The sequence below is a fragment of the Phascolarctos cinereus genome, unplaced genomic scaffold (assembly GCF_003287225.1).
Source record: "Phascolarctos cinereus isolate Bilbo 61053 unplaced genomic scaffold, phaCin_HiC Scaffold_9;HRSCAF=440, whole genome shotgun sequence".
Classification (NCBI taxonomy): domain Eukaryota; kingdom Metazoa; phylum Chordata; class Mammalia; order Diprotodontia; family Phascolarctidae; genus Phascolarctos; species Phascolarctos cinereus.
In genome coordinates, this window is record NW_027556402.1 from 265,631,533 (window position 1) to 265,762,175 (window position 130,643).

At 49.2% G+C, this 130,643-nt stretch overlaps 9 protein-coding genes, 1 long non-coding RNA gene and 1 other non-coding gene across 21 annotated transcripts; 5 read left to right on the forward strand and 6 right to left on the reverse strand.

Annotated features, from left to right (window-relative positions):
• Positions 1–1,451: 1,451 nt before the first annotated feature.
• Positions 1,452–2,940, forward strand: LOC110203723 (interferon-induced transmembrane protein 5). The gene is made up of 2 exons (XM_020980190.2): positions 1,452–1,731; positions 2,685–2,940. The coding sequence occupies exons 1-2, from the start codon at positions 1,543–1,545 to the stop codon at positions 2,895–2,897; spliced, it is 402 nt and encodes a 133-aa protein (XP_020835849.1). The 5' UTR covers positions 1,452–1,542; the 3' UTR covers positions 2,898–2,940.
• A 2,419-nt stretch (positions 2,941–5,359) lies between these two features.
• PGGHG (protein-glucosylgalactosylhydroxylysine glucosidase) lies at positions 5,360–13,323 on the reverse strand. 4 transcript variants are annotated; one of them, XM_020980186.2, is made up of 14 exons: positions 12,974–13,320; positions 12,400–12,657; positions 11,632–11,842; positions 11,078–11,513; positions 10,853–10,921; positions 9,837–9,968; positions 9,520–9,631; positions 9,355–9,427; positions 8,947–9,083; positions 7,536–7,669; positions 7,218–7,313; positions 6,811–6,908; positions 6,517–6,725; positions 5,360–6,296 (listed from the first exon to the last, which is right to left on the reverse strand). In XM_020980186.2, the coding sequence occupies exons 2-14, from the start codon at positions 12,647–12,649 to the stop codon at positions 6,241–6,243; spliced, it is 2,013 nt and encodes a 670-aa protein (XP_020835845.1). In that variant the 5' UTR covers positions 12,650–12,657; positions 12,974–13,320; the 3' UTR covers positions 5,360–6,240. The 4 variants fall into 4 exon arrangements, with proteins under 4 accessions (XP_020835845.1, XP_020835844.1, XP_020835846.1 ...); XM_020980185.2 differs by having other exon boundaries at positions 10,802–10,921; XM_020980187.2 differs by lacking the exon at positions 7,218–7,313 and having other exon boundaries at positions 10,802–10,921; positions 12,974–13,323.
• Positions 13,324–25,852: 12,529 nt separating this feature from the next.
• Positions 25,853–27,531, forward strand: LOC144455204 (uncharacterized). Its single transcript, XR_013483916.1, has 2 exons — positions 25,853–26,158; positions 27,332–27,531. It is a non-coding gene; the product is annotated as an uncharacterized LOC144455204 (long non-coding RNA).
• A 147-nt stretch (positions 27,532–27,678) lies between these two features.
• On the reverse strand, positions 27,679–37,963 carry PSMD13 (proteasome 26S subunit, non-ATPase 13). 2 transcript variants are annotated; one of them, XM_020980172.2, is made up of 13 exons: positions 37,750–37,963; positions 37,569–37,647; positions 34,198–34,232; positions 34,059–34,114; positions 33,832–33,875; positions 33,532–33,618; positions 32,800–32,971; positions 29,342–29,421; positions 29,125–29,250; positions 28,805–28,867; positions 28,633–28,713; positions 28,436–28,552; positions 27,679–28,101 (listed from the first exon to the last, which is right to left on the reverse strand). In XM_020980172.2, exons 1-13 carry the CDS (start codon positions 37,842–37,844, stop codon positions 28,006–28,008), a joined length of 1,131 nt encoding a protein of 376 aa, XP_020835831.1. In that variant the 5' UTR covers positions 37,845–37,963; the 3' UTR covers positions 27,679–28,005. The 2 variants fall into 2 exon arrangements, with proteins under 2 accessions (XP_020835831.1, XP_078004434.1); XM_078148308.1 differs by lacking the exons at positions 37,569–37,647; positions 37,750–37,963 and adding an exon at positions 36,253–36,477.
• Positions 37,964–37,989: 26 nt separating this feature from the next.
• Positions 37,990–64,154, forward strand: SIRT3 (sirtuin 3). 5 transcript variants are annotated; one of them, XM_020980168.2, is made up of 8 exons: positions 37,990–38,155; positions 39,400–39,562; positions 51,438–51,626; positions 51,748–51,980; positions 54,229–54,329; positions 55,510–55,671; positions 62,472–62,681; positions 63,946–64,154. In XM_020980168.2, the coding sequence occupies exons 1-8, from the start codon at positions 38,074–38,076 to the stop codon at positions 63,955–63,957; spliced, it is 1,152 nt and encodes a 383-aa protein (XP_020835827.1). In that variant the 5' UTR covers positions 37,990–38,073; the 3' UTR covers positions 63,958–64,154. The 5 variants fall into 5 exon arrangements, with proteins under 5 accessions (XP_020835827.1, XP_078004431.1, XP_020835828.1 ...); XM_078148305.1 differs by lacking the exon at positions 63,946–64,154 and adding an exon at positions 63,688–63,914; XM_078148306.1 differs by lacking the exons at positions 37,990–38,155; positions 63,946–64,154 and adding exons at positions 51,215–51,353; positions 63,688–63,915 and having other exon boundaries at positions 39,484–39,562.
• Positions 64,155–65,774: 1,620 nt separating this feature from the next.
• BET1L (Bet1 golgi vesicular membrane trafficking protein like) lies at positions 65,775–66,710 on the forward strand. Its single transcript, XM_020980173.2, has 4 exons — positions 65,775–65,883; positions 65,983–66,104; positions 66,223–66,279; positions 66,384–66,710. The coding sequence occupies exons 1-4, from the start codon at positions 65,865–65,867 to the stop codon at positions 66,549–66,551; spliced, it is 366 nt and encodes a 121-aa protein (XP_020835832.1). The 5' UTR covers positions 65,775–65,864; the 3' UTR covers positions 66,552–66,710.
• A 6,226-nt stretch (positions 66,711–72,936) lies between these two features.
• CIMAP1A (ciliary microtubule associated protein 1A) lies at positions 72,937–87,145 on the reverse strand. Of its 3 annotated transcripts, XM_020980180.1 has the most exons (8): positions 87,032–87,145; positions 86,639–86,724; positions 85,910–86,037; positions 85,309–85,509; positions 84,961–85,062; positions 73,973–74,094; positions 73,418–73,558; positions 72,937–73,311 (listed from the first exon to the last, which is right to left on the reverse strand). In XM_020980180.1, exons 3-8 carry the CDS (start codon positions 86,016–86,018, stop codon positions 73,222–73,224), a joined length of 765 nt encoding a protein of 254 aa, XP_020835839.1. In that variant the 5' UTR covers positions 86,019–86,037; positions 86,639–86,724; positions 87,032–87,145; the 3' UTR covers positions 72,937–73,221. The 3 variants fall into 3 exon arrangements, with proteins under 3 accessions (XP_020835839.1, XP_020835838.1, XP_078004403.1); XM_020980179.1 differs by lacking the exon at positions 86,639–86,724; XM_078148277.1 differs by lacking the exons at positions 86,639–86,724; positions 87,032–87,145 and adding an exon at positions 86,222–86,612.
• Positions 86,393–89,931, reverse strand: SCGB1C1 (secretoglobin family 1C member 1). Its single transcript, XM_020980174.1, has 3 exons — positions 89,837–89,931; positions 89,395–89,573; positions 86,393–86,521 (listed from the first exon to the last, which is right to left on the reverse strand). The coding sequence occupies exons 1-3, from the start codon at positions 89,901–89,903 to the stop codon at positions 86,393–86,395; spliced, it is 375 nt and encodes a 124-aa protein (XP_020835833.1). The 5' UTR covers positions 89,904–89,931.
• A 15,806-nt stretch (positions 89,932–105,737) lies between these two features.
• On the forward strand, positions 105,738–106,595 carry LOC110203714 (myeloid-associated differentiation marker-like). Its single transcript, XM_020980175.1, has one exon. It carries the CDS (start codon positions 105,738–105,740, stop codon positions 106,593–106,595), a length of 858 nt encoding a protein of 285 aa, XP_020835834.1.
• A 10,773-nt stretch (positions 106,596–117,368) lies between these two features.
• On the reverse strand, positions 117,369–118,313 carry LOC110203715 (olfactory receptor 12D1-like). The gene has a single exon (XM_020980176.1). It carries the CDS (start codon positions 118,311–118,313, stop codon positions 117,369–117,371), a length of 945 nt encoding a protein of 314 aa, XP_020835835.1.
• Positions 118,314–127,917: 9,604 nt separating this feature from the next.
• On the reverse strand, positions 127,918–127,990 carry TRNAR-ACG (transfer RNA arginine (anticodon ACG)). Its single transcript has one exon. It is a non-coding gene; the product is annotated as a tRNA-Arg (tRNA).
• Between the last annotated feature and the right edge of the window lie 2,653 nt (positions 127,991–130,643).

A 130,643-nucleotide genomic window follows, 5' to 3' on the forward strand; every position in this document is an offset into this window, starting at 1 on the left:
TCTTTGAGACTCCCCTTATTTTTAGGATATTTGGGACATTCAGCAACTGCACCTTCACAGTTTCCTTTGGCTCTGGGACACAGCAGGAAAATTAAGAGGAAAAGAAAAAACAGCCACTTGGAGATTACAAGTTGATAGGGTCATAGGCTTAGCTCAGGTACCCATTAGCCTTACCTTACATATCAGGAAACCAGATCCAAAAGAGGAGTGACCGGTCAGGACAGACAGAAGAACCAGGACTTGAACACAGATCCTTGTACCACCTTTCCTGAACCCCTATTGACAGACTCAAGGTAACAGATGTCACCAGATTCACTGCCTTGATCTTCTTGGTGGTATTTGGGGGTGGCAGTTCTGAGTGCCACAAGATTGGTGAGGCAGTGTCCCATGAAGACTTTTAGCACCATCCTCCATCTTCAAGAACTTGGGAGCCCCCTCCCCATCCTTTCATGGAGCAACCACTTTCTCCTGTCCCCATTGCTCTCATTTAAGGGAAGAATGTCCAGGGGAATGTGCTTCAGGGCCTTCAGGGGGGTATATGTCATTAGGCTACCAGGAGTCCAGCTAAACTTTAAATAGCTGAGAATACCGGTGGGACTCATGGGCAAATCTCTCAGCACCTATTTTCTACCCTTCAGCTCCCTTTTGGCAGAACAGGGTGGAGCTGACGAATTGTGTCTGAGAGGGATTAATGAACCTTTGCCTACCTCCTGCTCCTGTGGTGAGAGATTGGGTCTCTAGTACAGCATTTGTGTCTTTAATTTTTTAGAAGAGTTGGGGAGTGGGGAGACCCCAATCATTCTTCAGGGCATGCTGATTCTGGGGAAGGATGTAAAGAGGGAGGCAGCACTTGGAGGTGGGGTGATGTCCTGAGTCCCAGCTCCAGAAGTGGACTGGATTGGTCCTTCAAAGGAGCAGGCTAGGTATGAGAATGTCTTTCTGAGATATCGGGGAAGTTTCCTACACCTATGAGATCGAAGAGATACGTGTAGGGGGAAAGGAATTGGGGAAGGGGGGAGACGTAATTCGAGTGTGGGAGGGTGGTGTGTGCGCTCCCGCGCTTGGGCGCCGTTCGGAGAGGCCGAGGGGGCAAAGGTGTGCCCTCGGAGTCAGGAAGCCCGACCTCTGACACATGCTTGCTGTGTGATGCTGTCTAAATCATCTAACTTCTTTGTTTGGCGGGCAGCTCTAAAGGCTTGGTAGATGCTACTCTTCATTGGTAAATGGTGATTCCTCCCTGAGCGTTCCTCCCCATGCCAACGATTTCACAAGTCGGGCCCCAAACCACTTTTCTGAGGATGGTGCGGTTTTGGGGGTGGGGTGGGGAGGGTAATCCTGGATCTGGGTTCTGGGCTGGCTCTGGGGCTGGGCTTAGGGTTCCTGCGCCCCCACCCCCCACCCCATGCCCCAGGGCCAGTCTGTCATTTGCTGTTCTATATAGAGACCCATGCGGCTGGGCCGCAGCCTTATAAAGGGATTAGCCGAATCCTTCCCTGGAGTTGGGTTGCCTGAACTCGTAAGGGAGATACGGGACTCGAACCCATGGACACGTCGTACCCCCGTGGGGAGCATCTGCCCATGACGGCCCGTGGCTCAGAGCCCAGCTCTGCCACCGTGATCCCCATGGGGGCTCCGCGGCCCCCGAGAGACCACTTGGTTTGGTCCGTCTTCAACACCCTCTACTTGAACCTCTGTTGCCTGGGCTTCCTGGCCCTGGCCTATTCCATCAAGGTAGGGGGATAGGGTGGGGCACTCGGAGGTCGGGGCGGGAGGGGAAAGGAGAACGAAAGGGGGCTATATCATATAGGCGGGTTCCACCTGGCTACAGGGGAAGAACCCTTGCGTAAGCTTGTGGCACTTGCGGGTAGGGGCGAGGAGGGCCCCAGAGATGGGCGGGGCGGGGCTAGATGGTGACCCTAGAAGCTAATAGGAGAGGGAGGAGGTTGGGGTTCCAGCTGGAGAACCCATGGAATGTCTTGTGTCCACCTGGGAACACCTGGGGATAGCGAGGAGGTCAGTTTCACTGGAAACGGCCAGTGAGAGGGGAGCCTGGAACGCCAGAAGGCTAATTGCGGGGCTGGATGCTGAGCTAGAGGTAGTTTTGGGGGAGGGGGCAGCAAAAGCACTTTCCGCCCTCAGGGAGCTTCTATTCTAATGGAGAAGATAACGTATAGCTCCTAGGGACGCAGGAGATCTGGCCCCGGTGGGGAAAGAGAAGGGAGGTCACCTCAGGGCGGGGGTCCCTTTGATCTTAGAACGGGGCTTCGTCATCTTTTATGTGTGTTGGGGGCTTCTAGAACAGGACGGGAAAGTCTGTGAACCTTTTCCTTCTCAGAATAACGAGTTTAAATCACTGAACCCCAGTCCTTCTTAGGGCGCAGATTGAAACAGGCATTTTGGGGACGTGGCTCAAGAGGGAAGTTGTTCCTCTTCCCCTTCCTCCATGCGGAGCCTGGAAGTGAGAGGCAGAGAAAAGATTTTTAAGTGGGAAAAAAAAATTAAACGGACTTCAAGAACTTTTGCCTAGAGGCTATAGGAAAGCGTAGAGTTTTTCCGAAGGCAGATCGAGTGACTTAGTGCATTTTCCCCGAGGGCGGATGGCTAACCCTAACCCTAATTGCGCTTGAGTGAAGTCTCCCGAGCGTCCTCTCCAAGGGGTGTTTCCTGATTTGTCCCTGCCCCAGGCCCGAGACCAGAAGGTGGCTGGGGATCTGGAAGCGGCGCAGCGCTTTGGATCCAAGGCCAAATGCTATAATATCCTGGCGACGGTGTGGACGCTGCTGCTGCCCCTGCTTCTCGTGGCGCTGGTGGTGACTGGAGCCCTGCACTTGTCTCGCCTGGCTCAGGGCTCCATGAGCTACTTCAGCGTCAAGTTCAACGAGGCTGATTATGACTGACCCTGCGCCTGACACCCTGGCTCTTACTCTGGCCGGTCCCGGCCCCCCCCCCCCCTTGCCTGACACATCCACGCCCTCAAGACGCCCGCCTCCCCACCCCCGGTGACTCCTCTCCAGGCAGCCTCTGTGTCTAGGCCCCTGAGGACCCCTCAACCCGAGTCTGGGGTGGGAAAGAAGGCCGCCCTTCTGGCAAATGGTCTCCTTCGTGTTCCACACCGCCCCCTCCCCACCCCTCGGCTGTCTCAAGGTGCTCCCAGTTGGACGGGATCCTTAGCCCTTCTCCTACGGGGAGACTGGGCGGGGCCAATTTGAAGCCAGTCCCCAGCTCCCTTCCACTTTCCCTAACGCCCCCACCACCACCATGTGTGTCCCACCCTCCTCCATGCCCCCGAGATTAACGTCTCACTTCCCGGGCCTGCGCGGCCCCCTGCGCTCCCGTAGACGGCCTTACGGTTGCCTCGGCTCCGGGTTCAGAAGCCTGTCGTGGGTACTCCGGGGCCAGTAAAGTGGGTGTGGGTGAATGCGTGCGTGCATGTGGCAGTGTGCCTGCCCCGCCAGACGGGATGGTGAGAGGTGTGTGTGTGTGTGTGTGTGTGTGTGTGTGTGTGTGTGTGTGTGTGCGCGCGCGCGCGCAAAAGCGAAGCAGTGGTGGTGTCAGAGCAGGTATGTGCTTGAGTGGGTGAGCTCGATCTGTCACAGAGAATCGAGGGCTAAGCGGGACTAGAACCACTAGAATTAGAGGGTGAGGACCTGACCTCCAGTCAGTTTGAGAAGCTGGAACCCTAGACTTCTGTCCAGCTCCAGCTGAGGTCCGTCCCCGCCCTGACCCCAGCCTGGAGAGAAGGGAGCAGGGCGACGAGGAAAGGTTCTTCCACTTTCACCCGTTTTTGTCCCCCAACTGCGGAAGGAGAATCCGTCATCTTCCACCCTGGGGGGCGGGCCTGCCCTCACTTAGCTCCCTGGGTGGGGTCAGGCCTTTGGGGAGTCGCATTCGAGGCCCTTTCCTCCTCCTCCGCTCCAGCCATTCCTTTACACTCGCTGCGGGAGAGGACCAAATTGAAGCCAGAACCCAGAGAGCCAGGCTTGCACAGGATGTGGTGGGGGCGGGTGGGCTGGCAGTATGAGCCTGAGTCCCTCCTGGGGACCCTTTGCAGACCCTAATTACAGGGTGGCGCCTTTCCTATTCTCCATTCTGTCCCAAATGCTGCCTGCGGAGAGGCTCAAATCCACCACACCCAGAGCAGATTTGGCTAGCTATTGGAGTGGGGAGAGAATGGCCAGAACGGCCTCTCCTCCTCAGGAGGCTCCAGGCAAGCTGCTCACACTGGTGACACTCACTCCCCTAAGGCAGACTCAGACCCTGTGGCCCCCTCTGGACAGCCCCTCTGCTCCTGGCTCCTAGCTCCTTCCCTGGTGGATCTTCCTCCGTTTCCTTTGCCGGCTTACTGCCCACACCCCCAACTCCATCTTCAGCTCCCTTCTCTAGTCTGCCTTGGGCTGTCTCACTCAACTCGAGGCCTCAGTGCTCAGCTCTTTATATGACTCCACCTCCCTGTATCCCAGCCCACCCTTGACAGCTTATTCGGGGAGCCCTAGCTGGCTCTCCATCCTTAGATTGTAAGCTTCTTGAAGGCAGGAATCCAGGCTTTTAAAAACTCCAGATGACAGCCTGTAGGCAAAGCACTTAGGCTATCACCCCTCCCCCTCCCTGTGGATCCTGAGAGCCAGCCACCGAGCCCTGCACATAGTAGGTGCTGAATAAAAGCTCGATTCAAGTGAAGGGCCTCTGAGCTCCTCCTTTCTCCCACTTTGGTCTCCGATGTCTCCTCCAGGCCCAAGGACCCAAGAAGGCCCTGCATACCCCCAACCAATTCAGGCCACAGGCTGATGGAAGTCTCAGCTCTAGCCTCTTTCAGACTCAGCTCCAAGAGGCCTCAGTGTGGGTGGGTGGAGACCATGCCAACTCTCAGCTAGATGACAGCTTTGAAGCATCAGGGCCCAAGGAAGGCTGGTGGGGGCAGGGATCCCAGGCCTGAGGGGGCATGGGGAGACCTAGCAGTCGTTTGGGTCCTGGAAGGGAGTCAAAGAGCCTCTAAGGCAGGGGGAGGGAAGAGGCCCACTCACCTCAATTCTCCTGTGAGCACTGAGCTCCTGGGCCAAGGATGGACATAGTGTTGACCACACAGGTACACAAATAAGTGGTGACAAGACTGATAGCAGAGGAAAAAGAGAGGCTGGCCAAGTGCTGATAGGGAGACCCAGAGGACTTAGGGAAGGAAGAGGCCCTGAAGGACACAACCTCTGAGCAGGTGGCTAAGCTGGGGGCATTGAGGTGAGGAAGCCATTCCATACTTATGGAACATAGAGTCAGGATACAGAGATGAAAATGCGCCAGAGTGACTGATGAGGTCCAGAGGTTTAGGGGTGCTGGAACCCCCAAATCACAACATGCGGGTTCTGCCTTCTTTCAGCCAAAGACAAGGTTTATTAAAGGTCCTCCATATTGGCCAGACCCTTAAGGAATCTGAGCACCTGTGAGCTATTGGTTAGATTGTAAAAATCTGAGCAGTGGCTAGATTATAAGAATCAGAGGATCCTAATGGAGACAAGATGGACCTTATATACAGAAAGACTACAGGAGGGATTTAGGAGTGGCCAAGTGGTCTATTACCAAGTGGTAATAGAACTCCAGGGGTGACCAAGGGAGAATGGAGCCTAGATAGGATTAAAGGTGGGAAGGGGGGTGCAGCTTGGGAGGTAAAACAATGGAGGGCTAGGTGATGGGTAACAGAGAATTGGGAGATTGGGTGTAGGTACAAAGAAAGGCCAGTTGATGGGATTATGGCCTCAGGCCAAAGCCAGAGATTTGGCCATATGGGAAAGTCCAGAGGTTTTCTTTTTTGGGGTCTAGATCCTATCCTCATCATAACCACAAGCACCCAGCATGCTGGAGATGGAGGGAGGTCTTGAATGCCATGGTCAAGAACTCAGGTTTCATTGTGTAAGTGCCAGGGAGTCATTGAGGGTTGCGGTGGGGGGTGAACTGCACCTTAAGAGGATGCCTCTGGCATCCTATGTCAGGTGGACTGGGAAGGAGAGGCTGGTGTCAAAGGCGAGTTAGAGGAGGCAGTGGGCCTGACCCTCACTGGGGACCAGAGGTGTAGAGAGAAGGCAACGGATTGGGGAGGTGCTAGGCAGAGTCCACAGGCCTTGGCAGGAGAGAACATCAGTAGAGGACACTCCCCCAGCCTCCCAGCCAGGTGTGGGGGGTGGGAGTGATCCCTTTCTTCCTGGGGCTCCTTGAGGGGCTCCGGGGCTCATGCAGCTCAGGCTCCCTGGTCTCCTACGAAGGCAGTCTCTGGATCCTCCCAGCAGTGATGGGGAAGGAAATCTTGTGTCCTGAGAGGAGGCCCAGACCAGGACTGAGGAAGAAGCTGGGAATGGGGCTGGGGGGGGGCGCAGCAGGACTGGGGAGAGACACATCCCTAAAGGATGGAGAGGCCTGGGGCCAGCCCAGAGGGCAGGACTGTGTTTGCCTCTTTGTATCGCCAGGTTTCAGCACAGTGCCTGGTACCTTAATAAATGCTAGCTGACTTGATACGAAGCCTGGGAAACTTACCCAGGGGCAGGGGGAGCCGCTTTCCAGACGTCCTCAGTTCCACCTCCAGGGGAAGGGCTGCCTGCTCTGAGGCTGTCACTACAATTGTCACCATCTCCTCCGAGAAGGAGAAACAGAGTTTGTTCCCCAGGTAGGAGACCCCGGTGACCCTCATAGACTGGACCTCGGCCGAACATGTAGGGTCAAAGGTCAGTCCAGCCCTGGTGATTCTGAGAAGGAAAGTCCAGAGTGAGAGGCTGGGGGAAGCCTTGGCCCTCTGGCATCCCCCCCCCCCACAGCTTCCCCTATACACACCTGAACCCCGTGAATCCAAATAGCACTGCCTGCAGGAAGCCTCCCATTCCGGTCAGGAAGTTCACAGCACCTGAGCCATCGGCATTCTCTGTCCACACCTACAAGGACAATTTCCAGGGGGACCCCTTGGGGGACTCCCTGCCATCCCCTGACACTCCTCCTCAAGGAAGAAGGAGGGGAGCTATGTCCTGCTGTGCCCCTGTCACGCTCCAGGTGTGGGGGCCAGAGCCTGAGTGATTAGCACACCTGAGGCCAATTTCAAAGTTTTGGGGAGGACTTTTCTGTCAACACCCTTCAGAGGTAGTGAGAGCAAGAATCACTTTCTCCACTGCACAAATGAGGAAGTTGAGGTTCAGATCAGGGTGGGGGAGGGCGGGAGGAATGGGATGTTAGGGGTGTGGCCTAACCTTAAAGGGCTCTGAGATGTTGGAGAAGCACTTCCTGAGCTGGGCATGGGCCTTCTCCATCTCCTTTAGCTCCATCCAGCCCACGGCAAACATGCTCTGTAGGACAGGGATGTCGAGGGCATTGACTTTAGGAACCCCTCCCATAGCCCCACAAGGGAATTGAGAACCCTAGAGGAACTAGAAGGGGAGCAAGCCATCTATTCTCCCCATTCCATGGGTGGGGAGATTGGGGCTAGACGGGCCTGAGAAGCCCACCCTGGCCTCGGCAAGTGGGTCCAGGAAGGGGCCTGGCAGATCTGTTTGTGCTGTCCTCTTTACCCAGGACATTGCAGGGCCCTCAGAGGATGTCACAGCTTCATAGATCTCCAGGTTTTTTCTCCGAACATCCAGGCTCAGGGGGTAGGGCACTGGGTAGCCCAGGAGGACCACATCAGCCTGCTTTACAGTCTCTCCTGGGGCCAGAGTCAGTGGCATTCCAGAGGGATGGCATGATTGGTCAGGATCGAGGGTGGGAGGGAGAGAGAGAGAATTCAGAACTCAAAATTACAAAAAGGAATGGTAAAAATCTTTTACATGTAATTGGGAAATATTTAACAAAATGGATAAATATTTTAAAAATAAATGTTTAATAAAAGCACGTTGAGCAGCAACATAGTGTAGTGGGTATAGCTGGGCCTGGAGTCGGGAAGACTTGGGTTGAAATGTGACCTCACACACTGACTAGCTGTGTGACCCTGGGCAAGTCACTTTACTGCTGCCTGCCGCAGTTTCCTCATCTGTAAAATGGGAATAATAACAGTCTCTACCTCCCAGGGTTGATGTGAAGATTGAATGAGGTCATATCTCTAAAGTGCTTTGCAAACCTTGAGGACTTGTGTTAGCATAATGCTTGGGAAGCTCTTCCTCTAGCTCAAGGTGCTGATCAGGGGTGTTCCCATCTCATTGCACTGAGGAGACATCCTGGAGAAAAGGAAGCCGATGCCCCCAGGCCCCATAGGCCTCTACCAGCCCTGTACCCCAAGCACCCTTCCCAAGGAAGTCTGAGACAGAAGAAGAGGACGCAGAGGTGCACATATATTGATAGTGACTCCTTTTGGGTTGGCAAAGCACTGGAAACTCTACTGGGGAAGGGCTGGACAAGTGACAGAGCCCTCTACGGGTTGTAAGGAATGTTGCAGGGATGGCTTCAGAGAAACCTTGGGTAGACTTAGATGGACTGATGCAGAGGGAGGGGAGCAGAACCAGAAAACCACCCAGGGATAAGCCTGCAAGCAATGACAGCTCGGAAAAACTTAAGAACTCTCCTCATTGAAATGGCCAGCCAGAATTCTAGAGGAGCAGAGGAAGCCTGGGGGGACGAAATGAGGCACACCCTGGGGGTGGGGTGCAGAGAGCAGAATGAGGTCCATGCTCAGGGTCATGGCCAAGGTGAGACTCTGTTTTTGCCTGACCACAGATATTTGTTATAAGGCTTTTTTTCCCTTTTCTTTTTTCATGGAGGGGTAAAAGGCATATATGCATACATACATACACACATATGTAACACAAATGTTTGTTAAAAATATATGTATGTATTTATATATAATATATGTATACACACATATATATATATACACATACGTGTGTGTGTGTGTGTGTGTGTGTGTGTGTGTGTGTGTGTGTGTGTTTAAGAAAGAGATGGACGCTGGGGAAATGGGTGGACTGGAGCCAGAGGTATTTGGAAACTCACCAGGCTCATATCCATCAAACTCTGGGTGGTAATTTCTCTCAGGATCAAAAGGCACCTTGATTTTCTCGGCAACCTTTGCCCACTGTTCAGGGACTGGCTGGCCCAGGTCTCTAGCCAGATCTGCTGCAAAACCCAGGCTGGATGGGAAGCAAGGTTGAGAGTGAGGAAGGTACAGTCCAGAGGGTGACAGGTGTCTTTGAGGACTTTATCCAGGAAAGGGGGGGAGGGTGGGCAATGCTAGGGTAGTTCTTTGGTGAGGAAGGGAATGGGTCTGGGAGGGTCCAGGGCAGTTTAGGAGCTGAGGTTTGTGGGTAAAGGCCTGGGAACTCAGGCTCATAGGGACTGAGTCCTTTGCCAGAGGCTGTACATCACCTCTGTACAGAGGAAGAGTGTGGCCAGGAATCTCACCTGGTCTGAGCGATGACATTGGTGTAGACAGAGTTATTGACACCTGAGTGGTACTCATCTGGAGGCATCACTCCTGGAAGGGGCGGGATCAAATCCAATCAGTTTTGGGTGATATTCATCCAGGAGGTCACCCCCTGCAGGTCTTCCTTCCTCCCACATACTTGCCTCGGAGGTGGTAATTCTGTTCCTCAGCACACCAGGTGACTCGGCTACACCAGAAATCAGCCACAGCCCTGACCACATCCCAGCCACCTGCCTCTTGGAATAGCTGTAGATCCTGGGGCAGGGGAGAGCAGTGGCTTTCCAGGCTCCCCACCTCAGACCCAGCAGAGCCCAGACCCACTCCCTAACCCTCCTAGGTGCCTGGCCCCATGACCCTCAAGCCAAGCTTCATCCTGTTGGGTCCTGTCCTTTTGGGGGCCTGAGGCAGTGTCCCAGAAAGGGATCTGGCGGCCCTGTGCCCCCCTCCCCCCAGGAGGTACCTGGGTGGCCTGGTAGTAGAACTGAAAGGCCAGCATCACTGCCCCATTGATGTGGATCTCCTGAGTCCCATAAATCTCCTCAGGGCAGACCTCTCTGCCAGAGCTAGCACTTTCCCAGGCAAACTTGGCGCCCTGAGGAGGGGGAAGGAGAGAGGAGACTGAGGATAGAGCTCAGACCCTCTGGAAGGGGACTGTGATGAAGCCCAGGGCACTGTGGCCATGGGCCTGAATTCCCCCTCTGCTCCCTATTCCTTTGGTGACTTAGCACCCTTGGACCTCAGTTTTCTCAACTGTAAAATGAGAGTTAGATTGAATAATCCTCTCACTTCTGATGAAGAAAAAGCCCAAGCAACCTCTGCCATCCAGAAGCCATGGGGGAGGGGCTTCACAGGCACAAATAAGTAAGTCCAAGGAATCTAAGGAGGCTGAGGACACACTGACAGCTGGGGGCAGAGCCTGCAAGGCAGCAAAGGATTTGAATAGGCCTGTCTGAACACAGGTCAGTCATTGGACACAACCTGGGCAAAAACAGGGATGCAGGAGATACAATACTGAGGTCAGGAGTCACTGTGGTCCTGCGGAGCTGAAGGTTAGTGGGAGAAATGGGAAGAAACAGGGCGGGAAAGGCTGGAAGCAGACCATGAAGGTGAGGAAACTGAGGCTGAAAAGGTCACGCAGGATTAAGTGGTAGAGAGACCTGATCTTGAGATGACAAGGTGTGACCTGGGCCTCCCTGGCTCTTCCAAGCCCATGTTGCCTCTGGCTAGGGGCTGCTCCCCTTGAGGCCAGGGCCTCTGGACAGCCAGGACCCCTAAGGGCTCTCTCCTGATTGGGCTCCCTCCACCTTCTCTTGTGACCCTCTTGTCAAAGGTCACTCACTAGACTCTGAGCAGAAGAGGGGGCAAGGAGGTCCCCAGCTTGAGGGGGAGTTTGGCACCTGGGAGGTGAGGGCCCTGGACCCCCACCTGGAATCCCAGCTCCTCAGCGTTGAGCAAAGCCCCACCCAGTGTCCGCACCCGATACCCCAGGATGCTCCTGGCAGCTTCTGGGTCCAACAGCAAGATGCTGGGAAACATCCAGAAGTCCTAGGGCAAACACAGGGGAGGTCATGGAGGAACATAGGAAACACCAAAGGAGGTCATGGGGGAACACAGCAAAGTGATGAAGCAGGTGACAGGCTCGTAGAGTTCAAGTTGGGAATGCAGTGGAGCCCAGAGAGGGGGCAATGCTGGGGTCCTCACCTGGTCCCAGAAGATGTGGCCCCAGTAACACTCCCCATGGCACCCATTGGAAAGACCCCCAGGGCTGAGCCCGTGGAAAGGCTCTGGGGTTCCCAGGTGGGGGAGGGCACTTAGCGTGTAGTACAGACACCCTCGAAGAGCTTGTTGGAGGGGAAAGGACCCCACCAGGTCGAGGGCACAGGCCTCCCAGAGCGACCCCCAGGCATCAGCATGGCTGCTATACAAGGCACCTGCCCCCTGAAGGGAGGCAGCCTCTAGGAAGTGACCCTCGGCCTCCTCCTTGCTGCCTGCCACCACCGTGAGGAAGTCCCATGTCTGTGTCTGTTCCTCTTCCTCTGACAGTGTCAGTGATGGAGGAACTGGGGTCCAGAGCATATGCACCTCCGGCTGAGGTCCCCCAGGCTCCTCCGGGACCAGTGTATGACCATATAAGTACCTAGGTGGACAGAGCACAGGGTCCTGGAGAAGAGCCCCCAGCCCCACTCCCTGATGCTGTAACCCTCCTGGCCCCTACCAGCAGCCTGCATCTTCTCACCCGGTCCCCACTTACTCACCGAGCACCCCGGAAGTCAGGGCCCAGGTGCAAGGCCAGATCGGGACTGTGGGGGGTGAAGTCAGCCTGAAGGTGCAGAGTGATTGGCTGGGTGGTGGAGCCCAAGCGGCCAATGGACACGCTGGAGACCAGCAGGTGGGAGAGGACTCGGTGAGCATAGATTCTGTGGGAAGCCAAGAAGTCTAGGCCTCGGAGGGTGTGGAGAAAAGTACCTGAGGAAAGGGGAAGGGACGAGCTGGGCATGTGGGCAGAGGGGCCCAAGGATGGGGGACCTCTCTCATTCACGTTAAATGGGAGGGGGTCCCCTAAGGCAGCCACTCCACGTGACCCTCCAAAGATCTATACTGGTGGGAGGCCACAGAGGCAATGAGAGCAGGGAGAGGGAAGGGAGGCTGGGACATTGTGACTTTGTAGCCTCTGGACTTGCTACTGTTTCTCCTTTCTTCAGAAGAACTCTTCCCCATTCAGGGGACCTAGGAAAAAGGAACCCAGACAAATAACTGGAGGGGGAATGGGCACACCACAGGTCCAGAGTGTGAAGGCCAACCCCCTGATTTCACAGATGAGGAAACTGAGGCAAGCAGAGGTAAGGTGACCTGTTCAGGTGACAGCTAGACTGCCTCAGGTGGGGTTTGAAGCCAGGCCTTCCTGGGGAACAAAGTCCTGGGGAAGGGAGACAGAGGGGCCAAGGAATGGTGAGGGAGACCCCTTCCGGGAACCAGACAATGGTTTTGGTCTGGGTAGACCCCAGGTAGACCGGGGCGTCTACCTGTCTTGGTGTCCAGAGCAAAGGTCTCCTCTATGGAAGCCCCTTGGCAGGCTGGAGCCAGCAGGTGGACATTGAGAGGACTTGGGAGGTCTGCCCGGTGCGTGTCCCCTCCAGCTCCATTGTACACACCGCTCACATGTAGGATGTGATGGTACACTTGTGTGCCCAGGTACGAATTAGTCACTGTGGCCAGAAGGCGGGGGTCTTTGGGCAGGGAGTGGGTGGTGAACACAGTGGGGTCATCCTCCATCCCAGGGCCTGGCAGCAAGAGTGAAGATTGGAGGACACAGGGCCATCCAGGAAGCCCCTTTTCCCAGGTCCAGGCTAGGCTCACAGCTGCCCCCATTCTAGGAAGGGTCTCCCGCCCCTCCCCCTGTCCCCAGCCACTCAAGGCGCGGGGGGGGGGGGGGTGTGGTCTGGCCCAGGAGCGGGTAGGTGGACAGTTCCAAGGCGTCCCGGGTGGGGGTGGGGGAGTAGCGGCCCACCCTCCCCTGCCTCAGGAGGACGTTCTATTTCTTCGGGGTGGAGGGTGGAGGGGCAGAGGGTGCTCACGATCCCCTGGGTGTACAGTTACCTGGCTTCGGCTGGACAGTCTCAGCCGGGGCGCCTTCTTGGGTGGCAGGCGGGCTAAGGGATAGGACCAGTGCAGGGCGCCTTCTTTGGGAAGTCTGCAGAGGCACAGGCCCCTCCCTTCACATCCTCCACGTCATGGGGCAGGAAACGGGCCACAAGTTTGTGGATCGTAGCAACTTCTGGGCGCCTTTCGGGCCGCACCGGTCCATTTGATCCCCAGTGCGCAAATCTGACGCCTCCAGACACAGAGAAGGAGCCCTGGGGTCCCCCGAGTTTGGAAGCCCCGCCGGGGGCAGGGGGCGGGATAAAGCGGCCCCTCCTCCTCCAAGGATTCCCGGCTTCTGCCCTCCTTATCCTCCCCCGCCCCCGCAGATGGGGGCAGGCGGGTCATTGGGGAACCTCTCTGAGGCCCGGTGTGGGGGTGTGGGGGTGGGGGGCATGCGGATCCCTACTTGGAGGACAAGGGGTGGGAGGGTTGGGGGTGTCACAAGATTACAACATCTCCCTCTGAGCAGGAAGCAACGCCCAGGTCTCTAGTTCCACCCGGACTGAAAAAGAACCCACAGTTAATGACACCTTCGTGGAAGCCCCTACTGTGTGCGGGCCAGCAGCTCTGCTGTGTTAGCGCCAGCTTGTGCCAATTCCAATGGCCAATGCAAAGATATGGAGGTGGGAAACAGAGCAGGAAGGCCAGTGTAGCAGACTGTCCTCGGTGAGAAGGAGGAGTGTCCAATGAGAGCGGGAAGGGTTAGAATGGGAGCCAAGTTAGAAAGGACCTTAAAGTCCAAACAGAGGCATCTGCATTAGATTCCAGCACTGCAGCTTATTTACCAGGACAGTGATGTTAGCAGATCTTCACTTTTTTCTTCAAAAAACAAACAAAAACCCCCCCAAAAAAACCCCACCAAAAACCTATTCTGAATTTAACAAATAAAAGGACCATTTCTACAGTATGGGAACTACAGTGTGTACAATCCCCTCTCCTTTTTAAATACAAGATCCATCTGCAGTGTAACTTTCAAAGCTGTCCTGTTTGTCTGGAGCTCTGTCTGGTCCGCCTTCTGGTCCCTTCAATGCAGGCTTAAAAACACTCCCAGCACTCTTTTCTCCTCCTTTCCTTTTCACTTAGGGCTTTTCCTTTCTTTTGCCAGGTAGCTAGGTGATGCAGTGGGTAGAGCCCTGGGCCTGGAGTCAAGGAGACTTGAGTTCAAATCCAGCCTCCAGACACTTTAGGTGTGTGATTCTCATGTTTTCCTCTCAAGTGGGGATAATGATGGTGCTTCACAGGGTAGCTGTGAGATCATGTTGTAGAGTTTGGCTTTAGTAGCTGCCTTAATAGTGTTTATTCCTCTCTGTCCCTCTTTTTATCCTCATCCATTAATTGATCTCCTAGGCCAACACCCACATACTCTTGTAGGAGCCCTCGTTCTATTTTCTCTCATCCAAAGGCTTGCAGTATCTCACCCTCCCCCACCTGGTGACTAGGATATTCTCACTAGGTTTAAGGCCTTCCTAGATTCAGTAGAGATGTTCTCACCTCATTATGGAAGGTCCTTAGTATAGGGTCTTGACTTCCAACGCCCGGATTAATCAGTAAGCAAGTCTTTATGAAGCACCTACTGTGTATGGACTAGAGGCCCAGCACTTCTGGTTTGAGGAGGGCGGCCCATCCACCTTTGGCGGTCACCTTCACCCAGCTCTCCCCTGTAGCTACAAGAGCTGGAGCGTGCACAGTGGCCGCCCCCCCCCACCCCCAGGGAAACCAGCTTGAGGGGAACTGGCAGGCTTCAAACCCGACAGGGTGTTAGGAAGCCTCCACCTCAAGCAGGTGAAGACTTCCCCCGCCCCCCCCCCAGAACAATTTGTTCCAATGGCCATGGAGCGCTGGGAGCCTGGGCAGGCATGGAAGATGCCAAGGCCATCTACTGCGTCTGGGGCCATCACCAGGAATCCTGGCTTTAGTCCTTCAGTGACTTGGGAAGAAAGAGTTTAGCTGCTGACTTTGTGCAACTCTGCTTCACTTCAGTTCCCTCAGGACTCAGGATATCAACTGTGATGTCATTGTACTCTTTGAAGCAGACTACCGCCACCACCACTACTACTACCACCACCACTACTACCACCACCATCACCATCACCACTACTACTACCACCACTACACCACCACCACCACCACACCACCAACCACACCACGCCGCCACCACCACCGCACCACCGCCACCACTGCCGCCACCGCCACTACTACCACCGCCGCCACCGCCACCATTACCACCACCATCACCACCACTACCACCACCACCGCCACTACTACCACCATCACCGCCATCACTACCACCACCACCGTCACCACTACCACCATCACTACCACCATCACCATCACTACTACCACCAACACCATCACCACAACTATCACTACACACCACCACCACCACTACTACACCACCACCACACAACCACATACCACACCACCATCACCACTACTACACCACCACCACCACTACTACACCACCACCACCAACATCACACTACTTACCATCACTACTACTACCACCCTACCACCACCACCACTACCACCACTACCACCACTAGCATCACTACCATCATTACCACCACCACCACTACTACTACCACCACACCACCACCACCACCATCACCACCACTACTACCACCACCACCACCATTACTACCACCATCACCACTACCACCACCACCACCACCACCACCACCACTACCACCATCACCATCACTACTACCACCACCACAACCACCATCAGCACTACTACCATCACTACCACCACCTTACCACCACAATCACCACTACTACCACCACCACCACCACCACCACTACCACCACTACCACCACCATCACCACTACTACCACCACCACCACCACCACCACTACTACCACTATCACCACCACTACCACCACCATCACCACTACTACCACCACCACCATCACCACCACCACCACCACCATCACTACCACTACTACCACCACCACTGTGTACCAAGCACTGTGCTAAGGGTTGGAGACACAAAGAACTACAAAAGACAGTCCCTGCCCTCAAAGAGCTCACAGTCTGAAGAAGGAGACAATGTAGGAAGATAATACAGACTGGGAAAATGGGTGGGATCTCAGAAAAAAGGCATTGGCAACCCCACCTTCACACTCATTTTTTCCCTCATTTGTCATAGCTTTGATGAACTATATGGATGGTGGGAGACAATGTCTGGGGAAAGAGGAGAGAAAGGCAGGTCTTGGTCCCTGGACCTCAGCATGGGGTCACCTTCCTCCTCACCTGCCCCAAAGCCCAGGCTCAGGTGCTTACAGACCCTCCCCCTTATTCTTCCTGGGAAATTCCCATTGGGGGAAGGGAAGCTGTGACTGGCTTCTTCCTTGTTCCAGTGGGTCTTTCAAGCTTGGAAATGGATGGAAAGAAAGAGAGAGTCCTATCTCTAAGACCCTGCCTCCTCCAAATTCCTCAGGTATTTATTCTGGCCCTTGGTCATCCCACTCACCTCATTTTCCTCATGTGTCCTCCAATCCAATCATGAACACTTCAGGCTGTGGGGGGTGGGGGAGGGGTGGGGCCAGGGCCAAGAAGGGCCTTCTCCCCATCACAGCATAGCTAAGTACAGACTGAACAACTGTGCTTGGTGACTGTAGATTGAAGCCTGGGAGCAGGAGAAGCAAGGCCTTCTCTTCCCTCCCTCCCCCTTCCCCTTCTCTGCTCTGAAAAGTGGAGGCAGCGGGGCAGAGATGCCCCAGAGGACACTGGCCAGGGAAAGGTCCAGGGAGGTACTCAGCAGCCTCAATGGTCCCCTGAAGTTTATGGCAATAAGGCAGGAGCCCAGAAGGAAGGGGGGCCAGTCAATAAAACCAATGGCCTCAGGCCAGGCTGTAGAAGAGAGAATCCATTGGCCTGGAGTAATACATGCTGATGGAGGGCATGAGGCCTCTTTCACTCCCCAGGAGGCTTTCCTAGAGTCTTGTTGGTCTCTGGCACCTTGGTCACTTCCTGAGGCTTCAATCCCTCCTCTAGGGTTCTGGTCATCCCTTGGGGTCTTGGCCACTTCCCTAGGGTTGAGTGTGTAGGGAAAAGGTAATCAGAGAAGGAAGTCTGAGGGAAGAGAGTCAGAGGTATGTATGGACAGAAAGGCAGAGGAGAAGGCAGGTGGGTGTGTAATGGGGAGAAGGTCTGAGAGGTGGAGAAAGCCAGAGGCTCTGAAGTGTCCCAGCCAGCCATGAACCAGTTGCTTGTTCTCCCAAGAATGATCCCCTTGCACCAGGGAGCTCTTGGGTGAGAGAGCAGCAGGAATCAGGAGTCGGGAGTCCTTGAAGCTGGCTGGCCACCAGGGGGCACCACAGCACACAGCGCACTAGAGGGCCTGGAGACTCAAATACCTAAGTACAAATTTGTCTGCCTGTTTCTTCACCTGTAAAATGGGGACAACAGAAGCACCTCCCTCCCAGGGTTATAGTGAGGATCAAATGAGCTAATTGTAAAGTGCTTAGTACAATGCCCGGCACATAGTAGGCATTATGTAAATGTTAGCAATTATTATCGAGATTAAGCTGAGAGGGAGGTTAGGAGTTTTTCTTAGAGGCAGCTTGTTGATTCTCTGCAGTCAGGTAGTCAGTCAAAAAAACACTGATTAAGCACTTACCATGTGCTAGGCACTGGGCTAAGCACCAGGTATGCACAAAAAATGGGCAAAAGACTGGCCCTGCCCTTCAAGGAGCTTACAATCTAATAAGGGAAAAAACAAGCAAATGAATATGTACAAAGAAGCTCTAGACAGAACAAATAGGAAATGATTAACAGTGGGAAGGCCCTGGAAATAAGAAGTGCTGGGGAAAGCTTCCTGAAGAAGGTGGAATTTAAGTTGAGACTTAAAAGAAAGCTGAGAAGGTCTTTAATCTGAGCAGAGGGAGGAGAGCACTCTAGGCGTGGAGGGTCTTGTTCTTGCTGACAGCCAGGAGGTCAGTGTCACTGGATCAAAGACTAGGTATTGGGGAGGAAGGTGTGAGAAGACTGGAAAGGTAGGAAGGGGCTTTGGATGCCAAGCAGAGCATTTTGTAATAGCTCCTGGAGGAGATACAGAGCCATTGGAGATTACTGAGTAGGGGGATGGCATGATCTGACCTGCATTTTAGAAAGATCATTTGAAAGCTAATTAGAGGATGGACTGGATCTGCCTACCCTCCTCCCCCAGCAGGATATTACAATAGTCCAAGTGTGAGGTGATGAGAGTCTGCACCAAGGTGGGGGCAGTCTCAGAGGACAGAAGGGGGAGTATTCAAGAGATGCTCAGAGGTGAAATTGACCAGAGATGCTCAGAGGTGAAATTGACTAGAGGAGCTGCAGAGGTGAAACAAGAGGCCTTGGCACCATAACGGATTTGGAAGGTGAGAGAGAGGAGTCCAGAATAACTCTGAGGTTGAGTTTATGGTGTTGCCCCCTACAATAATAGGGAGTGTGTGAGGGGAGGGTTTAGGCCCAGGCCTTTCCCCCAGGGAAAGATAATGAGTTCTGTTTTGTATATTGAGTATATATAATCCTAATTGTGTGTTCAGGACATCCAGTTTGAGATGTCTCTGTTGAAGATGCAAGACGGAGGTTGGCAAAGGTTAGGGCAGGAAAGGGAGATTTTAGAATCATCAGCACAAAGATTGTCATTAAATCCATGGGACCTGATGAGGTCACCAGGTGAATTAGTATAGAAGGAGAAGACCAGATGGCCCAAGACAGATTCCTGAGGGGCACCAGTTGTTAGAGGGCATGATCTGGAGGAGGATACAGCAAAGGTGACTGAGGAGGAACGGGCAGAGAGGGAGGAGGAGAGCCAGGGGAGGGGTGTCCTAAAAACCTGCAATCAAGAAGACCTGAGTTTGAATCTTGCTCCTGACACCACCAAGCTGGATGATGCTAGGCTAGTCATGAGCAAATTCTCTCAGTTTCACTCCCCTCTTCTCTAAAGCTTGGGTAATAATAATGATATCTACCTTGGAGGGTTATTGTGAGGATCACGTGAGATAACAGCAGTAAACTGTTTTGTAAATTGTGCTGTGTAAATGCTAGCTACTGTTAGTGTTGTTAGTAATAATGCTTCTCCATCTGTCCATCTCCAGGAAAGACGGAGAAATGGAAGCCAAGGGCAGGGTTGGATCCTGAACTCAGGTGTCCTAATTGTTAGTTCTGGAGGTCTACAGATACTTGAAGACAGTTATAATGCACCTCCAGGCTAAACATCCCTTCATATGACCTGGACAATGGAATATTGTAGAGGCGACTGGGTCGGGTGGCTTCTGAGGTACCTGCCAGCTCTGAGATGCTGAGTATTCTGTAACCTAACCCTAACACCTGTGGACCTGCTTCTGTCATGGCCTCAGCGAGCCAGAAGTCAAAGAAGGCCAGAACTGGGAGCAAATGTGGAGACCATACACTGTACATTTGGGGAAACTGAGCCCCAAGACAGGGGAAGTGGCTTGAGGTCACAAGAGGCTCCCAGATGATTACTTCTAAAGGGAAGAAAAGAATAAAGTGTTCTAAGAGTGGCCTGTGGCTTGTAACACCTGCCAGGCTCCCAGGAACCTTCCAGAAGACCCTCCTGCCTTTAGGCTGAGCTATGACTCCCAGTCTGGACACTGGGTGGTGCCAAGTGCTCACAAATGTGTGTTTGCATGTGTGAGGACGAGTTGTCCAGAAGTCATGCCCTCCAGGGAAACAGAGTGGAGGAGGGAGGAGAAGGAAGGAGAGGAAGGAGGATGAGAAGGGAATTTATACTTTTCATATTAATTGATAAGATATGTGTAATGAATATACTAATAATTTTGTTTTCTGAAGAGCTGTTTCTCTGGCTTGGGAGTCAGAGCTCACAATGCAGCTTAAATTGATTAATCAAAATCCTGGCAACCTTCACAATCACCGGACCTTAAGGGAAGCAAATCAAAGACTGAAGAACCTGTTCCTGTCACAGAGCTCTTGTTCTGTGCTCTAGGGGAGGTGGCCACAACCCTTAAAGACTGGACTCCAAAACTGCTGTGTTGTGGGAAACCATTAAATAATTGTAATCCATCTTCCCTCTCCCCTTCCTCACTTGTGATTTAAATATATAACCTGTGCTTTTACTTCAGCTAAAGGAACATTGCTTACTCTGAAACTGATGAATTAAACTACTTGATTCCTGGCACTCTGGTCTCTAGGCTTGCTTTGTGTGACTCCCAGCATTCTCAGGTCAGAGACTGGCTCAATAAAAGTCCTGTTAACAAGGAGGAGGAGGAGGAAGACAGGTGGTTAGACAGACCAGGACAGAACTGCTGAAGGTGAGGGCTCCCAAGGATTCTTGGTGTCTTTGCTCCTGTCTCCCCTGATCTGGGGCACAGTCACCACACAGTCACCTGGTTTGTGATGACCAAAATTCCTTAACGAAAGCCAAACCCTAGGGATGAGGAGATTAACCAACATAATATTCCCAAGGTGTGAAAGGAGAGGCCTGGGTCCACGGAAAGTCCAGAATGAGGGAGGGCATGGCCTCCATGTCATCTGCCCTGCCAACCCTCGGCCTTCGGTCACTCCCACTAGGGGCTGCCTTTGCTCCTACTCACCAGCTGCTGAACGAAGCTGGAGAAAATCACAACTGTCCTGACTAGGTCCACCACCAGCACTGGGCCCTCACTGCTGCTTCTTCATCATTCCCTCTCCCATTCCCACAGAGGCTCTTCTGAACCTTCTCATTCCTCCTAGAACCTCTCATGGCTCCCCTTCCCCCCACCCTCTTAGTGAACAACCTCATACTTCACAGAAAAAAAAAAAGGGCCAATTAGCCCCGCTCCCTCCTCTGTCCCCCTGCTCTTCTCATACCTCTCAGGCGCCTTCTCCCCTGTCTCACCTGCTGAGGTCACCCTTCTCCTTGCCAAGAGCAGCCCCTCCACTGGCACCAGAGACCCCATTCTATCCCATTTCCTTCCAGAAGCTGCCCCCTCTGTGAGCCCTACCTTTATCTTCACTCTCTGTCCTGTCCACTGGCTGCTTCCCTACTGCCTACTAGCCTGCCCCTGCCTCCCTCCTCCTTTTTGCAGTTAAACTCCTCAGGAGGCTGGGCACCCCTGGCACTTCCGATTCCTTCCCTCTCTTTGTAAGTCCCACTTTGACGTCATCCAAATTGCCCTGACCGTGGACCTCTTAGTGGCCAAGTCCAATGGCCTTTTCTCAGACCTCTTTCTCCTTGACCTCTCTGTGACCTTGGATACTGGTAAGCACCCTCTTCTCTGGATTCTCTTCCTCCCTCTCTGACCTCTCCTCCATTGTCTCCTTTGCTGGATCCTCCTCCAGGCCATGCCCTCTAACCATGGGTGACCCTCAGGCTCTGCTCTGGTCCCTCTTCACGACTTCACTTGGGGATCTCATCAGCTCCCATGGATTTTGTGACATCTCTACGCTGGTGATTGTCAAATATTCTCATCTCAGTCTCTCTGTTGACCCCCAGTCTCACACCTCTAACCTCCTTTCAGACATGTTGAACTGGATGTCCAGTAGACTTCTGAAACTCAAATTGTCCAAAACTCAACTCATTACTCTTCCCTCCAAAGCCCTTCCAAGCTTGCCCCACTCTCAGTCACCCACATGTCATTGAACCTAGGAGTTAGGGGCAGCTAGGTGGCACAGTGGACAGAGTACTGGCCCTGGAGTTAGGAGAACCTGAGTTCAAATCTGGGTGACCCTGGGCAAGCCACTTAACCCTGATTGCCTACCCCCCCCCAAAAAAAAACTACCTAAGAGTGATCCTGGATCCCTCACTTTTTCACTGCTCCACCCCCATATCAGTCAATTTCTAAGATTTAACCCTTGCAAAACCTCTTATCTATGCCCCCTTCTCTCCCTGCCCCTGCCCCCACCCTGGTGCAGGCCCTCATCACCTTATGCTTGGACTGTGGCAGTGGCTGCTGGAGGGGTGTGAGTGTGTGTGTGAGGTCTGCCTGCCTCAAGTGTCTCCCCTACTAAGCACAAGTATGACCGTATTAACCTCCATTCAATCTAGAATCAAATAGAAATGCCGTTTGGCCAGGTTCTCTAAAGCAGTGGCCTGCTGGCCTCCATCTCTTGGCTCCTGGCATTTTCTCTGGCCCTCCTTTCCATTCATGGAAGGTTCTCCCTCCTCCTTCTCCCTCCTTCCTCTCTCTCTTCCTTCCTCCTCCCCCCACCCCACACATCCCTTGGTTTCCTTTAAGTCTCTGCTAAAACTCCACCTTTACAGGAAGCCTTTCTGGATCCCCCATAATTCTCATGCCTTCCCTTTGTTAATTATTTCCAATGTATCCTGAATCTAACTTGTTTGTCTGTACATGGTTGTTCAAATGCTGTTTCCTCTATTGGACAGGGGGTTCATGAGAACAGGGACTGTCTTTGGCCTTTGGATACTGAGCACAATGCTTGACATGCAGTAGGTGCTTAATACATGTTTATTGGATAGACTCTGCCAGGTCACTCAATAAATGAGTTCATATTTGTAAAGTGCTTAGCAGTGCCTGGCAAGGAGAGGGTCTTGAGGAGGGGGCCCAGAGGGGAGGAGGGCATCAGGTGAAGGGGGCGAGGGAGGAGGGGGTGTTTTAGATGGAGAAGGGAAGACTTAGCTGGCAGAGAACCCTTCAAGCATTAGAAAGATTGGCCCGTGAGGGCTTAGCCTTGCTTTGCTGTGCTTTAACTGGGTGGGAGTGACGGGAGGAGAGGTATGCAGAGCTGCTACAGTCCTCTGTTTAATGTGTTTGGGTGGGTTAATAAGCTGATGAGTCCAAGCTCGGTATATGCTGATCTTACAACATAAGGGAAAGAAAAAACAACAAACCCTTGGCATCAGAGCTGTAACATTTTACGAACTTATTTGCTTCCTCTTGACACAAGGGAAAATGAGGTTATTCCTAAGAAGAACTACCCACCCACACATGGAATGGTTGCATCCAGAGACTCCCAGCTGGCCCAGGGCAACACGGCCTCTCACTTCTCTGATTTTATAGAAGGGTCTGATGGGAGTCGGGCTGAGCCCCAGGGCTGGCATTCAAGGGTGTCTCTGCCTCTGCCAAGTGACTGATGCGTGCCCAGGGCTCTCTGCCTCAGTGGGTTTGGCACTAACTCACCCACGGGGAGCCAGCGAAGGAGAGTTTGCTGAGGGCAGCTGCCCTGGTCTTCTGCTCTGGGGCCCTCCTCTTGCCCCTTCCTACCCCCTACCCCTCATTCTACCCCCAACTGGACCCAGGTGGTCACTGGCCAGGTCAGTCCTCACCCCCAAATCATTCTGGAGGTAAGGGGCTAAGAGAAGCCTGCCCAGGGTCACCTCCTGGTGCCACTGCCTTATCACTAAGAGGAAGCAAGCTAGGCCCACTAATAGACCCCTCTTCCTCCTCCACATAAATGCTCCTTTCAGCAGCCCCAGACTCCAAGGGGGTAATTATGGGCTGGGAGGGGAGGTAGGCTACGGGACAAACGACAGGATTACAGGAAGGGATTAGCAGGTCTGACAGAATCTCAAAGCTTGCTGGCTGCCAGCTGTGGGGGCACTGCCTGCACCCCACCCTCGAGGATGGGGGCTTAACGGCTCCCCCAGGGCGCTGGTTGGCCAGCCCTCCTTGAACACCAGAATCATTGGTGAGTGCAGGGGAGGGATTGTGGAGACGGCTGCTGGCCAACCGTGTTGCCCTGGTCCAGCCTCCACCCTTTCTATTGAAGCCCTGTAATTTCCTGTCACTTGTGGGGGACGGGGGAGGAGAGAGGGCCAACACCCACCAGCCATCCTGAAATCCCTAATGTCCCTGGGATCCTGGATTGGCGACCCCCCCCCTTCCCCAGTCATCCCTGCTCAAACAACAGGGCTGGGCAGACATAATTTTCTAATTGGAAGGCTGAGCTGGGGAGGTGTCCAGACCCCAAGGGAGGGGGCGACTTGGGTTGTGGGTTTGGGGGTGTGAATTTTCGAATGAATTTTGACTAAGCAAAGAGAAGGTAACTAGAGCCTCAGAAACTCTGTGCCTGAGGCCCAAGAGCACAGGCCATGGGGAGTTGGCCCTGACCCTTTCCCTCCCTCAGCAACAGGGGAGAGACCAGAAGTCGCCTTCCTGGTCCAGGCACTAGCTTAGTTCCTGGGGGCATCTGGGCCCAGCTCTTTCCAGGGACTGATCTCAGACAATGCCTCCTGGGGTCTTTTCTCCTCTGCTCTAGGCAAAGCGATCTTGTGGTCCCTGTGGGGACTGGGTCCTGGGTCCACCTCTGTGACCTTGCATGCAAAGTCCTCCCTCCTCCCTTGGAAGTCCTGACTCCCTGTCCTGTTAAAACCCTTCCCAAAGTCACCCCCTGCCCCCGACCTGCGGTTGAAATCTCATCGCATTATCAGTTAGCTTGGGTATGTTTGTACATATTGTTCACGGTCTCTGTGTCTCCAGCACCTGGCACAGGGCGAGGCACCCTCACCTGAGGCAGGTGAAAGGCTTGCTAGCCACTCGGAGATGACAGTGCTGGCTATTAGAACGAATGTACAGAGGGAGAGATTATCACCTGGGCCTCGGACAGTGGGCAGCCACCCTCTCTCCTCCAGGTGGCCCCAAGCACCTGCCTGCCCCAGGTGGGGTGAATGATGGCCACTGTGAGAGGAACCAGAAGTGCAAGCTCCTCAAGATGGAGGAATGACCAGAGGAAAGTCCATCCTGGGCCTGATCTCACTGGGGCGGACGGACAGCCTGTCTCACAAACAGGCAGCTGGGCTTCCTAAAGCCGTACCTGTACCTTCCAGTGAATCTGCTTCCCTTCTCCAATCTAGTCTCCATTCTAAACGTGCCCTCCCTCTCTTTACTAACAGGGCCCACGTTTCTGGATTACTGCCCTCATTCTACTGATGAGGAAACCGAAGCCCAGGACATTTAGTGACTTGACAAGGCCACATAGGAGGTAAGCTGCAGAGCCAGCCAGGTCTCCTGCATCATGCTGCCTCCAAAGAATGAAGGAGACAAAAGGGCAGGAGGGGGTGGCTGACAGCATAACAGGGCACCAAGCTGCCCTGGGAAATCAAAGCAGTCAGACTCGGACGCCCTCCATCCTTGGGGACTGCTGAGCCACTGGAATCTTGGGGTCTTGATCAGAAAAAAAGCAGAGCTCCATCACAACTGGAGTTTTGCGCTTCGTTCTGGGCACATTTAGGATGAAGCACGTAGGGTGAAAGAGCTGACCGCATAAAGGAGACAGAATCCTGGGGCCTAGCTCACCTCGCCCACGCCCCAGCCTGAGGCAGATGATGGGTGTGTGCAGACGCCAGCTACAGCCTCTAACTGGCTCCATGGGCATAATCCAAGGACGCCTCCCTGCTGAGGTGGAGAGGAACACATGCTGCTGCACGGGCAATTGGCACCTCTGGGTTCAGATTCACTGCAGGGCCCTAGACCAGACAATTCTGTCGGCTCTAAGGGGGAGACCCTCCTTCCTACTTCCCAGAGCCGCTGTCCAGCAAGTTCATTCAGCGAGAAGGGTCCTGCAATCAAGGCCAGACTGTCTCTATTTAGGCTCAGTCCTGGCCATGGCTGCTAGTTACCTTGCCAGAGACCCAGTGGGAGGCTAAGTGACCCAGGACGAATCACTGATGCTCAGACTCAGTTTCCCCTTCTGTCCAACAAGAGGGTTGGGTTTCTATGGTTCCCTTGAGCTTTAAATCTATGCTGCTGTGACTGGTGGATGGAAGGCTCAGGGAATGATGTCAGAGCCAGGATTCACCGATTCATATTCCCAAATTTCCCTTTTTCATCTTGGACAATGCTGTGGGTCTGGGCCTCAAGCCCCCAGAGTCCACTGCAGTCTGAGGGTCAGGGGCCAAAGGTGGGCCCCACTGCGGTGGTGGGAAGAGGCCACTCCCCCAGGAGTCCCATAGCCAGACAGCCGCTATGCCTGGCATTTGGAGCCAGCCTCCCCCTCCTGCTTTTGTGACAGGGACAGCTGCTGCTTCCTGGCACCGAGCTGCAGTGAGCACCACCTCTGAGTGAAGGTCAGACAGGCAAGCAGCCCTTCCCTGCAGGACGGAGTAGAGCCCACCGAGGGCCATGCTGAGCCTGACAAGGACCTCCCGGCTGCTCCAGGCCTCCCTGAAGAAGCAGCTGCCACCCAGGGCCCACATCTCTGCCCGGCCGGCCAGGGATCCAACTAGCACTGGTGTAAGTGACTCTGAGAAGAGGGGGTTGTGGCCCCAGTAAGGTCAGACAGACAACGCTGGGAGGGAGAAGCCTTGAGGAACTGAGAGAGGGGTGGGCTCCAAGACCGAGGGGTCTGTGGGCAGGGTGGCCAAGGGCTTCCTTCCCAGTTGGCCTTGTTTTCCAGTGATTCCACAAAGGGAATATACTGGCTGCTGAGAAAACCTTCAGTCTGGAGAGCGTAGAAAGGTTATTTGCTCCCATGCCCCAGGTCCTAACGACACGTCCCTTGACATTCAATGACCAGCTGGGAATCAGCAGAGGGGGTTCAGGGCACGAGCCCTGAAGGGAGCAAAAGAGGCGCCCAGGGAATGCCCAGAACGACCTGACATTCTGCTCCCCTCCTGAGGGACTTTCCATGGATGCCTGGGGCACAGAGCGCATTTAGGGTTAGAGTTAGCTCACTTACTACTGATTTACTCCAGTTCCTCAGTTTGACCAGAGGGTCTGCGACCAGCACCAGGTCACAGAGCAGCCCAAGTCTGAGCACGTCTCCTGGTCATGGCTCTTTCCTCTCCATCTCCCATTGGCTGCCACCACTGGCAGGGCCCTCCCCACCTCACCCTCTACACCACTGAAGACATTCCTGGGGAGGGGGTCTGCAGCCCTGAGCCCTGACTCCACCCACTCCCTGGTAGCTGAGATTTCCCTGGGTCGACCAGAGGGACTGTCCTCTGACCCTGACTAGTCAGCCCATGGCAGGCAATGCTGGCCCTTGCATCGCTCACTCCCAAGGCTCATCATGTCTTTTTTGGCTTCTGGGCTGTCTTGCTCATTGGAAGGTCACAGGGCTTGAAAATTATTTTTTGGGGGGGAGGGTGTAGGAGGTCTGGCTGTGTTGGAACCTTGAGATGAAGGGGAAGGTAGGAGACGGGAAAAGGAGTTGGCCTCCTCCCAGCGACTACACTGAGCTGGTCCTTTCCCCAAGCAGCTAGTGGGGCAGCACACAGGCCAACTCTGAGGCAGGAGGACCCGAGGGTAAATCCTGCCTCACATTGCTGCCTGCCTCAGTTTCCCCAACTGTATAATAGGGGTATCACAGCACCTACTTTCCAGGGTTGTTGTGAAGTTCAGATGGGATGTTGGCAGCAGTCAGCACACAGCAGGTACTTAATGCATCACCTCCCCTCCCCCCAGGAGCAGGCAGCCGCCATGGTGGTTATCTTCCTTACCCTCCTCACTCCTCCAGCTTGGATATTAGGAAACCTCCACAACTACAAGAAAAGTTCGGAGTAACAAAGGAACCCCAAAATGAGCCCCTGCCGATCCCAGCTCCCCACAGCTGCCTCCAGGAGACCCCTCTAAGACCTGCTCATTAAAAGTCTCTCCTGCCAAAAGCCGCCTCTCTGATTCTTATGACCTGGCGCCGGCCCACTTCTGTCCCCATTTCTCAGCAGTGCCCACTCTCCCAGCCTCTTCCTGGGCTCACTCCCAGCCCCCAGCAGACCAGAGGGACTCCCTGAACTCAGAGCTGGGTCCAGAGAGAAAAGTTACAGATGTTTATTCCAGCAATATTCTTGTACCACACTATAAAACAGACCTGTACAGGAGGTCAGAACCAAGAGGAGAAAAACCAATATGTACTACTGGAGGGTCCCATGCTCCTGCCTTTGGGTTGGGGGGAAAGGGATGGGAGGCTGAAGGAGACCAGTTCCCCCCGCCCCAACAATCCCCCCACAGATCCCGGGGTGGGCCCGCCCCAGCAATGACCACTGTGAGTACAGGCCCCAGGCAAGTCTTTCCCTCACACACCAAAGGGGTTTGGGGGAGGTCCTGGAAGCTCCTGCAAGAACCACGCCTGCCCAGAGCACCTAGGTCAAGATGTCGTGGGCCTGGTGCTCCACCAGCATCTCCATGCTCTTCACATCCGTGCACCAGAACTCCAAGCGGTCCTTCATGCCCTTGATCTGGGGGGCAAACAAGGGCACGGCCATGCTCATGAAGGGTTCTAGCCTGGGCGGGCACTTCCACACTGGACTGCCTCAGTCTTCTTGGTCTCCCTCCCTTCCCCTCCCCCTTCCTGGTCTTCTTCCCCTGCCCCTCCCTCTTCTCCCCCCCCCCACTGTTTCCCCTCTTTCTACCTGGGTAATAAATGAGGAAGGGAACCATCAGGAGGGTGCTTGAAGTCCAGGGGGCTTTCCCCACTTTCCCCCCAAACCCAAGGGCTGACAAGCTGGGAGGGCTGACAGCAATCTGAGTTTTCAAGCTCCTCCCAGGGACCAGGGGGTCTGGCGCCTGTACCTGCTGTAAATCCAGCACTCGAGGCTGCACCCAGGTCATGTGCACCCGCTTGTCCACCTCATCGATGCTGCCTTTCACCAGACCCACAGAAAGGGCCTTCATCACCAGCAGCTCCACCTACATGGAGACAGCCAAGCGTGGATCAGTGGTGCCAGTGCTGGGTGGGTGGCCCCTGGGATCCCCAGGCAGGAACTCACCTCATTCACCTTCACCTTGGCACTCTGGGCGATCTCCTCAAAGGTTAGTTGCCGGTGATTGGCCGGGCGTGTGAAAGTCATCTGCAATGCCAAGCTGCGGGTGACCATCTCTTCCTGGAACCCTGGCCCACCAGGGGAGCCCCGGCCGTCCCAGGGAGAAGCCCACACTCACCTCCATGAGGCAAAGCAGCTGGATCTTCTGCAGGAGAAGGGCCTCGTTGGCGGCCAGATCTGGCTGTATGGGGGAAGAGGTAGATGAGTGGCCCCTCTGCCTGCCCCAGGCCCACCCCAAAGCCAGGCTGGCCAGAGAAAGCCGACAAGAAACAGGGGGAGTTGGCAGCCAATGGGAACCCTTGGGGGCAGCAGAGCCCTTGAGGAACCTGGGTTTCATTAAGGATTTAATTTTGTTCCACTTAGAATGCATAGGTAGAGGAAATGGAAGCACGCTCCCTTCCCCATCCTGTGGGTGGCCCTCAAGGACTGGGGCCTCACCTGCTGGCCCCAGGCAGGCTTCAAGGTCTGGAACCTCTCAACATTCCCGCTGTTGAAGGCGTAAAGTGTGTCGATCAGCCACTGCCTGTCTGTATTCCTTAGGGAGTCCAGCACAGGATGCATGAGCTGTGGGCCAAGCAGAGATGGTGTTGGCCCAAGGAGCACCAGGCTATGCCCCTCACCGCAGGACCCACGACTGGCTCTGGAGCCAACTCACCAATTCCCCAAAGTTGTAGACGCCTTCCCCGAGAAGTCCTGCCAGGCCCAAGGTAAAAGCTCTCTCCTGCTGCTCGGACACTGCAGTGACAAAAGGCCTCCAGTCACATGGGTGTGCTAGTGGGTGATGCCCAACTGGGCAGCTTGGGTGGGCTCTGCCCCTTCTGTCCGCTTCACCTGCAGACTACCTCTCCCACTTGTTTCCTTCAATGCTGGCCCAGAGGGTGGAGCCTCCAGGCTCCACTTGACATCTTCCTCCAGGCAAGCAGGGCCCACTGCCCCACGTCCCCATAACTCTAGAATTCACAATCCATCCTCTGACATTAACAATGCCACCTCCTCCAGGAAGCCCGGAGCTCCCATGCTGGTACCGCTAAGACACAAACAAGTATTGAAATTGGCTCATTAATGCTAACTCTTACCCTTGGGACTGGTGAGAAGGGCATGGGCCCTTCTACAATGCCTACGGAAGGCAGTCCTACCCCTTGCACGATGATCTGACAGATCTGACCCAAGGACTCTGCCAAACCTGCTGGAAATGACCCCACTGGGAGGTGGCACTTCAGGGGCTCCTGTCCCAGGGTAGCTTTCACCATATGGACTCTTGTTCTAACTTAAATTCCATCAGCATCATTAAGCCCTAGCTGTGGGCTTGGTGCTGTGAGGAGACCCCGGGGAAGCCAGCCCCTCGAGGCCCCACATGGCCTGTGGGCAGGGCCAACAACTTGGTAAGGGAGCCTAGAGAGGACCACAGCTCAAGGAGATGGCGGAAAGTGCACTTTTTATAAGACGGGGGGCCCTTTATAAGTCTTTGTGGGCTGGAGGAGTGGCTAGAGACTGGAGATGAGAAAGGAAGATGGGGAGAAGAGAGGAAGGCAGGGGACAGCACCAGAGACTGGAGGAGCTGGGTTGGCCTTGGGAAGGCGCTAACCCAGCTCCCAGACCTTCCCAGACACTGGGCCAGGGAGGAGGGAAGGGAGAGAGAGAAAGGACAGGTGGAGGGCAGCCCTGGCGCATACGGGAAGGCAGGAGTAGGAGACAGGCCTCTGATTCCGCCCCAGCTATTTCCATCAGAGAAGGACAGAAGGGTCGATGAGCAGCAGGCACAGTGGAGGGGGACAGAACCGGTAGGCAGTTGTTGCTCTGATCTCATGGAAGACACAGGGGAGGGAAGGCTCAGAGGCACAAGAAGCCAAAGGTGCTTATTGACTACCCAGAAGTCCCCAACAACAGTGGACAGAGATTCTGAGCCACTGACTCAGCTTGGGATTAGGGAAAAGCTAAGATGCTGCACAAGGCCTGAATTCCAGACAAGCTGCTGACGCCCCAAGTGGGAAACAGATAAAGTCAAGGACATCAACACAGAACATCAAGGCTTTCTGTCCAAGACAACTTCCACAAAGCAATTGCCAAGCAGAAGAGAGCAAACACCTTCGTGCCAGATGCTCTATCAGTCTGTGACCTCTGACCCTCACCAGCTCTGGGAGGTGGGGGCTATTCTCATCATTGTCACCCCCAGTTTACAGTTGAGGAAACGAAAGCAGCCAGAGGGTCGGTATCTTGCTCTTGGTCTGAGGCAGGATTTGAACTCAGGTCCTCCTGGCTCTCTGGGAGCTGTGGGCGCCCTTTGGCTGCGTCTGGGTAAGGCCAAAGAAGCCTTAAAAAAGGAAGCTCCACTAGCAAACACTGCAACCCCTCCTTGCACTGAGAAACGTTTATGGAGCAGGCAGCCAGGGCTGGGGCCCACTGACTGCATTTCCCTAACATCCTACTGACCAGGGCACTCACTGGCCTCAGCCAGGTGATGGTCAGAAGAGCCCGGCCATACTGAAGGAGGCATGGGGGGGATCCCTTCGCAGGCAGACACTAAGCACTTTTAAGAGAGTAACATACCTGGTGAAGAAGACTGACCAAAAAACCCGGCCCAAATTAGGGCAAGATGGTCATACAAGATTCCTTATGGGACCTAACAGAGATGACCTGGGTGATCCTCAGATCCATGCTTGGCATCCGCCCCCCCCCTCCCATGCTCCTCTTTGTGGATGTTGTCAAGCTGACTACACAAAGTCCCAGAATAATAAAGCCTCCTAAATGAGATCCCCTACTGCACACAAAAATTCAACCTCACAATCCACACAAGAAAAACCAAGTGGATGAAGACTGCCAATTACTCTGACTGGAACTTGTAGCTGGAAATGTCGCTTATCAGGCTGCCTGGCCAGACATTTATCTCAGACAGACACTACAGTCAAAGAGGACGGCTGAAAGCAGATGAGATTTCTCCTGGGAAACAAGGCAGAACTTTTGGTTTCACCCCTACCCTCTTCTAGGGATGCACTATGGCTGTGGATTTGACCTCTGAAGAATCAAAACTACACCCCAGAGGCAGCTGACCCAAAGAGGCCACAGGAAGACTTTGGGCCTTAACTTCCCACGGCCACTCGTTATCTCCCTCTTAGACTGTGAGCCCCTTGAAGTCAGGGGTATCCCCAGGGCCTGGCCCAGTGCCCAGCACTTAGGAGGCACTTAATCAATGCTTCTTGCCAAACTTGATTTAGGGCGAGAACACAAGTCATCACTGGGAAGACTGTCCAGAACAGAGGGTGATACACAGACAACCTGAGGGGTCAACAATTGTGACCTGGCAGCTGGAAGGAGGCCGAGCAGCGAGGATGTCACAGAGATCCTTCAAGGCTCTCTGTGGATGTGGCCCACGTTCCTGTCTAACTGGATGCCTCGAGGAGTCACAAATAACAAGCCATTGTGACAACTGCTGAATCGCACTCACTCCAAATTCTCCTCCGTGGCTTTCTCTAGTTATTTTCCTCACCCTTGTTCTACTGGTTCTCAGTCCAGCTTCCCTCCCTGCCCTCATCCTACCCAATGAAGATCACTCTTTTGATTCTGCCCCCAACAGCAGGCTCCTTATCCCTTTGGCCTCGGTAGCAGCCCTTCTCTCTTGGAAGCAGAGACCAGCAAATCCAAACAATGAGGCCATCCCAAGGGCATTCCCCTATGGCCTTGTGTGTTCTCAAATCTGCATCACAGATCTAGAACTAGAAGGACCCTCAGAGGGCCTCTGGTTAGACAAAACTGAGGCCAAGAGAGGCAGCAAGCAGCAGAGCTGGGGCCCAGGCCCATGGCCTCTAGACAGTGGACATCCAGGCTTCTTTCCTGGAGGATGGCTCAGAAACCACCCACTCCAAACCTGTCCCCATCCTGCCCATTCCTGTAGCCTTGGAGATGCCTCACGCAGCCTTCCCCATCCCTGGCTCAGTCTCTGCTATTCAGAGGAGCTCAGTGACGACCCCTTGACTGCCCTCCATTTTCATTTGAATTAATTTCCCCATATACTTGAGTAGGAGACACGGTGGACGTGCCTCTCACCACCCGGGAAGGGTGCTGTGACCTCACGTCCAAAGAGGACAGAGCACAGTAAAGGAGCGTCCTCCGAGTTACCTGGCAAGTCCTTTACATCGATACAACCCAGGAACCGCAGGGCGTCCTTATAGTAGGATGCGTGGTTTCCGATCGTCTGATAGTACTTGCTGGAAAGGTCATAGAAACGACTGTGCACTGATGTCACACCTGGAAGATTGTTAAGCATCTCTTCGACATCTTCAATTGTTTCCTGCACGTGGATGGAAAGCCAGCTCTGAGTGTTCCCAGCACATGTTTGTTGGACCCTCCTCCTACCCGTTCTACTGGAAGCAGAAAGAAAAGAGCCCGAGGACCATGGGCAGAGGGGGCACCCGGGAGGCCAGCAAATGCCTCCTCCACTCACTGGACATGGCTGAGCCTCCTATTTCCTTTGTGGCCAAAGCTCTTCCTTCTCCTAAGAAGAGGCAGCTCTGTCCATCCTACCTGGGGTCCAACAATAATGGAGCTGACCCTGCTTGTTAAAATGATGTGTGGCCTGGAATGGACACCCCACCCCACTTCACCCACTTCTATCTCATTACTATGAAGGGCAGTTGTTCAACACCACTTCTAGACGTGACCTAGGGCTCTTTCACCAATGGGTCAATCTGGGAGTCTCTGGGTGTTGGCTCCCAATCCTCTGCTTTTCTAACATGATTACAACCTAGAGTTAGACACTGACAGTGCTCCAAATCAACGAGGGAAGGTCAAATGACCTTCTCAGCCAGAACCCCTAAGACACGGCACCAACAGCTGGTCCCCTGCCCTCACCTTTGTGACCTGGAGGTCTCCGATGTTCAGTTTTAGAGCGCCTATGGCAGTTTTACACAGGATTACCGCCTCATCACTGCTTTTTACCTGTAGTTGCCAAAAGGAGTAAGAGAAAGATCAGAAACCAGAGGAGCAGGTGGCAAAAACAGAGAAACTACCAGGAAAAGGCTCCTGCCTTCCCAGAGCTTACAGTCACCACGTGCACAAGGCAACGCAATTTGGAGTGGACCAAGGAGCCACGGGCAACCCAAAGGGGAACCGCTCTAGTAAAGAAAGGTGCAGCTAAAATGTCAAATCTACCTTTTCACGAGTCTTTTCCAGAAATGTAAGAGCAACATTAGGATCTGGAGAAAATAAAAAGGAATTAAGTCAGAAGAGGCACTAAAGGACCGATCAGTCTGGTATGAGACTCTTCAAATGGATATCATTCAACATAGTAAGGCATAATTAGGCTAACAAAGGCCAATGAACTTAGTCGGAGGCGCTCTTACCCTTTGGGGCTCATTCTTTGTAAAATTAACGCTCACCTGTCATCTGTCTAACTACATGAAGGATGATTTCTACCAAAGACAGAGGATTCACCCTGAAATGGAGAGATCATCTGGATTTAAAATCTTAATAATGTGCAAATGCAGAAGGTAAACAATTAACAAGAGGCTGTGTTACCTGTGTTCAAACTCACTGATGAAGTTTTCATAAAGCTGTGGGAGTAAAAAAAAAGGAATCTGTTAGATGATGCCAGTTCTGTCCTGAAGTATCCTGAAGGCCCCTTCTGAGCCAAATCTAGTTCCCAGTCTCAAGTTATGGGTGGGAAGGCCACAAGAGAGATAGCCCAGGAGACACAATGCCACACAACCAGACAGCTCCTAAACAAAAATTCAAGTGGGCAGTGCCGTTTGGAATGGCCCCAAGGAGAGCCGTCCCTGGGAACAGCTGCTAGAGTTCACGCTTTCAAGGAGTGGTGTGCAGCCACGGCCAATTCCAGGCCCAAGGAAGGGCCTTGGCCTGCAGCTCTAGAACCCCCCGTGGGAACTGTGGCTGACCTTTGGGACTGTCCCCCTTTATTAGCTGGGCAAGCATTTTATGAAAGAATACAAGTGTAGACAGGAGGAATCTCAGGAGCAGCAAACATGCTGGCAACAGACAGGAGATCTGTCCCCTGAAAGGCCACCAGAGCCCCAAGCTAGAGGTAATCACTTTAGGACAACATCAAAGAACAGAGAAAACAAAAAACAAGACAACAGACAGGTCCAAGGTTGTGACAAATTCTAATGAGGGAGAGGATTCTATGCTTGAGCGGATTTGAGAAAGGCCAAGGAGGAGCTAGGATGCACTGACAGAGGTTCTTGTCTGAGGGATTTTAGTGCACATTCTGTGAAGTTTGTGTACTGGGAAGGTGTGATTCCGTGAGTGGGAAAGCACACAGCTGCGATGTCAGGAACCATGACTGGCAGGGGCTTCATACCCAACCCTTGTGCCACACGCATGGCAAGAATCAGATTGATAAACATGTCAAATGCAACATTTTCCATGGCGTCCAGAGGGGCTGAAAGAACTCAGCCCTACAATGGGGCTCAGTGAAGCCATGTGGTGAGAGAAAGAGGCTGGCATCTAAGGATAGCGGCCACAGTGACCTCGAGGCCCAGACTAGATTGAGATTGCCAGTCTGGGGAGCGCATGCTCCCTACCCACTGCATGAGTGGTACCCTTGCCAGGGACCCTTACACAGATACCTCTGGGTCCCTAATCAATGCTTTGTTACTTTCTATGTCAGAAACCTAAATGACTTTGAACTAATGGAGACAGAACGCTTTTGTGTTATTCCTGACCCTGCAAATATAGAACAGAGGGAGAGCCAGGAGCAGCATATGTTGACCCAACTAACTCCTCCTTTTAAATCTGTCTTCTGCTACTGAACTTAGCCTGCTAGGCAAACAGGTTTTCTGCAATGACTGATTCCAAATATTCTGATACAATCCTGTTTTAATATGTGAAATTACATCATACAAAAGAAACACATACCAAATCCAGAACTCCCAACTATTTTTTTTAGTGAATTTCAAATTTTTGCTAATTTATTAAAGCCTCTTAAGGGGCTTTATATTTAGTTTGTGAGCCCAGTACTAAAACAAAACAAATATACCCAAACACTAACATTCACAGAGGAATCAGACCTAGTAAAGGAAACTTAGAAAACCAAAGATACTCCAGAGGGAATCTGAGGGAATACAGAAGGGGGACAAAAGAGAGATGATGTTTCATAGAAGGAAACTTTAATACCTGAGGCCCTATGGAGTAAGTACCAGAACTGGCTTTGTTTAATTTTCTGTCTGGAAAGAAGTATGCAGCCAAGTACCCAAGAAACTCAGTACAATGCCCAACTGATGGGGATAAATGGGCAGGAAGCTCCCATGAGGCTAAGGGATTGGGCAAAAAAGGAGATAAGCTTAATCATGGGCAAGTATGATATCAGGCATTTAAGCTAAAACAACCCAAACTGTAATTATCGGATGATGTTATCAGTTCCTAGGAAAGGAATTCTGGATCAATTTGCTGGGCATCATGAGAAGCTTTAAAAGGGTCTAACCAACAAAAGTGAAAATATACAGATAATGAAATACACCTTACAGGAAGGACAGAATGGGGAAGATCGAGTTTTACAACAATTCATACAAAAAAAGGCCCACGGGTTTAGCCAACCTTGACATCAGCATGGCCTACCTGCCAAGGCCATCCATCCATCTTAGGCAGCACATCTGAAGCTTTGCTAAAGTCCATTTGCAGTGGTTCGCTCAGTCCTGGGTCTTACATTTAAGGAGAGCAATAGAAAAACAAGAATACACCAGAGAACAGGTGAAGGAGGTGGCCGTGATGGCTGTCTTCACGGACACGAAGGAGGAGACTGGTCACCCCAGTGGGAAACCTCTGACCCAAGTCAGAGGACAGTCTTGAAAAAACCTTCTGACTTGCTCCAGGCACCTGAGCACCTATGTCAAGGTATTAGTGAGTGGGGTTCACCCAACAATGGAAATGAGTATCTGAGGAGAGGCTAGAGGAATGCCATTCCTTCTTAGTAACACTGTAAGACAGGGGAGTAAATAAACCCTAGAAACAATGAGCCATAGTGTCTGATGAACTCAAGGCCACCTGGAGAGCAGCCTGCCAGACATCAATGTTAGACTGACCTCTTACACCACGTGCCACAATAAGCTCTAAGTAAATATGCACAGTCATAAGTATAAACAACTACACCTAGGAGGAGAATTCTTAATACAAGGGAGAGAGGTAATCAGAGTTTTGAGAAAATGGACAATTTTTACTGCAAAAGGGTGAAAAGCTTTTGCACAAACGAAATAAATGCAATTAGAATTAAAATGGAAACAACTGGGGAAAAGTCTTTGTGGGAGAAGTCTTTGATAAAGGTTTATTATCCAAGATACAGAAGGAATAGAGAGGAATGTGTATAAACAGAAGCCATTCCCAATAGACAAGTGATCAAAGGATCACATTAGAAAACAGACAATCCTCTAAACGAAGAAATTGAAGCTGTCAATAGATGTGGAAAGGAAACGTTCTCAAACGCTAACGAGAGAAATGCACATCAAAACAACTCTCAACTGCTAAAAGCCAGTAGCTGCTGGAATTCAAGAAGAGGGAAAGGCCCGATCTAGACAAGACTATTTCTGGCTGCACTTTGTACTGAACCAAAAAACTGGAACCAAAACGAGCGCCCACGGACGCGCGCATGGCTGAGCCAGCTGCGGCACACGACCGCCTCTAACCCCAAGCTGGAAAGAGAGACATGGGCCTAACCACAGCAAGACTCCCAGTTCAGAAGGACACGGAGCTCCGACGCTGCCAACGGGATTTGTTGGGGGGCACACGCACCGCAGGGGGCTTAGACTGGAAGACCCACCAGGAGGGACCCTCCCGGGGCCGCCCAGCTCCGCGTCCCCAGACCGCTCTAAGGCCCCCACTCTGCGCCGGCCGCGGAGTTTTTGGGGGGCCGGCAGGGTCCAGGGTCACCCCCCACTCACCTTGATGAGCCCGTCGCCCTGAGCAAAGCAGGGATCCTGCACGAAGTCCAGGATCTGCAGAGTGAGCTGGTGCCATAACCTGGGGGACAAGAGGACCCTCAGCGGCCCCCGCGGGGGGGTTGGGGAGGGGAGCGGGAGGGATCCCCCGGGCGGCCCCCTCCCCCTCCCCCGCGCCCCTCACTTCTTGGTGTAGAGCTCCTCGAGGCGGTGCCACACGGCGGCCTGGCCGGGCCCAGCGCTCTGGCTCTGCTGCAGGAAGCCCGGCACATCCTTCATGGCGGCGGCGGCGGCTCCGGGATGGACGCGGGGGAACGAGAGCGGGCCTTGAGGGCGGCGAGCGGCGCTAACAGTCGGGCCGACGGAAACGCACACTCACTTCCGGCGTCCGCACACTCACTTCCTGCAGAGAGCGCACGCGCACTCACTCACTTCCAGCGCCGGCGCCTCGCGGAGCAGGTCGGGAGTACCGCCGGCTTCCTCCCTCCTCCGCGGAGGACTCGGGGTCATGGGGCCGGGACGCACGGCCGCCTGGACCGCCCTGGGTGCGGCGCTGGGGCCCGAGCGAGGAAGGCCCGCGGCAGCGCGCGGTGAGCGTCCCGACGTGTGCGTGCGTGCGCGCGCGCTTCCGAGGGCCGGATCCCCGCGAGGGCGGAGGAGGGGCTCTAGTGACCTGTGTGTCCCGACCGCCGGCCCGGGGTGGGGGCGTGGCGGGACGGTGAGGTTGCCTGGCCCGGGGTCTTCGGCCCTCGGAGGGGCGGGTAGTGAGCTCCCTGTCCCTAGGACTCGCCTCGTGGGCTCCTTGCCCAGGAGGGACCCCCGCTTCACCCTCCCGGGGCGGCTTCCTGGAGACGCTCGGGCTTGGGTTAGTAAGCATTAATTAAGCCCCTGTTGCATACCTAGAAAGGCAAAAGACGGCCCCTGCCCTCGAGGAGCTGCCAGTCTACTGGGGGAGGGGGCCCAGGATGGGGCAGTGGACCATGCTGGCCCCCAAATAGCCAGGGCCCCAGGACTGCCGGGATGGCCTCAAGCAGAGTTCGTGGTCCGCGGGGATGGTGGACTTGGGTCCAAACTAGGCTTTGGGTTAGAATCCCCCGCAGTCCCCTCTGCCTTCGTCCGGACCTTTCAGGACAAAAAAGTAGGCAAGAGGGCGGCCAGGTTTCCAGCCCTGTCCTTGCCTGTGGTCACTTCAGCTCGAACAGCTGCTGAGATTTTTAAAAATGAATTTTTATCGAGATCTTTTGCCTTTGCATGGCCCAGATATCTCCCAGGTTCCCAGAGAACCTTTCCGTATAACAATTAATGTTTTTTAAAGATGGAGGAAGAAGAATCAGTGAAGTTAATACATTGAAAATGGTCTGAAAATACGTGCACTGCTCGAAACCTCGGCACTAATGGGCGTGGGTGTGGGGAGGAGGGGCTTCTCTCCTTCCGATTCCCTGGGCTTGTGTGGCAGTCCTTGTGGGTGGGGCGTTCCTGGCTCAGCCTCCCATCACGCCAGTCCTTCCATCACTGCCCACCCCTTTCACACCTTCTGACAGACAGGTGCCACAGTTTGGTTAGCCACTCCGTAATCGATGGGTATGTTACACCGAGTGCTTATCAACAGCCTCATGAGATAGAGGCCTACTCATGGAATCTCTGGGTCAAAGGGGTAAGAGGAGTTTTGCTCCCTTCATTTGTACAGTTCCAAGTGGCTTTCCAAAATGGTTGTATCAATCCAGAGCCTCACCAACAATGCAGTAATGTGCCAATCTTCTCACAACCCTCCCGCGGCTGAGTGGTCGATTGTAGACTGTTAACAGCTGGAATTTTCCTGTCCTTGCTTCCTTAGGGTGGAGGTATCTCTGCCTGTGCAGAAAGCCTTCTGTCTCTGGAGTTTGGGGGAGTCTCCGGGCTCTCCACAGATCCAGCAGCATCTCTCTGTGGGAGCAGGTGTTACCAGAGAAGATCCTGAGAGGGGAAGTTGTGAGTGTGTCCAGCTCTTGGCAACGAAAGTAGGTGGTCATTCCTAGAGGGACCCTGGGTCCCAGTGGGTGAGGGAACATCAGAGCTTTGAGGTTGGGAAATAGTGTCAGAGAGTAGGCTTTAAGGACAGATACAATCCTTGTGCATATTAGGAGCTTAATAAGGGCTTGTTGCTTCATTGAAGTTAGACATGACAAGAAGGAATTATAGGAGATGTCTGGATCTTGAGAGCTGCATGGAATCATAACATCTCAGAGTTGAAAGAGACTTTTTAGACCCTACCTGAAGCATGAATTCTCTCTGAAGTATATCCAGTGAGTGGTGGGCTTGGCAAGAGAGAAACAATCAACGTTACGGTATTAAACATCCCACATGATCATCCCAATAGATGCAGAAAAATCCTTTGACAAAGTACAACACTCATACTAAAAACCCTATAAAGTGTAGGCATAGGGAGGAATTAATAAAATGTGTCTATCTGTAACCAAAAGCGAGCATCATGTGTGATGGAGATACACTAGAAGCCTTCCCAGTAAATGCAAAAGTGAAGCAAGGATGCCTACTCTCCCCACTATTATTTGGTATAGTCCTAGACATCCTAGCAGTAGTAGTAAGATAAGATGAAGAAATTAAAGGCATAAAGAAATGTTAAAAAAAAAAAGACAAAATTATGCTCATTTGCTGATAACATTATAGTTTACTTAGAAAATCCTAGAGATCACCAAAGATACAAATTGAGGTATATTTGACAGAATTACAGCCTGCAAAACACATCCTCAAAAATCAGCAGTATTTCCTTGTAATAATAACACCCAAGAGGCAATAATAGGAAGCGAAATCTCATTTCAAATGACTATAAAATACAAAGACTACAGTTTTGTTAACAAAATGCTCCTTAAAGAAATAAAGAAAAACTTAAATAGAGGAATAGTCAGTGTTCAGGGCCATGCCAACATAATAAAAATAATACTAGCAAAGTTAATTTATTTTTCAATGCTCTCATGGCCTGTGCTCTCATTTTTAAAAAAAAATTATTTTTATTAATTTATTTTTAGTTTTCAACAATCACTTCTATAAGCTTTTGAGTTTTAAATTTTTCTCTCCCTCCCACCTTCTCCTCCTCCCTCCCCAAAACGGTGTGCAATCTGATATAGGCTCTACATATCCATTCCTATTAAACATATTTTCATATTAGTCATATTGTAAGGAAGAATTAGAACCAATAGGAGAAACTACAAGAAAGAGGAAACAAAACACAATAGAAGAAAAAAAAGAGCAAATAGTATGCTTCGATCTTCATTCAAACTCTGTCGTTCTTTCTCTAGATGTGGATAGCATTTTCCATCATAAGACTTTTGGAGATGTCTTAGATCCTTGCGTTGCTAAGAAAGGCTAAGTCTATCAAAGTCAGGTATCATACAATGTGGCTGTAACTGTACAATGTTGTCCTGATTCTGTTCACTTCACTCAGCATCAGACCATACAAGTCTTTCCAGGTTTTTCTGAAGTTTGCCTGCTCATCATTTCTTATAGTACAATAGTATTCCATTACATTCATATACCACAGTTTGTTCAGCCATTTCCCAATTGATGGGCATCCCTTCAATTTCCAATTCTTTGCCATCACAGAAAGAGCTGCTATAAATATTTTTGTACATGTGGGTCCTTTTCCCACTAACAAAGTAATTTACCCGTATAATGCTATGCCAATCAAATTACCAAGGGGATACTTTACAGAACTTGAAATAATAACAAAATTCTTTTGGAAAAATAAACTACCTAGATTATCAGGGGAAATAGTGAAAAGACATAGGTACAAAGGGAGTGATAGCCCTTCTTCCTGACTTCAAACTATATTAAAAAGTAGCAGTCATTAAAACCATGTGATACTGGCTAAAAAAAAAAATTGAACAGACCAGATGAGAATTAAAAAACAATGGAACTCAATAACCCAGTGTTAGAAAAAGCAGGAAACATAAAATTCTCGGTCCAGAACTGCCTGTTGGGAGAACAGAACTATGTCTGGCCATTCAGATTTTGCCTCAAGGTCTAGTAATCCAATCCGATCAGCATTTATTAAGTGCCTGCTATATACCAGGCACTCTGTTACCATGATTGATACATAAGCTGCCTCTAGCCTCCCTCTGGCCATGCTGCTTCAGCATGGCTGGGATCATCTTCGGCCTTTCTCTGCTGCATGGGTGTTCTGACATGGACTGTCCTCCTCCTCCCTCTGAGCTTCCTATTCTCCTTTGTGTGCTGTGAGAGAGAAGTTTCCTCAGTGAGCCTCATTTTTTTTTAGCCTTTTTTTCTTTTAATTCTTTTAATTTAACATTTAATTTATTATTTATTTTCAGTATTCTTTTTAAATTTTGAGTTCCAAATTCTCTCCCTTCCTCCCACCCTCTCCCCTATCCACTGAGAAGGCAAGCAAATGATATCGATTATATATATGAAATAGTGTAAAACATATTTCCGTCTTAGCCATATTGCAAAAAAGTGTAATAAAGTGAGAAAATTATACTTCAGTCTGCACTCGAGAGTTCCTCATTTCTCTCTCTGGAGGTGGGCAGCATTTTTTCATCATGAGACCTTTGGAATTGTCTTGGATTATTGTATTGATCGAGGTAGCCAGGTCTTTCACAGTTGATCACCATTACAACATTGCTGTTACTGTGCACAATGATCTCCTGGTTCTTCTCACTTCACTTTGCATCAGTAGGTCTCACCACGTTTTCCTGAAACTACCCCCTCCCTGTCATTTCTTAAGCACAATGGTATTCCCTCACAATCCTGTGTCATAACTTGTTCAACCGTTCCCTAGCTGATGGGCGTCCTCTCAATTTCCAATTCTTTGCCACCACAAAAAGAGCTACTATAAAAGTTTTTGTACAAAAAAGTCCCTTTCCTTTTCCTTTGATCTCTTTGGGATACAGACCTAGAAGTGGTATTGCTGAGTCAAAGGGTATGCACAGTTTTATAGCCCTTTGGGCACGGTTCCAAATTGCTCTCCAGAGTGACTGAATCAGTTCACAACTCCAGTAGTGCATTAGTGTTTCAGCCTTCCCATGTCTTCTCCATCATTTATCATTTTCTTGTTTTGTCATGTTAGCCAATCTGGTAGGTGTGAGGTGGTACCTCAGAGTTGTTTTAATTTGCATTTCTCTAATCAATAGTGATTAGAGCATTTTTTTGTATGACCATAGATAGCATTAATTTCTTCATCTGAAAACTGCCTGTTCATGTCCTTTGACCATTCATCAGTTGGGGAATGACTCATTCTTATAAACTTGACTCAACTCTGTACTTGGTATATATTTGAGAAATGAGGCCTTTATCAGAGAAGCTTGCTGTAAAAATTTTTGGTATTCTTTGTGGAACCATTTAGCATAGTGTAGTTTTGTTGAGTATCCGTTTTAATTAAGTCTGTTTTCGCTTTTGCTTTGTCTGAGATCACAATTGCTACTCTTGTCTTTTTTACTTCAGCTGAAGCGTATTAGGTTCTACTCCAGCCCTTTATTTTAACTCTGTGTATCTGGTTCAGACGTCTCTTGTAAACAACATATTGTTGGATTCTGGCTTTTAATCCATTCGGCTCTCCACTTTTGTTTTTACGGGTGACTTCATCCCATTCACATTGATAGTTATGGTTCTAAACTGTGTACTTGCCTCCATCCTATTTTCTTCTGCTTATCCTTCTCTCTTTTTATCCTGTCCCTTCTCAGAAGTCTATTTTGCATCTAACCACTGCCTCCTTTAGTCTACTCTCCCTTTTGTCATTTTTCCCCTCCTCCTTTCTCTTCTTCCCTTCCTCTCCTATTTCCCTATAATCCTATTGGATAAGTGATAATTTCTATACACAGCTGAGTGTGTATGTATGTTATTTCTTCTTTGAGCCAATTCTGATGAAAGTGAGGTTTAAGCATTGCCTGTCACCCCTACCCCCCCATCCTCCTTTCCAGTGTAAAACCTTTTCCTTCCATACTACTTTTATGTGAGAAAATTTTCCCCATTCTCTTTCCCTTTCCCTTTTTCCTAGTGCACCCCTATTTCTCCCCCCTTCATTATTTTGCAGATCATTCTAACATTGACTCACACCCTGCCCTCTGTCTACATAAACTCCTTTTAACTTCCTTAATAATGGTAAAGTTCTTAGGAGTTACATGTATCATCTTCTCATACAGGAATATAAACAGTTTAACTTTACTGAGCCCCTTATGATTACTCTTTCATGTTTACCTTTTTATGTTTCTCTTAAGTCTTCTGTCTGGATGTCAAATTTGGTATTCAGCTCTGGTCTTTTCATCAGGAATGCTTGGAAGTCCTCTCTATTTCATTAAATGTTTATTTTTTTTACCTTGGAGGATTATACTCTGTTTTGCTGGATAGGTGATTCTCAGTTGTAATCCCAGTTTGTTTGTCCTCCAGAATATCATAGTCCAAGCCCTCTGCTCTTTTAATGTGGAAGCCACTAAATCTTGTGTGTTTCTGACTGTGGCCTCACAATATTTGAATTGTTTCTTTCTAGCTGTTTGCAATTTTTTCTCCTTTGACTTGAAAACTCTGTAATTTGGCTATAATATTCCTGGGAGTTTTCATTTTGGAATCTCTTTCAGGAGGTGATCAGTAGATTCTTTCAATTTCTATTTTCCCCTCTGGATCTAAGATATCAGGGCAGTTTTTCTGTTTAGCTTCTTGAAATATAATGTCCAGGTTCTTTTTTTGAACATGGTTTCAGGGGGTCCAATAAGTCTTATGTCTTCTCCATCTGTTTTCTAGGTCAGTTGTTTTTCTAGTGACATAGTTCACATTTTCTTCTATTTTCTCATTCTTTTAACTTTGTTTTATTGTTTCTTGATGTCTCATGGAGTTATTGGCTTCCACTTGCCCAATTCTAATTTTTAAGGAATTATTTTCTCCAGTGAGATTTTGTATCTCTTTTTCCATTTGGCCTATTCTGCTCTTAAAGAGTTTCCTTTCTTCAGTGAATTTTTGTCCCTTTTTTAGGCCAATTCTGTTTTTTAAGGTGTTATTTTCTTCAGCATTTTTTTGTGCCTCTTTTGTCAAGATGTTAGTTCTCATTTCATAAGTTTCTTGCATCCCTCTCATTTCTTTCCCCAGTTTCCCCCCTACCATTCTTATCTCTTTCTTTAACTCTTCCAGGAATTCTTGTTGGGCTTGGGTCCAATTAGCATTTTTCTTTGAGTTGTAGCTGTTTTCACATTGTTATCTTCTGCATTTATGTCTTGGTTTTTCCTGCTACTGTAGTAGCTTTTTATGGTCAAGGGTTTTTTTTTTTTGCTTGCTTGCTTGCTCATTTTTCCAGCCTATTTCTTGACTTTGAATTTTATGTTAAAAGTTGGGCTGTGCTCACCGGGGGGTTGCACTGTTCCAAGCTTCAGGTTATTTTTGTGCTGCTGTTTTCAGAGCTCCTTTTTTTTTTTTTTTGAGGTGGGGGTGGAGTTCTGTAAGTTTTTGGTTCTTCCAAGGTGCTATGATCTAAGGAGAAGTGTGGTCAGTCCTCTCATGATCTGTACCCTGGTCCTTACCCAGGAAGGGCCCCTACTCCTCAGCAGACACAGGTGCTAGCACTTCTCTTGGCCCTGGAACCGTGACCAGGGCCTCTTCTGCCTTGTGACTGACCCATCGTGCTCCTTTCCGTCTTTAAACTGCAACCCAGAACTGTGTATCAGCGCCAGCTGTACCCAGTGCCAGCAATGGATCCCTTGTTATCTCTTTCTGCTGTTGGTGCTGGCATTGTGTGCCATGCTCTGGACTGGCCTCCACTCCAGTGTTTTATTAGGCTGGAAAAAATGTCTCACCTTGACCTTTTGTTGGCTCTGCCACTTCAAATTTGATTTGAGACATTATTCTGAAGTTATTTGGAGGGGAATGTTGGGAGACTTCAGCTGAGTGTCTGCTCCTAATCTGCCATCTTGGCTTCTTCCCCCTCAGCATCAATTTTCCTAATAACTAAACTTTGCAGAGCAAGTTGGTGCATCATCCATTGAGCTTTACACTGACCCTCTGAGGGAAGGTCTTGAGTTGGAGCGAGTGGCTTAGGGTCCTCAGGGTTATCAGAGGGAGCCGAGCCCTAGAAGAAAATGGCCTTGTCATATCTGTTATATGGAATTTTACTAAGTCAGCCTTGGCTTTCCATTTACACTCTAGAAAATGGCACATACTATACAATCCGGCTTCTACAGGCAGGTCAGCAATTGCTGAGGAATTTTCAGAGCACCTGAATAAAACCCAGTTCTAACAGTGTTACTAAATTACTTTCTTCACTTTGGGAGCCTCTCACCTCATACTTATTGACCACACTCAGGAGGACCTCGGGAACATCGGTATCTGGTACTCTTCTTCAGGAGTGGCCCCCAGCTCTCTGTATAAGCACACAATTCCCAAGCATTTATTAAGCACCCACTAACACGTGCCAACCACAGAAGGTACTGTTGCCTTGCCTTCCTTGATTTTCTATTCTTCAGGGGAGAAACAGTGTGTGCTTCTATGAACAAAATATGAACAAGCTTCCCTAACAGTTGAGGGACCAGAGGAAGCATCAGAATTAGGGTTCTTGAATGAGTCTTGAGGTAATAAAAGAATACAGTCAAGGCATGAAGGCTCAAACAGCATGTGCTTCTGCAAGCCTAGAGACAGGACAGTGCTGCATGTGAGGAAGAGTAAGAAACCATTCAACACAGGTGATACAAAATGAAAAAAAAGGCAAAAATAGCCCCACCCTCTAATGGAGGAAACAACATGAAAATAACTTTGCAAGAAACACATTTGGAATGCAAAGATTCACATAGAGTTAAGATGAGAGGCTGAATCAAAATCTATGTCGCTTTTGTTGAATTTTGAAAAGCTGGGGTAGCAATCGTATTTTTAATAAGGTTACAGTCAATGTAGGCATGATTTAAAAAAAGAGTTGGAATTGGAATTAGGGCTGTTACATTATGCTAAAAGATACATAGCTAATGAAAAAGTATCGATGATAGATATATAGGTGTGTATATATATGTATATCATATGTATATGATATATTCTCTTTTACCAAAGAGCAAAGCAACTAAATAAAGGAAAAATTAATTGAATTGAACAGGAGAAGTCTAATTTAGTTATAAATAGTAAAATTTAAGTACTGGGGGACTAATGTGAACCTTTTAGACCTAGACAAATATAACCAAAAGATAAACAAGAAAGAAGTTAAAAACTTGGGGTGGCTAGGTGGTGCAGTGGATAGAGCTCTGGCCTTGGAGTCAGAAGGACCTGAGTCCAAATCTGGCCTCAGACACTTGGCACTTACTAGCTGTGTGACCCTGGGCAAGTCACTTAACCCTGATTGCCTCACTAAAAAGCAAAAAAAACCCCAAAAGTTAAAAACTTGAACAGAATTTTAGAAAAGTTAGAGATGCTGAATCTGGTGATTACCGTGTGGGAATAGATAGGAATTTATATAACTCTCAGCTGTATCTGACATCTTTACAAAAATTAACCATGTATTGGGGCAAATAAAAACAACTCAAAAAAATGGCTAAGTAGAAATACTAAATATTTTTTTGATCACAGTACAATAAAAAAATTCAATAAAGATCTCCTAAAGGAAGAAAAAAATAATTGGAGACTAACATAATTTGAAAAAATTATATCAACAAATTATGGAAAATTTTCATCCAAGAAAATTGCAATGATGAAATAAGAGCACTTAGGGGATATAGCTAGTGCAACTCTGAGGGGAAGATTTAGATCTCTAAATACTTTCGTTAGCAACAGAGACAAAGAGCAAATCAATTGAGCATGTAGTAATTTAAAAAAAATGAACAAATAAAATATCCCCATATAAGAAACAAAACAGAAATTATGAAAATTAAAAAAGTATAATAAAATTGAAAGCAAAAGCAAAAACAATTGATAAAACTATCAGCTGTGTTTTTTTTTAAAGCACCTAATAAAATAAACAGCTAGTGTGATTTTTAAAAAGAGAAGGAAACCAAATTGTTCATACCAGAAATGAAAAATAATACTAACTGAATGTTTAATTATATTAATAAAAGAAGAGATAGACTTTAGATAGCTCAGTATCAGAAAACAAATTGAACATGCATATATGAACTCCTAATGATAAAGAACCAGGACCAGATGGATCTTACAGGTGAATTCTATCAAACATTCAAAGAACAATTAAATCAATACTACAAAACTGTAATAATAAGAAAAGAAGGCATCCTCCCAATATCTTTTTTCTTTAATTTATTTTCAATTCATGGAACAAAACAAGCATTTCTGTAACAGTAGAATGAAAAAGATGATTACCCATGGAACTGCAAATCTACCATGTGCAGCTTGCATTCCTTCCAAATATACAACAGTTATATAAATTTCTCTTTTTTCCTTTTTTTTTCTCACTCCCCCCCTCCAGTAATGGCTATTGTTAGACACAAATAGGTGTATATATGTGTAAAATTATTCTATATATACTTGTATTTATCAGTTCTTTCTCTGATACAAATATGGTCTTAATACCTAAACTGAGGAGAGACAAAGCAAAGAAAATACCAGACCACTATCCCTAATGAACATTGATGCAAAAATTTTAAGCAAAATATTAGCAAGTAGGCTATGACAACATGGAAGATTATACACCATGACCAGGTTGGATTTATGCAGTGTCAGTTCATCATGAGGGAGAGTATAAATATAATAAACTATTAATAACAGTAAATTTATATGTTTATATCAATAGATGCTGAAAAGACATGACAAAATTTTAACCCTATTTCTATAAAAAACTAGAAATCAGAAATAAATGGACTTTTCCTTAACATAATAATATTTATCCAGATCAAAGAAGCAAGTATGTGTAATGGAGAAAAATTAAAGGCCTTTCCAATAAGATCAGGGATAAAGCAAGGATGCCCATTATTATTACCATTTAACATTTAGTAAACAGTACTAGAAATGTTACTTGACTCTAACCTTATTATCAGTAAGACAAGAAAAAAAAATGGAAGAAATAAACATTGGTAGAGAGGAAAAATTATAGCTTTTTTTGGAAACTATGATAGTATTCTCAGAGAACCCTAGAGAGTCAGATAAGAACTAATTGACATATGGGTGCCCATCAATTGAGGAATGACTAAAAAAGTTACAGAATGTGATTTGATGGAATACTATTTATGCTATAAGAAATGATGAAGGGGATAGTTTTGAAGAAGTCTGGGAAAACCATTATGAACTGATGCAAAGTAAAGTCAGGGGATCCAGGAGAACAATTTATACAATACCAATAATATTGTAAAGACAAATAGCTTTGAAAGATTCAGTAACTATCATCAATCCAATGGTCAACCACAAGAACTCTTATTTTTATACACACGTACACACATTATTTTTCCCCAATTACATGTTAAAATAATTTTTAACATTTCCTTTTTAAAAAATTTTGAGTTCTAAATTCTATCCCTACTTTCCTCTCCCTGGAGGCCTCCCCCCCTTCTCTCCGAGACAGTAATCAATCAGATATAAGAACTCTTGAAGAAACATACGCCCACTGCCAGAAAGAAAGGTAATGGACTTGGTGTAGATTGAGACATGTTTTTCTTTTGAACATGGCCAACATGGGAAATTGTTATGCTTAACCATGGAACTTAATGTTTATAATGAAGTTTGTTTATCTTGCTTTCTCAGTGGGGGAATGGAGGAAGGGATGAAGGGCCCGAAAGAAAAGTGGACCTGAAAATAAAATTGAATAAAGATTCTGTATAGATGGAAAAAAAAATTATTGAAACAATAACTTCAGCAAAAGTTCTAGGTATAAAATAAATCCACATAAATCCTCGTTGTTTCTGTATAGAAATAACCAAACCCAGCAAGAAGAGTTACAAAGAGACATTCCATTCAAAATGGCTCAAAAGCATAAAATATTTGGGAGTGTATCTATTGAGATTCAACCAGGAGCTATATGAATCCAACTAAAAAACATTTTGTGGAAATAGAGACAAACCTAAATTTTTGGAGGGACATTAATTGCTTATAGGTAGGTTGAGCAAATGTTACAAAAATGGAAATACTATCTAAATTAATTTACTTATTCAGTGCTGTATCAGACTCCCGAAAGAATATCTTGTAGTGCTAAAAAGACAATGACAGACATCAAGAATCTCAGGCAATAATAGAAAAAAATGGGAAAGAAGGGAGTCTATCCATACCAGTTCTCAAATTGTACTACAAAGCAGTAATCACTAAAATGACTTGGTATTGGTTAAAAAAATTAAAAAAAAATCCTGAGGTCAATCAGCACAAAACATACAGAAGATAACGAAGAGCAGCTTAGTGTTTGATGAATGAACCCAAAGCCCCAGGTTACTGGTGGAAAGACTCGCTGTTTGACCAGACCTCTGCAGCTCATTGGATAGCAGTCTGGCAGAAGTTAAGGTGAAACCCACAGCTCAGACTGTACGCTAAGAGAAGCACCAGCTGGATGTGTGACTTCAATGTGAAAGGTCACATGGCCATGTTATGAACAGAGTAGAGGAGCAAGGAGGAAATTACTTTTCAGATCTGTGGATATCACTAACCAAGTGAGAGAGAAGATCACATGAGATAAAATGGGCCCTTGATTATATATAGTTTAAAAGTTTTTGCCTGAGCAAATCTAATGTTGTAAAAATCAGAAGGGAAACAGATAAATGAGGGGAAAATATCTTTGTAGCAACTTTGTCTCATAAAACTGATTCAAATTTGGTAAAGCTGAGGACCATTCCTTAGTAGATGAATGGTCAAAGGATATGAACTGGCAGTTTTCAAAGGAAGAAATCTAAGCGATCAACAACCATATGAAAAAAGAATTAAAGAAATGCAAAGTAAAGCAGCAAAGGTGACAAATGAGGGAAATGACCAAAGGAGGAGGGGCTGCAGGAAGCCAGGTATCCTAATGCACTGTTGACAGAGTTATGCACTGGCCCAGCCATCCTGGAAAGCAGTTGGAAAGGATGGCGGAGAAGTTACCAAAATATGGATGCATACCTTTTGTCCCAGCTCTGATACCCCAGAGAAATTGGAGGAAAGGGCCTGTGTGTACAAAAGCATAGCAACTCTTTTCACAGCCATCCAAAATTGGAAACTGAGCCGATGTCCTCCCACTGGGGAATCGCTAAACAGATTGTGGTACGTGAATGTAATAAATTCTGAGAAATGATGAAAAATACGGCTTCAGAGGAAACTAGGAAAACCTCTGTGAGTTGATGTAAAGTAAAATGAGCAGGGCTAGGAGAATGATTTATTTAATGATGACAACATTATAGAGAAAAACAAATTTGAAAGATTTTAGAATTGATTAACATAAAGATAAATCGTGAGTCCAAAAAAAAACCGTTGAAATAATTCACTCATCTCCTAACAGAGAGGTGTTGAACACAAAATGCATAAAGATACATCCATTTTCAGATACGGCCAATGTGGGAATTTCTTTTCCTGGACTGTGCAGCTGTGTGTTGAGGGCTTTCTATTCCTTTTAAAATTTCCTTTATTAAGTGCCTACCATGGCACTATGCTAACCAGGGCGCATGCAAAAAGAGGCAAAAGCCAGTCTCTGCCTTCATGGGGAGGCATCTGTAGAATTCCCTTCTAATATGAAACATGGAGATGACTGCATTGAGTACCTGGACTGTCCCATCCAGGAAGTGGGGAGCCTTCTGTCCCTTGCATCTGCTTACCCCTCCACGAGCCCTGGTCTGGAGAGGACCTACAGTCATCCCACACCATCTGCGTGACTGTCCCAAGGGAGGTCATGGAGCCACAAACCATGAAAAAATTCAGGCAAGATTATTGGAGATGGAGTTGGTGGTGGAGAGGGGAGATGGGAGTGTGTGGGATGAGCCCTTATTGTCCTGTTGCCCCCAGCTTCCTGGGTCAGAAGCGTGACTGCCTCTTTGCGGGGGTCTTCAGTGGCTGCGGAGCAGGAGGTGACCATGGAGGAGAGAAGCTCTCCTTGCAGGACATAGCAGAACTGATTCGGACCAAAGCCTGCCAGAGAGTGGTGGTCATGGTGGGTGCCGGGATCAGCACCCCCAGCGGGATCCCAGACTTCAGGTGAGGAATGCCCTCGCTCTCCTTTTTCTCTGCCTCCTTCCTTCCCTGGCTCTCACCCTGGGCCCTCTGCCTCTAGGTCAGGCTCTTGCTGTGGGAGGCTGAGGCTCTTTTTCCTCCTCAGGTCTCCAGGGAGTGGTCTCTATAGCAACCTGGAGCAGTATGACCTCCCCTATCCTGAAGCCATATTTGAACTGGACTACTTCTTCCACAATCCCAAGCCCTTCTTCACTTTGGCCAAGGAGCTCTATCCTGGGAACTACAGGCCCAACCTGGCCCACTACTTCCTCCGCCTGCTTCATGACAAGGGGCTGCTTCTGCGGCTCTACACTCAGAACATTGATGGACTCGAGAGAGGTGAGTGCGGCTCTTCCCCTGATGCTCCCCAGGCAGCTGCCTCTTGGCTTAGTGTGATCTCTATAGATGGGCCCTCCCACACGTCCCTCCCCTGGCTTTCTTCTCTTGTGTGCCCAGGGCAGACATGACCAGGGGCAGTGAATGGTTAATGAGATCAGGCAGAGGGAAAAACTCCAGGGCCCAGTTCCCTCTCCTTTCTCATGGAAAGATTCAAGAATGCTGGGAAACAGAGAAACCTCCCCAAACAGCTGTTGGTACTCTGGCCAGCCCACGGGTGAAATCATCAGTGAAGATGGCCTCTGGGCCTCCAGATCCTGTGTGGAGTCCCCCAGACACCCAGTTCTTCAGTCTGCTCAGCTCCCCTGACACACACACAGGAGTGGCCCCTTGTCCTTCCATTTTTAGCTCTTCTCTACTTCTCCTGCGGCTGTCAGCTACCTTTCCTTTCTCCCTCTCTCCCTTGCTCCATCAGCCTTTGTCCCAGAGTTACCCCCACCACTGACCCCTGCTCCTTCCAGGGCACGGCCATGAACCAGTGCTGCACATTAAGTTATCTAAGCGCACTGGGGCCCTTCCTTGACATGGCCAAACTCCTTTTGTTGTCCCCTGCTCAGCTTCCGGGTCCTGTTCTCCTCAAACCCCCTGTGCTGCCTCCTATCCTCAGCCAAGGCCCTGGCCTCACACCTTGGCCAAGAAAACAGGCCATTTGCCTTGAGTATCTTCTTTCAGTTCTATTTCCTTACCATCACCCCATCCTCTCTCTTTTGCTGTTGTCTTTGAGGAGGGAGGGGGCCCTTTGTGCTTTAGGCCAGCTCCTCCCCCTGTGCCCTTGAGTGCACCCCTTTCTATTTCCTTTAGGGTGAAGCCCACTAAGCTTCAGCCTCTCTTTATCCCCTGATCCTCCCCTCTCCTCTCTCCCTTTACTGTGCCTTCTTTCTCCTGCGTCTTTTCTCCCTTTCACAGACTCCTGATCGCTTCTCCTCCCCTCACAGTCTGGCTCCTTCTGATCCATCACTGGACTGACACCACCCTGTAGGGTCACCAGTGAGCCCAGTGCCTCTTCTCACGTGCCAACCACCCTGCCCCCCCATTGCCTCCTCCTCCTGGTTCTGTCTCTTCCCTTGGCTTTCTTGTGCTGCATTCTTATGGTTCTCCTGCCTCTCACCCCTCTTCTCCATTTGCTTTGCTGGTTTGTCCTCCTCTTGACCGCTGGCTAGGGGAGCCTCTCCAAGCTGGTCTGTCTTCTCCACCTCCCGCCACACTTTCTCCCTTGGTGATCTGAGCAGCACATTCCGAAATCCATGGATGTGTCTCCTTCTTCACCACTTGCCTTCTGGACTCTCTGCTTGGATGTTCTAGAGGCATCGCAGGCTCCACACATCCTGAGCAGATAGCATTGGGTCCTGCCCCCTACCACTCTGCTCCACCTGGTGAGTAGGGATTTTTTTGGTACTTGTGTCCTTCATACCTAGCATAGAGCTTTGCACACAGTAGGAGCTTAATGAATGTTGGTGGACAGGTTGGTGGATGGTACCACCATCCTTCCAGTCACCTAGGTTTGCCACTTCCAAGCTGGCCTTACCTCTACCCTCTTCCTCAGCTCCCATACCTAGTCAGCTGCTGAGTATTATCCTTTCTTTGGCCACAACAGCTTAGAGTTAGAGGTCATGCAGCCAGCCCTCTTCTGGGGCCCCAGCTGCCTGGTGGCCTTGCTCTTCCTTGGTCTATCCTTGATATAGCTGACGTAGTATTTCCCCAAATCTCTTAAAAATCCCAACTCGTTCTGTATTTGCACAAGGTCAAGGTCTGTCTTGTCACTGTTCTGCCATGTTGTTTCCATGGTGCCTGGTGCCCAAACTTGCCATTTTGTCCCTGTCCCTGCTTTGCTCAGCCTGGCATCCATGCTTAGAATGTCCTCCCTCTTCTTTTAGAACCTCAGGTGCCTGCTTTGTTCAGGTTATGGGGAATGGCACTGAGTGGGTAATGGATTCCATCCGCCTTTTGTCCCTGTGTCTCATGAACCATATGGAGCTTTGGCAGTCACTTCTTTTTATGCCCTCTGTGGTTGCCCACATCAGTGTCTTACTGTCTTGCACAGTAAGCCCTCCGGGCATGGCAGAACGTCTGGCATAAGGAGGGGCGCGTGGTCCTTCCTGGCCAACAGCTCCAGGTTCAGAGGTGGCAGTGGTGACTCTGGGCTTATGTGTGGATGGACTCGCCTCACCTCCTCTTTGCATTTGGATTGCAGCAGCTGGCATCCCTGCTACAAAACTGGTGGAAGCCCATGGCACCTTTGCTTCTGCCACCTGCACTGTCTGCTGGCAATCATTTCCAGGGGAAGAATTTCAGGTGAGTGACTGTAGTGCCTTGAAGGTATGGGCTAAAGGAAGAGGGGTGTAGGAGATGGAATCGGGTACCCAGCTACTCCTATAGAGAGGAGTGTCATGCTCCAGGGATAGCCTTTGGCCCATCAGACTAGGAAAATGGGAAGCCATGAAGGCATATCTATGATGGGCTTTTACAGGCGGGGCTGAGTGGGGCCCTCTGGCCAAGAAGTGAAGCCACATAATGGAGTCTTGTGCTAGCCACCATGTAATCAGACTGGCCAAGATGACAGACAGAGTGGTGGGAATGGGATTGTCTTCCCAGGAGAGCATGTCAACATGAATTAGGAAAGCAGTGAGAAGGTATGAAATACATAATGTACAGGAAGCATCATCCTCTTTACCCACCAGGTTCCAAACCTGTACTCATTTCAAGTCAGTCAGCCCATCATGTTATTCCTTCCTTCAGTGTGTCTCTGGTCTCCATGGCTTAATAATAGACTCTACCTTACAGGCTTGTTGCAAGGATAAAATGAGATAATAAAATACTGTGTCTGTAAAGCGCTTTGTGAATCTTAAAGGGCTGCATAAATCATTATTATCATTGCTCCTTCCCTTCCTCCCCAGGCCAACCCCTGGCCTCCAGCTGTCCAGGATGGAGACTTTGTGCTAGAGTCACACCAATAACCTGCCTGAGGGACCAGCCTCTAAGATTCTTGCCCTCTCTGTCAGCTGGTGGTTTTGACTTTATTAAAAGGAAAACCTTCCTAACAATTAGATCACCCGAAGTAGAATGGCCTACCTGGGGAAGGAGGGGAGGGGATTTCAAGCCGTCTGGTGGGGATGGTTCCTTCCAATTCTGAGTTTCTGTGGTCAGGTGTGGGGTGTGGGGGAGGAGGACCAGGAAGAGAGTGGGGAAGGTGGAAAGAATCCCATGAGGCTTTGAGGTCAGGAAGAACTTCTAGCAGAGCAGTTACCAAGAACAATGGAGGGTCCTCTAGATTAGCGATCCTTAAGCAATGTCAGATTGGCCACCTTTTGGTCTCATGGCAGGCTTTGGACCTTCTAGAGATGGGGACTTTTCATTCAAGTGCAGGTTGAAATGGCATTTGAGAACTTGAGGCTGTCTCCGACACAAGATTGAGGATAAGCCCTTCCTGGAAAGCTGGCCATGCTGACTACTCTCTTGCGGAGTTTTCTTTCAGGTGGATGTGATGGCAGACAGGGTCCCCCGCTGTCCCATCTGCACAGGGATCATCAAACCTGACGTCGTCTTCTTTGGGGAGCAGCTCCCACAAAGGTTCTTCCTGCACGTGGCTGACTTCCCCATGGCAGATCTGCTTATCATCATTGGGACCTCTCTGGAGGTCTGGAGACCCTAGGGGTAATGGGATTCAGTAGAGGGCTACAGGACAAGGATGGGGGAGGGGAAAGGGCCAGTGGGCACCTTGCATTCATGGGGTATCAAATACCAGGGACTGCATTTGGCACGAGGAACCCGGAGGCAGAAAGCTTGTCCTAGAGTAGGCTAGATCACAGGTTAGAATGGGCTCAAGGGAAAGAAGGGATGAGAGATTGGGGAGAGGAGGATTGCTACCATAGTGGCACTTGGAGGCGTTCAGTGCCTCCCTCACTGAAGGCCAGACCTGCCTCACTGGCCAGTTTGAGCTGGTTAGGTGATTAGGAGAATATGGTTGGGAGTGTGAACTACATCTGCTGTGCCGATGAAACGTGGCCTATGTGGCATCACCAGTGAGTAGATTCTGAGTGGGCTGGGCATCCCTGGCCAAAGGGTGTTGATCTGGACGAATGTCTCTGTCGTTCACCCTGTGTCAGACAGCATTTCAGTATGATTCAGATGCAAAAAGGGCAGATACCTTGGTGACCCTCCCGCCTGTCAGTCCCTTCTCAGTCTCCTTTGCTGAGGACTTGTACTCAGAATACAAGAGAGGAAAGCAGCAAATCCTGAGGGTTCCACACTCTGTCCTGGGCCCTGTTCTTTCTGCCCTCTGAGAGATCTCGTTAGCCCTCATGGGTTCAGTGATCACCTCTGTACAGATGATGCCGAGATCTGTAGAGCTCTGCTGAGCTCCAGTCCCGTCTGTCACCTTAGCTATTTTGAATGTGATGCATCCAAAATGGCACTCCCCAACTTTGTCCCCACAGGGAAGGGCACAGGCTCCTCACACCCCTTCAGCCCCCATATATCCCTACTGTTACTGGGGTTCAGTGGAGCCATCAGCCATGGGAGTTCGATAACTCAGCTAATGGGGAGGTCAGGATGTCTATTCTGAAGTCTCCAAGTAGGAGGTCAAGGCTTGATGCCTGCCCCACAAATTATCCCATATTTAGTTTGTATTTACTTATGTACATATTAATTCCCCCAGTAATATGTAAGGCCCTTGAGAGGAGAGATTGTGCCATTCTTTGTATCCTCAGGGCATAGTCCAGAGCCTGGCACTGGCATGGAGTGAGCCAGGGGAGACATGAGAAAGGCTGCAGCCAGTGGATAGAGGTGAAATGAATGCAACTTAGCAACTGATTGGGTATTTGGGTAAAGAAGGGGGAATGAGTTAGAGGAGTCTGGGAGATGGGGAGGACAGTGGGACCCAGGACAGAAATAAGTTTGGAGGAAGAATGAAATGGGTCCCAAGGTAAATCCAGAAGGCATGGATGGATGGAGAGAGCTCCAACCATATCCCTTCCAACACCTAAACTCTTTATCCATTTCTGCTGGCTCATGGGGTCTTGACTTGGCTCCCATGTTATCCCTTCTCCTTCCCCCTACCACCCTACGCTGTGCATCTCTCCCCAAGTGTTCTGGCTCCTAGGTGTCTTCTTGGGGAATAATCCTGCCTTGCTTCTCTTTCTGTCTTACTCATGTTGAAAAGGTAGGTTTTTCCCCCAATACATTTTTATTTATTTCATTAAATATTTCCCAATTACATCTACAAAATTTCTGATATTCATTTTTTAAAATTCTGAGTTCTAAATTTTCTCCCTCCCTATACCCCCTCCCTTCCTTGAGAAGGCAAGCAGTTTGATATCAATTATAGGTATGCAAAACATATTTCCATGTTAGCCATGTTGTAAAAGAAACATAGACCAAAAACACCCCAGAAAAATAAAGGAAAAAAAAAGTCTGCTTCAGTTTGCATTCAGAGTTCCTCAGTTCTCTCTCTGGAGGTGGATAGCATTTTCCATCACGAATCCTTTGGAATTGTCTTGGATCATCGTCTTGATCAAAAAAGGGTAGAAGTTTTCATATTCTGACCTTGACAAGAATCCACAGACAGTGGATTGTTGATCCAACCGTTAATCTCTGCTACATGTTCTGAGTTTTTCTAAAAGTAGATAATGAACTCAGCATGTTTCCTGAACAAAGCTGTTCTGCTTTTCTCTCTCTCAGAACTCTTCCTCACTAGTTCATTCATCAATATTCATGTTGGTCTGTAGTTGTCTTTCTCTACTTTGGTTTCTTCCTGATTTATTCTCCTTCCAGAAAGAGTGTGGATAGACTCTCCATTGTGAGAAAGGGAGCAATGTGTAATGTCTGGAAAGGGGGGTTGAGGTCAGGTGATGACCATAGTTGTTTCAGAGCAGGAATTTATGTAATATTGGAATTAATTGTTCTTTGAATGTTTGCTCCAATTCATTTTTTAAAAAGAGGTTTTTTTTGGGGGGGAATATCTTTTTGTAAGGCTGAGGGTTGATTGATCCAATAATAACCTCTTCCTACTTAGCCCTGATGCATCTATCAGATGAGCGTACAGCTTGCTTAGATCAACCAGTCAGAGGTGTGAGACAGATGTGTATAAGTACTTTCCTAGACCTGTTTAAATTGGTTTAAACCACAGGTCTGGTGTGGTTCTTGGTTTCCTGGAGCCCAGGGGCTCCAGCTTTGTCCTTGCCACCCCTCTCCCTTATTAGCCCTGTGGCTGACCCCACCTCTTCCTTCATCTGAAGGACCTGAAGCCTCTGTGGGGTTTGTATAAAATCAGAATTGGAGATTGAAGGCTCTGTCAGGAGAGAGAAAGGAGTCAGAATCCCAAGGACAGACCTGGAAAAAGAAGGGCCAACAGATGGAAAGAGAAAGAAAGGTAGGACTGATCTTGGGCAGGGAAGAGAGAGGTGGAAGGAGGCCATTGGCCCCTCTAGGCTTCTCGGAGCACAAGATCCAGGCTCAAGGCAGTAGCTGTCCTGCCTACCCAGGGACTGAGGGGGGTCCCAAGAAATGGCTGGCTCTTTCCACCTAATATTTCCAGTATCCTGAATTCTGAATTTGCCTCAGCCACTAAAAAGGCCATGGGTTAGCTGGAGATAGAGAGAAATTCAAATTAAGGCCAAGAGCCAAACCTCTGTCTTATTGTTAGGAATTGTTCTTACTGGGGGCTGTGGATGATTGTGATTTTATTCCTAACCTTTCATTTAATAGAATTCCCTAAGGCAGCTGAAGAGGGAACCACCTGGGTCCGAGTGACCATTATATTTTCCCCAAGGCACAAATGAGCCAATTATTGTAACTGGGTGACTCTTTGCCTTTGAAGAGAGTGAAATAGGAAGGAAAGGTAGATGAAAACTATTGCTGGTTGCCTGCAGCCACCAAAATGACACTTTTGGACCCCAACCTTTGCAAAGGAGTAGGAGGCAGGGAGGCATCATCTCATATCTCGTCTTTGGGGCCAAGCTGGGTCTTTATGATTTTGTATCATGCAGGTTATTTTCTTCTTTTTAAAATTTTCTGATTTTCTTTTCTTTTAAAAAAATTTTTAACATTCATTTTTAAAAATGTTGAGTTCCAAATTATCTCCCTCCCTACCACCTTTCCCCCACCTTGAAAAGGCAAGCAATATAATATCAATTAAACATGGGAAGTCATGCAAAACATATTTCCATATTAGCCACGTTTGGGGGGAAAAGCAAGAAAAGTAAAGAGCGCTCAGAGTCCATCGGTTCTTTCTTTGGAGGTGGGCAGCATTTTTCATCATGGGTCCTTTGGATTTGTCTTGGATCATTGTCTTGATCAGAGTAGTGAAGTCTTTCATAGTCATTCTTATGATGTTGCTGTTACTGTGCATGCCCTCCTGGTTCTGCTCACTTCTCTTTGCATCAGTTCATGTCAGTCTTTCCAGGTTCCTGCTCGTCATTTCTTACAGCACAGTGGTTTTTCAGCACAGTTGGAGACCAAAACTTAGCATGCGGGCTTGATCGTTTTGTGCTATTGGTTCTTTCCTTGTACATTGTTACAGTCATTGTGTATATTATTCTTACTTTGAAAGCTATTTTGTCCTGAATTCTCTCCTTTTCTCCCCTCCCCATATTTGGGCATTTATTTTTGGCTTGTTTGATTTTTTTTCCCCCTGAGATTGGGGCTGCTTAAATTCTGTGTCTCTAATTTTTCTAACAAGGACATTTTCTATTTCTGTAAATATTCCTTTCATTTCATTTAAGCTATTGGTTTTGTTGACATATAATGGGGCAAAATTGTTTCCAAGAATTTCCTTTATTTCCTCTTCCTTTGTTATGAATATAATTTTGCATACCATTGATCTGTTCTTTTTCTTTTGTTGGTGAAAGTGCTTAGAGATCATTTTTTCCCTGTGGGTGCAATCTACAATTTTTGGACACCTTGTCTCCTTGTTGTCACTTTCTCTGATGGAATTATTGGTTGTTCTCTTGTTCTGTGATTCTCTAAACAACTGAGTCTTTATTTGCATGTGAATCCTTTCTCCAAATACCCTTTGTTGATGATAGTATTTATTGTGTCGGTCAAGAATGCGTGTGTCACTTGTGCTTTTCATAGTTTGTTTGTGTTTATGCTTTAGTCTGTGGTCAGTTTTTTTGAAGGTCCCATGCGTGTATCCCTGAGAATGGGGTATATATGAGGTAGGACCTCAGAATCAGGGTGAGACCCACCCACCTCCACAGAGAAAAGGGAGGGAGTCTTCTGAGTGCTGTTGGAGGAGTGTCTGTGTCTACATGTGCAGTTCAGCATGGATTAAGTGTCAGCTGTGTGCCAGGCAAAGGGGCACAAGCAGTCGCTGCTCTCAGGGATCTCCCAGTTTACTGGGGGAGGCAACCTGCAAACAAAATAAACAAAGCAAATTTATATGGGCAGGATACAAAGGAAGGGAAGGCCCTGCCCTGCAGAGGGTGGAGGAGGGTTTCGAGTAGAAGTGGGATTTTAGCTGGGACTTAGAGGAAGCCAAGGATAACATTCCAGGCCTGGGGGGATGGCCAGAGAGAATGCCTGGAGCTGAGAGATGGACTGCTAGGAGGCCAGGTGAATTCTTAGAAGGATGGCCAAGCATATGAAGAGTAAGTGATGCTGTGGAGACACTGGGTGGCTGGGCTGCTCTGGATAGACTGTGGAAACTTGGACAGAAAAGGGTATGGGTGGAGAAAGTGGGCGATGTACAGTTCGAGATGTCCAGGGCAGTTTGGGAGTCATCTGCATAAAGGTTACAAGCCTATGAAAGCTGATGAGCAAGAGAGAGAGGAGAAGGCCCTGGGCAGGACCCCCCCCCCCCCCAGGTAGGGAGCAGGACCTGGGGGGAGGATCCAGCTAAGGAGAAAGAGGAGGAGCAGGAGAGAGGCCAGTTGTGTGGGAGGGGGGTCTGTTCCAGGAGAAGGAGGTGGCGGGCCAGTTTTGGCAGTTCCTTGGTCTCTTTGGAAGGGGCAGTTTGAAGCCCAGCGGTGAGATACTAGATGTAGACAAGCTTTCCTAGGGCTGAGGAAGGAAGTACATGGGGTGGTGGAGGCCAGGGAGGGATTTTGTTGGCATGTCACCTGCATTTCCCAACACTTCCCCCTCTCCCCCTCCAAAACAGGGGTCATTTAGGACAAGGAAGTTCAGAAAATAGTTTAACAAATATAGAACTGACCTAGTGAGAGCTTTTCAAAGTTGGGGAAACCTAGGTGTTTTTGCTGCCATTGGTGAAAGAGCCAGGAGACCCTGAGATATTGAAAAGGGGTGGAGGTGGGATTGAGTCCAGGAAGAAGGGTTGACCCTGGGGAGGAGAGTGGGAGGCCCCTGGACAAGTCAAGGGGTTCGAGGTAAAAGGAAGGGAAGGAGCCTGTGGTGAATGTCCTTGGTCAAGTGAGAGGGTGAGGAAGAAGAGGTTTGGACCAGCCTGGGAGGGGGGACTAGTTTGGGAGGAGCCTTTCCCATTCTCTCACCACCTCCCTAGTTCAAGTGTTGGCCTTTTCATTGGGCTTACTACTTCCTTTCAGTCAGTCAGTCAACCAGCATTTATGAAACACCTGCAGTGTGCCAGGCACTGTCTGGGGATACAGAGAATGGCAAACCCAGGCCCTGTTCTCAGGGAGCTCACATTCCAAGAGGGGAACCATGCATCAGGTAGAGGGAAGGCTTGAGTATCGGGCTGGTGGGCATGGTCTAGGAAAGGTGATCTTCGAGGCTGTAGGGAGCCATGGGGGTTGTTAGGAAGAACCCTTCGGTGGCTGATGGAGAGAGTCTGGGGGCAGGCTACCCTCTCCCCACCCCCTTTCAGCGGGATTTCCCCAGAGCCGAGGGCTGATTGTCACTCCCTTCCAAACCCTCTTTTCCCCTCACATTCCCCCGCCCCTTCCTCCTGCCCCCCATTTCCTGGGTCAAGCCAGCAGAGTCCAGCCAAACAGAGTCCTCCCATGAAGGCAGACACTGGTTTTGTCTCTTTTTTCTTTGTTTTTGTCTCGCCCACAATTCAGTTAAACCAGCATTTATTAAATGAGAGGAAATGAAGAATGGCCTTTTCAGTCAGGGAGTTCACAGGCTTACGGAATAAGTGTGTAAGGAATGCATTTGTCCATTGGAGGCGACTCATTGGAAGGAACAGGAGTTGTTTGTCCTAGAGAAGAGTAGTATTGGGGGAAACAGACCCTGCCTTCCTTCCCCTCCCCCGCCCCCCCTCATATTTCAGCCCATTCAAGAAGAAACTTCCCAAGAGCTGTTGAAAAAGGGGTGGGCACCCCATTCTTGGAGGTGTGCAAGGAGAGGTCAGATCTCTGGTTAGAGACTCTCAGGGACATGGTTGGTTGAGATGCCTCAGTCGCTTTCTAGCTCTGTGATGCTGGATGGGGGAAGCGTTTCTGTATAGCAGCTCCCAGGGCTTTGGGGGCCTCTGAGAGATGGCCCAGTGATGTGGGTCTGTTGCCGCTGTTTTAGGTGGAACCTTTTGCTAGCCTGTCCCAAGCATCCAGAAGGTCTGTCCCTCGAGTGCTGATCAATCGAGAGCTGGTGGGACCGTTTGCCTGGCAGCCTCGTCACAATGATGTGGCCCAACTGGGAGACGTCATCAGTGGGGTGGAGATGCTGGTGAAGGCCCTGGGCTGGACCAAGGAAATCGAAGACCTCGTCCAAAGAGAGACCAACAAGGTAGGGGAGGCCTGTAGAATGGGTACATGTGGGCGCCCTCTCCTAGGGATGGTTGGAGGTGAAATAACAAATGATTGTTAAAAATAAAGATAAGAGCTAACATGTATATAGCACCTAGTGTGTGCTGAACAGTTTACAGTTACTGTAAACATCCCTGAGGAGGTGCTGTTATGATCCCCATCTTACAGATGAGGAAACTGAGGCAGACAGCACTGAAGTGACTTCAGCTGCATTTGAACTTGGGACTCCCTGACTGCAGACCCTTCTAGTGCCCTTTAGCTGCCCCTAATACATGTTTTTATCTTCTCACTCACACTCTGGCCTCTGAGGGGTATTAGGCTGACCCCCTGTATTTGAGTCTGGCCTGATGCTGCTGGCTGTGGCTGTCACTGTGGAGGACAGTAGGCCAGCTGCCCTCGACTTCCTTGGGGATGCAGATGGGAAATGGAAAATCACCTCTGCCCTTGAGGAGGTGGGGAGGGGAGCGATGTTGAAACCGAAGAGAGTGTACAGGAGGAAGTGCCCCACATTGCCTGGGGATAGGGACGCCTTCCTGGGCACTCAGGCTTGGAGGCACCGGGCCACAGTAGGGGCGGAGAACCTGGTGCCAGCCACAGCAGTGAAGCCATGAGAGTCAGGCTGGGAGGAGTGACCTGGGCACACTCGTGCTTTCAGCAGCACAGACTTTGGTGGCTGCACAGCTCTAAGTGAGGCAGGAAAAGGGGGGACATGTGAGAGCCACCTCTGCTTGCTGCCTTCTCCCCCTTGTTCCCTGCCTCCTTCCCCCTTTCTCTCTCACCCCCTCCTCCCCCCTTTCTTCTTTGTCCTCTCTCTCTTCCCTTTTTCTCCCTCCCTCTCCCCCCCCTTCTTTTTCCTTTCTCCAACTCTGCCCTGTCTTTCTCTTCGGTCTGTCTCCTTTATCCCCTCTTCCTCCCCCACTCCCCCGAGTGAATATAATAACTTCTTCCCCATTTGAACTTAAAAGCAGTTTCTGTGTTCCCCATAGACTCTCCAAACACCAAATGTCTCTCACATACAGAGGTGAGTCTGGTGGCAGACACAAGATCATTCATGAGACGAGTGCACAGTCCGAGGGTGACTGTGGTCAGGCTGCCTAGCTGGGGAATGGGCCTTGGATACTTTCAGTATCACCCCTCTCTTCAAGGGGCACAGCAGGTGCCAGGCAGTAGGCAGTGGGTGGGGAGTGGAGGGAGGGCTGGAGCCCAGGCCTCATTCCTTTCTCAACTTTCATTTTCTCTCACAGGATGCCCTCTGAGAGGCAGTGGAGATGTAACAGGACCCAGGGCAGGGGTTCCTCGAGCCCAGGGGCTCCAGCTTCGTCCTTACCACCCCTCTATCTTTTCAGCCCTGTGGCCCACCCTACCTCTTCTTTCATCTGAGCCATGAATTCAAGATCTCTTGTGGAAACTTGGTCTCTCAATAGTCAATAAACATTTATTAAGCACCTACAAAGTGCAAGGCACTGTGCTCAGCTCTGGGGATACAAATTCGAACTGATAGCCCCTGCCCTTAGGGAGCTTACAATCTAACAGGAAGACTGCACACAAAAGAAAGCTGAAAAGGGGGTGCGTGGGGGAAATACCAAGTGTGGGGACCTGTGGAAAAGGCAAAGGAATCCCTAAGGAGTACAGCCAGGCTGGAAATGAGGCGATGTTTGGGGAGATGTCAGGCTTGTTCCCCTCCTTAAGTGGGGGAGTTTGTGCCAATCAGAGTGGCCAAGGGCACCAGTGATGCCCCATGATGAGTTTACTGGAGGCATCTTCCTCATGAAGCTGGGATCCAGGGGCTGACTGGGGGTGCTGAGGAGGATGTGATTGATCAGGTTAAGCTAGTGCGGTAAAACGAGGTTGGGGGAGGGAAGAACGGGCCAGAGCAGCAGCAGTCCCTGGGGTTCTCCCAAAGGGACCCTCCTGGGGCAGCTGGAGTTCCCTTTGGTGCTGTTCTGCCTCCCTCGTCTTCCTGCCTCACTCACTGCAGGGAGCAACACCGAACAGAAGCCAATGAGTGGAAGCCGTGATCCAGTAAATATGGAGGGACAACATGGAACACCAACATGAATGTTTCTTCATTTCTGGCTCCACGTGTTCGGAGTCCTCTGTGATTGATGTGTTCGACTTGGTCTGTGACCTGTGTACCCTGCCTCCCGAATGTGAGCTCTAAGGGGTTTGCACAGTTCCAAAGCTCCACCAAGAGACTTTTGGGACACCCCCATTCATCAGAATCTGTGGCTAGAGATGGTCACGAATCCATGGGTGCTGGTTAGAACACCCAGTAAAGTAAATGGAAGAGCAGGGGGCCCAGGACAGAGCCTGAGGGACAGCCAGGGTTAGAGGGTGATGGTTGGAGGAGGGTCCAGCAAAGGGTTATTCTGGTCAGATAAGGGGACTTCGGAATTCTTGAGTGTGGAAGTGGCACATTTATGGGTGGATGGCACAATGAAGAAGAGGACCATCCCTGGGCATGGCCGAGTTGGGGGGAGGAGCCGGTCATGGAATGTAGATAGGGGAATCCCCTGCTTTGCGGATGGCAGTTGGGAGGAGAGAGTGTGTAACAGGCGCTGAAGTTACAGAGGCAAGAAGGAGTGTCCTAGATCTCAGTAGTGACAGTGGGGTGCTAGTGTGTGTTGGGGGGAGGGGCGGCGCCCCGGCTTACTACAAGTCCCTCTTGCTATACGAAGAAGTCTTCCCCAACCCTTCCAGGACCTTCCTGCCCTCACTTATCTTAATTATCGATTGCCCCTGTGTTTAGCTTTTGCATGTCGTCTCCCCTAGAGATTGGAAGCTCCCTGAGGGCAGGGCCTGTCCTTGTAGCCCCAGCGCTCAGCACAGTGCCTGGCACAGAGTACGCGGGCGCAGGGCTAGGAAAGGGCATCCGTCCGAAGGGAGGCAGGTGACGCTTCCTTCCAGGTCCAGCCTTGGCCCAAGGAGGACGCTACGCCTGGCCCTGACATTGAACTTGACTTACGTCCCCATACATGTCTGCGAGGAGGCCGCGTCACACCGCCCACCCTCGCCTCGGGGCTCACGGCGCACAGAAGAACGGAAGCGAGGGGGCGGGGCCGGAAGTCGGCTCCCGCCCGTGCACGCGCGCGCGCAGTCTCCTTACGTCACCGAACGCGCCTCTCGCCGCTTCCGACTCCGGCGGTACCGGGAGGGGGCGGCCATGGAGAGCTGGGCCCGGGGTGAGGCGGGGGCGGTGCAGAGGGGAGGGAAGGGGTGGGGTGGAGGGGGCGGGGCCGAGGGCCCCCCTCCTGATCCTTGTCCCCTCCCCCTCCGCTCAGGCCCAGGCCCGGGGGGCGGCGCCGCCGCCTCCGCCGCAGACACGGACACGGACACCCTCCTGGACGGCGAGAACCAGCGCCTGACTGACGGGCTGGCGGCCAAGGTCACGCGCCTCAAGGCCGTGCGTGTCCGAGGGGCGGCGTGGGCGGGGCGGCCGGGGTTGGGGGGGGAGTGGGTCGGGGGAGAGGTGGGGGGAGGGGTAGCGCCGTCTGAGCCCCGGCTCTGCCCCTCCCCCCCAGCTGGCCTTAGACATGGACCGGGACGCTGAGGAGCAGAACCGCTACCTGGACGGCATGGTGAGGGGCGCGCGTGCGCGCGGGAAGGGGCGGGACCGCTGTGCACGTGCCCATGCGCGCCCCAGCCGGCCCCTCACTCCCCCCCCACCTCCGCTGTGTCTCAGGACTCGGACTTCTCGAGCGTGACCAGCCTCCTGACCGGGAGCGTGAAGCGATTCTCCAGCGTGACCCGCTCGGGGCGGGACAACCGGCGGCTGCTCCTCTGCGTGTCCGTGGGGCTTATCATCCTGTTCTTCTTCCTTTCCTACCTGGTGTCGAAAGCACGGACATGAGTGGGCCCCACTCCCGGTGACTCCTGGGATGCTACCTGGTAGAGGGATGACCTCATGCAGCAGGGAGGCCCTGTTCTGAGATTGTATTTTTGTATCAGCCTCGTTTCTGAGTGTCTCTCCCTTCCGTCGTTGTCGAGAATAAAAAACCGATCAAAACCAGCCAGTCCCACGCCCCCGTCGCCCCCACCCCTGCAAAGAAGGCAGGATCCAGGCTTGCAGGGCGGAGTTGTCTGCATCTGCCACCGTGGTCCACAACTGTGCCAATCGTTGTATCGGGTTCCTTCCCGTAGAGCCCAAGAAAAGTGAGCTCTGGTGGGGACACTGGCCTGTCCTGGCCCAGTGATTGGGACCAGCATGATGGCCTAGATGCCAAGAGGCAAAAGACAGCCCCTGTCTTCAAGGAGCATGCAAGCCGATAGATGCAAAGCAAGCTATAAACGGGATAAATAGGAAATCTGGTTTTTAACGTTTTAAAAATTCTGAATTTAAAATTCTGTCCTTCCGGCCCCTCCCCCACCCACTGAGAAGGGAGCAATATGATATGATGCCCATTATACATGTGAAATCATGCAAAACATTAAATAGGAAATAATTAACAGAGGACAGGCACTGGAATGAAGATGGGTTGAGGAAGGCCTCCTGGAGGAGGTGGGATTTTGAAGTCAGGGAGGTCAGTGGTCAGAGAACGGGAGGGAGAGTGTTCCAGGTGTGGGGTTAGCTGGAGAGAATGCCCAGATGCCCAGCCAGGCCTTTCATTCTGTCTGAGTACCAGCAGGTTACAAAGCCCTGGACCAGAGCACCTGGCTCCTAGGTAGGCACTTTTGGTCTCTGCTTGGCATTCGTACAACTAACTGCGATGATTCTCAATTTTCCTGTGATGCCCAGCACCTTGTGTGCAGGGAGGCTGGCCCTGGAGAATGAAGGCTCAGGCAATGAGAAGACCACATTAGTTTTAAAAGCAGGACTCGGGAGGAGTGTGGGGAGAAGAGGGAGTGGGATCTACCAAGGTTGGCCTGTGGTCCTGAGATTGTGAAGGTTTCAATGGGAAGAAAAGGCCAGCACACATCCCATTCTCACTGAAAAGGCTGCTCTCACAGACAGAAATGGAATTGTGTCTAGGAAGGATTTCAGTAATACATTGGGAGAAATTTCAGTGCCTTCCTGTAGCTCCTCTGGGTTAGGACTTAAAGCCAGGCAAGGACTTGGGTTAGATCAGACAGCCACTGTCAGGAATTACTGGACCATAGCTCTAGAGAGTTGTTTCTTATTGGAGAGGCCCCAGATGGTTCAAGTGTACGTACATGTGTGTGTGTGTGAGAGTGTTGGGGGGTGGGGAAGAAATGATTATAGTAACATGGATTGAGAAAATAAACGGGTGAGAGTATGGTATACCATCAGAACAAAAGAAACAGGTACACCGATCACAAACCTTGCACAGGCAATTCAACAGGCATTTATTTTGTACCTACAGCATATTCTGCAAAGGGGATACAAAAAAAAAGTATCGACCCTCGAGGGGTTTACATTCTACTGGGAAGAAATTACATGTACACGTGTGTAAATATCAAATCTGTGTCCCGTAATTCCCAGGGAGGAAGTGGTGTTGAGGATGAGCCTTGAAGAGAGCTAAGAGTCCCAAACGTGGGACTGAGGACAGAGACCACTCGAGGGGGTAGGAGACAGCCAGTGCAAAGACAGGCAGATGGTGGAATGACCTGTAAGGAGTTGGAGCAATAAGTTGACCAGTTGGGCTGGCACCTGAATGTGTGACAAGGATAAAGGCAAGTCCGTCCAGAAAAGTTGGTGAGGGCCACGCTGTGACCATCTTTAGGTGCTGAGATGGTAGTGATGGAGGGAGTGGGGCTTCAAAGATCCAGACACTTTCTGGAGCTCTTTGTCAACGCTGACAATTTTTTTTTTCCTTTGAAAGGAGACTGGGCAGTGAAATTCTAATCTGGGTCTGACTTACCAAGAAGGAGGAACTGGTGGCTCAGGTGGAAAAGGTGGAAACTTTGATGTAGAAGTGACCATCTGAGTTTGGGGTAAAGGAAAGGTAGGAAGAGACTGACATGTACCCTTAATTTGTGGAGAACAGATTTGTCTTTTTAGGCAATTGGGGTTAAGTGACTTGCCCAGGGTCACACAGCTAGTAAGTGTCAAGTATTTAGTTTGAGGCCAGATTTGAACTCGGGTCCTGCTGACTTCAGGGCTGGTGGTCTATCCACTGTGCCACCTAGCTGCCCCTGGAGAACAGATTTCAAAGGGTTCAGTGTGGCCTTAAGAGTAGGTTCCTCATTGCAGGCCTTTGACCTTGGAGGCATGTCAAGGTGTTTGTAGGTGCTGTTCCCATTGTGTATGGGCTCGACTCAGTAGCTTCTGAAGTGCCGTAAGGTTCTGTGAAATTGTGAAGCTATAAACAATTCTGATCAGAGGATCAGGGGAATGGGAATTATCTGATGATGCTGTTGTGATTGGCTGCTCAGGGGACTTGGCCAAAAACTTGGATTTCAAAATGGGATGTCAAGAAGATGGAAGCCAGGACAGGGAAGAGGATGAATCCAAATGCCCAGCCTGCTCCTGCAAGAAGAATGCCTAGTGCTAAAGGCTCGGAATGAACGCGGCTGGTGAGGAAATGAAAAGAGGGGGTTTCCTCTCCATTCTGGAGGAAGGAGGATCTTTGATGCTGCTGATGAAGAAGTCTTTGTGGTCACTGAGTGTGATCTTTGGGTGGTTAATAGGGAGTTAAAATCCAAAAGAATTAAGTCAGGCTAATAAAAGAGCCCCTGGCAGTCTTTGGTGAACTTGTCTCCTGACTCAAATGAATTCCAACCTCAGGTAGGGAAAGAATTGGCAGATGGGATTGCTAGCACCACCGATATCATCTTCGAGGGAGCACGAGATTGGGACAGGTACTGCCTGCCTGTGTGGAAAATGGCAAATTTTCAGAAAAAGGAAGAGGGTGGGGCAGCTAGGTGGAGCTGTGGATAGAGCAGCAGCCCTGGAGTCAGGAGGACCTGAGCTCAAATCTAGCCCCAGACACATAATACTCACTGACTGTGTGACTCTGGGCAAGTCACTTAACACCAAGTGCCTCACCACAGGAAAAAAAAAAGCAGCTGAAAGAAGAGGAGATAGTGGAGCCTTCAAGTTATAGACCAGTAAGTGACTGAGTCCTGGCAAAATTCTAGGGCCTTATCAAAGGGATACTTTAGAAAAAGAAGCAGTGTGTTCACAGCACTAACAAACAGCCCTCTCTAAGAGCAGGTCCTTTGTAGCATGCATTTTCCCCTGTTTTTGCGGTTATCACACTGGTTGGTTGGGAGCATGACATAGATAGAATTTATCCACCTTTTGGCAAAGCATTTTTACAGTTTCATTCTGTTCTTTTGGGAAAGATCGAGATGTGGTTTCAGAACTGAATCCAAAGAGTAATCGGTGGCATGTGCTCTAGATCTCTTCGTGGCTCTGGGCAGTTTTCACATTTTTGTCAGTGGCTGCAAGCTTATAGAATTTAATTTTAGTTGAACTTGGATTAGAGCCCTGGGCTGAATCTAATCAAATGAAGTATATTTAAATGTTTCCAAAAATCAATTTCAAACTTACAAGATGGGAGATAATAAGGCTAGGTTTGTTAGCAGTTTGTAAGGAAAAGATCTGGGGGTTGGAGTGGACTGCAATCTTGGTATGAAACATACCAATAGTGTAATATGGCTGCCCCAATGCTGATATTATAGGCTGCATCATGGGAATTACAGCTTCCAGGATTAAATCGAATAGAGATCCTAGGCTCTCATCCTCTCAGTGATCAGTAATATGTGTGCTTCTGTTTGGATGTAAGGAAATATAAATTTGAGTTCTCAAAGTGGAATATGACCTCTCATTGGAGGGAGGTCCAGCAGAGGATGGTTGGACGCTTGTCAGGGATGCTTAATGAAGATTCCTGTTCAGATGTGGGTTGGACTAAACACCTCTGAAAATCCATTACAGCCCTGTGATTCTAAGTCCAACCAATGCCCAAGGGGCCTTCCTTAGTGGAAGGGTAAGGTCCCCTGTCCAAGGTAGATAGGTTTCAAAAAGCCCTAAATCACCTCTGAATGGGCAGAAATGGCTAATAGGGAGTTGAAATCCAAGATGAATAAGGAAGTGGTCAGCACCAAACTGCTTTTGATGGGTTTGGATTGCCACTTGGCCCAGAGGAGCTACATTCTTGGGGCTCAGAGAACCTGGAACTGTGATTTTTAAGTTGCTTAGCAAAATTTGGCATGATAGTGCTTGGTCTGGAGGAATTTGGGTTTGAATCACATTGACCTATGTCTGGAGTGGCTATGTGAGGATGGTCAAATTGCATAACTTCTTGGATTCTCAGTTTCGTCATTTGTAAAATATAGAATAATACTTTTACTGATGACCTGACCTTGTGAGGAAAGAGATAGACAGACCTGAAGGTGCTATATACGTGTGGTGGTGATGTTGAAGTCTAGGGGTGCTGGGATCCCAAAATAGCGACATATGGGTCTTGCCTGAATGAAGACCCAGACCTTCTTTCAGCCAAAGACAAGGTTTATTAAAAATCCACCATATTGGCCAGACTTAAGGAATCTAAACATTTGTATCCCTAATGCAAGCGGGACAGATTAAATCTGAGCACCTTAATGGGGGCAAGATGGATCTTATATACAAAAAGACTGGGAGGGATCTATGAGTGGCCAGTAGACTGGGGTGACTGGGAGGTCAAACACTGGGGACCTGGACCAAGAGAATGGGGTCTAGATAGGAACAAGAGTGGGGAATAGCCAGGGGCTATCGGGAGGTAACAGACTGTAGTGGGTAAAAGAATTGAGAGATTAGGCTATAGCGAAAGGGATTATGGCCTCAGGCTACAACGCCAGAGACTTGATCCTGCAGGGAAATTCAAGGAGAGTTCAAGGAGGGGGGATTTCCAGAGCCTGTACCCCATCAGTGATGATGGTAACCCTGGAGAATGAAAGGGGGCAAAAGTTATGTGGCTCTCCCAAGAAAGCAAAGAAAATAGAATCTTCAAACTGTAGGCCAGGGAGCTTCATTTTGATTACTGACAAAATTCAAGAAGATATTAAAGGGATGGCTAGTGAACTTGTAGAAAAGGAAGCAGTGATCACAAAGAACCTGCCATGGTCACAAACTGATAGATCATGGGAATGTTATTGATAGCCTTTACCTAGATTTTGGTCAAGTGCTTGACTTAAATAAGATGGAGAGATAGAGCTTCAGGACTGGCTGAGTGACCTGACCTAAAGAGTAGTCATTAATGGTTCAATGTCAACTTGGAAAGAGGTCTCCAGTGAAGGGCCTCAGGGGTCTGTGCTCCGCCCTGTTGAATATATTTATCAATGACGCAGAGATGGCACACTTATCTAATTTGCAGTTGGTCCACAAAGCTAGGAGGCATAGTTAACAAGTTAGATTTAACAGACATAAATTTAAAGTTTTACATGAGTTCAAAAAAATCAACCTTGGTGCTATAAGATAAGGAGACAGATCTAGAGAGTAGTTTTAGTCTAGTGTGAGCTGAGGATGAATCGATGGGAGGGAGGAAGAGGGAGGGGTGGGGAGATCCTGCACAGAGACAAGTCTTAAGGACTAAAATGAGGATCACTCTGTGCTCTTCCCTGGCCAGACTTCTTCAGAGCTATTTACTGCATTCAGGTTGATGAAAGAAACTGAGTTGGGGATCATTCCTCTTGGGGCCTGGTTGAAAGGACTGGAAAAGAGGTGGCTCCGGGTGAAGTTAACTTCAAGTATTTGAAAGCCTGCCCAGTGGAAGAGTAAGTTGGCTCTCTCTGCCTTACCCTAAAGGCTGGAATTAGGAGTGATGGACAGATCCCAGCTTAATTTAAGGAAAAAGCTAGAGGACTTGATGAGCATGCCAAAGGTTGGAGTGGCCTTAGGAGGAAGGGGGCTCCTTCCTGCTGGTGGAGGTCTTCAAACTCTAACCCTAAACACGCACCAGTTCTGGGGCTGGGGGGTCGGGGGTGGCAGGCTTAGAGCACTCACCTGGGGTGGGTTCCCTCCACCTCGAACTGTGGGATATCCTTCAAAGACTCTCCAGGGGTTTTGCAGGGGGCCAAAGAGAAGAGGGGGATGGTTCAAACCACAACCAACTCTTGCCTTCCTTTGCACTGTGTCAGTTCAGAGCTATGTCTGGGTGTAGGCCCTCAGTGAGGCTTCCTCCTCTCTCTGGGAGCAGCACCTAGAGATACCTGGATCACCTTGGGGTCCAGCAGTTTGGTTGGGGTGCCCTGCCCTTCCATCCCTCTCTCTCAGACCTGAGGCAAAGGTTCTGGCAGGTGAAACTTGCCAAGGGACCCTTCTTTTCATGTCAGCACACTGGGCCTCCACGGCAGATATAATGGGTGATTTATTAAACATCCAGGCACAGCAGGAAGCACGAATAATAAACATACACTCTGTCATAGAAAAAAAATAAATGACATTCACAGTTTCTGAGCATGCGTGGCTCTGGTCCAGGGTGCCCAGCATGGCCAACACTGTCACTTGATTGAAAGAAGGAGAACTCTCTGATCACCTGAAGAGCGTCTCCCTCAGTTAAAAGGCAAATTTGTGGTCAGAAGGATCATGATGGAGTCTGGGAGGCAGCCAGAGCACCTTACCCCCAGGCATGGGGAAAGGTTTACTCCACATCCAGAATGAGAGGAGTCATGTAGTCGGAATGTTTGATCCCGAAACTGAGGAAAGGGGCGCTGGGTTTGTTCATTGTCACCTGGGAGGAGAGAGAGAAGGAGGTCCTGGATTGTGAGGTCCCTGCTCTTGTTCCCTGCACCATCGCAGCCTGCTAACCCTGCCCATGCCCAGCCCAGCCCCCAAACCTTCTCTGGGCTGTGAGCGCCTGGGCCTGGCTTCATCGTCTTATCTCCTACTGCCTCAATTCGGGCAGCCATGGTATACTGTGGGGCCTTGTACTTCACCACCTGGATATCGGTCTGTCGATAGGCGGCAGGGCCTGGAGTCTGTACAAAAAGACAAAACCCAGAGGGATTGGCAGCCCAGGTGCCGTTGCCCTCTGTCTGGGGAGTTCTGGTCTGGACAGCAGCCAAGGAGGTGACCATGGGCCCCCAGGCCTGTCTCTTTGTAGGGGCTGTGATGGTCATGTTGACTTCCCTGAAATGATTGGAGGAGGGTTTAAGACCCCAAAGTGCTGCTGGGGTGTGTGTGTGCGTGCGCACGCGTGCCACTCTAAGTCCAACAAATGGGGGAAGAGAGTGGACAGAGAGGTTCCTCCAGGGAGATCCTGTCACTGTGACTGTATCCCATTTGCCCTGATGTGGGTTACTGGGAAGTGAGGGGAGTGACATTTGGGCCTGCTGAGCCCTTGTCAGGGGACCCAGAGAACTATGGGGAAGAACTCTGAGGGGACCACTTGCCTTGTGAAGGTCCTGGCTGAATCCCCCCAGCTTGCTCCGGCCCTTGATGGAGAAGGAGGGCTGGGAGACTTTGCCCACAGTGTGCGGCCCCATCACCATTGGCAGCATGTATGCCGCTGGACCTGGAGGAGGGCAGATCAAATACTGGCTCATCTAAATACGGACAGGCTCAACTGTCCCCCTTCTAGAGCCATCTTTTAGTGTTCTCCTGTGAGGCACCGCCTCCCCCCCCAAGCTCTTCAGACGGCCACCCTTTCCTCACTCCTTCATCAGGCCACTGTCCACACCACTCTATTGAAACTTCTCTAGGGGCAGCTAGGTGGCTCAGTGGATAGAACACTGGCCCTGGATCCAGGAGGACCTGAGTTCAAATCCAGCCTCAGATACATAACACTTACTAGCTGTGTGACCCTGGGCAAGTCACTTAACCCCATTGCCTAGACAAAACAAAAAAGAAACTTCTCTGAAAAGAACTTTCATTGCACACGAGCGTCGGCCTTTGTGACTGATGCCTTGCTGTTAACTCCTAAAGAAGTGGAAGAGCCCATGAGGAGAAAGTCAGCATCTGATTCTTATCCACAATTTGTGATCAGGAAGAGAGGAGAGCCGGGCATGGCCTGATATGCACTCTGGATCTTTGGGGAGGATTTTGGAGAAAGCCTTGAAGTTCTATAGGATAGGGCAGTCTAAGAGGGATGGGAAGGAATCAAGAATAAAATACTGAAGTCAGTCAGTTAACAAACAAGAATTAAGTGCCTACCACTTGCTAGGCACTCAGCTAGGCACTGGAGATACAAAGAGGCAAAAGACAGCTCCTACCCTCCTGGAGCTTCCAGTCTAATGGGGGAGACAACATGCAAACAAGTGGTACAAACTGGAGATAATCAACAGAGGGCAGGCTGTAGAAGTAAAGGGGATCAGGAAAGACTTCCTGTAGAAGGTGGGCTGGAAGGAAGCCGGGAAGTGGAGATAAGGAGAGCATTCCAGCTGGAGTGGGGGGGGAAGGCAGTCAGCTAGAGAATAGGCCCAGAGTCCAGAGATGGACCACCTTGTCTGAGGAACAGCAAGCCAGGAGGGTCAGTGTCACTGGATTCAATAATGTGTGGAGGAAGCAGGTGGGATGAGGTGTAAGAGACTGGAAAGGGGTGTGTGTGTGTGTGTGTGTGTGTGTGTGTAATTGGTGATAAAGGGCTTCGATCCTGGGGGTAATGGGGAGCCACTGGAGTTTATTGAGGAGGGGATGACAAGGTCAGACCTGAACTTTAGGCAGCTGAATAGAAGATGGACTGTAGTGGGGAGAGACCAGCTCATAGGCTATTATGACAATAGCCCAGGCATGAGGAGATGAGGATTTGCACTGGGGTAAAGGCAGCATCAGAGGAAAGAAGGAGGAGTATTTGAGAGATATTATAAAGGCAAACTGGACAGGACTTGGCAACCAATGAGGGGGTGGCAGTGAGAGATCAAGGATGACTCCCATGTTGGGAGCCTGAGGGCCTGGCAGGATGGGGCTGCACTTGACAGTGAGAGGGAAGTAAGGAAGAGAGGAGGGTTTGGGGACAAAAATGTTGAGTTTTAGACGAGGCCAATTTAAGTTGTCAAGGGGATGTCCAATAGATAATTGGAGATGTGAGGTTGGAGGTGGACAGAGATGGATAAGTAAATTTGAGAGTCATAGCATGGAGATGGTCATTAAGCTCATGGGAGCTGATGGGATCACCCAGTGAAGCAGTGAAGAGGGCCCAGGACAGTCCTGAGGGACACATATGGTTAGCAGGCATGGGGCTTCAGATAAGGGGACTCTGCATCAATTCACGTAAGTCCAGGTTTTTCTGAAATCATCCTGCTTATCATTTTATATAGCACAATAATATTCCATCACAATCACATTCCACAGCTTGTTCAGTCATTCCCCAATTGATGTCTCTTCAATAGGCAATTCTTTATCATCACAAAAAGAGCTAGTATAAATATTTTTGTACACGTGGGTCCTTTTCCCATTTGTATGATCTCTTTGGGAGATAGGGTATATGTGGTTTTATAGCCCTTTGGGCATAGTTCCAAACTGCTCTCCAGAATGGTTGGATCTATTCACAACTCCACCAACAGTGTATTAGTGTCCCAATTTTCCCATAGCCCTTTAACATTTATCGTTTTGCTTTTCTGCATTATTAGCCAATCTGATAGATGTAAGGTGGTATCTTAAGAGATGTTTTAATTTGCATTTCTCTAATCAATAGTGACTTAGAGCATTTTTTTCCTATGGCTATAGATAGCTTTGATTTCTTTGAAAACTGTTCATACCCTTTGACCGTTTATCAATTGGAGAATGATTTATATTCTTAGAGATTTGACTCAGTTCTCTGTATATTTGAGAAATGAGGCTTTTATCAAAGAAGCTTGCAGTAAAACTTCCTACCCCCACACTCCCCAATTTCCTGCTTCCTTCTAATCTTGGCTGCACTGGTTTTGTTTAATGTACTCATAATTATCCATTTTTTATCTTGTGATGCCCTGTATCTCTTGTTTGGTCCTAAATTCTTCCCTTATCCATAGATCTGACAGGTAAATTTTTTTTATGCTCCCCTCATTTGTTTATGGTATCACCCTTTGTGTCTAAATCATCTGCCCATTTTGACCTTATCTTGGTAAATGGTGTGAGATGTTGGTGTATACCTCGTTTCTGCCATACTGTTTTCTAGTTTTCCCTGCAATTTTTATCAAATGGTGAGTTCTTGTCCCAAAAGCTGGGATCTTTAGGTCTATCAAACACTAAATTGCCATAGTCATTTTACTAGTGTGTCTTGTGTACCTAATCTAGTGTGCTGATTCACTACTTTCTTAGCCAGCACCAGATAATTTATTTATTTTTTATGGCAATTGGGGTTAAGTGACTTGCCCAGGGTCACACAGCTAGTAAGTGTCAAGTGTTTGGTCTGAAGTTGGATTTGAACTCAGATCCTCCTGACTTCAGGGCCAGTGCTGTATCCACTGTGCCACCTAGCTGCCCTGTCCAGATTGTTTTGATGATTACTGTTTTATAATACAGTTTGAGATCTGGTATGGCTAGATTATTTTCCTTTACATTTTAAAAAATTAATTCCCTTGATATTCTTAACCTTTTGTTCTTCCAGATAAATTTTGTTATTATTTTTCTAGCTCTATAAAAGAATTTTTGGTACTTTTATTGATATGGCACCAAATAAGTAAATTAGTTTAGGTAGAATTGTCATTTTTATTATATTGGCTTGGCCTGCCTATGAGCAATTGCTGTTTTTCCAATTGTTTAGATCTAACTTTTATTTGTGTGGAAAGTGTTTTGGAATTGTGTTCATATAGTTCCTGGTTTGTCTTGGCAGGTAGACTCTCAAGAAATACATATTGTCTACAGTTGTTTTAAACAGAATTTCCCTTTCTACCTCTTTCTGCTGGACTTTGTTAGTAATATACAGAAATGCTGATGATTTATGTGGGTTTATTTTATATCCTGCAACTTTGCTAATGTTAGTTATTTCAATTAGTTTTTTAGTTGATTCTCTAAGTATATCATCATATCATTTGGAAAGAAGGATAGTTTTGATTCCTCATTGCTTATTTTAATCCTTTCAACTTCTTTTTCTTCTATTATTGCTAAAACTAACATTTCTAGTACCATATTGAATAATAGTGATGATATGGGCATCCTTGCTTCATTCCTGATCTTATTGGGGAGGTTTCTAGCTTATTTCCATTGCAGATGATGCTTGCTGATGGTTTTAGATAGAAGCTACTTATCATTTTAAGGAAAACTCCATTTATTCCTATACTCTCTAGTGTTTTTAATGGGAATGAGTGTGGTATTTCCTTAAAAGCTTTTTCTGCATTTATTGAGATAATCATATGATTTTTGTTGGTTTTGTTATTGATACGATCAATTATGCTGATAATTTTCCTGCATTCCTGGTAAAAAATCTCACCTGATCATAATGTATAATCCTTGTGCTGTATTGTGATAATCTCCTTGCTAGTATTTTACTTAAAATTTTTGCAGCAATATTCATTAGGGAAATTGGTCTGTAGTTTTCTCTCTCTGTTTTGGCTCTTCTTGGTTTCAGTGTTAGTACCCTACTTGTGTTATAAAATGAATTTGGTAGGACTCCTTCTTTGCCTATTTTCCCAGATGTTTTATATAGTATTAGAATTAATTGTTCTTTAAATGTTTGGTAGAATCCACTTGTGAATCCATCTGGTCCTGGGTTTTTTTTTTTCCCTTAGGAGGCTCATTTATGGCTTGTTCAATTTCTTTTTCTAAGATGTGGTTATTTAGGCATTCTATTTCCTCTTCTGTTAATCTGGGCAGTTTATATTTTTATAAGTATTCACCCATTTCGCTTAGATTGTCAGATTCATTTACATATAATTGGGCAAAATAGCTCCTAATAATTGCTTTAATTTCATCTTCATTGGTGGTGAATTCACCCTTTTCACTTTTTATACTGGCAATTTGTTTTTCTTTTTCTTGTTTAATTAAATTAACCAATGGTTTATCTATTTTTATCAATTTTTTCATAAACCCAGCTCCTAGTTTTATTTATTAGTTTGATGGTGTTCTTACCCGCAATTTTATTAATCTGTTCTTGAGACTGAGGAGTAATGAGAGAGTGCAGACAGTCGAGGGGGCGGTGTGTTGGAGAAGACAGGTTGAGATGGAATGGGATTGCTTGCACAGGCAGAGAGGGGCCTTGGCAAGGAGAAGGGCCACCTGCCTCTTCGTGTGAGATGGGGTGAAGGAGGAGAGGCTGTCAGAAGGCATCGGGTTTAGGGTTAAGAGACAGGAAGAGAAGCGATCTTAAAGATGAAAAGGACTGCGGTCTAAATAAGCCAATGAGTCTCCAGCCAGCAGAAGTTTTCTAGTGAGAGAGAGGCACAGAGGTCAGGGAAGGTAGCAGACAGGGAGCAAGTGCCAGGCTGTTTGAGGGGCTGAGGCCCCCACAAGACACGACAGGCTTGGGGTTTGGGTGGCTGTTTGCTTCTGAGCCTCCTTGGTGAAAAGGAGGCATCAACAAGGTGCCAGGTCCCTGGTGAGGGGCAGATGGACCAGTCACTGCTGCTTGGCCCTTACTTCTCTTCTCCCTGCCCAGGTGAAAGGTCTCATCCTGATCAGGACAGAATGAAACGTCCTGGCAGGGAGTTAGGTAGAGAAGACTTAACTGAAATGGCCAGGTCCAGAACTCTGAAAGGAGCAGCCATTCAGCCCCACTACAGCTAGAAGAACTAGTACCTGACTCGCCTCATCTCATTTATTTTGAAAGGGTCACTAGACAGGTTAGAGCTGGGAGTGCAGTCGGATGGAGAGAGAACTTGTGGTCATTTGTGGGTCAATGTTCACTTGTGAGATGGTCTCCAGTACAGTGCCCCTCACTTGGGATCCTCACTTGGCCCTGTGCTGCTTAACACTGTTATCAATCACTTGGATAAAGGCCGAGCTGGCCCACTTATCCAATCTGCAATGACTCAAGTCTGTGCAGGGTGGCTGACCCAGCGGAGGAGAGTCAGGATTCAAAAACATCTTGTAGGGTGCTAACACTTCCAGCCAAATCTAGAAAGATTATTTCTAGAAGTGATAAATGAAAAACCTTACCCTTGGGCTTTAAAAATCTGCCTCATGTTGGGGATTTGGTGGATTGCAAGTTTTTGGGAGAAATGCAGCATCCTCCCTCTGTCCCAGACCACTGGTCTTACTCCCATGCCCTGCCTCCAGGATAAAAATAGAGAAACCACTGGTTAATTTGACTAAAAAACAAAAAGAGAGACCATGAGAGGGAGACACAGAAAGGAGAGGGGTGGGGGGAGAGACAGAAGGCAGTACAGAACGAACACATAAAAAATCATCAGTCACCGGGCCACTAACTCCCTTTAGACTTTGATGAAGTCTATATCCCAATATTCTGCACCCAAGAGTGCCAGGAATACTGGTCTGCCCAAGACTACCAGCCTGCTTCTAGCCCAGCCTCAGTCTTTTAGCCATCATCCCAGAATCAACTCCTGTGATGATATGAGGTGGCAGTTTCCTCTCAGGGGCTGCAGCCCCCATCTTGCTGACTACAGCTGTTGAGGACTCAGAAAAGAAAGTTCCTTTACCCAAAGTCCTTGGTGCTGTCAAGTGGTTCCTTATCAGAAATAGGTGTTTTTAGTAGTGAAGTATCTCTTTAGAGGCTATATTCTCTTTTGCTTTGCCCCTGCCCCTACACCCAGTCTCTTCATTGTTCCTGGAGCAGAAACTCCCTGAGTGCTGTTCCCCCACCCCAATACACACCCACTAGAGGGTGAGCAGGGGCTGTCTCTACTTTTCCATGGGTATTTCCAGAGCTCAGCATATGTTCACTTCACTTCACATACGTTCATTCATTCATTGATTCAATATGAATCAACAGAGTGATATGGCAGGCCAGACAACTAATGAGGCCAAGGGTCTAGGAACAAGGGAGTGGTCGCTCATCCCACTATAGGACTCAGATCACATCTAGATCCCTACTTCCAGTTTTGGGCATCTTGGTTTAAGAAAGGCATTGATCAGCTTTAGCATTTCTAGTGGAGGGCAACCAGGCTAGGGAAGGAGGTGGAGTCCATGTCATGAAAATGGAGAAAATATGGGGATGTTTAGCCTGGAAAAGAGTCAAGGGGACAATGGGAGCTGACTCCAAGTATTTGGTGGGCTGTTGAGTGGAGGGCAGAGCCAGGAGCCTCAGAAGAGGGGATGCCTGTCCTAAGACAAGTTGGTTTCAGTGACCTACAAAGTCCCTTCCAAGGTAAGTTTTAAAGAAGTTGATTTAGCTTGTTATCAGGAAAAATTTCTTATCAAAGAGAGCTGTCACAGTGCAGAAGGGATTGTCTCTGGAGGTGGAGAGCGAGACAGGGAGCCAGCCAACCAGCCAGTCAGACAAACACAGAGAAACAGAGAGTGACAAATACAGAGTTAGACAATGTAAAAAGAAGGGAGCCTAGAAGAGAGCTCATTACTTACTCCTGGCATAGAGTCTGGGGCTACGGGGAGAATTCTGAATAGATCCCAAAGAGCGGGCAGGCAGGCAGGAAGGAAGAGGAGAGAGCAGCATTCAGAAAGGGAGGGCCCATGGCCTAAAGTCCCACATGTTACAGAGAGGTCTGGAAGGATGAGGGCTGACAGCAAGGGCATGGGCTTTAGCAATGAAAAGAAAATGCCTATCCCGTACTCAGGTGAAGTCTGCTTACCCAGCGTGTGTTCATCATCATTCAGTAAACACGCATTAAGTGCCTGTTCTGTGCCAGACACTGTGCCAAGTGCTGGAGATACAAAAAGGGGCAAAAGACAGTCCCTGCCCTCAAGAAGCTTACCGTCCAGGAGCCAACAAGCACCATGCACAAACAAGCTACAGACAGAATAAATAGGGAGTAATTAACAGAGAGAAGGTACTGGAATTTAGAGGGGTTAGGAAAGGCTTCCAGTAAAAGATGGGAGTTGAGCTGGGCCTTAAAGGAAGCCAGAGAGGAGGAGGCAAAACAGAGAAGGCAGCGAGGATGCCAGGCTTGAAGGATGGCCAGAGAGAATGCCCAGGGCTGAGAGATGGAAGAGCCCGAAAGCCAGGGTCACTAGCCCGGAGTGTGCATCAGGGAGAAAGGTGGAAGAAGACTGGAAAGGTGGGGGGGGGGCAGGTTATGAAGGGGCTGTGGATGCCAAACAGCATTTTGGATTTGCTCCTGGAAGTCCTGGGAGCTGCTGGAGTTTACTGAGTAGGGGGATGATGTGATCAGACTTATGTTGTAGGAAAATGGCTTTGGCGGCTGAATGGGAGATGGACCAAAACAGGGAGAGACTTGAGGCAGGCAGACCCCCCAGCAGCTATTACATTCCAGGTGTGAGGGGATGAGGGCCTGCATTAGGATTGGGGCAATGTCTGAGGAGAGAACAGGGAAGTGCATGAAAGATGCTCAGAGGTGAAACTGACAAGACATACTTAGAGGTGAAATCTACAAGAGATGCTTAGAGATGAAAAGAAGTCAGGTACCATTTTGCATTGGGTGGGGTGGTGACAGAAAGAGTGAGAGTGCAGGATGACTCCTGGGTTGGGAGCCTGAGGGACGGGAGGATAAGGGTGCCCTCCCTACATAGTAACAGGGAGGAGTGGGGAGAGTTTAGGGGGAAAGATCATGAGTTCTGTTTTGGACATGTTGAGTTTAAGATGTCCATTGGATGCCCAGCTTGGGGTGTCTGAAAGGCAGTTGAGTTTTACATTTATCCTTAGGGAAGGAAATGTTACTATATTCTACTCTAGTGTGGAGACCCTGGGTCAGCTGCTCCAAGACACTCAGCAGCGAGTGACCAAACCCAGCTCTTCCTTTTGGGGTTCCTCTCTCCCCAAGGGCACCCTACCTCGAAACTCCAGAGCCTTGTCCCCTACATCCTGTCTACTCTACCTCTATGGCATCTCTCCTTTGCCTCACCCTCCAGATGAATCCCGCCCCCTCCCCAGTTCTGGCTGTCAGATATTTTGGAGATACCCTGTTTTCCAGAACTGAGGCCCAGAAAGCAGGTTGTGCCCTGCGTTTGGCATAACAATAATCCTTTGCGCTCTGAAATGATCTCACCCTCTGGCAAAGTATATTGCTTGGACCAGCACCCAGTGTTCACTAAGGAATTTAGTCCCCCTTATTTCCCAGGGCCATCTACCACAATCCCTGTTCCTTGTCACTGACAAGTACTGCACTCCTGTTTCCATCACAGAACTCTGGTTCTGTGCCTTGCAGGGTGGTCACAAACCCCAAGACTTGAGACAATGACTGTTCCTACGGGACCCCAAAACACCTGTATTTGCATTTATGCAAATACTAACCATGAGAACTCTCTCAAGATCTAAGATGATTGTGTTCTAGGCTCCCCCTTTCATGTATGTAAGTGGCCCCAGCCTTAGCAGCCTGAAGCCCTCCTTCTGGGGAGGGGGAGCTTCCATTTGCAAATGTCGTTTTCCTATTTTCCTCACTCTGAAATTAATTAAATTTCTATTTGTGTCTTGACTCCACTCCCAGATTAGAGGCTGGTTCTGGTCTGGTTGACATGGCCATGTCACTGCCATGCTCAACAAAGGGTTCCTTATTGCCCATATGGCTAAGTCCATATTCTTCAGTCTTGAAGAGTTGAGGGTCTCCTCTGTCTGTTGTCCTAACCCTCCCTATCCTTATTCACTAGCCCCCCTTCTCCCCTTGCTCCCACTTTACACAAATTCTCCCTGGTCTACTCACTATTCCTTTAATAAGCTATGTACATGCCCACCTCCACACTGTCCCTCATGCTGTTCCCCCAACCCGGAATGCCCTCTTCCTCTTCTCCTCTTTTTGGAGACCCTTTAAGACCAAGCTTGGAGCTCCCTTCCTCCATGAAGCCATCTGGGCTTCCTTTCTCCTTTCCTAGAATAGGAGACACATGTGATGTGAATGTCACACTTGGCATTGCATTATTCTAATAAGGATTTGTCAAACCTGGCAAACCTGCATCTCCTCAGTAGAATGAGGCTCTGAAGCCTCTCAATCTATTCATGCCACCGGGGCCCCTCTCTGCTCACTACCCAACTCTGGGGAGCTAAATTCCTTAGGGAACACCTGGTGTTGGTCCAAGCAATGCACTTTGCCAGAGGATCAGATCATTTCAGGGTGCAAAGATTATTGTTTTTCAAGGCACAACCTGCCTGGTTGGTCATCTAGACTGCATGCTTGTTGAGAGCAGGCACCATGTTGTCGCCTTCATATTGGCTTGTCCAGTGCTTACAAGCCACAGAGCTTGGTACACAGCAGGTGCTTAATCAATGTTTCTTGAATGAAATGGAATCTCTTTCCCTTTCCCACCCCCTGCATTTTCTTACTCTTTTACACATTGCTCCTTTTCCGAGTTACCAGTCACCTTCTTGCACACCCACACAAATACTTACACACTTGCTCACCCTCATCATCTCAGACTTACGTTCTCTCTTCCAGCATACTGGAATGCACCTATTCCTTCCCCTCCCTGCACAAGCCTGCCCATGCTGACACTTTCTACTTGAACTTCTGGGTCCTTTTTCCTGGAGCTCTCCATCTAGGAGAACCCCAAGCTTGGCCAGTGTCTTCAGGGTTATATGAAAGCACTTAGTACAGTGCTTAGCACATAGCAGGTCCTTAATACTAAACCTAACCCTAAATGCACTTATTCCTTTCCCCCTTCCTCTTTCTCCATGCCTAAAACCCCACCATTCTTGCTGCCCCCAGGGCTCCAGGGAAAGATCTCTCTGTGTGTGTCTCTCTGTCTCTGTCCTTCTCTGCTCCTCTGTATCTGTGTCTGTGTCTCTCTCTGCTTGTCTGTCTACCTGTGTCTATTGATGGTAGGTGGCAAAGTGGATAGAGTGCTGAAACTGGAGTCAGGAAGACCTTTGCTCAAATCTGGCCTCAGACATAAGACTAGCTGTGTGACCCTGGCAAGGCACTTCCCCTTTTCCTGCCTCAGTTTCCTTAATTGTAAAATGAGATTAATAACAGCACTCACCTCCCAGGATAAAACGAAGTGTTTGTAAAGCCCCTTTCAATCCTTCAAGCTCTATATAAATTTTAGCTAATACTATCTCTCCTCTGTCTCTATCTCCTTCCCCCTTCCCTCCCTTTTTATCTCGTCTCTGTCTCCCTCTTGCTTTCCTCCTCTCCCTCTCTTCTTTCTGTCTCCCTGCCCTTCTCCTTCCTCCCTTCTCTGTCTTTGTTCCCTTCCCCCTTCATCTCTGTCTCCTTTCCCCTCCCCTCCTCCTTCCTCTCTTCTCTGTCTCTATTTCCCTCTCTCTTCATCTCTGGTTCCTTCCTCCTTCCTATCTCTCCATCCCCCTCCCCTCCTTTCCCCCTCTTCTCTCCATCCTCCTGCCTTCCTCCTTCCTCTCTGTCTCTGTATCTTCTCATTCCCCACTGCTCTGTCTCTGACTCAGTTTTCAAGGTCCCTTCCTCTGGGCTCCCGTGCTGACCTGGGGTGCTGTCCACACGGAAGGACTTGGTCCTGGCAGAGATGGAGTGGCTGGGCGCTGAGTTGAATACATATTTGATGGATTTCTCCGGAGAGTATTCTCCTAGGAGGGAGAAAGAGGAAAAATGGTCCATGTTTATGTAGCCCCTTGAGGAAGCCAAGTGCCTCCCTCAGGGACCACTGAGCACTTTGCCTACCCTAAAACCAGGCACCGAGGAGTTAAGGAAGAGAAGGTCAGGGCCAGCACTTGAACCCAGGTATCCTGACTCATAGACAGAGTGAGGGCACTGGGAGGGCAGAGAGAGAGAAGACTGATTGGAGTGCTGGCCGCTCCCTGCAGGTCACTCACCAGGGCCTGGCGTCGTGACAGTCTTGGTCTGGTAACGCCCTAGGATAGAGTAGGCAGGGCCCATGTCCTTGCCCGTCCGGAGCATCTTGGGATTCACACTGTAGCGGGGTCCAGGGGAGTAGTTGTCTGACAGGACCATGGGGGCCCCACGGAAGCTGTAGGCTGGGGCCCTCGGCTTGGTTGGGGTGTGCTTCACAAAACCTGCCAGTTGGGGAGGGGGGAAGAGCATTGCACTCACTCTCCTTTGCACCCACTTAGTCTGTGGCCCCTCTGCTAAAGTCCTCCTCTGACCTTGCCCCAAAAAGCTGAGTTTAGAGACGGTCCTGGGCTTGCGGGGAGTGGGGAGGGTTCCAGCTTCAGGACCTCTTAAATTCTACACAGCAGAGGAGTAGACATCTGTGCCTGGGAGGGGGTGTTCCCATGTCAGGGCTCCCTTAGGGGCTGGAAGGATTGAAACCTGTGAAATATGGGCCCTTCTCATGGGGATGCAATTTCCTGCCCACGACCCTTACTTGGTCCCTATTCCAGCTCCCTCCCCACCATGGGTTCCATGAGGCAGAGACCTTCAGCCTCGACCTCCACTTAGCCTGCATCTGGGTACCTGTGGTTCCTGGGATCATGTACTTGGGGCCTGGGCTGGTATACAGGGCCATGATGGGCCCCCGAGGGTGGTGGGGCCGCCAGGAGCCCACCCATATATCTTCAGTCATGGTGTCCTCTGTAGGATTCCTGAGAGAAAGCAGAGGGTGGTTAGCTTCAGAGTTGGGTAGTGAGCAGAGAGGGGCCCCAATGGCATGAATAACTCTAAAAGTGTCCTGGACATTTCCAGGTGGAAGGTGACATAGTGTGGGATCCTGGAGGCGATGGGGAGCCCCCGGAGTAGGGGGCTGAGTAGGGGAGGGCACGATCCCACCTGCATCATTGCTTTGACAGCGGCTTGAAGAGAGACTGAGGCCTCCAGCAGCAGCAGCAGCAGCCTAAAACTATCAGACTGTCATGTTAATGATGTGGTACTGTCCAGCCAGGAGGCTGGAGGCAAGGAGGTCCTGCCCCGAAGAAAAGAAGGAGGTTTATTGCAGATTGGTTATGGCGGTGACAGATGGGGAGATGCCGATCCAGGCCGCGCCCCATTCACGCCTTCTTTTTGAGTCCCAGCCAGAATGAAAAGAAGGGCAGCTGCCTTAGAAGCCAGGAAGCTGGGAACCAGTGCACGCTGTGGAGGCAGGGGGCAAGTGCTGGTTATGGGCTGTCAGCTCCCTCTACTGCCCAAGGAGAGAAGCAGAAGGTGCCTGGCCTAGTCCTGTTGTCGTGGATCCCTGCTGTTCCCCACCTGCCTTTCGCCTGGACCTTTAGTGCTTTAGGCCTGCTTGCTGAGCTCACTCCTGCTCCTTCTGCAGAATCTCAGGGTCCCTGGAGCTGTAGGGTGGAGGATGCTCAGAAAAGGCCCAGGAAGGAGCCAGCCCACCCCATCTCAACGGCCACCCATCAGCACCTGGAGGTAAGAATGTGCAGCAAACACGGACCACCCAGGAACGAAGGGGCTGGACCTCTCTTGTTCTGTTCATCTCTCCCTCTGTTGTCCTTAGCTCTAACAGTGACCCTGACCCTGACCCTAACCCCGATGGCTGGCTCTGTGCCTCCTCAGAAGACACAGAGCTTTTCCAGCTGGGGAAAAGAGAGCTCTTCTCCAGCAGCTGCTATGTGCAGTGGGGCTAGACCTCACCTCTCTGGTCCCAGGGAAGGTTGGGATTAGGCAGCCACACCCAGGTCCCGTCACTGAGCTCCCCCTCCAGTATCCACCAACTGTGACATCCAGCCCCCTCTCTCTTGGCCACCTGGGGACCTCCCAACAATTTAGTGCTAGGTAATGCTTCTCAGTTCTAGAACCCATCTTTGTGTGATGGAGACAATTGCCTCCTGGGGAGAGTTCCTGACGCCTATGTCCCAGGGCAAGGAGGGCCTTGGGCAGGCAGCACTCAGCTCTCTGAAGGCCAGTCTCTCTCTGATACCTTCTCACCCCTCCTTAGGCTCCAAGTAGACAGAGGGAAGGGGGAGGGCAGGGTCTAAAGAGAACATGGGAGGTAATAGAACTTATCTTTCCCCAGACCAGGCCAGCCCAGCTTAACCAAACTTAGCCCCAGCCCAGTCCAGCCAAACTTAGCCCCAGTCCAGCCCAGCCAGCCCAGTCCGGCTTAGCCCAGCCAGCTCAGCCCAGGCCGATCCCGAAGGGCTTTAGGGGCAAAGAAAGTACTATCCAGAGAGGATTTAGGCAGTGAGAAAAAGGAGCCAGGACCCAACGCCTGGGTGGTGGGAAGATGGTAGCCTCTGGGCAGAGTTGTGGCATCTTTCAACCCTTGTCTTTGGCCAGCTTGTGCAGTCTTCCCTGGCATCTTGGTCCTCACCTGGGCAGCTTCAGCTGCTGACGAGGACCATCTAAATCCCCTGACTCGGCCCTCAGGCCTTGGGACTACTGGACTCTGTTTTGGCCAGCCTGGTGTTGACCCCATGCTATAGCTCGGACAAATGTTCTCGCTTTGGTTCTGAAGCTCGGCTCCCAGGATAGGAAGGACCAGCCACCTTCTGGGCCCTCCCCAGGTCAAAGCACCCCTTCCTTCCTTCCTCCTGGTGATTGTTGGCCAGGTGGGGGCAGGAAAGCTGGGGAGGTTGGGTCTCTGTGCCCAGGACAGTGAGTGATGGTGAGCCTAGCTTAGTGACTGCCTCCTGTCTTGCCTGAAGTCTTATCACAGATCCCAGGCTGAGTCCAGGAGTTGTCTCAGTTCTCCAGGTGGCTTGGTTGCCCCCAGATTCCTGGATTAAGGTCTCTCCTGTGTTCCTGACTGCTCCTTTGGATTTTTGAATCCTTCCTCCTCATCCCTCTGGGATTTGTCTCTTCCTGGGTTTTGCTTCCTTCTGCCTGTTGGCTGCCCCCTCTCTGTCCCAACTGTGATCTTTGGAGCCCAAGGAGGGTGCTTGTGCATGTCCATCCTACCGGCATAAACTCCTTTTCAGAGACTGCTCAGGGATCCTATGTGTTTGGGGGCTCAGAGGGTGACGTGATTCACTTAAAGAACAGAGCTGAGAGCTCTGAGGCCTTCCAGGGCTAGGCGTGTTGGCAGCTGACATGTACCCAAGGCTGGCCTCAAGAATTTGTTGCTCCCCTTGGGCGTGTGCCACCAGCCCCTTGTCCAGGAGTTTTCCTTAAGGCCACCTGGACATAGTTTGAAACAGCACCTGGCTCAGGGTTATTCTCTCCTGGGAGAAGCAGGGCCCCTCTGCAGCACCAATTTCCTTGTCTGCAATGCCCATCTGGATAGCCGTGCCCTCATGTTTGTCTGCGTACCTGAGGGTCTCAGACAGAGCTAATGGTTTTGGGGGTAGATTTTAGTGTAGATGCCTTAGAGAGTAGGACGGGCTATTATTCTGGAGGAGGAGGGGGCCTCCCACCCCTTTTTTCCATTCTCTTCCCCTGGGGCTCTAGAGAGAGCCTTGGGTGGGGCCAGGACAATATGTTCCCTTCTCTCCCTCTACCCCAGACCCCTCAGTTCCACAGCTAGGCTGCACACAGGGGACACAAGCCAAGAACAGCCCACTGCGACTTTATTGACAAAGTGGTTTCGGACAGGTTTGTCTGGAGGGGGATGGAGGTAGGTGGTGATAACCCAGGGACATCAGGAGAGGGGCAAGAAAAAGGGAAGAATATCTGCTGAGGACAAGACCAGGTAACAGCCAGGAGGATGGGGCAGAGGCAGGGCAGAGGTCTTTCAATGCACGCTTGGTCTTCTCAACTGCTCCTAGGCATCACCCCCATGACTGTCCAATACAACCACCTAAAATACAGATGTGGAAGTTGGGGGGATCCTTCCTAATTTGAGGAGAAGCCCACCCAAAACTGCTCAGGTGGGGTCCTGAGAGGGTCACTGAGAACCTTACCCCCACCATTCCTTTGGATGGATAAACTCAGGCCAAGAGATTTGGTCAAAGATGGTGAGCTGTTGGTCTGGGGTAGGGGGGAGGTGGGAGCCAGGGAGTCACAGAAACAAGAAATCTGGTGCCTGTGGTCCAGGCAGGGGTGGGGGGCGCTCGTACCAGCAGCTTGACCAATTCAGCCTTGTGCATGGGAGCTAGGTTATCAATGCATGACTTGAGTTCAGACATGGCGGCCTTGCAATCAGGGTTGATATTGTAGGAGGCCAGTGGCCCTTCATAGAGGTCTTCCAGGGCCCCGGCCAGCAGTGTCTGGAGAAACTCCAAGAAAAATTCATTGTCTGAAGCGATCCCTGGAGGTAGGGAAGGGGGGGGGTGTTTGTGACAAGGGGCCTCTTTGGATACAGGAGATTGCCATGCTCAGACCCTGATCTTTGGACCCTTTGGAACCCCTGCACCTTGGCGACCACATGCATGAGGGGCGGGGGACCTGAGACACCAGCACCACCTTCTAATGATTGTGGTCCAGGGGTCCATCCGATTGCATTTGGGCCACCAGCCCTATTGCCCTTCACTTTCACCCTTAGCCCTAATCATGGGAGACACTCACCAGAAGACCAGCAAAGTGCAAGGGAAAGGAGAAGCAGAGTCATAGTCGCAGGCCCTTTCATGGTGAAGAGAGGACTGGTCAGCCCTGGATGTCACACCCAGCTGCTCCCTCACCTGCCCTGGGATCCAGAACTGGGAGTTCCAGGCAGCTGGTTCCCTGGGCTTTATGTAGATGGGACCGCCTACCCCCTACCTTCCCCTTAGGGCTCTGGTGACATTGGATTATTTTGTGGTTTGGCCAAAGCACTCCTGGGCAGGGGAGGGGGGGGCAGGGGAAAAATGGGCTGACAGAGCCTTTGGGACAGCTCAGCAGGCCCAGAGCAGGCCCAGCCCCAGCTTGGGCAGGATCCCAGGAAAGTGAGGCAGGTGGAGCCAGGGCCCCTGAGCCAGCTCTGTGGGCTGAGGGTCCAGCCTGCCGGCATCCGTCTGTTGGAATAGACAGGTGGGGGGTCATAGATGGAGGCTAGGGTTCTGAGCCTGAGCCTAGTTGTTGAGGCCCAGGTGGGTGGGGTCCTGCTTGGTCATCATTCCTGAAAGTCATGCTTGCCTGCATAAGGTATGTATAGGTGAGTTATGTGCTGGGGAATATAAGATACAGGTGTTACTGAGAGTGTAGAAGGAAGGATGAACATGGCGTGTGAGTCCATGTGGGCAGGGGGTGCTGGTCTTGCTGGTAAATAGAGCTGGCGATCTGCGTTCCGATCTTGCTAAGGGGCCACTTGGCTTGTCCTTGCCTGTCCTCTGGATGCCGTCCTCAGTGGGGGCTTCCTTGGACTTCTCCCTGTCTCTGAGCTGGGGACCTCTCTCCTCCCCATGCCCCTAACCCCTTCAAGCTTCCTTTTGTGTGTGACCTTCATCATTAGCATGTAAGTGCTTAATAAAAGCACTTGTTGAAGAGTTTCTCACTGGGTCGGACCTTCAGAGAGGTCCCAGTTCCAATTCCACTTCTGCTGCTGGGCAGGTCATTTCACGAAGTTTCCTCAACTGTAAAATGGGAATAATGGCACTCCATCCTCCTTCCTGGGCCATTGCGAGGGTTGAATGAGAGTATGTAGCCCAGTGGCCAGAACATAGTAGGTGCTTCATGAAAGCTTATTCCTTCCTCCCTTTCCCTTTTCTTCTCCCCGACACATACCTGTGGTTTCTGGGGCTCTTTGCTGCCCATGTGGCTGTCTTGGTGTTCCCCTACATTGGATGTCCTAGGGAATTTGTGTGCACCAGGATGTGCTGCCAAGGGCACAAGGCAAGGTCTTGGGCACAAAGAACACTGAAGGTTTTGGAAGACCACGAGTCTAGCAAGGTCATTAGCCACAGCATCTCTGGCAGCCTCTGAGAAGCCTTTGTCTTTCCTTCAGATGTACCTTGTAAAGAGGTGTGCTTTGGTGGAAATAATGGCCTGATTCTTTCTTCAGTGGCAGTCTGACTCAGACTTGTCCCTGGCCCTAGAGAGAGGAGAGGAACGTCACCCAAGGGACTCTCCCAGGGGCTGATGGGGCCCCTGAGCACCCAGGGCTGGACCCTGGCTCCTCTGGAAGCCTTGCTTGCTGGGGGCTGCTTAACTTTCCCTCTCCCTCGGGGCCCTTCAGTCTGTAGACCTGGCATAGCCAATAGGACTCACCAGGACAAAAGGCACCAAGTGGCTTGCTTTAACATCATTAACTATAACTAGGCAAGTCTCCTGTGAGTGCAGAGTGTCTGTCTTCCTTTAATTCAAACACGCCATCACACCTCACAACAAACAACACTGTGAGATGCGATGTTACCCCCATATTACAGATGAAGAAGCTGAGGCTTAGGGTCACACAGCTGGGTCTGCTGATCTCTCAAGATGCTAGAGTCCTGACTTTGGGGTCTGGCACTGTCATCTGCTGTGCAGGTGAGCCCGAAAATAACCTCTGGTCAGACCTTCCCATCCTACACTTGGGCAGACAGTTTCCTGAATCAAAGTGAAGAACATTATGTTTATCCTGATGCTATGTCTCTGGGGCATCATCTTGGACTGGTGCCCAGAGCAGAAAGGCCAGTAAGTCACTGACTTCCCTTACTAATCATTGTATCCTGTATGGAGAAAAGTCTCTCCTGGTTCTGCTTCCTCCTGATAGGGAGGAACTGGTGGCTGGGGTGGAAGAATGGGGAGTCTGGTGGGAAGAGATAGAGAAGAGAGGGAAGCCTGGCATAATCTGGCTGGCTCTCTGGGAATATCTCCCCTTAGAAGAAGGGGAGATAGAGAATCCTGTGAACTGAAATTTAAGAGGGAAAGTGAAGCCATTGGAAATAGGAAACTCTCAAGAACGAGTGTCTGAAGACCCACAGAGAAGCCATTCTACCAAGAGGGAAAAAGGGGGAGCTGTCCATGAAGCTGATGTGTGTGCACAGGAAGCTTGCTGAGCAATTCAGATCTTGAAAAGATACAAACAGGATGAGGATGAACCAGTAACAGAAGATGAACATTAAGTGGGTGGCAAAGTCTTGCACAAATAGTGACAGCCATGCTGAGGCTCAGAAGGAGCTGAGGCCATTGAAGGAGCAAATGGAAACATAACAGTAGGTACAGGGGTGTTGGGCCTTCTTCTCCACAAAAGGGCCCTTCTGCTTTGGAGCTGTGCATATGGTGATCACATTCAGTCCTGGTGGAGCCTGGCCTCTAAAGAGAGGGGCTAGTCTCCTTTTCTCACACTCTGGCTGCAGCCCTCAGGAAAATTACTTAAAGCTTAGCTTTGATTCATATCTAGGGTCTCCCTGAAAGAGGAGCAGCACAGAAACATATTGAATGTAAAACACGAATCTGTATGGGACAGCTATTTATTTCCTCCACACAAATTCAGGGGCATGGGAAAGTTCTGTCCTACTTTGAGGGTCATAGGATAGAAAAGAAAAGGACAGGGAAATACTAGTGAAGAAATGAAGAAGGGGGCAGAGCTTACTGGTTCTCTTAGTTGGATTGTGAAAGAAGAAAAATATAGAACCTTAGAGAAAGGAGTCGGGGGGAGAGGGCATCACATGAACTGGACAGAGGAGGGTTAAGCACATGCCAAGTGTATGAAAAAACTATCTGGTATAGAAATACACTAACTCAAACAGAGAGATGGGAGTTGGGAGATACTTGAGGCACAGAGACAGGGAAAGTGTAGACCAAGATGTAAGAGCAAGGGTGTGTGGAGGAGAGAATGGGTACAAACAAAAACTTTCCTTTTATAGAATGGGTCACAAAGGGGGAGATTGAAAGGAAAAAAAAGAAAGGATAGGAGCAAGGGATTGGGGTCAGAGGAGAGGCATGGGCGAGTGTCATGGAGGCAGCTTGTTTCAGTCGGAAATCACTAACATCAGTCACATTTATCCTTTTTCAGTGTCTTCTTGGGGAAAAGGAACAATTAGGAGAAAATGTGATGGAGGGAAATATACAGCGAATGGTCACAGCCAGGAATGTGAAAGAGACATCAAACAGTGAGAGACCTGAATTCAGCAAGATGTTGTTTATAGGAAAGGCACCTGCCTATAACATCAAGATTCCCATGGAGTTAATATGAGGGACCAGGACAGAACTGATTTTATTTTGGATGAAGTCAAAAAAGCAGGGGTAGCAATCATGATTTCAGACAATGCAACAGAAAAAATCAACATAGTTAAAAGAGATTAGCAGGGAAGCAACACAGACAATGAAATCATAATAACACATGCACCGAGCTGTGTAGCATCTAAGCCCTCAGAGAAAAAGTGCATCCAAGTCAGAGAGAAATGGATCTGTTGTTCAGTTGTGTCCAACTTTTCATGACCCCATTTAGGGTTTTCATGGCAAAGGTACTGAAGTGGTTTGCCATTTTCTTCTCTAGCTCATTGTACATATGAAGAAACTGAGGCAAACAGGATTAAGTGATTTGCCCAGGGTCACACAGCTAGGAAGTGTCTGAGACTGGATTTGGGCTTAGGTTTTCCTAATTCCAGGCCCAGTGCTCTATCTACTTTACTACCTAGCTGCCCTTCTACATTAGGAGTAGACTCAGCTAAAATGGCACATTTATAAAAATTAACCATATGCTAGGGCATAAAACACTCACAAGCAAGTGCATAAAATTAGAAATACTAAATAATTTTTGTCTTGACATAATCAAATAAAATTATAATAAAGAATCTGAGGAAAGGATTTAAACTTAAATAGAGATTAATTCAGTCCTAAAGAATTGGTGAGTTAAAGAACAAAACACAGACACAAGAGCTAATTTCATGAAAGAAAATAACAACAGTGAGACAGACGACACACTGAAACTGTTGTGATACAGCTGAAACAGTCCTTAGGAGATGTTTTATATCTCTATACACTTTAATTAACCAAAGAGAGAAAGAAGAGATTGATGAATTGGTCATGTAACTAAAAAAAATATATATAAAAGTTAAATATTCCTCCCCAACCCCTAACCAACCATGTAGAAATTCTGAAAATAAAAGAGGTGAATAAAATTCAAAGCAAAATCGACATTGAATTCATAAATAAACTGAAAAGTGTTTTTTCAGTTCTCATAATCTAATATAGCTAATCTAATAAAAATGCCACTATGAAAAAGAAAATAAGAAATGAGAAGAGATAAAGGAGCCTATTAGAAATAGCAATACCAAATATATGACAACCAAATCTGTAACAAATTAAATGGGAGAATATTTACAAAAAATGTGAAATATTCGAAAGAACTTCAAATAGAGAATTTCAATAACCAAATCTCAGAAAAAGAGATGAAATAAGTTGTAAATGAATGAATTTTAAAGCACAGATTCATTAAGTTCTACCACGTGTCAAACACTGTGCTATGTGCTGAGGGCACAACACAAAAGTGAAGACTGTTTATACCCTTAAGGTACTTACATGATAGTGAGAGGAGACAGCCCACATAATCTGCTTGGTTGACCTCAAACCTCCAACTGCCTGTTGGACATTTTGATCTGGATGTCCTATAAACATCTTAAACTCAACATGTCCAAAACTAAACTCATTATTTTCCCTTACAAACCCTCCCCTCTTTCCAATTTTTTTTTTTTGCTTTGGCAATCGGGGTTAAGTGACTTGTCCAGGGTCACACAGCTAGTAAGTGTCAAATGTCTGAGGCTAGATTTGAACTCAGGTCCTCAAACTCAGATCCTCATGACTCTAAGGCTGGAGCTCTATCCACTGCACCACCTGGCTGCCCCTCTGATATTCTTACCACCATAGAAAGCACCCCCATCCTCCTAGCCCCTCAGGCTCAAACCTAGGGTTGACCCTGGATTCCTTGCTATCTCTTACTTCTCATATCCAATTGTTGCCAAAGCCTGTAGATTTTTACCTCCATAACATTTCTCTTACTTAGTGTCATACCAATCAAACTACCAAAGAGTTATTAAATGTGTATCATAGAGTTAGAAAAAAAAATTTGTAGTTAATAAACCAAGTCAGCAAGTCAAGCCACTTGACTTGAATAAAGACGGAGAGAAATCTTTGAGGGAAGGCATTAGTAGCTGGGGAGACCGGGAAGGAACTCCTGCAGAAGGTGGGATGTGAAGTGAGTCTTGAAGGCAAATGACCAGACCAAGAGTAGAGAGAAAGGGATAGAGCTTTCCAGTAATGGAAGACAGAGTCTGAAGATGGAGTGGGACGTGTGAGGAACAGGAAGTGGGTCAGTATCTTTTACGTGACAGTTAGTTCTGACCCAGAAACTAGTGAAAAAGCTTGTCATCACTATAAATAAGCTAACCAGACCCAGTCAGAGAATCCCAGCCCTTCTTCTGAATCAAGGACAGGATTTCCATTGTGATTTTCAATGGCAGGCTCATTGAGCCACTACCTATATTGATGCCAGGCAGAGAATGTTAATGAATGCTCTAAGAATTGGGCTCTCATTGGCCATTCTCCCTGATTACAAGAGAATAGGTTAATGAAGCTGGCAACATTCAGCCTGGAGAAGACTCAGAGGAAACAGGAAAGCTGACTTCGAGTGTCTGGTTGGATTTGTTCTCCTTGGCCCCAGAAGGCAAGAGGAGCAGTGAATGGGGGGACATCACTAGGAGGCCACCTCAAGCTTGATGTCAGCTGGAGTTGCATACCCAGAAGACTGGCCTGCCTCAGGAAGGGGGGGGCGGCTCCCTCTCTCCGGAGGCCTCCAGGAAGGTCACTTGTTGGGGATGGACATTGTAGGGAATGGGGTTCTTGGTGGTGTGTGGGTTGGATCAGAGAACACCTTGAATTCTGTCCTGTGATGGCACTCTCAGCTGCTGTGAGGTAATCAGAGCGCTTCTGCAGGGGTTCCCGCAGAAGAAGTTCCCATCAACTAAAAGACCAAACCTTCCTTCCATTTCTCCTCTGCCCCAGCTCTTGTGTCTGCTGACCTCTAGTGGTCACACCTGCCAGGCTCCCTGGTGCTCTGCTGGTCCCTGGTGGCCACTTCAATTCTAAGCAAAATTTCAGTTCCTGGAGGAAGCTCAGCAGCGGAAGACAAGAAGTTTCAGACTTTGCCCTCCAGGAGCTTTTACTCTAATGAGGATGGGTGTGGATGAGAACACAAGATAGACACTGAGTAATGATGTATTAGGCAAAGCTTCGAGGGCCAAGGAGAGGCCTGGACACAGTAGTATAAACAGTCTGAGATGGCGAGAAATCGCTCAATCAGCTGTTGTCCATTAACCCTAGATGCGCTTACTTGGGCAACAACTCATGTTTGCATCATATTACCAATGACAGCATGCAGGGTCACAAGCCCCACGAGCCTTGCTGGACTCAGAGACCCAGGACCCCTCAACCCTATTCCAGCCCCAGATTCTCAGTTGGAGGAACAGCCCCAGCCCAGTGTGGGTCTCTCTGCAATGGCTCTTGGAGACCCAGCACCTCTCTTCCCATCTACCACGCTCTGTCCCCTCTATGCCTTCTCCTGTTTCTCTTCTACCTCTCTCTGTGTAGCAAGAGGTGGTCTCAATATGAACATGAAGCCAAGAATAGATAGCACTAGAATATCTTTCTTCTACAATTCCTGCCAGGAGGGGCAGCAGGAAGTTGGAGCCAGAGGCCATCACTCTCTTTCCTCACAGAGAGAGGGGTACCTCACTAGACATATCTGTCTGCTCTATTGTTTGTCTAGAGGAAGTAACTTTAATCTTCAAACTAAACTCCTGGCCACTATTCATTAATGGGGGTGGGGGCCCCCAAGATTTGTAGCCAAGACGTGATCCCCCCCAAAATGAACAGTCACATAGCAAATAGAAAAGAAACCTACTTATCCAAGTTGTTAACAAAGTAGGAATCAGAGAAAGTATACATATAAGTATGTATACCAGACAGTGCAGAGTGGAGAAACACTCCCATTGGGAGCAAGGTAACTCAATTCAGCCAAAGGAGAGTCCCAGATCTCACCTAAAGGTAAATTATCCACAGTCTCTAATGTGTAAGCTGGCAGTAGGGCCATGATTGAGTTATGCATGTCTGCTTCTTCCCAGTGTCCTTCTCCCTGAAGAGACACAATTTCTCTTCTCTCTCACTCTCACCAACTCCTTCCTACCTCTTATGGAGGCACAGGACATTGATTTCTACCAATGATGAAAGAGTTTCATACCAACTGGCTTTGGGATTCAGATTGGTTGTTCAGTCATTTCGCTCATGTCTGGTTCTTCATGACCCCATTTGGGTTTTTATTTTTTTGGCAGAGATACCGGAGTGATTTGCCATTTCCTTCTCCAGCTCATTTTAAAAACAAGGAAACTGAGGCAAACAGGGTTAAGTGACTTGCCCATGGTCAAGCTAGTAAGCACACAGCTAGTTAAGTGCTTGAGGCCAGATTTGAACTCATGAAGATGAGTCTTCCTGATTCCAAGCTCAGTAATGCCCCCTAGCTGCTCCTGGGACTCAGGTTACCTCTGTAATAATTCGTCATTGGCCCTTTAGGAGAAAACAGGCCCTGTGCCCTTTTTGTCGTTTTCTCTTTCCCCTCTCCCCCCAACCTCAAACCTTGTGGCCCAAGTCCTGATGCGCCCACCCCTTCTACTGTGCCCTCTGGAATTCCCATGCCATAGCGAACACACTCTCCTGCATCCTGAACCCCTTTCCCCAACACTCTTCACTTCTAGCAGCCCTCACAGAGGTGCGGTTCCCCTTTGAAGACCCTCACCAACAAGGCACATGCTACCTTCTCCCCTCCTGTATAGAGCTGGCTTTGCATATATTTGCATATTGTCTTCCCATTCGATTGTAAGCTCCTTGAGGACCAGTACTGTCTTTTGCCTCTTGTTGTACCCTCGGCACTTAGCACACAGCAGACACTTGGCACATCTGTATTGATTTATTGATTGTCTGTCTGTCTGTGTCGGTCTGTCCCAGTCTTGGTCCTTTGTCTCTCTGTCTCATTCTGTCTATTGGTCTCACTTCATCAACTTCCATTGGTTTAACTGTCAGGTCTATGAAGATGACTCTTACATCTATCTAGCCAGCCCAGGATCTCCTTGGACCTTACAAAGAAGATGCCCCAAATTCACCATGCCCAAACCTTCCCACTGAATCCTTCTTCCTTCTCCCAGTGCATAGTCTTGGCATTGCCCCGTGCCCCTCACTCACCTTGCCCCACACAGCAGAGGTGGAATTGCCAAATATTTATGTTTCTACCTTCAGAATACCTCTCTGGCCCTCCTCTTCCCTCCCCACTGGTCTGCCTGGCTCGTCTGTCCTCACTCCAGGTCATTCTGCCTACTGCTACCAAAGTATTTTTCCTTAAGTACACATCCGCCATGTTGCCACCCTACCCAATACATGGCAGTGGTTCCCTACTGTGTCCTGAATGAAATAGAAATTCTTTTGTTTAACTTTTAAAGCCCTCCATAGCCTGGCCACAATCTATTGATCTGGCTTCACATGCTGATCCAGCCACACTGTCCTTTTCCCTGTTTCTCAGACCACATACTCCATCTCCCATCTCCCCAAACCTGGCTTGCCCTCCCTTACAGAGTTCTGATCCTCCTTTCAGATGAAGCTTGGGCCCCACCTTCTGCATGAAGCTTTCCTAGGCCCCATTTCTCTCTTCTCCCACACAACTGCTGGTATCTTCCCTCCCTACTTGCCTTGTAATGTAATGTAACTTATGTGTGTGTGTGTGTGTGTGTGTGTGTGTGTGTGTGTGTGCAACTTTGTGTTCATGCTGGACCTATATCTATATGTGTGTAATGGGGGGTCTGGAACATGTACAGACCTCAGCAGCTTGCTTTGTTGATGCAGCCTCTCTATGTGGAGGATGCCAGGGGCCTGCTTCCAAGAAGGCTGGGACAACAAGGAAGAAAGTGCTTGCAGAGCCTTGTAGAGAATGTGGAGACATTCTTCTACTGTTTCCAGTTGGCTAACCCCATGGCACACGAGGGGCTTTTTCACTGACTTGAGGCTTGGGTCAGATGCAGCTACTTCCTCTTCATCTTCCTTCATTCCACTTGGTGACTCCTTCCTTCACACATCACATGGGAGACATCTGGTTAGGAGCTCAGTCTTAGCGCCTTCTTCCCCTATGAGGCCAAATGCCTTCTCCATTGAGGAACGGGCCCAGAATCTTTGCCTCTTTCCCTTCTAGATGAAGGGAGTGGAACATCATTCTGCAGTGAATTCAGAAAGTTGTCATAAGGACTCTGCAATATCCTGACATCATGGAGCCTAGGGACCAGGCCAGGTGATGCGGCCAGCTCAGTGCCAATGGCCCATGGAGCTGGGGATGATCTTTGTGCACCACCTGCTGGATCCTGAAACAAAGGCTCATCTGGTAGTGATGCTACCTTTGGATTAGACTGCAAGTCTCAGAGACTGAGCTCCTTGAGGGCAGGGACTGTCTTTGGCCTTTCTTTGTGTTTCCAGCACTCAGCACAGTGCCTGGCGCACAGTAGGAGCTTAATAAATATTTGACACTCTTATGCCACACTTTTGTCCACTTTTCCCGATTGAGGGGTACCCTTTAATTTTCAGTTCTTTGCCACCACAAAAAGAGCTGCTATCAATATATTTTGAACATATGGGTCCTTTCCTTCTTTCTTTTGATCTCTTTGGCATATAGGCCAGTGGTATTGTTAGGCCAAAAGGAACACACAGTTTAGTAACTTTTTGGTCACAGTTCCACATTGCTTTCTAGCTGTGAATTAGCTCCATCTACAATGCATTGATGTGCCCGTTTTCCTACAACCTTCCCAACATTTGTCATTTTCCTTTTCTGTCAACCTTATTGATCTGAGGGGTATGAAATGGAACCTCCTAGTTACTTAATGTACGTTTCTCTAATCATTAGTGCTATGAAACATGTTTTCATTTTGCTGATGGTGGCTTGGATTTCTTCCTGTGGGAACTGCCTGTTCATATCTTTTGACCATTTGTCAATTTGGAATTAGCTCCTCTCCTTACACATTTGAATCAGTTAATTATACAGCTTGGAAATGAAATCCTTAGCAGAGAAACTTCCTGCAAAAACGTTTCCCCCAGCTGATTGTTTCCCTTCATGGCCCTCTTTGAGAACAAAAGACAAACAACAGCAGCAATCTTGGTCAATGGTGTGAACTGTTGGTCTAAACCCAATTTGTGCCAGACTCCTATCCAGTTTTTCCAGCAGTTTTGATCAAATATCGATTTTTATCCCAGGATCCCATAAATCCAGGTCTTTGGATTTATCAAACACTAGGCAACTGTTTGCTACATACCTAACTTACTCCATTAATCAACCTCTATTTCTTACCCTGTACAAAATAACTTTGAAGATTACTGCTCTGTAGTATAGTTTGAGATCTGGTGCTGTAGGCCCCTTCCTTCCCTCTTGTTTTCACCATTTCCTTTGTCGTTCTTTAATTTCTATTTCTACTGATCAATTTGGTTATTATTCTTTCTAGCTTTAGATGGTAATCCTTTGGTAGTTTGATATGGCTACCAAAGTATGCCTCTGAATAAGTAAATTTACACAGGGAGTATTGTCATCTTTATTATGCTCACACAGTCTACCTATGAGCAACTAATATTTCCCTATTTATTTAGGTCTGTTTTTGTTATCATAAACAGTGTTTTGTAGCTGTGTTTGTTTTGGCAAGTAGACACCCAAGTATTTTAAACATCCTGTAGTTATTTTATTTTATTTTATTTTTTTATTTTTTGGTGAGGCAATCTGGGTTAAGTGACCTGTCCAGGGTCACACAGCTAAGTAAGTGTCAAGTGTCTGAGGCTGGATTTGAACTGAGGTCCTCCTGTCTGTAGTTATATTAAATGAAGTTTCTTTTTCTTTTTTAATCTCTCCATGATGGATTTTGTTGATAATATATGGAAATGCAGATGATTGGTGCCAGTTTACATCCTGCAACTTTGCCCCATACAGCTCCTAGATTATAATTTCTAGTTTCAACGAATTGACCATTGAATGGGGGAGACAATATGCAACAGATATATACAAAGCAAGCTACATACAGGATAAAATAGGAAGTGATCAGAGGAAAGGCATGAGAAGTAAGAGTGGTTTGAGAAGGCTTCCAGTAAAAGAAGGGATTTTAGTTGGGCATCCAAGGAAGCCAGGGAGCTAGGTGGTCAGAGCAGAGGAGGGAGAGTGTCCCAGGCATGGGGGATGGTCAGAGAGAAGGCCCAGAGCTGAGGGATGGAGTGACTTGTTTGTGGAAAGTCCGGGAGGCCAGGTCGCTGGATTGAAGAGTACATGTAGGGGAATGAAGTGTAAGGAAACTGGAAAGAGAGGCGGGGCTGAGTTAGGAAGACCAAACAGAGTGCTTTGGATTTGCTCCTGGAGGCAATAAGAAGCCACTGGTGTTTATGACAACAGGGGGTGACACAGTAAGATCTGGGCTTTAGGAAAATCACTTTAATGGCTGAATGGAGGATGGATCAGAGGCACAGGCAGACCACCCAGCAGCTATGGCCATAGTCCAGGCATGAAACAATGGAGGCCTACACAGGGTGGAGGTGAGTGTCAGAGGAGAGAAGGGGGTTAACCCTAAGTCCAGCTCCATAAAGGCTACACTTCTAAACTCTAAGGACAGTCACATGCAAATGGGCTGATGGATCAGAATGCTCTGCAGCCATGGGAGCTCAGCCATCTCTTCCAGTGGTCCTCTCGGTGGTTCATCTGAGGGGCAATTTTCTCTTTGGTCCTCAGGACTGTTCGTATCTCTCCTTTACACATTAGAAAGGCCATGGTTTTTTTTCCCCAAGTGGATTTTATCAGCTTTTCTTACACAAATGTTCTTTCCCCACCGATTTTGGCAACGAAAGTGGCAGCATCTTATATTTAACAAGTTAATGGGAGTGGGGAGGCCATAGCAGCTGAATGAATCCGGAGAGGTTTCATGTGGAAGGTGAAGGGCAAAGAAGGGAAGATGGATAGCTGTTCATTCAGTTCATCAATCAATTAGCATTTTAGGAACTGCCTCTGTGTGATAGGCACTGCATGTACAAAGACCTGGGGGCACAGATGCAACCCCTGTCCCACAGCCCGTTGGTATGTGACTCTCTCCTCATTGGTGCAGATGAACGCCCTGTCCTCCGTGAGTTGGATGGAGGCGAGAGTGCTCCAACCTTTCATGAGTCTCATACCTGTTAAGTCCTGCTTTGGGACTCTTCAGGACTAGTCCCTCTGGGGGAGTTCAGCAGGCATCTTTCTTTGGGATTAGCAGAGCTTCCAGTCTTCCTTGAGCATGAGGTCACTTTGGATGCTTCCAGAGAGAAGATGGAGGAGGCCAACCCCACTTCAGGCTGCTGAAGGAAAAGACTCTGGGAAGACATGGGAGAAGCTGGTGGTCTCCATCAGGGCCCTATCACCAGCTGGCTACTCTAGAGACTTTGGGGAGTTTCCTCTTGGGGGAGACCCAGAACCTCCTCTCTTAGATGAGCTGAGCTGCCTCCCGCTCCATGGGATGGTGCCTTCACTCTGTCTTGTCTGGTCCATATTCTCCTGTGCAGACCATCACTGATTTCTGTTTTGCTACAATTTGGTTAAATGTGTTTCTTTGCTATCGCTATGTGTGTGCATTGTGGAACAGGTCTTAATTAGGTGGGGAAGAGGTCAAGCCTTGGATATAGAGCTTGGGGTCTCCTTCCCCCCAAAATCACAGGGTCATCAAAGTTAGGTTCATCCTTAGATGAACAATATTTAAGGGAGCAGATGGGCATAACTTCTAGCCTAGGACCCCCTTTTCCCCACCTCCTAAGTCTCCCTTGGAGGAAGGTGGGAGGGAGAAGCTAGAGATGTCTATTCTGCCTCCCTTTGAGCCACACACACACATGGAGTCCTCACTACATGTGTGGGGCCTGCAAAGAGGCAAAGGACAATCCTTCTGCCAAGTATCTCACAATCTAGTATGGAAAACAACCATGTACAAACAAGCTATAGACAGGATGAAAGGAAGGCATTTGCCAGAGACAAGGCATATTACAAGGGAGTTAGGAAAGGCTACTTGTAGATTTTATTTGGGACCCAAAAGAAGGAAGAGTAGCCAAGGGATGGTGATGAGGCAAGAGAGCATTATAGACTTTGGGGACAGCCAGAGAAGATGCCCAGTCTTGTGCAAGGAAGAGCCGGGAGGAAGGCCAGTACCCTTGGATGGAAGAGTAGGAGTGGGGAGCAAGGTGGGAAGATGGAAAGGTGGAAGGGGGCAGGTGATGCAGGGTCTTAAAGCCTCGTCACCCTGGAAGATCTCATCTGATTGGTGGGTGGAGCCACAAACCCCAAAACTTCCACTTAAGGGGGGGCCCAGGTCCAAACATCTATTTCCTCATTTCTCACCTGGCTTTAGTACTTTGGGAATTCTCTGATTTCCCACCATGCTCTGCATAAGATGCCTTTTCTGCCCCCACTTTTCACCTTCCTCTTGTGTGTTGTCTCTTTTATTAGACTGTAAACTCCCTGAGGGCAGGGGCTATCTTTCTATTTTCATAGTAGTATCCCTAGTGTTTAGCACAGTATCAGGCACATCTCAGGCATGTAATAAATGCTTATTGACTGACTGAATTAAAAGCTGACCAGAGGATTTTATATTTGATCCTGGAGGCAATAGGGAGGCACTGTAAAGGTACCCAGATGGCAGCTGGTGTCTATGAGGACCTGGGAAAGGTCAGTTTGACTGGACCAAAGAATAAGGTACACTAAGCCTGGAAAGGGAGGCTATCCTCATTTTGCTGCGTTCACCCCAATGTCCCTCTCCAGTAATTAGTGTCTCAGGATCATTTAACCAATTAATGCCAATTAGCTTGCACAAAGAGATATTTCCTGAGAAGATATAGCAAGCCCAGAAGTACAGACATTTATTTCCCTCAAACACTTGGGATATAATCTTCTGTTTACTGCCTTGGTCTCCAGGAAGATGGGGCTCCAACTTAAGGCAGTCAGTCAGTCAACCAATAAACATTTAAGTGGCTACTAAATGCCAGGCACTGTGCTAAGCACTGGAGATACAGAAAGAGGCAAAAGACAGTCCCACCTTCAGGGAGCTTAGAGTCTAAAGGGGGAGAAAACAAGCCAACAAACATATAGGACAAATAGGAAATAATCCAGGGAGGGACATCACCGGAATTAAGAGGGGTTGGGAAAGGCTTCCTGTAGAAGGTGGCAAGCCAGAAGGCAGAGATGAGGAGGGAGAGCCTCACAGGAGTGGGGGCTGGCCAGCCAGAGAAATACCTGGAGTGTGGAGATGGAGTGTCCTGTGTGATAGTGAGGGGGCTAGCGCTACTGGATCAAAGAGTGTCAGGGGGTGTAAGAAGACTAGAGGGGAGGAGGCATAGGGAGAGATCAATGGAAAATAGGGTGGGGCTGGAACCCAGGCAGAGCCATGGAGAGAGTGGGCCAGAGTCCTAACCCTAACCCAACCCTGAATGCACACATCTGATGGCCTTTGTCCACTTCTAGGGTGGGGACAAATAATACTGCCTGAAGAAGTGTCTCACGGATTATGACCTCCTGCATTAGAGAAGGAAACCTGGTGTCTTCCAGAAGGAGGGGCATAGTGGACCGAGGGCTGGGGCTTGAATCAGAAAGAAACACCCTTAACTTTTCACTGCCCCAGACAGCTTTCTAGGAATTGTCCCTTGGCTTGGGTAGAGGGAATTTCCTCTCTGGGTGTTAACCTAAACCAATAGACTGAGGCCCAGCCTTACACTTCCTTTCCACAGACATCTGCTTATATGCTCAAGGTGAGGAAGGTTGAAGTCCATAGGTCTTCAGGTAGAACAAGCTGGCAGATGGCTGTCTGAGCTCCCTGTGCTTGGAAGAGTTGGTGAGGTACCCACAGGTGAAGGAGTTTCTCTGGTACTGACTATCCCTCCACCTGTCCCCCTCCCCCAACTGAGTAAACGAAGAGACAAGGAGCAGGAGCAAAGACCAAAGGCAAATTGGAGGGTTAGTCATTAACACCTCTTTGTCAATGATTACCCAGCCCTCATGCCCCATGGCTCTCTCATGCCCAGTGGCCCCCTCATGCCCAGTGGCCCCCTCATGCTCAGTGACTCCCTCAGGCCCCATGGCTCCCTCAGGGCTCATGGCTCCCTCATGCCCAGCCTTAGACCCTATTCTCCTCTTGATGACTCCCTTCCTTCTAATTGACCAGCCCCAGAAGTGGCCACTCCCAGGAGGGAATATCCCCAGGGCTGACTATGTGAGGGACCACCCAAGGGACTGACCACCCCTAGGAGGCACCACTCCCAGGTAAGGTCAGGAATCAGTATCAAGTCTGCAATTCCCCTCCTCCTCCTCCTCTTCCAAGGTAACTTATTTGCCCAGCTCCACCCTCCTACACCTGGGCTCTGCCCAAGATAATGACTCTGCCACTTCCTCCTGGGCTCTCCCCTTTGTCCTTTGGGCCCTGGTGACTCTGCATAGCTCCTCAGAGCACGTGGGAGGACCACTGGGTTCTCTGAAGCAGCAGTGGATGGTGAGGTGGGCGCTATGCTGCAGCTGAAGCTGGTGCCCCGGGCCCTCCTTTCCCTGGTGGGCCTGCTCCGGCTGCTCCAGGTGGTCCTATGCTGCATCACATTCAGCCTGGCTGCCTCGGGCCCCAGCCTGGTTCCCCCATTCGGTGTGTGGTGTCTGTGTTCCTGGTGTATCTGTTTCTTGCTGTCGCTGGTCATTTTGGGGCTCGAGTTCCTGGGTTTGAACTCACAGCTGCCCCTGTCCTGGGAGAACTTTACTTCAGTGGCAGCCACGCTGGCCACCTTGCTGACCTTCACTGCATCCATCATGTACCCTATCGTCTTTGTGCCAAGGGACCCGACGGGCTGGCCCTACCAGGCAGCAGCCACGGCCACGGCCCTGTCCTGTGTGTGCTTTGTGATCTATGCGGTGGAGGTGGGGCTGACCTGGGCCAGGAGAGGGCAGCTCCAGGGCTTCCTGTCCACTGTGCCTGGCTTGCTGAAGGTGTTTGAGGCCTATGTGGCATATGTGATCCTGGCCCTGGTGGATGTCGACCAGATGTATGCCAAGAACACAGGGTGCCAGTGGTGTATGGCTGTATTCTGTTTCTGCTTTGTGGGTAACCTGGTCATTGTAGGGTTCAGCATAGGGCAGTGGCTGGGCACCTTACCCTTGCCTGTGGACAAAGTGCTGGTGGCCCTTACAGGCCTGGCATCACTGCTCTATCTCTCAGCTGCCATAGTGTGGCCTATCTTCATCTTCAAGGATACTATTCCAAATCATCAGTTCAGCTCGGCGGTAGGTGCCACCATCCTCACCTACATCAACCTGGTGGCCTATACTGCTGACCTCGTCTTCTCCAGTCGCATGATGTTTTTCACGGAGTCCACATAGCCCTCCTGCTGCCTGCCCCCCCCCCCCATGAGAAGCACCAGGATTGGGGTTTGGGCCGGGGAAGTCAGGGAGATCTCCAGTGCTGCCTTCCTACTGGGGAGGTAAGGTCCCCAAACTGCTCAATTTGTCCTCCTCCCGCTTTGTTCTGGGAGTAGATAAGAGGGAAAGACTGTTGATTGTCTTCTCTAGAGGGGTATTTCAGGGCACTGTTTTTGAGAAGGGGCACAAGGATCTAGGTAGGATGTCAGGGGTGATGGAACTGGGGGCATGCCATCTAAGCCATCTCCAGGTGATGCCGGACTTAGGTAGGGGGAACAGGGCTAGGGGAAGTTCCTTCTCCCTCCCAGATGACACATAGCAGGGTGGCCTTGAAGGGGAAAAGAAATCTCCAAGGTCGTGGGAGAGGGGTGGGAACTTTGCTGGGCAATAAGTAGATGGTGAACCAACCATGTTGGCAGAGAAGCTGCTATTTCTTATTAGATTCCTGGCTTCCCCCAACAATGGGGCCCTGTCTCAAAGCAGATGGGAGTCAGTGAATTCCGGAAATTCTATGGCCCTGGGCTTCCTCCACATTCAATGTTTCCACAAGGGAGTTGGGGTACTGTGTAGACAGTGGGTTGGGCCCATCAGAGCCAATGGCTCTGGGGAGATACACTTCTTTCCTCTGTCCCAAGCTCCCCCCCCCCAAAGCAGGGCTGGTAAATCTTTGGCCAGGAGGCAGTGAAAAGACCCTCTGTGCAGGGGGACACCCCAACCCCGTAAATGTCTGAGGATGGCAGGTTCTAACTCAATGGGAATGGATGGGAGATGGTGCTCTGTTCAAAGGGCCATGGTGACCAAGGCAGGCCTGACTGAAAACTTTGCAGAGGTCTGTGTGAGCAAGGCTGGCATTAGATAGACCTACCAGAGCTAGGTCAAGTTCTTCTACCCTTTGGTGGTGGTGGTGGTGAGGAGGAGGGTGAAGAGAGGTCATTGGACAATATTGACAGCATCACAGACCCTGGTGCCCTGTGAGCTAGAGGAGGCGCATCTGGGTCAAATTCAGACAGTGGGGAATGAATGTCCAAGCTGGCTTCTGAGGAACTCTGGGAGACCAGACCATTCTCTGCAATGTGAAGGATGTTGTACAAGCTCCCACAGTGAGCCGAAGTACCATGGACAGGACCAAACTTGTCTGAGAGACAGAAAGACCTGGATTTAAGTCCTGCCTGACCCACTGTGACCACCACTAAGTCACGGAACTTCACATCCCAGACACCTGTTCAGATAAACCAGAGACACTTTGCCAGCCTGAAACAGTGAAGAGAATTTCCCTCATTGATGAAAGTGTGGGTTGGAGCCACACCCACAGCACCACCTACAGCCCACAGTACACCATGGTGGGGGGTGGTACAGTCCCCAGAATTCAATCTGTTCCATTGGACAAACATTGGTACTGTGCCAGATATGGTGCTAGGTGTGTGTGTGTGTGTGTTGGGGGGGCATAATGAAAATAAATGTGGTCTGCTCAAGAGGGTCTTGAGTGCTTCAGTAAAGGGTCTCAACTTAATCTAGTGGGCACTGGGGAGCCAGAGAACATGCAGGAGTAATGGAGTTAGAGCTATACACTAGAAAGTTGTCTGACTTAGAGGAGGGAGAGTGGAGCATGAATAAGAGGATGAATAAAACATTGGCTCTCTGCCTCTGGAGGTCCTGCAGGACAAAGCCTTCTTGGCCCTCCTGTCTCTGTTCTGGCACTGCCCTAGAGGTGGCTACCAAGGCCTTCTGTGGCTCCAGGAGAGGCTTGGTACCTGCCAAAGGGAGGCCGTGCTCACTTCCACCTTGCTGGTCTGAATGGCAGGGGCTTGCCTTTGGGAACAGGGGAGGGGAGGGTTGGGCTATCCTGCCCCATTCGGGATGTTGGAGGCAATGGAGGCTGCAGGAAGTAGGCAGCATCTCAAGGAGCAGAGCCTGGTGACTCATGGACAGTCAACCTGTCCCTTGGGGGCAGAAGGCTGATGAGAGCAGGGCTTGTGACTCCTTCTGTGAGACAGGAGCCCAGACCCACAGCCTGTGAGGGTTGGAGCTGAGTAGTGAGGGGCTCCTTCGACACTTCATGGGATTCAGATGTGGTCAGCAGTCCAGCAGGCTGAGCTCTCTTGAGGGGCAGAATGTCAGCTCTCCCCAGGTTGATGCAACCAGCCTTGATCTAAGCTGGTGATTTAAAGCACTAGTTTGACAACACAGAGACAAATCAGAGTCCTGGGGCACTCCACTATGGACCCCTCCAAGTTGACTAAACTGTTAATGACTTGGGTCTGGCCATTCCCCCAATTCCTGGTCACCATAGTTGTCCCTTCCTCTCACCACTCCCCCTCCATGGAAGCACGAGGCCTCTGGAAGTTCTCCAGGAAGCCAAGTCAAATTCCCTGGCCAGTCTGCAGGCTCAGTTCTCACATGCCTTTCTCTAGTCCCGTGGCTCTGCCTGCACTTTCCCTGATCTTCCAAATATCCAGGGCTGTGGCTCAGTAATTACATTGGCCCTTTCTGTCAGCACCTGAAGACTGCACTCACTTACCCTGAAGATGGCTGGATGTCCCCTTACAATCTCCTTAAGTATCTAGCTAACACTTGAACTGTGCCTGGAACATGGTAGGTGCCTAATACATGCTCGTTGATCCAAAGATCTTTGGTTTGAACTCCCTGTTAGCCAGCTGTGTTCTGCATTCTCTTCCTTTCTGTTCTCAGTCACCAATAATCAATCAGCTGGAGAGGCTGCCTCTAAGTGAGCGAGACCTGGGTTCAAGTCTTCACTTCAGACCTCTCTCAGTGTCCCCAGGAAATGCTCCAAGACTCTGAGTGGAAAGGAGCCCTGAGGGGCTTCCTCACCTGAGCTCCCTACACCTGTGGAATCCTATCTAGTGCCTTCCTCTCTCTCCTTCTCCCCACCCCCTTCCCCAGGGTTTACCAAGGGGGCTACAGAGACAAAAGTGAGCTGATCTTTGACCTGAAGGAAGGAGCAATCGTCACTGTCTTCACTGCACCCCCAGGGCCAGACCCATCCCAGCCTGAAGAAAGATGAGGTTGCTCTCCACACTAGGAGAAACCTTCCTTGCTTTGCTTTCTGCTCACTCTTGTCTTAAAAGAAACCGTTATTTCTAAGATAAAATGGCTAATCTTTGCTTTACTGAACTGTATTTAATTTCTCAAGAGAAAGATACCAAGGTGTGAGTCAGCAGGGCAGACAGGGTGGAGGCATAACTTCTGGGACCTTTCCTGGCAGGGGGATTCGGAGCTGAACAACAGAGAATTATGGATTCAGATTTTCATAAAAATCCTAGTGCAGTAAACCAAAGATAAAAGCACACAGATATTGTTCCCCGCCCCACCCCCACAAACAGGCAAGTCATTTGAACTGGTTGGAGGAGGATTTGGCTGGTTTGGGAGGAGCTGTCTTGGCCTGGACCCTCTTCCCTTTTTCTGTAGGAAGTTGACTAGTGAGAAAGTCGTGTGTGTGTGCGTGCGTGCATGCACAGCACTTCACAAAGCCTGAGGGAAAAGCATAGCATCTAATTGGGGCCTGTTCTGACCAACCAAGAGTCAGCCAGGGCAGACACCTAGGCTTGTGAACCTTGAATTACCCAGTGTGGGAGGACAGTGAGATGCTTTGAGATGTAGGCTCCAAGAAAGTAATAGTCAGAGGGGAGAAAGTCAGAAAGTGAGCAACAGGGGGAAATACGGTGTGTGTGTGGGGAGCCTAGACGTATCAAAGATCTCAGGAAGAAGAAAAATCAGACTTCATTTCAATTAATCATTTATTTATCTGCCTATCTATTAATTTCTTCATTCATCCATTTATTTACTTATTTTAACTCACAGACTTTGAACGTAAATAGACAAATTAACAGGGAAAACGGAACAATAGGAAGAAATATGGCCTCCAGATCAGGCATGTATGAGTAAACACTGAAAAATGAAAATGATCCAATGTCCAAGGAGACAGAGGACCCTCTGGAATGTGAGGGGAACTTGTGTCCTGAGTGGTTTAGAAGAGAAATGAGAAGTATGTAGGCAAAGCTTATGTCCTGCACAGCAAAAGTAATGAGCAGAATGGAGACACTTGAATATGCCATGGCTCATCATGCCTCACCAAAGAAGCAAAAAAAAGAATTGCATATTGGGCATGCAAATACACAGAAGTGAAGACCACCTAGGAGAAGAGAAGCAAAACCTAAGAACATTAAAGGAGAATCTGCTCACTGTTCATTTCTAACTCCAAGACAGGGCACATAGGGACAACCAAAGGATCATGGGTCTCCCATCATAATGTGACAGAGTGGAAAACTTTAACATCAAGAAGAGAATGGACAGAGGAAATCATGAAATTCCAGTCAAAAGAATTCATAGATCGCCTCCCAACAAAAACACAAGGGTGCAAACTCTGAGACACACAGTGGTTAAATTTCACAACTCAATTAAGTTCTGTAAGCTATCAGGAGAAAGGCCTTCAAATACAAAGGAAAGGACATGCCAATAATATAAGACTATTCTGTACCCACTAGAAAAAGGAGGAAGGGATGGAATAATGTGTTCTGAAGAGCCCCGGAGGTGCTCCGGATGAAGCCCAGGGTGACCTGTCCTGCAAATTTAAGCTTACATATACAGGACAAAAGATGAACATTCAATAATAAATAAGAATTTGAAATGTTTTAGAAAAGAAAACCAGAAATGAAGAGATCATTTACCTCTCAAACAACTCAAACAACAGAAATGCAGGAAAGAATAAACCCAGCAGCTAAGGACAGCAACAGAGACAGTAAGAGACTGGGGAAGGCAGAAATCAGGCAGAGGCCACAGACAGGAGGTGGAGGTGGAGGACAGTAAGGACAGACTCAGTGACCCCTGCTTACAGGTGAAGACTTCTTCATTACAACATGAGGCGGTTCATGAAAGAGAGGAAGAGGAGCAGGGGAGTAAAGAAGAGGAAGTGATGTGCTGGGGTCAAATCATGGGTTAGCAACGAGTGGGATGTGACTTCTGTGGTCTCAGAAAGAGAGAGCCTACAGAGGAGTGGGTAAGGAGGAGAGAGACAGACTGAAGTGCAGGGAGAAAGGAAGGACACCTTACTTTGGAGGTGGGAGGGTTAGTCATTTTCCACTTCACCTTGGCTCTGCACTATCCTCCTAATGGTAGAGGTCCTCTGGTAAGTCAGGCAAGGACATGAGCTCTTCCTTTTGTTAAGGGGTCATTTGTTCCAAGAGTGTTGTCAGAGTTGCTGGGACTCTTTCCTCTTTCTTCCAGTCAGTACCAATCGAAAGACAAATGATGTCCACATCCCTCAAACTCACAATCTCACTACCAATCCTAGAGATGCTACTATCCACCTTGGGGGTAGATACACTTTTTTTTTTTTTTTGGCTAGGCAGTAGGATTAAATGACTTGCCCAGGATCACACAGCTAGTAGGTGTAAAGTGTCTGAGGCCAGATTTGGACTCAGGTCCTCCTGACTCTAGGGCTGGTGCTCTATCAATTGCTCCACCTAGCTGCCGCCAGTAGATACACTTTCACCTAAGATCAAGGAAGAACAAATACCAGGAAGTCAGCCCTAGCCCAGCCTCAGACTTGCTTGGGCAAGACATGGGCTCTAGATGCCGTGTGCTCATGGTAACATGTGGGGAGGTTCTAAGAAAGGGTAAGCTATCCTTCCCTTGATTCTTTTGAACAGCATCTTAAAATAGCACCCCTGATCCAAAACCAGAAAGGAAGGTACCACAGAGGGTGCAGGAATGACCCTTTAAAATAAGCACTGAGTTCTCAGCTCTTGTTGCCTCAGGGGACAGTATGGGGTTTTCTGATCATCCCCCCCCCCCCGGGATGAGTCAGACACAACTGGGCAACCTGGGCCCAACTGTGTTTTGCACATGTTCTGCTTGACCCCTTTTACACCCTGGGATCTCTGTTTGGCCTCATTTCCATCTCCCCATTAGCTCTTGTAGTAATACTTTCACCTCATTCTTTTAGAGGGAGACTTTAGGGTTCTGGAGGTGCCCCAAGGAGTCAAGCAATTTGATACAGGTTATATATGTGTAGTCATGCAAAACACTTCCATAATAGTCATGTTGTGAAAGACTAACTATTTCCCTTCATCCTATCCTGCCCCCTATTCTTTTCTATTCTCTCCTTCAACCCTGTCCCTCCTCAAAAATGTTTGCTTCTGATTACCCCTTCCCCCAATCTGCCCTCCCTTCTATCATCCCTCCCCTCTCTTATTCCCTTCCCTCCTATTTTCCTGTAGAGTAAAATAGATTTCCATACCCAATTGAGTATTTATGTTATTCCCTCCGTAAGCCAAATTCGATGACAGTAAGATTCATTCATTCCCTCTCAACTCCCTCCTCTTCCCCTCCACTATAAAAACTTTTATTGTCTCTTTTATGTGAGATAATTTACCCATTCTACCTGTCCCTTTCTCCTTCTCTCAGTATAATCCTCTCTCACCCCTTAATTTTATTTTTTAGATATCATCCCTTCATATTCATCTCACCCTGTGCCCTCTGTCTATATATAATATTCCCTCCAACTACCCTAATACTGAGAAAGGTCTCATGAGTTACAAATATCATCTTTCCATGTAGGAATGTAAACAGTTCAACTTTAGCAAGTCCCTTATGATTTCTCTTTTCTGTTTACCTTTTCATTCTTCTCTTGACTCTTGTATTTGAAAGTTAAATTTTCTATTTAGCTCTGGTCTTTTCATCAAGAATGCTTGAAAGTTCTCTATTCCAAATGTCCATTTTTCCCCCCTGAAGGATTATATTCAGTTTTGCTGGGTAGGTGATTTTTGTTTTAATCCTAGCTCCTTTGACCTCTGGAATATCATATTCCAAGCCCTCTGATCCCTTAATGTAGAAGCTGTTAAATTTTGTGTTATCCTGATTGTGTTTCTACAGTACTTGAATTGTTTCTTTCTGGCTGCTTGCAATATTTTCTCCTTGACCTGGGAACTCTGGAATTTGGCTATAATATTCCTAGAAGTTTTCTTTTTGGAATATCTTTCAGGAGGTTATTGGTGGGTTCTTTCAATTTCTGTTTTGCCCTCTGGTTCTAGAATATCAAGGCAGTTTTCCTTGATAATTTCTTGAAAGATGACATCTAGTTTTTTTTCTTTTGATCATAGTTTTCAGATAGTTCAATAATTTTAAAATTATCTCTCCTGGATCTATTTTCCAGGTCAATTGTTTTTCCAACGAGATATTTCACATTGTCTTCTATTTTTTCATTCTTTTGATTTTGTTTTTATAATGTTTTGATTTCTCATAGAGTCATTAGCTTCCATTTGCTCCATTCTCATTTTTAAGGAATTATTGTCTTCAGTGAGATTTTGGACTTTCTTTCCCATTTGGCCAATTCTTTTTAAGACATTCTTTTCCTCATTGGCTTTTTGGACCTCTTTTGCCATTTGGGTTAGTCTATTTTTTAAGGCGTTATTTTCTTCAGTCTTTTTTGGAGTCTCCTTTAGCAAGCTGTTGACTTGTTTTTCATGATTTTCTTGCATCACTCTCATTTCTCTTCCCAGTTTTTCATCTACTTCTCTTACTTGCTTTTCAAAATCCTTTTTGAGCTCTTCCATGGCCTGAAACCAATTCATATTTTTTCTTGGAGGCTTTGGATGTAGGAGCTTTGACTTTGTTGTCTTCCTCTGGTTATATGTTTTGATCTTCCTTGTCACCAAAGTAAGATTCTGTAGTCTGAGTTTTTTTTTTCTGTTGTTTACTCATATTCCCAGCCAATTACTTTACTTTTTAACTCTTTGTTAAGGTAGGAGTCTGCTTCCAATGTGGAGGGTGTACTGTCCCAAGCTTCTGGGGTTTTGTGCAGCCGTTTTTAGAGATACTTCTAGGGACCTGTAAATTTTCAGTTCTTTCGAAGTGGTATGATCAAAGGCCTTTCCTGGTCTGTGCTATGGTCCATGAGTGACCACAAGCATTCTTCTCTGCCTTGGAAATGTGAGGAGGATTTCTTTTTCACCACAGGCCATGCCAGCACTCCTCCTTGTCCCAGGACTGCCCCCCCACCCCCCGGACTGTGATCCAGATCCAAGCATGGGCAAAGCAAGAGAATCCTGCCTCAGCACCAGCAAAGAGAACCCTGCAATCCCCCTCTGATCAGCTGCTTGATCTCCCCACCATCTGTGGAATGAGAAGCCTGGAAGCCATCACTGCCACTGTGTCCATCATCCCAGGGCTACGCTAGGGCCAGGGCTGGACTGTGCTTTTCTCTCACCCAGGTCCAACAGACTTTTCTCACTGACTTTCTAAATTATCTTTGGCATTTGAGAAGTCTGGGAAACCACCACAGCTGCCTGTGATTCAGTCTTCTGAGGCCTACTTCAGGTTCTCTGAGGCCTAGTCTTTGCCTGTGTGGCCCATGCTGAACTGTGCTCCTCTCCCATCCTGGTGCAACAGACCTTTCCTATCAACCATCTAGGTTGTCTTGGGCTGGACATTTGTTTCATTGTGTCTTTTTGTGGGTTCTGCAGCTTTATAATTTGCTTAGAGTCATTTTTACAGGTATTTGGAGGGGTTTGGAGGACAGCTCAAGCAAGTCACTGCTTTTACTATGCCATCTTGGCCCTGCCTCCAAAGATACATATTTAGAGATGAAACTAGAAAGATGAAAAATTAAAATATGCAAGTATGTCTATAATAAATGGTTTTCACCACCAATGATGGTAGAACCATGCTATTTGGATGTACTGCATGAGGAAGTAGAAATGGCACTAACCCTAATAAAATAGGAGAAGCAGCAGAGTCCAACCAAATGCCCACACACAGAGTACTGATGGTGGTGTGTTGATCAGTTGTGTCAAAAACTGTGAAGACATGGCATGATCCCTTCTCAAGCTATATGAAAGAAGGGCATCGAATGCTTGGAAAGAAACATCTTCAACCTTATTACTTTCCAATGGCAAGCCCAAACCACAACTATTGACTGAAATACTTTCACAAAATTTTAATGAGATGAATCTGCAAATTTATGAAGGTCAGCCTTGATGAGTATGTGGGAAGGGAATAAATAGGCAGGTTTTCACAATATTCTACCACAAACCATATCTTTACACACATCTTTATGCACAATTGACAAATGCAAATGCAGACAAGGTCCCTAAGTATACTTATTATTTGTGGATTATCAAAATCATTTGCCTTCAAAGTCTCCTTCAATGGGCTACCTCATATGCATGTATCAGTCTTGTAAGAGTCCTTGAAGGATGTAATAATGGAGGTAATGTTACCCAAAGACCTTTGGATTATGAATATCAAGGGAGGGATACAACAGGGAGAAATATTTTTGTTGATAGTTGGGTTGTATTTGGGAAATTATTCTTAGCTTTTAATGACTTCAACTTCTCTCTGAACTAAATGGGCTCCCTAAGCCCCTCACCAAAGTTCTTCTGAACCAAAGGTCCATGTACTTAACTGAAAGGGACCAGATACACTAAGACCAACTAGGTCAGGCTGCCCTGGATTGAGAAATAGAAGTTGAAGATTAATTACCCTGCTAGGGAGCCCATCTAACAAGGCCCAGGGGGATGTTGACATTCTAAAAATTTCTGATTAGTTCCCTTGTAATGAGACCAAGGGGAGGTGGCCTCAAGGGTTTTGTTCTTTCCTTAGCTTATGGTGCTCTCAGGAGCACTACAGGAGAGGGAGTCCTAATGGGACATGTGCTGTGGCAAGGGACCTTGTTAGCCAGGCTGGGCTAGAGTTGGGTTTCAGTTCCCATTCCCTCTGTAAGGAGGTCCAGTTTCTTCCTAAAATGCTAAGCTGACCTTTTGTTTTTGTGGCCATCCTTCATGTCCCAGGATCCTTCATTCTCTTCCATCCAGCCTACTCTCAGAGAAGGATGTGAGATCACTTCTTCATCTTCTCCCTTGTCTGTTAATTCATTTAGCCAGCAGACTGGCAGTGACTTTAGGGCAATAAGTCTAGACCCCAAAATTTTAAACAGGAGGTGGATGAGGCCGAGGGAGGGAAACGGACTGGCCCAAGGTCACAAAGTTGTCATTGTTTAGTTGTGTTTGTGACCCTATGTAGGGTTTTCTTGGGAAAGATACTGGAGTGATATGCCACTTCTTTCTCCAGCTCATTTTACATGTGGGGAAACTGAGGCAAACAGCATGGAATAACTTGCCCAGGGTCACATAGCTAATAAGTGTCTGAGGCCAGATTTTAACTCTCTGACTCCAGGTCAGTACTCTATCCCTTGCACCATTTAGCTGTCAAGGTTGAAAAGTCTTGACTTCTGTATTCAGGGCATTGTGTTGGACATGAGGGCAGAAGACAGAGAGGAGTCAGACTTGTCTAGTTGGGCAGATAAGGCAGGCACACAAATAATTGGTGGAGGATGATAAATGCCTTATGAAAAGTCAGAGCAGTGCTGTGAGGGTTCAGAGGGGGAAGATTCCAAGGAATCATAGGTGTCAGAGTTGCACTCTCTAAGGCTTAGTCACCTAAGGCTCAGAACCCTAGCCACCCCTGTCCAATTTACAGAAGAGACTGAGAGTCCCAGGGAGAAAGGAACTAGTCTAAGGTTAGTAGGAGATTGGAGAGCTCAGGGATGACCCTCTATGAAGCTGAGGCTGATGGTTTACCTTCCAGAACGCTTTGGCAGACCAGCACCTCCACTCAGCCATCTTGTTGACCTGCTCAGTCTGGTTTGCCATGGGTCCCATCCTTCAATGAGGAGGATTGAGAGTTGAACACCATTTGTGCTGCCTTCCCCCTGCCTCATCAATCCCCTTGGCTCCCCAGCCTGCGTTCCACAGCCCGTTTGATTGCAGCCTTGACTTCTTTGTTTCGGAGTGTGTAAATGAGTGGATTGAGTAGCGGTGTGACAGCTGTGTAGAGCACAGCCACCACACGGTCCTGGGACAGGGTGTGTCGCGAGCGGAGGTGCAGGTACAAGAAGCCAGCACAGCCATAGTGGATGACTACCACAGTCAGGTGCGCAGCGCAGGTGGAGAAGGCCTTCTGGCGGCCCTCGGAAGAGTTGATGCGCAGCACAGCAGAAACAATGAGTACATAGGAGAGGAAGGTGAGGGTGAAGCAGCCCAGGACTAGGAAGCCAGTAACGGCGAAGAGGAGGAGTTCATTGATGTGAACATCCGAGCAGGCCAGCTTCAGCAAGGGCGCGATGTCGCAGAAGAAGTGCTGCACGCGCCGGCCCCGGCAGAAGATCATCCGACTCATCATGACCACATGCAGCAGCGAGTGGAAGAAGCCGATGGACCAGATGAGGCCGGTGAGCGCCAAGCAGAGAGGCCATGTCATCAGCAGCGGGTACCGCAGGGGACTGAAGATGGCCAGGTAGCGATCAAAGCCCATGAGTGTGAGCAGCATCGCCTCAGTGCTCCCTAGGAAGTGGAAGAAAAACATCTGGGCAAGGCAGCCCTGGCGTGAGATGGCCTGCGCCATGGCCAGGAAGTTGGTGAACATCTTGGGCATGGTAGTGGACGAGTAGAAGATGTCAATGAAGGAGAGGATGCTGATGAAGAAGTACATAGGGGTGTGCAGCGGCTGCTCAGACCTGATCACCAGCATGATGGTCACATTCCCCACCACGTTGGCCAAGTAGATGAGGACAAAGAAGACAAAGAGGAAATTCTGTAGGTCTGCTGAGTCTGAGAGTCCCAGCAGGAGAAACTCAGTCACCAGCGTCTCGTTGCCCTCCTCCATCTCTCTAAGCCGGTGCCAGGGCAGGTGATTCTGGGAGGATAGAAAGGTCAGGAGCCTGGGGGCCTAGTGAGGGAGAACTCCGCCCCAACTCTGCCCTCTGTCTCCTTTTCAGTAAAAGTCGGGCTGGCTTCCATTATTCCCCCAACTCTCTTCCAGCTCTACACTCACCCTTCACTTATTTCTTTGAGTCACTCTCTTGCCCTAATGGACATGATTTCCTAACCTTCTCCTTTTAGCTTCCTACTGAGAAATTCACCTTTTCCTGGAAGCTTTCCCTGATTTGCCCCATGTAGCACTGATTACTCACTTCCTTGGAGAGTTTCCCTGTAATCAGGAGACAAATCTAGTTCTGCCACTGTGACTTCAGACTAGTCCGTGAACATCTCCCCTCTCATCTCTAAGAGGAGGCATTTGGAGAAGATGATTTCTCTCCCATTCATCTCTGAATCCTATTAATCATTATTAAGAGGGCACAAACTCAGTCTGATAACTTAGTGTGGATTTATTTCAGTTAGAGGTCCATGACTCATTGCCCAAAATGTGTTGTTCTGTTCAGCCCCCACCAGCCCAGATTCCCAAAGAGCTTAAGGCCTGGAACATCTCAGAGTGAACGCAGTAAGATGAGATTTCATAGCGACAAATGCAAAGTCTCAGACTGGAGTTAAAGAAGCCATTTCCAAGCCCAAGGCAGGGGAGACTTGGCTAGAGAGAAGTCTGCCTGAGATAGATCTGGGGGTTTCAGGGAATGGCAAGTTTGGGATGAGGTGGACAACAGGGAGGGGGACCTTGGGCTTTCTTGATAGAACTCAAGCTTTTAGGCAAAAGGAGGTGGGGGGAGGAAGGGTCCCTTAGCATCCTTGGCCCTGGTCAAACCATATCTGACATATTTTGTTCATTTCTGGGGGCCACAGTGTTGGAAGGACTTTGAATCCATTTTAGGTGAGAGTCAATGAAAGAAACTGGGACATTTAGCCTGCAGAAAAGGAGGCTCAAGAAGGACATGAGGGCTGCCTTCAAGTCCTTGAAAGGTATCTTGTGGAAGGGGGATTAGCTTCCTTCTGGTTGGCCTCTGAGAGTAGAACTAGGGGCAGAGATATTAGCTGCAAAGAAGCCAATGCCTACCCATGAGAGCCTTCCCAAAGCAGAATGACCCTCCTCTGAAGGTTGGCAGGGGATGGGAAGGGTCTTCCAAAAAACCTAAATGGCTTCTTCAGGGCGGAATGGTGTGAATGGAATTCTTATGCAGGTACAGGATAGACCAGCTGCTTCCATGGACAAAATAGGAGCACCAGAAGGGCCCTCAGAGGTCTCCAGTCCACCCCAGACCTGAATGAGAATCTTACTTTTCACCTCCCTAACAAGTGGCCATCCCGCCTTGGTGTAGAGATCTCCAGCAAGGGGGAAGCTACTTCTTTACAAGCAGCCCATTCTTCCCGGGGAAGACTTGAAGGATCAGGAATGTGCCTCTTGGCAACTTCTCCTTGTTACTTGTATATCCACTTATCTGGGACCAAGCAGAAAGATTCCACTCCCTCCTCCAGGAGACAGTCTGATGTCCAAGACAGCTGCCAGTTCTCCCTTGGATCTTCTCTTCCTTAGGCCAAATACCCTGATATAAACTTGTGCCATAAACTTGAATCCCTCCACTTTTTCGATTAACTTCCTCTGGATCCTCTCTGGCTTCTCTGTGGCCAGGATCACATAGCTAGTAAGTGTCTGAGGCCAGATTTGAACTCTGGGAGAATAAGTCTTCTTGACTGTAGGCCTGGCGCTCTGTGCCCTGTGGTGCCTCCTAGCTGCCCTTTCCTACTAGATGTCATCAAATACAGGCTAGAGGACCACTTTACGTAGATGTCCCTCGTCACTTCTAGAAAGAATACCTACTCCTCATCCTAGCATTTGTAGTCCTCCACACTCTGCCTCTGGATTACATTGCCAAGCTTCATGCCCATCACTGTTCCCTATACACTCCATGCTCTCCTTGCCATTCCTCAGTCTCTTGTCCCATCATCTCCTACCTACAGGCCTTTGCACAGGCTGTTTCCACATGCCTGGCATTCATCCCTTCACCAGCTTGGAGGCTCCAGATATGCACCACCTCTTTTGGGAAGGCTTTCCTGATCTCTCTGCTGTCAATATGCCCATCTTCCTCAAATATTCTTGTTTTAAATGGGGTGTGTGTGTGTGTGTGTGTGTGTGTGTGTTGTGTGATTGTGTGTGTGTTGTGCATGGTATGTGTGTTGTGTATATATGTGTGTATGTGTATGTGTGTTGTGTGTGTGGTGTGTATGCATGTTGTGAGTGTGTTGTGTGTATGTGTGTGTGTGTGTGTGTGTGTGTGTGTGTGTGTGTGAAGGTGCTGTTCCTCCAGGAGAATGGAAGCCCCTTGACAGCAAGGCAGCTTTGCTTTTGTCTCTGTGTCCCTAGCACTTAGCACTGTGGCTGGCACACAGTAGGCAGTTGAAGAGTTCTTGTTGACTTGGATTGGAATGAGATTATTTTTCAAGTGTGAGTCAGGCCTGGTGCCCTTTAAGGCTGTGATCAAGCCCTGTCCCCCACTTTACAGTATCTGGGACTCAGTTTCCTCATCTGTAAAGTGGAGCAACGGGGCTTGATGGTTCAAAGGGCCCTCTCAGCCAGAAGCCTATAACCCATCTTGGTGTCTCCATAGGCTAATCCCAGACCCCTACATCTTGTGGTCCCTTTGTAAACATTTGTGAAATCAGAAATGATAATAGCTTCAACCGCAAAGCGCCTTCTTCCTAACAGTGCTGTGAACCAGTTAGTATAAGCAGTGCTAACCCATTTTCAGGTGAGAAAGCAGAGGCACAGAGGAGGTAAGGGATTTGCCCAGGATTATTTTAGAAATGTGTTGGAGCTAGCTCCAAATTCTGTCCTTCTGACCCCAAGGCTAGGGCTGGATAGGAAGAGAGCAAAGGCCTTTCCTTGGGGACTCCAATGCAGGGCAGCTGGCCGGCTTAGCAGACTTATTGCTGTCACCAAACTGGAAGGAGCTGTGACTGGATATGTATTCACAGAGATTTCAATAGACTAGAACCAGGGGTCTAATCGATTAAGATGGAATTGAATAGGGATAAATGTAAAGTCAAAAAAATGGGTATGGAATGGGGGAGTCATAACTGGCCAGCACTCCATGTGGGAAAGACCTGACATTTTAGGAGTGATTTTAGAAATAATGGTCACTGGCATTTAAGTTATTTCAAGGGTCATAAAAACAAAAAATGCTACAAAATGTTAGAGTGCACTAATGGAGTACCCAATGCAAAAGCCTTAGGATAACAGAGTAGAAAAGGCTTCATCTCCAGAGTCAGAGGGCCTGGGTGAGCAGCCAGCATGGCTCCTCTCCTGGACTCAGTTTCTTCATTTGCAAAAGGGGAGGATAGGCAGATGATCGATCTGTGCCCTGCTCACATCCCACCTGGGGGAAGGTCCTCAGTTCTTAGGAAAGGAGACCAACAAATCAGGGCACACACTAAAGACAGTGGCCACGTGGGTGAAGGGACAGGAAGCCAAGCCTTGATAGGACTGATTGGAGGGAGTGTGGAGAGTTTTGCCTGGACACAGAAGATGGGGAGGAGGTCATGATGTCTAATTTCAGATATATGAAGGCTCTTCTCCTCAGTGCTGGGGGCAGAATGAAGACCAGTGACTGACAGAAGGAAGGCATTCCTCACCACTGAAGCTGTCTAAGCTGAGGTACTGAGCTCCCCACCACTTGAATACAAGTGGAAGTGTAGGTCATGCAGGCATGAAAGGAGGAACAAAAGTCCTGGTCTGGTCCAGTCCATGCTTTTCCAGTCCATGGAAGAATGGTCCAGAGTAGGCATGGAAAATGTGTGTGTGTGTGTGTGTGTGTATGGGTGGGTGGTGGAGCCTTCCCACTAGGCCAGCATAGAGTATTCCCTTAGGGGATATTGGTACCTAGGAGGGTCTGGGCTGGGAGGCAGGGAGAATCCTGAGCTTTAACCATGGCAGCCCTGGCTTGGCTTCTGGAGAGGGAGATCTTGGCTACACCCCTACACAGAATGAGTCTCTGGATTCAGAGAGATGGATGTCCATGGGGACAGAAAGGTGAGATTCCTTGGGGAACCAGGAGGACACTGTTACATTATCTGGTGTCTCCCCTCTTTGAACCTCTCTCTGTCTCTGCCCAAGCCCACCTGGACATGGGGGTGGTTCACCAGATGATTTTTAGGTCACTTACAATCCTGAGGAGGCTCCCTGACTTGTCAAGCCTTCCACAATCTTGTTACAGCCTTCATTTTCATGGGCCTGCCCTGGTCCCACTCTGTGATCCAGCCAGCCTGCCCATTCAGCCATTCCCTTTCTGTTCTACAGGTATTTGCACAGGGTGTGGCCCCTTCCACCTGTGACCTGCAATGCCCTCCTTTCTCACTTCCACCTCTTAGAATCTGAGCTCACTCAGGGGCCACCTCCCACGGGAAGCCTTTCCTGGATTCCCCATTGTTAACTAAAGGTCTCTGCAATCTTAATGACCTCAGTACACCTCACATCCTTCCCTTCTCCATCCTCTAGGCCCAAGACTTTTTATATCTAGCTCCTGTCACAGCGCCTTGTATACCATAGGTGCTTAATATAAGTTTATTGCAATGAACCGAATTGTCCCCCCACCTCCCACCAAAATCACCACCTTTCTGACCAGTAGCCCAAGTTTTTATGGGGGAAGGAATATGGAGGCCCTATCTGCTCATTCCTGATTGGAGTTTGGACTTCTTGCCTTAGCTGGGGCTTCTTGCCTTAGCTGTGTTTCTGCATCACCTTGCTCCTCAGCCAGGGTCAGGCTGCTGACCATTGGCACCAGGAGGTCCCTTGCCTAGGAACCCCTCAGGAATGTGGTTAGGATGGAAAGACCCAACAAATCTGGAGCTGACAGATGTAGGTTCAAGTCTCTAACTAGCTACATGGTCTTGCCAAGTCACATCTGCTTCCTGTGCCTCAGTTTCCCATCTACCAGGAAAGGATTGAACAAGATGCTATCTTCTAGATCTAACATTCTCTGGCTAGATGACTGGCTGGGATGTAGGGGGAAGAGGAGCCAGGGAGGGTGAGGGAGGCCTCCTTCGGCCATAAACACTGTCTATCCTTAGCCCCCTCCTCCCAACCCCCATGATGCCTTAGCTTGAGCTAAGCACCGGTTGGACTTTGCTATGGAACTCAGGCTCCAGGGCTCAACAAAATCAACTGCCAGGCTCTTACCTCTTCCTAAGTCTTAAGAGTTGGCTTCGTTTGAACTGTGTGGTGTTAGGGTTAGAGGGTTGAGTTCTTGTGTGATGTCTGCTGGTTTAGGCGCCCCTCTCAGTTCTGAGCTCCCATGAAATCCAAGGAACTTCCCTAGTTCCATGAGGAAAAGGGTAGAGTGTGCTCAGGACCGTGTTAGGCACCATGTGTGCATGTACATAAAGGTACAGCTACTCTTTGTCCTTCATGGGAGATCTCAGCCGGAGACCCAAGGGCACACCAGGGAGCTGCTCAGAGTAGGACAAGATCCCTTCTCTCTGGGCAGGGGGGTGGGGAGGGGTGAGGAGGTAGGGGTGGGAAATGTCAGGAGTGCTGGAGAATGCAGTCAGTTCCACACTGTCCCAAGTGACCCAAACCTACAGCTACACAGCTGTAGCAGATCCATTTTACAGATGCAAAACCAAAGGTTTCAAGAAAGGTACTGTCCTCCTAAGGTTGTCCAGTAAAGTTAATGGAAGATATCTGACACCCTGAGTGTTGTCCATGGGGCTGACACTTAATTAGGAGGGACCCCATGTTGTAGTGGGGATGACTGCTGAAGTCCCTGGCAGCTCTCAATTCCATGGTTCTGTGATTCTGTGCTGGGAACCTAGGTCTCTAACCCCTAGCTTGTTTGTTTGGTGTTGTTGTTGTTTTAAAGGCAGTTGGGGTTAAGTGACATGCCCAGGGTCACGCAGATAGTGTCAAGTGTTTGGTCTGAGGCCAGATTTGGACTCAGATCCTCCTGACTTCAGGGCTGGTGTTCTATCCACTGTGCCACCTAGCTGCCCCTATAACCCCTGGCTTGAAAGAACATCATGGGGGTAGCTAGGTGGTGCAGTAGATAGAGCTCTGGCCTTGAAGTCAGGGGGACCTGAGTTCAAATCCATCTTCAGACACTTGACACTTACTAGCTGTGTGACCCCGGGCAAGTCTCTTAACCCTGGATTGCCCCACCAAAAAGCAAAAAAAAGAAAAGACCATCATGGCAAAGAGGGAGCGGAGGCATTTACTCCAAACACTGGAGGCAAAAGGGATTGCAGGAATCATCCAAGCCCCCCTTCTCATTTTTTTGGTGTGGAAATGGAGGTCTAGGGAGGAAAAACTGAGTTTGAAGTCCCACAGCTTGTTGGTGGACACTAGAGGGAGCTTTTGGGGAGTCAGATTTCAGTTCAATGAAAAGGAAGTCTAAAAGTGTTTAAAAGTGAGATGAGTGTCAATATATATGGTGTCTTCATACACCGCATGGCAGTAGTCAGAATCTTAGAGCTGAGAAGGGTCTCAAAATCCAGCCTGCTTGTTGTATAGAAGAGTAAACTGAAGCCCCCAAACATGCAGGGACTTGTCCAAAGTCACAGGGAGAGGTAGCGTAAAGTTCTAAGCAAGCTGAGTGTTGGTACCTACTGGTGAGGCGGGGGGGGGGGGGGAATCCCAATCCCCAGACCAGGGAGGAGTAGAGCACTTCTCTCTGGGTCTTAGCTTCCCCATAAGTACATTAAGGTCCCAGGGGTCTGAGGCAACAGTGGGCTTGCAGCAGAGTGGCTCTCTTGGAAGGATGGAGGGACCAGGACACTTACCTCATATTTCTATCTGACCATCTGTGTGGATCCAGGGCTGGAAACTCAGGGGCAGAAGATGGGGCTTCCTTTCATCTTCCCATCCTGAGTTCTGAGGGCCCCTAGGCTGAAGTTCAGGGTGGGGGCATATAAAGGAGGAGGCTGCCTAGGGGGAAGAGGCCCTGGGTTCCCCTGGGGAAGTAGGGTGATTGTTTACCAGAGGAAAAAACTTCTAGAGAGCTAGTCTCTATGGAGTTTGCTGGAGCCAGGAGAGGGGACTATTAGGCTCTATAGAAAGTCTCAAATTCTACCTCTCTAGAGAAACCTCTTCAAAGGGCCCCATGGAATGATTCTCCTGGGTAGTAAAGGTGTCTTCTGTAGAATCAGACTCTCAGATGGGGAAGTACAATGCTGTCCATATTTTACAGATGAGAAAACTGAGTCTCAAAGAAAGGAAGGGACTTGCCCAAGGTGATGCAGGTGGTTGGGAGTAGGACTGAGCTTCCAATTCTAACTTTTAACCCTAACCTTTATTCTGCCACAGGATCACAGTCCTTTGTGCAGCCTGGAGACATGGAGGACAATTGGATTTAGGTGACTAATTTTCCCAGTGGTACTGCAGACCTTTCCATTCATGCCCTCTGTCCTCACTGATTCAGCCAGTGGGATGGGGAGGGGTGGGAAGGTGACCCCCCACTCTGATCAGACACAGAGGCTCTTACACATGTCCATGTACTTCTTCAAGCCTTGGGCAAGGCTGGGGAAGATAGAGAACTGCCATATTAGGTGCTTGCTAGGAGCTGAGATATCCCCAAGGGAGCTTTGCAGAGTTCTCTAACTCGAGGGTGGGGTGAAAGGACCAGAAGAAGCCCAGCACTGGAGGCTTCCAGTTCAACTGGAACCTACCCAGGAAAGGCTTCTACAACACTGCCCCCAAGGGGTCATCCCACTTCCACTTGAATTCAAGTGGTGGGGAGCTCAGTACCTCAGCTTAGACAGCTTCAGTGGTGAGGAATGCCTTCCTTCTGTCAGTCACTGGTCTTCATTCTGCCCCCAGCACTGAGGAGAAGAGCCTTCATATATCTGAAGTTAGACATCATGACCTCCTCCCCATCTTCTGTGTCCAGGCAAAACTCTCCCCACTCCCTCCAATCAGTCCTATCAAGGCTTGGCTTCCTGTCCCTTCACCCACGTGGCCACTGTCTTTGGTGTGTGCCCTGATTTGTTGGTCTCCTTTCCTAAGAACTGAGGACCTGCCCCCAGGTGGGATGTGAGCAGGGCACAGATCGATCATCTGCCTATCCTCCCCTTTTGCAAATGAAGAAACTGAGTCCAGGAGAGGAGCCATGCTGGCTGCTCACCCAGGCCCTCTGACTCTGGAGATGAAGCCTTTTCTACTCTGTTATCCTAAGGCTTTTGCATTGGGTACTCCATTAGTGCACTCTAACATTTTGTAGCATTTTTTGTTTCTATGGCTCTTGAAATAACTTAAATGTCAGTGATCATTATTTCTAAAATCACTCCTAAAATGTCAGGTCTTTCTCACATGGAGTGCTGGCCAGTTATGATTCCCCCATCCTATACTTTAAAATTTTTTTAATTTATTTTTAGTTTTCAACATTCTCTTCCACGAGATTTTGAGTTCCAAATTTTCTCCTCATCTCTCCCCTCCACCCTCCCTGAGAGAGTGTGCAATCTAATATAGGTTCTACATATACATTGGTACTGAATCTATTTTCACATTAGTCACATTGTAAAGAAGAATTACAACCAGTGGGAGAAACCACAAGAAAGAAGAACAAAGAGAGATCAAATAATGTGCTTCCATCTGCATTCAGACTCCATAGTTCTTTTTCTGGATGTGGACAGCATTTTCCATTGTGAATCCTTTGGAATTGTCTTGGATCCTTGCATTACTGAGAGCTAAGTCGATCAAGGTCAGTGATTGCACAGCGTGGCTGTTACTGTGTATGACGTTTCTCCTGCTTCTGCTCACTTCACTTAGCATCAGTTCATTTAAGTCTTTCCAGGTTTTTCTGAAGTCTGCCTGCTCACCATTTCTTATAGCACAATAGCTATCCTTACTTTTTCTGACTTCACATTTATCCCTATTCAATTCCATCTTAATCGATTTGACCCCTAGCTCTAGTCTGCTGAAATCTTTGTGAATACAGATTCAGTCATAGCTCCTTTCAGTTTGGTGACAACAATAAGTTTGGCAAGACGGCCAGAGAGGACAATGGGACCACCCTCTCATCTGAAGGGCTTTCTAGCCTAGATCTCAGAGCTCCCTCCATTCAGGCTTAGGATACACAATAAGAATGAGCCAGCTGCCCTGGCCCTGGTCAGATCACATCCGGAAAGCAGGCTTCCATTCCGGGTACCACAGCTCAGTGAGGAGGTTACCGCAGATCTGGGAGTTGCCAGTTGGGTTTTGAAATAATTTCCTAGGGGATAAATCAGAATTTGGAGAACAGAAGACTAGGGGTGGGCATGAGAGCTTTCTTCAAGTGTCTGAAGGATTTTCACTGGAAGGCAGGACATATTTGGTTTTTAAAAAGTGAATTTTACTGCTCTTCTCCCTGTTAAACCTAAGAGAAACGGAAGTTTCCAGGAAGACATCTCTATTGTCTTCCTCTACCCTCCCAAGGTATTTCGAGAGTAGATGAGTGTTTACCCCACTTCTGTATTCACAGTAAACTAAGTGAGTCGAGGAATGCCCGGGGTTAGTCCAAGAAGCAGGAGCTCAATTGAAAGCAATGAAAAAACAGAAAACCATTTTTAACAGCCGAGCCAGCCAGGAGTCGAACCTGGAATCTTCTGATCCGTAGTCAGACGCGTTCTCCATTGCGCCACTGGCCCCCGATGTTTTGCCGAGTGGTCACGAGGGGGCTGCTGAATGCAAAGTCTGGGCTTTTGGGCCCACTGGTTCTCCCCGCCTACACCTGAGGCCACGCCCCGCAGAAAGCAGAGTCAGCACCGCCATCAGGGCCACGCGCCTAGGCCCAGCCTCTTGTTCCCCTCAAACTCTCTCTAGGTCCTGGATTCCGATACCGAGGCTCCCCGTCCAATCCACCATCCTGCTCAGAGGACGCAGGACCGGAATCGCCTGGATCTGGACCCCGGCCCTGGACGACTCTAACCCTGACCTTAACCCATCCCCCTCCTCCTTAACAGACTCAGCTGGGGGGCTCTCACGGGCCGCTGGACGACGCCGGGGCTCCCTTGGATCAGGACTCTCACGGGTCCTGCCTAGCCTCTGGCTCCCTGACTCCAAGCCCACACCCAGCTAGAGGATTATCCACCGCGAAGCCTAGGCCAGACGCAGAAAGGAAGAGGGTATCCGTACAGGAAGGGCCCCAGCCTCCGCCGGGTAGCCAACTCCACTGGAGCCCAAAGCGAGCCCGACGGAGGCCCCAGGACCCATTTCCCCTGCCGGCCTGTGGACCACGGGGTGACCCATCCAGCTCCCGGGCGAGCCTACTCCTTTGGAACCCCGCCGCGGGGCCAAGGCTCAGTCGTTTACTGAGCGTCCGACTCTTGGTGACCCCATTTAGGGTTTTCTTTGCCAAGATACTGCAGTGGTCTGCCATTTCATTCTCCAGCTCATCATACGGAGGACGAAACTGCAGGGTGAAATGACTCGGCCAGGGTCACATAGCTAGTAAGAGTCCGAGGCCAAATCTGAACTCAGGAAGACTCGTCCTCCTGACTCCAGGCCGGACATTCTAACCTCTGCTCGCATTAGACGTCCTCCGACGGGAGGAGGCGGTAGTTGGAGGGACTTCCCTTCTCTCCTACAGCGCGCGTTTAGGGAGCCTTCCCGGATCTGTCAACCACCGTGAAGACCTGAACCCCAAGAGAGCCCAGAAGGCCATCCACGGCCAAACAGGTCGTTCTAGGGGTGCTGAGGGACCGCGCCGGCCCCCTTCCCGCTCATTGCTTCGGGGGACTCTTCTTTCTTTGGGGCTCATTTATTCCGATTTCGGTTCTGACGCTTTAAAATTCCCTCTCCCCTCACCCACCCCACCCCCACCCCCCAGCCAGGACCACTGAGCCGGAGACGCCGTGGGTCCGACACGCCTCCTCCTCTTCTCTAGGACTCCTGGGCTCACTGTCTTTTTCTCGTCCCCTTTCCCCTCTGTTTCTATCGCTGTGTCTTTTTTGCAAGCTCCTGTCTCATCATCCCCAGCACTTAGTAAGCGCCCACTGTGTGCCAAGCCCCGGACTGGGAGCAGACACAAGCCTGGCCTCCCGGAACTTCTTTTCTGTCTGAGGAGAGGCTTACAGCGTGAGAAGTACATCCTTAGTGGGCCCAGAGCGAGGACAAAGCCACCACGGCGGGAGGTGGCAGGACAGGAGCTCGGGGGGACTCGGGGAGCCTCGAGCGGGGCGTGCTCGGGAGGCCGAGGAAGGGTAAAGGGTAAAGACTGTCAGCTGTCGGGATGGCTGAATGGTCTAAGGCGCCAGACTCAAGCGTAAGCTTTCCATTGTGTTGGGGAGCCTTCTGGTCTCCATCTGGAGGCGTGGGTTCGAATTCCTCTCCTCACAGTTCTGCTTTTGGCGCGGCTGCCTCCCACGGCGTACCGGCCCTCTCTCGCTGGGAGTAGGGCGGCCTCTCTTCCCTTCCTGCTACGGCTAGCCCCAAGCCACCCTCAGTGCGCTGGGGCCGCGGCTCGCTGTCCCAGCCCTTCGCCGCGGGATCCTCGGCCGTGCGCCCCCCAGGCCTGAGGCGGGGTCTCCCTGCACGGTTCCGCCGAACCTCCTCCTGGCTCCGAGGTGGCTGCAGCCACTTCCACTTCCTCCTCCCAAGCCCCAGCCTAGGGGTCCTCCAACGGTCCTACAGGCTATGAGTTCGGGCGCCGATGCACACACTTCAATCTCTTGCACCCATACTTCGGCAAAGCTAACTTTGACGTCATCTAGAGCACCGATGGGCGCCACTTGTCGCCTCTGTTGCCGTGAGGACGAGCGACCCTAACCCAGTAAACTCAAACCCGGGAGGGTTGTGAATCTTATCCGTGGGGCAGCCCGCGCCTTGGGGACTTCCTGGGAGCTCCAGGGACTGGGGTCCGAGGCAGAAGCAGCCGCTTTTGGTCCCCGACAGCGCATCACTGTGGGTGATGGTGAACGGGTCAGTCTCGGGCTGGGTGACACGGGCGGTGTGGCGGCGAAAAGAGTGGGGTGAGCAGCCCCTCCTCCCCAGGAAGGAAGGAAGGAAGGAAGGAAGGAAGGAAGGAAGGAAGGAAGGAAAAGAAAGAGAAAGAAAAGAAAGAGAAAGAAAAGAAAGAGAAAGAAAAGAAAGAAAAAGAGACAGACTTGATACTGTCCTGGGGCTCCTTCTCCATGTTCTAAATACTGGGTCCGGGGGTTAGTCACACTATCCTTGACTCTTTGCTGTTGTTACGGCGCATTTAGAGTTAGGCTCTGCCCCTCTCCCTCCACATTAGTTCGAAGTGGGTTTCGTTCAAGAGACTCTTCCCCTCACCCCTTCCTCATTTGTACAGATTTCTGT

Bases quoted from the DNA above. Each gene is read 5' to 3' on its own strand.
- BET1L (XM_020980173.2), top strand. The intron at 66,105-66,222 runs GTGCGTGTCCGA...CCTCCCCCCCAG, and splicing joins AGGTCACGCGCCTCAAGGCC to CTGGCCTTAGACATGGACCG. The intron at 66,280-66,383 runs GTGAGGGGCGCG...GCTGTGTCTCAG, and splicing joins ACCGCTACCTGGACGGCATG to GACTCGGACTTCTCGAGCGT.
- SCGB1C1 (XM_020980174.1), bottom strand. From the start codon at position 89,903: ATGAAAGGGCCTGCGACTATGACTCTGCTTCTCCTTTCCCTTGCACTT. The intron at 89,574-89,836 runs GTCTCCCATGAT...GGATCGCTTCAG, and splicing joins TTGCTGGTCTTCTGGTGAGT to ACAATGAATTTTTCTTGGAG. The intron at 86,522-89,394 runs GTACGAGCGCCC...CTGCCTCCACAG, and splicing joins CTGAATTGGTCAAGCTGCTG to CGTGCACTGGTTCCCAGCTT.
- SIRT3 (XM_078148305.1), top strand. From the start codon at position 38,074: ATGGGGCCGGGACGCACGGCCGCCTGGACCGCCCTGGGTGCGGCGCTG. The intron at 38,156-39,399 runs GTGAGCGTCCCG...TTGCTTCCTTAG, and splicing joins AAGGCCCGCGGCAGCGCGCG to GGTGGAGGTATCTCTGCCTG. The intron at 54,330-55,509 runs GTGAGTGACTGT...GTTTTCTTTCAG, and splicing joins TTCCAGGGGAAGAATTTCAG to GTGGATGTGATGGCAGACAG.
- LOC110203723 (XM_020980190.2), top strand. From the start codon at position 1,543: ATGGACACGTCGTACCCCCGTGGGGAGCATCTGCCCATGACGGCCCGT. The intron at 1,732-2,684 runs GTAGGGGGATAG...TCCCTGCCCCAG, and splicing joins CCCTGGCCTATTCCATCAAG to GCCCGAGACCAGAAGGTGGC.
- CIMAP1A (XM_020980179.1), bottom strand. From the start codon at position 86,018: ATGACTGAAGATATATGGGTGGGCTCCTGGCGGCCCCACCACCCTCGG. The intron at 73,559-73,972 runs GCAAGTGGTCCC...CTTTTTGTACAG, and splicing joins TCAGCCAGGACCTTCACAAG to ACTCCAGGCCCTGCCGCCTA. The intron at 73,312-73,417 runs GTTTGGGGGCTG...CTCTCCTCCCAG, and splicing joins GCGCTCACAGCCCAGAGAAG to GTGACAATGAACAAACCCAG.
- PGGHG (XM_020980185.2), bottom strand. From the start codon at position 12,649: ATGGAGGATGACCCCACTGTGTTCACCACCCACTCCCTGCCCAAAGAC. The intron at 10,922-11,077 runs GTGAGGACCCCA...TGTTTGCCCTAG, and splicing joins GCCACATCTTCTGGGACCAG to GACTTCTGGATGTTTCCCAG. The intron at 9,084-9,354 runs GTGAGATTCCTG...CTTCCCATCCAG, and splicing joins AATGTCATCGCTCAGACCAG to CCTGGGTTTTGCAGCAGATC.
- LOC110203715 (XM_020980176.1), bottom strand. From the start codon at position 118,313: ATGGAGGAGGGCAACGAGACGCTGGTGACTGAGTTTCTCCTGCTGGGA.
- LOC110203714 (XM_020980175.1), top strand. From the start codon at position 105,738: ATGCTGCAGCTGAAGCTGGTGCCCCGGGCCCTCCTTTCCCTGGTGGGC.
- PSMD13 (XM_020980172.2), bottom strand. From the start codon at position 37,844: ATGAAGGATGTGCCGGGCTTCCTGCAGCAGAGCCAGAGCGCTGGGCCC. The intron at 37,648-37,749 runs GTGAGGGGCGCG...CTTGTCCCCCAG, and splicing joins GAGGAGCTCTACACCAAGAA to GTTATGGCACCAGCTCACTC. The intron at 33,876-34,058 runs GTGAGCGTTAAT...TATTTTCTCCAG, and splicing joins TGTAGTTAGACAGATGACAG to ATCCTAATGTTGCTCTTACA.